Source organism: Sorex araneus, chromosome 3, assembly GCF_027595985.1.
Source record: "Sorex araneus isolate mSorAra2 chromosome 3, mSorAra2.pri, whole genome shotgun sequence".
Classification (NCBI taxonomy): domain Eukaryota; kingdom Metazoa; phylum Chordata; class Mammalia; order Eulipotyphla; family Soricidae; genus Sorex; species Sorex araneus.
The window spans coordinates 5,476,752-5,618,870 of NC_073304.1; the positions used below are offsets into that span (position 1 = coordinate 5,476,752).

Consider the following 142,119-nt stretch of genomic DNA (forward strand, 5'->3'; position numbering starts at 1 on the left):
CGAGCACCGCCAGGAGTGATTCCTGAGTGCAGAGCCAGGAGTGAGCCCTGAGCATCGCCGGGTGTGACACCCCATTACATGAGAGTTGTGCAAGTGACAGGCGAGTCCCCTAGCCCTGCACTGGCACTGATTCGAGGACCCCCAGTGGCCAGCCCGGCGTTGGCCGAGCCCTCGCACCAGGGGTCTGCAGGGGTGAGCAGCTTCCCCCTTCTCTGCTCCCCTGCAGTCTCCCTGGCCCCTGCATGATCCAAGCGCCTGGCCTCGAGTCTGGTCCAGCCCCCCTGAGCCTTCCCACCTGGGCGCCAAGCCTGGGCCAACTTCCCTGGCAAGGCGCCCTCCCCTCCCCAGCCTCTGTCCCGCTTCACCTCTCCCCAGCTTCCGTCTCCTTTACTGCTCCCTCTCCGGGACTTGCGGAGTTGAGACACTGTGAGATACACGGTTACAAAGTTGTTTCACACAAGGTTCTAACAGCTTCGCTCCACCAGTGCACACTGGCCACCGCCAATGTTCCCCAGGTTCCTCCTGCCGGCTCTCCCCGCCCCGCCCTGCAGCCGCCTCCACGGCAGACCCCTCTCTCCCTCTCTCCCTCTTTCTCTCCCTCTTTGTCCCTCTCTCCCTCCCCCTTTCCCTCTCTTCCTCTCTCCCTCTCTCCCTCCTTCCTCTTCCTCTCTTCCTCTCCCCTCTCTTCCTCTCTCCCCCTCTCCCTCTCCCCTTCCATCTCTCCCTCTCTCTTCCTCCATCTCTCCCTTTCTTCCTCCCTCCCTCTCTCTTCTTCCCTCTCTCTCTCCCTCTATTCCTCTCTCTCCCTCTATTCCTCTCTGTCTCTATCTGTCTGTCTCTGTCTCTCTCCCTCCCTTTTGGCACTATGGTCTGCAATACAGGTACTAAAAGGGCATCTCACTTTCCCGCCTTGCAGCACACAGTCCTCGGCCAGAGTGACCGTGTCCAACTGTCCCTGCCACAGCGGTCCCTTCTCTGCCCTAACTCCCTCCCCCGCCCCTTGTGGCCAGTTCCCAACCATGGACCAGTCCCGGCCCTTGTTTCTCCTGTCTTTGGGGATCATCCCCCGCCTACGTGCCTTTTAAATAGATAAATCCCGCCCGTGACTGTGGCCGCTCTGGCCCGCCCTCCTCTCTCGGACTGACGCCCCTCGCGTGGCAGTGCCCCTGTCCGTCGTCGACTCTCCCGGGCACCCCCGGCCCAGAGGCTGGGCGATGAGCCTCGCCCCGGGGTGGAGGCTGCGGAGGCCGAGGGACACGGGACTTCTCAAGTCCCCGAGCTGCCCGCCCTGGCCATGCTTCCGCCTTGGTGAGGGACCGGGCTGTCGCCACAGGACAGTCACTGGTGAGCGGCCCCTCAGCCAGGGCCAAGCCCTGGGTGAGGACCAACACCCAAAGGCTACTCCCTTGGGAGGGAGAAAACGGCCCCAGGACGCACTTCCCTCTCGGCTCTGGGCAAAGGGGAAGCAGCAGCTCCCGAGAAAATCTCAGACACGTGAATCTTCTTCCCAAGGGGGGGCCGGGGGGAGTCATCATCTCTCCAGGGGGGAAAAAATACAGTTCCTTGAAAACTCAGGCACCTCCTGCATATGGCCTGTGTAGATGCATTTTATTAAGATTTATACCACTTAATGATGGCTTAAAGAATCACTACATAAACAATACTATTTTCATGTAGGAGGGCTGGAGTATTTCTAATTCGAGCCAGTAAAACTCACTCTTCAGTGGTTTATGAAACTTGAGTATGTGGATGTGCAGTGCTCAATTAATGTCAGGCCGTATGGATTTCAATCTGGCTCGAAATATATTTAAACAAATGAAGTAGATACAAATGTTGGCTCTTTGGCCAGCCAGAGCTAAAAAAAAAAAAAGAAATCCATTTTCCATCCCATTTATAATAAGAACTAATTTGAATGTAATTTATCTAAAGCACAATGTTTCCTAATTTTTACATGCAGCCATTACTTATGGTTTAAGTAATAGTTATATCCATGGATCTTAGTGCACTTAATTGAAAATGCATGTTATTAAAACGCAAGACTTAATCCTTCAAAAATAAAAGCATGATCCTTAAGAATAATTGAATACTCAGACACCGAGCAAGAGAGAACAGGAGGGGGGAAATAGCTTTCGTTTAAAAAAAAGGGGGGAAAAAACCAACCCACTCCCCTTTTCAACAGCACTTCTCTCTTTTTACGTGGCATTAGAATCCTGTCAGACTGAAATTAGCCGTCTCGACCCGTTATTTCAATTCAGATTACTACAGCCTCTGTCCCAGTGTCAGACCTGGCATCCGAGTCAAACCCGTCTGCCGAGGAGTGACATGTCAAGGGTGACAGTGACAAATTGTCACTAAGCAGCAAATAACACATGACAAGGCGTGTGTCCGTAATGAGCACATGCATGCCAGAGCCGGGGACGCACGCGGCTGGGGGCGGGAAGCCAGGGAGACGCATCCTTCTGACAGCTCCCAGCCCCCTCCAGCGCTAAAGCACATCAGTGACGAGGTTCCAAACCTTCTTCTGTTAAAAAAATAAAATAAAATAAAATGCCAATGTCCCGTCCAATGGCCCCCTGAAATGCCAGTGGCCAGTGGGAACCCCAGCTTCAGGATGAAACCACTCTAGCCCCATGTGGCTTCACATTCTTTAATTTTTTTTAACATCCCAATTTTATTTGATCTTATTTCTTTTGGAGGGTCACACCCGGTGATGCTCTGGGGTAAGTTCTGGCTCTGCACTCAGGAATTAACTCCTTGGCCAGGCACGGGAGGACCGTATGGGATGCCGGGGATCGAAGTGGGGCCGGCTACATGCAAGGCATATCCCTATCCACTGTGCTATTGCTCCAGCTCCTGCACAAGTATTCTTTTATTATTATTATTATTATTGAATCACCGTGAGATAGTGACAAGCTTTCATGTTTGAGTATTAGCCATACAATGATCAAACACCCATCCCTCCACCAGTGCACATTCCCCACCACCAATAACCTGGGTATACCCCCCTTTCCCACCCTCCCCCTGCCTCCATGGCAGACAGTTTCCCCCATACTCCCTCTCTACTTTGGGGCACTATGGTTTGCGATACAGATACTGAGAGGCCATGATGTTTGGTCCCTTATCTGCTTTCAGCACACATCTCCCATCCCGATCAATCCCTCCAACCATCATTTCCTTCGTGATCCCTTCTCTACCCCAGCCGCCTTCTCGCCCTGCTCATGAGGCAGCCTTCCAGCTATGGAGCAATCTTCCTGGCGCTTTACACAAATATTCTTGTGAGGGTTTTCTGGCCTGGGTGGTTCAACAGAACCAAGTGGGGGGAAAAATGTCTTTGCTCACAAGCACCCAGACAGTAGATTTCACATGGATCCCAGTACAAACTGTATTTTTGAAACTTTTAAAAGTACTTATTCAATAAAAAAAAAAATAAAATAAATGTGTATCACCCGGTGATTCAGTTAAGAAAAAATTTTAAATTAATATTCGATATGCCAAAAACAGTAACAACGAGTCTCAAAATGGAGATGTTACTAGTGCCCGCTGGAGCAAATCGATGAGCAATGGGATGACAGTGACAAATTAATAAATAAAAATTTAAAAATAAAATGTGTATCTGATGGTGATTCATAAAAAAGTAATTTATAATAAATGTAAGTGACTAGTATTTTTACCCCAAGAAAAATGCAATCTGCTGGAGAGGTGGGGAGGAACCATTATGAAGAATTAACTCAGGAGGCCACAAAATAGGAAATATTATTATTTTATTTTGTTATCTTCGATTTTCCACATGGGATGTTGGGAATAGCTTTGACCCCATTGTGTGCCTACCCAAGTCACATGAAGAAATGCTGTTGGATTTTACTGGGTACATGGGTGGGTGGTGGGTAGTGGATGAGTGGGCTGGTGGGTGGATGGTGGATGGTGGTTAGTGGAGAGACAGATGGACAGATGGTGGACGGATGGTGGCAGACAGATGAATGGTGGATGGGGTAGATGGATGAATGACATATATTTGATGTGATGAATGAATGAATGAATAGTGAATGGGGTGGATGGATGAATGAATGGATAGATGGGTATGACTGGATGGACGTATAAAAAGTTAACAGAGAAGCAAGACGGGAAGTAGCGAGCCCCTAGGTAATGGAGAGGTCAGGGCGTGGAGAAATCAAGGGGCATGTAAGATCTTGGGCTGTGCGGCCGTCCAGGGTGTCAGCGGGAGTGGCACGCCTGCCCCGGTCAGTGCAATCAGCGAGGGAGGACGGCAATGGACGAGTGTGTTGGGAAGGGGACCGATGCTGTCTGAAACATGAGGGCCCGAGACACAGGACAGCGTTTGCCTTGCACGCAGCCGACTCTGGTTTACGCCCGGCATCCCATATGGTTCCCCAAGTGCCGCCAGGTGTGGCCAAAACAATCAGAGCAAGTGGGATGGTAACACTGAGAGCCGGGAGAGATCCGGCGCAGTGGGCGGGCAGAACGAAGGCTGCCGAGAGCAGGACACGGGCGGGTGGCGGCCGGGGTTGTAGAGTGGAGAGGCGTCCGGGAGGCTTTCTGGGAGGACAGAGGGAGCACCGACCAAGACGGCAGCGGTGACGAGCACGAGGAGAGACGGGAAGCTGGCCATGCGGCAAAGGCTCGGGCCTTGGTAAGGAAGCTCAGCGCACGGGGACAGAGACTGGCCAGACGGAGAGTCCAGCCAGACTCAAGGGCCACGTGACCCATTCCGGTGCTCTCGACACACCTGCACTTCGTGAGTGGCACGGCACCTCGACGTCCTTATAATTGGCTTAATTCTCCTCTGGACAGAAACGGGCACACTTCCCTCTCCCTTTGCTCTGACCTCACTACAGCGGCTCGCTTTAGTGGGAAGGTCAGAAGTGGCTTTAGTGGGAAGGTCAGAAGTGGCTTTAGTGGGAAGGTCAGAAGTGGCTGTCCCCGACTGCTGGGCGCTTGGCACAAGAGGTAGCCCTGAGCAAGACCTGATGAGGCCCCCAGCCCCCTCCCCCCAATAAAGCCTCGCTGCCAATAGCCACGCCCCCGTGAGTGGCCCTTTCTGACGGGCCCTCCCCGGGGTGCTCACAGCCGCCATCAGCTTCCCTGGCCCCGCCCACCCCCAAAGCCGCTGCCCAGTTTCCTTCCCCTCCCTGGGCCTGTCTGTCAGGTTCCCAAACACCGCGAGCCCGACCCGGCCTGTCCCCTCTGCCTGCGGCTGCTCTGCTTCTGCCCCCAGTGTGTGGCCGCTACGGGCGACGCTCCCAGCCCTGCGTTCCCCATCACTGTGCCTCCCCCTCTGTGACCCCCGTCCTCTAAGGAGAGCGCGGACAGGCCCTCCCACACCCGCTCGTGGAGAGGCGGCCGCGGGCACAGGAGAGGCACAGCACGGCGGGGGCGGGGCCGGTCCTCGGGCTGAGCCGAGCCCGTGGGGAGCCTGAGGGGACAGGCCTCTGCGGGGTGGCCAGCTCGGGGGCCCAAACCTCAGGCGCAGCTCAGAACTCAGCCACAGAGCACCCGGTAGCTCAGGCCGCCGTGCCCACGGCCACCCTCCCGGAAGAACATCCGTTCTGGCCACGTGCGTGGTGGCCAGCAGCACGGCCCTGGCGGGGCGAGAACAGATGGGCAGGCACGAGCCCCTGCCCCACCAGCTCCCCGCCGGGGGCACCTCCCCAGGCCGTGTGGCTCCCGCCCCAGTGCTCGGGCCGCCAGAAGCGGCAGACGCCCGTGGGCAGCTGCTCTCAGGTCTCGGGGCCCTGACGGGCAGGAAATGCCTCCGGGTGCCCCCCGCTGCCCCCCCCATCTCTAGGACGCCTGCAGAGACTGCGCCAGCACCCGCACTATAACCCTGCACCAGTACTCTGACTCAGCACCAGTACGCTGATCCAGAACCAGGCCCCTGATCTGGTTCTGGATTCAGTACTGACTCAGCACCAGTACTCTGACTCAGCATCAGCACCCAGGTTGTGCGGCCCTGGCCCTGCAATCCGGCTCCAGGGCCGCACGCATCACTGAGGCGGGACCGCATGGGATCAAACTGTCTGACCCCCGAGAGCGTTTTCGTCAAACCCACCTCGTGCCCCCGCCGAGGCACCTGCAGGCCCGACCTTCCTTCCAGACCCCTCCCCAGAACATTCCGGCTCAGTCTGGAAGCAGCCGGGACCCCCAGGGACAGCGTGGCGGGGGCAGGGGCGGGTGCTCTGGGGTCACAGGGCGTGGAGCCATGTGGGAAGATGGCAGGGAAGGACGCCAGCAACGCACGGACACGCACTGGCCCGGCCCGCCTGCGCGGGCGACCCAGCGTCCGAAGCAAACGGCCTTGCTCGAGGCGGCCCCACGCAGCAGCGACTCCAGGAAAGCAGCCCGGGGCTGCAGGGGGGGTGGGGACGGGTCTCCGACACCCCTGCAGACTGCAGCCCCTCTGCTGCCGGCGAGGGAGGGGCCGGGCCCTGCTCACCCCAGAAGCCCCCCAGCACACAGGCGGCTGCGCCGTGCGAGCCCCCACCCCTCTCCGCTGCTCCTCGGCGCCGCCTGCTTCTCCCCTGCTCCCCTCCGGCCTGCAGGCTGCACCGGCACCGAGCAGATGCCCGGATGGAGCGTCCCGGATGGATGAAGCCACAGTCTCGACCGCCAGGACGTGGGGCCCGGAGGCGTCTACAGCGGCTGTGACGCGCCCCGGCCACCGGCCAGGTGCAGCAGGCCCCAGGGGGTCAGTGTGAGCCGCCACGGGCCAGCCTGGCATGGGCCCCACGCGGATGGCGGCTCGTGGCCGGGCGCGGGGTGAGTGTTTAGCCGGGGTCTGGCAGGTTCCGCAGGCAACCAACGCCCTGGAGCACGACCGTCTCTGCCACCCCCCCCCCCAGGGTGCGAGCTCACCCCCCCCCCAGGGTGCGAGCACCCCGTGGCCTCATTCCCGTGGCGGGACTCGGGGCTGGGTGTCCCGAGTGCCCCTGGCGGCTCTCCTGGACTGGCTGGCGTGGGGCCAGCCCCAAAGCCTCGTCCTGTGAACCTCCTACGACGGCCCAAAATGTGCCCCGTGGCACCACGGGGTGGGGTGGAGTATAACCCCCCGTGCTGGGTGCGGAGTGAGAATCCGTGGCTGCCCTCTGTGTTCTGAGACGTCAGAGGGGCCCCGAGGCCCCCGAAGGCCCTGGCCAGTGGGCGGCCCCCACAGAGGGCTGGACACGCCCCCACTGCAAGACGGACATACAAGCTCTCTCCCCACTTCCCCTCCCGGCCAGGGGTCTCCGTGCTCCCTGCCCGGCACGGTCCCCACTCCCTGGCTGGTGGCATCCTGAGGGGCGACCCCCGGCCCCCAGCCCCCACGCCACCCGCGCTGGGAGGAGCCTGACCTGCCTCGTGCCCCCTCAATCACCGGGAATCCACGGACTGCGCGGACGTCTCCTCCCCCGCGATCACCGGGCTCCGGGCCGGGGGGAAACACGTTCCTCAGCCCCGTCCTTGATCAGTGATTAGCGTCAGGGCGTAACTGGGGACATCAGAGGCAGGAGTGCCGCCGGCTGCCCTGCCGGGCCCACGCGCCCCCTCGGCCGCACTCAGAGGGGCGCGAGGAGACGGAAACGCAGCTAATTGCGACGAGGCTGTTCCTGGTGCTCACGAGGGCCGGCCCGTCTCTCCCCTCTTCCTCCCCCGGCACGGGCTGCTCAGGACCCGCTCGCAGGGGCGCCTGGTCGCGATCGCGCTCGGGTGGAGGCTGCACTTCCGGCAGGGCCGGGACGGCGCCCGGGTCTGGGCGGTTCAGGTGGGAGCAGCTCTCCGGGGCCTGGGCGCCAACAGCCCCCGGCAGGCACCAGGACCCCAGCGACACAAGCCTCCCCCAGCCCGGGAGACAGCGGAGAGTCGCCCACAGGCGACTTTACGGCAAGCGACAAAGAGAGGGGAGTGGGGGTCGGGGGGCTGGGTGGACCCTTGGAGAACATTCTATTAACCATCTACCCCGCGTCAAGCACAGACACAGGAGACCACTCCTGCCTCCTCAAGGCTCCGTGCATGTGTGTGCATGTGTGTGAGTGTGAGTGTGAGCGTGTGATTAAAAAGCAAACATTGACACAGCAGCAGAGTCCACACGACAGACCGGGCGGGGCAGGAGGAAGGCTCCTGCACTCACCGAGGGGGCGGGGCGAGGCGGCCTAGCTCTGGGGTATCTGACACCCCTTCCCTGCCGTAGGGGACCGCCATGACATGCCCTGCGCCCCCAGCAGGGACGCTCAGGGCTTGTCGGGCCCCCAACCGCCATCGGGATCCCCTTTCCCCTCAGCCCCCGGAGTCTCCTGGGGGCCCGTTGCAGCTCCGACCCTCCCCCAGTCCCACCTGCTTGTCCCGGGCTTTGGCCCCTTGGAGGCTGATGGGGTCTTGGAGGAAACCTACGACGGACACGTGTCCCTCCTGTGCTGTGCCCGCCCCTCTGGCCACCACTAGGCCACTCCTAGTGCCCAGGGGCCAGGGAACAGCAGCGTCCATCTGAGCCTGCTCCCCGCCTCCTTCGTGGGGCCTTCACCCACCTGTCCGCTCTCGTCGGGACACGTCCATCCTCTGCTTTCCGTCTGAACGCGCGTCCACCCCTTCCTCCCTGTCTGAACACGTGTCCACTCTCCTCCTCCCCGTCTGAACACGCGTCCACTCTCCTCCTCCCCGTCTGAACACGCGTCCACTCTCCTCCTCCCCATCTGAACACGCGTCCACTCTCCTCCTCCCCATCTGAACTCGCGTCCACTCTCCTCCTTCCTCCCCGTCTGAACGCGTGTCCACTCTCCTCCCTGTCTGAACGCGCGTCCACTCTCCTCCTCCCCGTCTGAACGCACGTCCACTCTCCTCCTTCCTTCCCGTGCAAACGCGCGTCCATCCTCCCCCTCCTCGGAACCTGCGGGCAGTCTTGGATTCCCTGGCTGGGTCCTGGGAGCAGTGACTGGACAGGCCCCGCCCACTCTGACGGTCACACGGCGTGGAGAGCTGCACCCGAGGGGGGGAGGAAGGTAGTGCCTTTTGGGGGGTCCAACGCCGAACCCCCAGCGAGGATGGGCACCAGGGGGCTGTCATCCCAAGGTCCTCCTTCCCGACTTCATGTGCGGTGGGGCTGGGGGGCTCCCCGCCACCCCCCAGCCAGCACCAGCGCCCCGGCGAGGCACGGCAGCCTGGATCTGCTGACAGCCTGAGCCCGGGTCCCGGCGGCGGGGGGGAGGGGGGGCTGGCATTTCTGGGCTGGGAACCACAGATTGAGGTGCCCGAGTGGGGTCCACAGGGCCTGATCCCGAGGCCGGCTGCCCGGGAGCTGGCGGGCGGCCTGACCCCGTCACTCACGAGAAAAGTTCACTTCCCAAATGCCACGCGCAGGTGGGTGGGAGAGAGGCCGGAACGGTGTGGGCGAGCGTGTCCTGAGCCAGCTCATGCCGGAAAACTGCCTCGAGCCGCCGGGTAGATGCGTGGGGGGGGGGGACAGGGGGGCCTGGCGGGAGCCACGGAGGGTGTCCCCGCACCCGGCACCCAGGGGCCAAGGGAACACCCGGCCGTGCTTGCCGCCACCCCTGTGACACAGAAAGCCCCCTCTAAGAAGAGCATGGAAGCATCTAGAAAGGCTCTTGCACTCAGTTCAGAGGACGTGGCTAATTATTTCTGTTTTTTACACGTTAAACTCTTGTCCTTGAACCTTCGCTAGGAGGATTTTAGAGGTATTATATTTCCGCCTTTCTGTGCGACAAGACACGCCGTGTGGGGTTTGTATGAATCACACTTTGTTCACTTGCGCCTCTTGTTTGGTTTTGAAGACCCTGCCGCTGTGTGCGGCTGGGGCTTGACCTCGCGGGAACGCCCACTCTGCCGAGACGCCTCGTTATTCCAAGGGCAAGTGGCTTGGAAACGATTCTGGTTTAAAATCATAACAACTTCCCGAGGAAAACACCGTTTATTGAGCACCTAGTATATCCTTGACACTTGGGTATTGGAGACGAGGTCCACAGCTAATGTCGCGGCACTTCTGAACAATCTGAGCTGTTCGGAGAGCGAGCGAGCGAACAGGAGCTGAGCGAGCGAACAGAGCGAGGCAGGCAGGACCCCAGGAGGCTGGCGGCTCTGGGAGCAGGCCCTGGGGGCGCAAACCCAGAGGCCCGGGGCCCAAGTAAAGGACAAGCGTGGTCTCTGCAAGGGCCACGGCCTGAGTCTGTCGGACCGGAGGGGACGGTCCCGTTCCCTGGTGCTTTTCCTGAGTGACAAGCGACAACCTCAAGCTCCGTCCCCCCGTGGGGCCTGGTCACGCACCGGTGCCCGGAGTCCACGCCGCGCTCCCAGGAAGCGCAGGCACAGCAAGAACACACGGGTCAGGGGACTCCGACTGCCTGCCCGAGACATGGATGAGGGAGGGGCGGGAGGGGCGAGGCTCTGGGGAAAGGCCGGTGGGAAAGAGCGGCTGGGACACGCCCCCCGCCCCCCTGCAAACTCAGCAGCCGAGCGGTCCCGACCCGCAGTCTCAGACGCCAAGGGAGCCGGGCCTGAAGGGCGGCAGGTGTTCGGGTCTCCTGTGGAACACTCTGGGCGCCCTCGGGAGGGGAGTGGGCCTGAGCCCCGCCCCACTGTGCCCCCCGCAGCTGCCCCCACGCCCCCAGCCCAACTCCAGTGCTCCCCGACTCGTCTCTGCAGACGCTAAACCCACAAAAGTCCCAGGTACGCCAGTTTTCAGGCTGAAACTCGGGTTTTTCTGGGGGGTGGGGTGGGCTGGCACAGCGGGGAGGGCGTTTGCCTTGCACGCGGCCAACCTGGGTTCGATTCCTCCACCCCTCTCGGAGAGCCCCCCAAGTTACCGAGAGTATCCCGCCCGCACGGCAGAGCCTGGCAAGCTCCCGTGGCATATTCGATATGCCAGAAACAGTAACAACAAGTCTCACAATGGAGACGTTACTGGTGCCCGCTCGAGCAAATCGATGAGCATCGGGATGACAGTGCTCCAGTGCTCCAGTGGGGAACCCCCCCCCCATCTCCCTGGACTTCCCGAAGCCCCAGCCCCCACCCGTCGAGCCCTCAGCTCAGTTCCACAGCGCCTGGAGTCCCTAGAGTCGAACCCCACGACCCGAGCGCCCAGCGGAGGGCAGCCAACTCGCGGGGACACGCCACGGACGCCCACTAAGCCCAGCGGGCACAAACGGCAGCAGAGACGGCTCGACCAGGCGAGACGCGGCTCCGCGAGCCCCCGTGACTCTAATGGCCCCAGCGTGAGCTGTGACCATTTCCACAGATTCTCTCACTGAACTATTGCTTTGATAAAGCCATTAGCCATACTCAGTTGTAACGCGATATAAGACCAATCGTGTCGTGCCCGCCAAGGGTCAGGCGCAGGCTTGGGGGTGGGGGTGGGCGTGGGGCCGGGCGGTGGGCTGCCGTCAGAAGACGCCCCGAGCAGCCCTGTTTGCAATAAGGGGGGGAGGGAGAGCGGCTGGGGGCCACGGCCATGACTGGCCAGCACACTGCCACACACGTGCATGCGTGTACATGCGTGTACATGTGTGTACACGCCCACAGTGCCGGGGAAGCAAGGCCAGAGAGGCTGACAGAGACAGCAGCCACGCGGCCGCAGAGAGGGGGTCACCAGGACCTCAGCTGCCCAGTGCCCAGGCCTAAGGGACGAGGGGCACAGGCCCCCCGTGATGGGGCGTGGTGGGCTCCCCCAGGTGGTCCCTGCCCCTGCGCTGACCCCAGCAGGAGGCGCGAGAACGCTCTTTGCCCCCGACATCCCATTTCTTCAGCGGGGGTGAGAGGGTGGGGAGATCAGGGGCCGAGGGTCATGGCCTGCACGTGGAGGTCAGGGGTCGCGACTCATGATCTGCAGGTCCGAGGCCCTGAGTTCACTCCCCCCACCCCCAGGCACCGCCCACCAGGGGTCCCCGGTGACCCCAGCACCGCTGGGCCCAAGCTCTGAGCATCTGGCCCACTGGCCGCATCCCCCCAGGTCCGGCTTCGGGAGGCGGGGCCGGAGAGGGGCAGGGGGCAAGGTCTGGCCCTGCGCCCTGTGACCCCACGGGGCCCCCATGAGGTCAGCGGAGCCGGAGTCGGTGCTGAGCACTGAATGGGAGAGCAGCTGCCTCCGGGAAAGGGTTTGAGGAAAGGAAAAGGCAAGTGGAGGCTGTGACCAGACCCCCCCCAGGGCCGGGCCTGGCCAGACCCCAGCCCCCCAGCCGCCGGGCCAGGCAGCAGCCCCTGGTGGGGACACAGCCAGGCAGCGGCTCGCCGGTGCCCAGGAACGGCCGGCCTGGTGCGCAGGAGCAGAGCTGGGGGGCCCCGTGGGTCTGCAGCCTCGGCTCTTGCCACGGGCCCACCCGGCCGCCCGCCAACACCTGCCTGGCACCCGCGTGGGGGTGCAGGATGAGAGGGGTGCTTGGGCGCCTCCTGCCAGTGCAGAGCAGGGCAGGGCTGGGCGGGGCCAACGGGCCGAGCACTCAGACCGAGCACTCAGGCTGTGCAGGGCGGGCGTGAGGACGGGGCGCACAGCGGGTGCCCTCACCCCCCCACAGTGGCCCTCAGAGAGCCCCCCGACCCTGACCCCGGCAGCTGGGTGTGGCCGGGTGTTGGCCGGCGGGGGCGACCCTGAGCGCCTCTTCCGGCCGGCGGCTGGACGTCCGTCCTGGAGGCAGCGTCTGCGCCCCGGAAGCCGGCACAGCAGGGCACGAGGCCTGGCGCACCCACGGGGCGTCCCCAGCCCCTCCCTCCCACGTGTGTCCCTAGCGGAGCCTGGCTCTGTGGCCCGAGCCACAGGCGCAGGGGGCTGGGGGCACCCCAGGGCCTCCCGGCAACTGTCCCCTGACCCCCGTCTCCGCACCAGCTCACAGGGGCCCCCGCTGGGGTCTCCCCCCCGAGGCGAGGCAGCGACCCGGAGGGCGGGGCCCCGAGTTCACTGCCCCTCGAGGCCACCAGAGGCTGTGGGAAGGAGCCACGGTGCCACGAGACTCCGTCTCACCTGGCAACGCAGCCCAGGCAAGTGCCACCAGAGGCACCTGCGTGCGACTCGGGACGCGTCTGAGCCTGAGCCATGATTGGGTCCTGGTGGCTCCGGGCCCCGTCACCGTCGTCAGGTCCCCCGGCGGTGCACCTCGCAGAGACCGGCCCCGCCCTGCCCGTGCCCCTGACCAGGCCTGCTCCACTGCCACGTAAGACGCCACCTCTGACCATCTCCCCAGCTGCCCAGGCTAAACTCTGCTCCCAGTGCTCAGCCCCGAGCTCCGTCCAGCCGCAGGGCCTCTGTCTCCGCCACCCGCTTCCTGCATCTGTCCCTGCAGGAACGTGCCTCTGGGCACACGGACGGGGCCCCAGGGCGAGTCTGCTGGGCGCAGAGCGGGGGAGACGCCGGCCCCCACCTGGCCATCCCAGAAGGCCCCGCCCACACCTCTGCCCCCTCCTGCCTGGTCCCCTGTCCACGCCCCCTGACCCCCTGGGGGTCACACTCCCAGAACTGAGCTTCCCCTCACTGTAAGAGCTTGGCAAGGGCCAGGGCGACAGTACAGGGCGAGGTGTTTGCTTTGCACACGGCCGGCCCAGGTCCAACGCCCGGCATCCCACAGCGTCCCCAAACCTGCCAGGAGTAACTTCTAGAGCACAGAGCCAGGAGTCAGCCCCGAGCATCACCGGATGTGTCCCACCACAAACACGGAGATTGGCGGATCTCGATCTCGCCCCATGCCAAGAGCCCGCCGACCAGTGTCGGAGAGGAGGCAGGCAAACAGGTCCCTCCTTCACGCGGGAGGGAAGGGCAACGGCGCTCCGGGAAAACAGTGTGGACACTTCATTTCTCAAAAGCCGAGGAAATCGGCTTCCATGCCACCTAAAGGTTCTCCTTCCTGGCATCGACCCTGAGGGTCCAAAAAAAGACACTCACACCGGCCTTCACCGCAGCTCTGTTCACAAGGCGACACGGGAAACTGCCGCGTGTCCGGGACGGAGGGTGGATAAAGGAACCGGCACACACATGCACGGGGCTGCCCTCGGCCCTCCCCGTGGGACCGCCACCCCCGCCCCGCCTGCAACTCCCTCGGGGCTTTCTCCTGGCTCTGGGCTATCAGCTGGGTTCTCCCTGTGCCCCCCCCCCCCCGGCAGCACCCACCTGCTGGGAGGAGACATCGTCAACCTCAGTCTCCTGGGCGGGTCCCCATCTGGCATCACTCCAGGGGGTCTTCCCTGGCCCCGCCCCCCAGATAAGGGCTGCAAGAACGGAAACTTCAGAGACACACAAACAAGTCTCGGAACCGAGTGGCTCTTGGCAGAAATGCCTCCGGACCTTGCATTAGGCCATCTTGGCCGGGCCACCCCAGGCAGGAGCAGGTGCCGTCCCTCCGCCTGTGGCCACCATCTTCCAGAACTCATTGGAAAACCCAGGTACGGGCCAGCAGTGACGACACACGGGACAGGGGAGGAGCCGGTCCCTCTCCCCCTCCTTCCCCCTGAGATGACGCCCACCAACGGCCCCGGCTACTTATTAAGCTCCTTAACAGCCATGATCCTGAGACACACAAACGAATCTCAGAACCGACCGGCTCTTGGCAGAAATCTCTCCAGACCCGAATTATCAGAAGTTTAGAATTCCAAGATCCCGTGGCCGCGAGATTCCTGACCAGCGATAGGAAACACACTGTCCACTGTTGCCTCTTCGGCAGGTCTGAGTGTTGGGGGAAAATCCCAAATAATAATGGGGGGACTGGTGATGAAATACTGAATGTGACCAAAGCAGAGAGAGTAATGTGGAAATTATCTGCCACACAGGCAGGGGGAGGGTTGGGAGGGGGTATGCTGGGGTTGGTGGTGGTGGGAAATGTGCACCGGTGAAGGGACGGGCGTTTGATCATTGTATGACAGAGACTTAAACACGAAAGCCTTGTAACTATTCTTACAGTGATTCAATAAATAATTATTTTTTTTCTTTTTGGGTCACACCTGGCGATGCACAGGGGTCACTCCTGGCTCTGTACTCAGGAATTACCCCTGGCGGTGCTCAGGGGACCCTATGGGATGCTGGGAAACAAACCCGGTTCGGCCATGTGCAAGGCAAATGCCCTACCTGCTGTGCTATCACTCCAGCCCCTCAATAAATAAATTTTAAAAATAATAATTAAAGAAAAGCATGGAGCCTTCAAGTCTGCTGGTATTTAGGGGCTCCGGGGCGGAGACGGGGCTGGAGGCTCATCAGGTTTCACTAGTCGGCAGGGCAGGTCCCGGCCCCCACACGGAGCCACACCCAGACACGACACATCAGGCTCCCGAGAGCCTCGGGGAGAAAGGGAGACTGGGGTGCACCCAACTTCCTCACGGTGACAGTGGCTGGTGCTGAAGAACAGTCTGAACTCGGGGCTGGGGCAACAGGACAGCAGGGAGGGCACCTGCCAGGCACACGGCCCACCCGGGCTCAATCCCGGGCACTCCAGACGGCCACCCAGGCCCACCAAGGCGAGTCCTGAGCACAGAGCCAGGAGTAAAGTCCGAGCACTGCTGAGTGTGGCCCCCAACCCCCACCCCCAAATAAAACCCGGTTCAGCAATCTCACAAGACTCACAACCAACACACAAAACTCAACTGCGTGTCTGTAAGGCGACAAATGGGATTCTTGCGTCTCCACTAACAAAGGCAGCTCAGCACCCACACGCCGAGTGCACAGTGTGCCGGGGAGGTGCCCTGGTCACAGGCAGGAGACTCGGCACACGGGGACATGCCAGGCGCCCCCTCATCAAACTCTGCGGCTCTCATGCCACGTCTGCCTCAGCAAACGCCTGGCAGGCAGAAAGAAGCCGATCCCAAAATTAACGAAGGTAAAAGGTTCCCGCCGCCCGAACCAACTAGGGCGGGGAGTCGCCATGCCACACGAAGCCAGCCTGCATCTGTCCACGCTAGTCACACACGGGGCCACCAAAGGGCGGGCAAGCGGGCGGGCAGAACGCCGCTGGAAACCCGGAACTGGACTCACAGGCGGGTGTGACTCGCAGAGGAAGCAGCGTCCCGGGATAACGGGCCGGGTCGGTGCCAAGAAGGAGCCTCGACCCGAAAACTCTCGCTTCACAGGGGAACCAACTCCGGACGGCCCCTAGACGGCGGTGGGGGGTGGGGCGGCAGCGTCCCTGTTCGGCAGAAACGGACCCTCTGGGCTGTCCTGGCTCGACTCTTGGGACGTCCCCCCGGGGAGTGTCCTCCGCCAGGACGGGGCTTGGCGGCCGGGCCTGGGGAAGGAGCCGGGGTCCTTCCGAGGAGTCAGGCTCCGTGACGCCAAGACCCCCACGAGCCGTGGATCCCCGCGGCTTCTCAGCAGCCCCAGGCCGGGGCTGTTGTCCTGCCCCGGGCGAGCACAGGAGGAAGCGGCCTCTGAGACTCCTCCAGCATCTCTGGCAAAGAGCAACACGGCAGCCTGGCCTGGGGCCGCACGGAAGGGCCGGCTCTGGCACCGGGTACGGGAGAGGGAGGCCCGGGTCGGGTAGGGGCTTCCTGTGTGCGTGCCCAGCCAGGGGACCCTCGCGTGCCCGGAGGCCGGCACAGGCGCCACTGGGTCTGCAGGGAGAGCAGCTCTGCGGGGTGAGAGGGGCCGGGAGACAAACTCCACACTCCGGGAAACGCCAAGGGTCCGAGCCCACCAACGGCTCTCAGAGGGGCCCGGCGGCGGCTCCAACCACCAGGTGGGGGGACAGAAAGGGCCCCGTTTGCAGGGCGGTGGCGGAGGGAGGGGTCGCATTTTTGCCGTGGAGACGGCATTGCGGTCACACAGGGTGTGTGGCCATGTGGGGGTGGGGGAGCGACCACCAAGGCACCGGCCCTGCTTCCCGGGTCCGAGTCAGGTGGGACCGGCGGGCCTGACAGCCGCACACGAAGCAGGAGCATCGGTGAGATGGAGGGTCTCTGCAAACGGAGGCAGACGGACGGTGACGGCCGTGACGTGGGGGGCGGGGGGGTGTCGAGAGACGGGGAGATCGGGGAACCGCAGGCAAAGGTCGGGGTGTCAGGGTTAGCAATGGTGCTCGGAATTTTAAAATACTGTCACCCCCCAAAAAACAGCATAGGGGCTGGAGCGATAGCACAGTGGTTAGGGCGTTTGCCTTGCATGCGGCCAACCCGGGTTCGAATCCCAGCATCCCATATGGCCCCCTGAGCACCGTCAGGGTAATTCCTGAGTGCATGAGCCAGGAATGACCTCTGTGCATTGCCGGGTGTGACCCAAAAAGCAAAAAAAAAAAAAAAAAAACAGCATGAAATAAAAATACAACGGGACATCCATCAGGCGAGTGAGCCTCCGCGCTGGCTGGCCTACAAGGCTTTTTTTTTTCTTTTTTTTTTTTTGTGAAATGTCTGGCAGAATGTTTTACAAACTCAACCCAGCAAGACTACAATTCACCAGAAGGCGCCTCAGATGGTTTTGCTAATAATTCTGATCAGCTGAAATCGAGAAAGACAGCGTTTCAATTATTCAGCTTTCAAAGCCGTCAATGTTCGGTGGGAAGATTCCAGGTCCGTTTCCTCCCCCTCCCCGGGAGGGCCCCTCCCGGAGGACAAAGGGCCACGGGCAGAGCCCAGCGCGTCCGTCTGGGGGCCTCCGGACCCGTCTCCCGGCTCTCCTGGCCGCGTCTCGCCCAGCCCTCGCAAGTTCCGAGGGACTCTGCTGGCGAGGACGCCTCTTCCGAGGACGCGGGCCACGCGGGCAGGGCCGGCTGCGGCGTGCAGACGCCATCCACCCGCTACTGGCTTTCGCTGTAATAGCCTTTTAACCAACTTTGTTAATGGACTGAACGCAATTTAGATATGGAACTTGGCTAAAACGTAGCTTCAATTGGCTATTAAAATTTAAGAGCCAACTAAGATAGCTAATTACAAAAAAAAAAAAAAGAAAAAGAGGGCGAGAGAGGGGGTGGGGGAGAGAGGGAAAGCGCGCGCGGGCTCCAGCGATAATGCTAAGCGGAATTAGTAATAGCAAATGACAGTCTGTCTGGTCTTACTCCCAGGGGGAGAGAGACTCTTAACGGAGAAGTCAGCCAGACGATGTGCAGCAACCCTAATTGTATTACTGGTGTTATGGCCGACAAATCTGGCAGCTCGCTGGGACCGAACAGGGAGCTGAGTCTGTCGAACCCCGGCAGGAAGCAACTGACCCTCCTGCACCGTCTCGGGGGCTGGCGGGTGCCCGGGGAAGTTTATCTGCATTCACAGCCGACAGCTGCGAGCTGGAGCGACGGAGGGACGGAGGGACAGAGGGACGGCCCCTCCAGCCGGATGGGGGCGCAGAGACAGGCCAGCGCAGTACCCTCTGCCTCCAGGGAACGTCTCGGACGAGACGCAGAGCGAGACCAGGGTCCGGAGGGGACCCCCGGGGGCCTCGGGCGGCAGCACAGCGAGTGGCCCCTCTCTGCACCGCGGACACCCTCCTCAAGGCGGGCGCAGGCGCCCGGCTCTCCCGGCGTCCCCTCGCGCGGTGGCCACTCCGAGTCGGAGGCCCGAGTGCCCAGCATCCCCTCGCCGGCGTGTCCCCGCTGTGCCTGTAAATGTCAGTCCGGTTCCTTCACGGCTGCGCGCACAGATTAGAAACAGCGGGGGCCGGGAGCACGACGACAGTCCCAGTAAGGACACTTGTCTTCATGGCGCCGCTCAAGTGATTCTTGGAATGCGGCCCCCGCTGCTTTCTAATATTTACACACAACTGGAGCCACCGGGCGCGGCGCGCGGGCGCGGGGGCGGCCTGGCTTCTTTTGTTCGGGACTTCACACTCTGAGAGGGGTATCGGCAACCGCCCCCCAGACCCCCGTCATTTATGGGACTTACCCCGTGGGCGCCCCCACAACCCCGGTCTCCGCCCCAATCTCGTCGCTCAAAGACCAGGCAGCTTCCTCGAGACTGGGGGCTGCCCGGCCCGCCCGCCCGAACCCTCTCCGAGCCCACAGCGGGGGTCTGGGTGTCTCCAGGCCGTTTCCCCAACACGGCCGGCAATTCGCAGGACCCAGAAAGCCATCTGTCTGTCGCTTCAGCGCTCTCGACCTTCTGAGCGATTCGTGGCCATGCCAGAGACAGGCCTGGCGGCTGGGGTTCCTGGAATACAGGGACTCTGGTACCCGCAGGACGCACAGAAGAGACAGACAGAAGGCAGAACACGGCCACGGAGGTTCTCCTCATCTCTAAAAAGGCCTCGGGGAGATGGGGGCGTGGGGGAGCGTGCAAGATTGCACAGCGGGGAGGGCGTTTGCCTTGCATGCAGCCGGCCTGGGTTCAATCCCCGGCATCCCATGTGGTCCCCAGAGCACGCCAGGGTTAATTCCTGAGTGCAGAGCCAGGAGTAACCCCTGAGCATCGCCGGGTGGGACCCCAAAAGCCCTCCCCCCCCCCAAAAAAAAGTGTCTCAGGGCACGTGCAAGGGCGAATCCAGTCGCTGGAACCCCAGCACCCACCCCTGCTGGAGAACAAGGCAGCACCTGCTCGTCTGCTCACCCGACGGCCCCGGGGGCTGGCCGCAGTGCCCCCCCAAACAGGAAAGAAAGGTCTAAGTGCACCTTCTCTATATTATAGGCAGGCGGGTAAGTGACATTCCCATCACAGCTTTTACCAAAACGTGGGGACAACGGGGCGAGGTGAGAGGCGACAAGTGCTCAGAGTCTGCGTTTGGGACGGGGCGCCCCAGCCCGCTGGGAACCGGAGGGCAAACTCCGGGCAACAGCCCAGGGGCAGGGAACGCTGGGCCCCGAGGGGCGGCTGTGGGGAAAGGGGCAGGCGGGGGGCCTCAGAGTGGACTCAGGGCCCAGCCACGCCAGCAGCTGCGGCCTTTCGAGCCCTCGCCCCAGAGCCAACGTCTCCGGCCCCACCGACTCCTGGGTTGGCACCAAGTTCTTTTCTAAGACAAAACGAAACAAAGGCAAGAGAGCGGGGCTTTGCACGCGCCGGGCAGGCGGGGCCCGGGGAACTGGGGGCTGGAAGCAGGACGCACGGGTGTCCCAGCAACAGAAGCGTCCCTCTGCTCAGGGTCTGCGGGAGCGCGGGGAAGCGCACCCTCGCCTGCTCGCTCCCCGGGTCACCGGCAGGTCCTCCCCCGGAGAACCTTCCCCGGGAGTCTGCCTGGAATCCCCGCTGCCCCGCGGGAAGGGGGCACACTGGAGGTTGGGGGAGAGTCTGAGCACACGAACGGGGTTGTCTCTTGTGTCGCAGACAGACCGGGACCACCAGCCTCTTCCAAACCGAGATGTGTGCGTCAAGGAGAAACGTCGGGCCCAGAGACTGCGCCAGCTTCAAACTGCAGCCCAAGACGTTTTTCATGACCCTGGTCCCTGCCCACCCGCTTGCTTCCAACAAGCTAGCAGAAGTAGAAAGAACTAGAGAAAACAGTCCCACCTCCGTCCGCTCCGGGCTCTGGGACCCCCAGGGCGCTTCACCACTGCCAGCCTGGTCTTACACGTCCGGCTTCGTCCACTCCGACTCGGGATGAGTCAGGCTTGGAGCAAATGTGGCTGAATGAATGAAAGCAGAAAGAGCCCAGTGCTCTCGTGTGCAGGAACTCACCCATAACTGCTCAGTGTAGAACCCCGACAGTCCCACGACGACAGGACCACTTTGCAGTGATCACTGCATAAATGTCCTGCCGTTCCAAGCCCGCCCAGATCAGGACTGGGCCTCCTCCCCCCCAGCTCCCCAGCGTTCCAGTAGCTTGGCAGTCACCCCCACAAACTGCCCCGGTGCCGTGTAATCTCATCAACCGGCCAGAGACTATAAACTAAGGCTCCTGGAAGAGAGCAACGCAAAATTCCCTGGAGGGACCTCTTATACTCTAGCCCACTTACGTACCAAAAGTAGCACACGTCTGATTGGTGTTAACATACTTGCTCGTATTCTTATATACGGGCCAAAATGGCTCCTTCACACGCTTCCTTCTTAGGGGGTGGGACTGGGGTTTGAATATTATCTGTCACGAAATACTGTGAATATTTTATGAAAATAAAACATATAAAAATTGGGAAAAAAAAAGTCCTGCCATAATGAAGGTGAGCCCCCCACCCTCCGAAGCCCATCCGTCTCCCGGGCGCTGAGGCACCGAGAGCCCTTCCTCCACTGGCTCTCTGGCCAGCGGGCAGGGCACGGCGTCACAGAGCAAGGGGGCCTCCTCCCATACACATTCCTGTGCTCCCGCCAGCTGAGGGATGCCGGGGACGAGGGAGGAAGCTGCGGGGCTGGGGAGGAGACCCACCGAGCTGTCTACCCAAAACCGTCCGTGGCTGGAAAATCTGTGTGAAGACCGAAAATTAGCAGCACCAAAGTAGAGTCTAAGTGAATTTTTTCCTTTCATTTTGATTTCTGTTAATGTGGTTTAGGCAATAAATAGAAATCACTAAGTAAGCTGGCGTTAATTAAATCAGTGTGGTGCTGGCAGAGGAACAGACAGATCAATGAAATCGAACAAGCAGTCCAGAAAAAGACCGGGGGTGGGAGGGCGTAATATGTCGTGAGGAGGCATCGCAAACCGGCGGGGGGGGGGGGGGGGGAGCAGGGGACAGGAATGTCCGTCACGAAGGGCTCTAGGCAGACGGTAGCTGCTGGACCCTCACACAATGGCCCTCACCCCACAGCTAACAGGCCCCAAATTCCAGATCAGAAACTGGGAGCACTGGAACCAAGTGGAAGGAGCCATACTAAACGTTTCTGACTTTAAGTGAAAGGAAATATAAGCAGCAAGCGGCAAAGAAGGACAATGGGAAAGAACACAATGCAAAAATCCATAGAAAATGAGAAGCATCAACAAACACAAAGGCAGAAAGAATCTGCGACAAGACGGAGGGTGTGATCACTGCCACGCACGCCTCCAACAAACGCGCCAAGGAGACAGAATTGATTCCCAGACAAAAAAAAACACTGCTCACGTTCATTAGCAATGATAACATTTTCCAGCTTGTCACACTAGGAATATCAGCCACCCTCCAGGGTGAGCAGAACGCGAGCCGGGCCCTGGCGTCCCCTGCGGACTCCGCACGGGGCTTGCTGTAGGGCCATTTCACAGAACGCCTCGAGGACCTTCCGTTTTCATAGCCCGGGACCCCGTGCTTCCTTCTGGACCTCCGAGGGGGTAGTCAGACACATGAACAAAGATCTCTGCCCAGTAATCCTCGAGAACACACTTGGAGGGCCCCCAAACAGAAACACTGCCCGGTGCCCACGATTCCACTATTAGGAAAATGGTTGAGAAAGGAACAAAACTCCTTGTGGAAAAAAAAAACCACAGAAGTATTTGAGGAAATCAGGGATGCCGCAACAGCACACAAGTACTGAGTGCTGGCTTTGGAGGGCAGAAGATAGTTTTTGTTTTTGTTTTTGCTTTTTGGGTCACACCCGGTGATGCTCAGGGGTTATTCCTGGCTCTGCATTAGGAACCACTCCTGGCGGTGCTCAGGGGACCATATGGGATGCTGGGAGTCGAACTCGGGTTGGCCGAGTGCAAGGCAAACGCCCTCCCCGCTGTGCTATCGCTCCAGCTCCAGAAGATAAAGTTTTACATAAGCCCCAGTGACCATTTCGAGTCAAGTTTGCAGAGAGAGAGCAAGAGGGTGTGTTGAGGGGGGCACGGCCGTGAGGTGGTGGCCTCTGGCATTTTCCAGTGTCGGGACAGCCACCCGGCACTGCCAAACTCCTGATACTCCAACACAGAGCACCAAAGCACAGACTAAACCCAGGAGACTGTCTCGGGCAAGGGCGATCCTCTCACTTTCTCCTTCCGCCACTTATCGCTGTACAATTTAGCTCTTTCCCTTCCCCTCTGACTGAGTCATTCAAGGAAATCATCGGGGCTTCCCTGCTCTGGCCTCTCCTCTGATCTGCCCTCAAAGGTCATGACTGAGAAACTCCCAGAAGCTGTATTTACCTCAGGGTTGGATACGAAAGATCAATCGGCAGCTTTCTAGAAAATGGAGCGCACAGAGCACTGCTTCGCGGGAAGGACAAGAACCTGAGGCAGATCAGACCAGTTGCTCCCTCAGGAGACAGGAGCAGCTCAGCTCACCAAGGAAACCAGAGGATCTCTCAGACCAGAGCAGCTCTGCTCACTGAAGACTGAAGCATCTATGCTCGCTGAGGAGAACAGAGCGATTCTGCTCGCTGAGGAGACTTGAGTGTCTCTGCTCGCTGAGGAGACTGGAGCATCTGCTCACTGAGGAGAACAGAGCATCTTTGCTCACTAAAGAGACTGGAATGTCTCTGCTCACTGAGGAGACGGGAGCGTCTCTGCTCGCTGAGGAGACGGGAGCGTCTCTGCTCGCTGAGGAGACGGGAGCATCTCTGCTCACTGAGGAGACTGGAGTATCTCTGCTCACTGAGGAAAGTGGAGCGTCTCTGCTCGCTGAGGAGGCTGTACCATCTCTGCTCGCTGAGGAAAGTGGAGCGTCTCTGCTCACTGAGGAGACGAGCGTCTCTGCTCGCTGAGGAGACGAGCGTCTCTGCTCACTGAGGGGACAGAGCATCTCTGCTCCCTCAGGAGGCCCGAGCAACTCTGCTCTCAGGACTCGGCAGAGGGCAGGAGCAAGCAGCAGGGCTACAGCACTCTGGGGTGCCTGGAAACTGGGCTGTGAGGAGGGAACAAAAGGCCAAAACCCACAGAACGCAGTAAGAGGGGAGAAGATGAAAAGCATGTGAGAGAGAGGAAAAAAAAAAAAAGAAGAGAACATTACAAGTCAGGAAAATGCGCCCCTAAAAGCACAATCCCAAATGGCAAAGCGCTTATTTAGCGTCTCCGCCAACCACCCCCCCCCGCCCCACACACACATACACACCACCACCACCACCACCAAAATTAAGAGGGTAAGAAAAGCCAGTGGAGGAGAGAGGGAGGGAAAGAGGAGCGAACAGGAAGGCTGGAGCTGCAGGGTCCAACTGGCTACTCTGGCTACTTGCTTTGGATTCCTGCAGCCCTGCCAAGAGAGGAACATTCTAGAAAACGCCAGCACTTGTTCAAAACAATATGTGAGGAAATATTTGTTTTCTTAATATTTAACCAACAGGTTTTGCTATGTTTTTGTGTTTTGGTAAAAAAAAAAAAAAAGGCTAAGGCATATACACAAAACACACCCCACACATTTTATCCTATTTTAAGCACCAATGTGTCTGAAGCAGAATCTGAGACTTGATCTAGGTGTTACAAACAGACTTGGGCCACCGCGCAGCGGGGAAGCCAATCGCCACCCTCCAGGGAAACGAGTCTGGCCCGAGCCCCCGCGCTGCACTCCCTCAGACAGACACGCGCGGCGTTCGGAAGATTGACCTTCCAGAACGTCTGCGGCTCCGTTTTTGCATTTTCAGCATCTGACCGCTGTGAGGTAACCAAATACTCACACGAGAGAGCCAACCTTCCAGACGTCATGGGGCTCGGGGTTTCTGAAGCTTGGCACCACCCCGGTACCTCTGGATGCTCCAGAAAATGCAGCGCACAGAGCACTGCTTGATGGGAGTCCACCTGTGCTATTCACCTGTGCGTGACAGCCCACCTGTGCTACTGGTTTTCTTCAATTCCCTTTTTGAAGAACTGAAATACTTACGGGCAGACTTGTTCCGCTGCTTAAATATTTAAACAGAAGCATTTTGTCATGCAGCACCCAACCCGGGAGCACAGTGCCAGAGGCGCGCCACCCTCTGGAAAAGGCAGGTCACTCCCAGTTCCTTTCTAGCAAAGCGGTACCTAAAATCGTTCGTGAATGTTTAAAGGGCCATGAAATAGTACCACAGGCAGGGTGCGTGCCTTGCATGTGGCTGACCCGGTTTGACCCCTGGCACTCTCTATGGTCCCCCCAGTCGGCCAGGCGCGACCCCTGAGCACAGAGCCCTGAGTAAGCCCTGAGCACCACTGGCTGTGACCTCAAAGAAACAAAAATTTAAAAAAATTTTAAATACACGTCTTTCAGTTCAAAGCTTCTGTTCCCAAGGCAACTGGAAAAACTCACCTCTTCAGACTCACAAGCACTGCAACTCGGGAACACTTGGTTTGCCGTCCAAATACATGCTACAGAGAAGCGAAAGGGGTAAGAAAGACAATGCTACAACCGGGGAGAAGAAGCAGTTCCAGCCACACACTATTCAGGTTTCCTGCCTGGAGCCCGTCCTTAACCCGTCTTTGACCTGCCCCACCCGGTACCCCATCGCTATGTTCTCGCCGTCCGTCCTGCCCCGTACACAGAACGCGTCATCCGACTTTAGACAAGCGTGTTCGAGGCCAAGAGACGGGACAGTGGCAAGGGTGTTTGGCCTCACACACGGCCAACCTGGGTTTGATCCTGGCACCCCGCAGGGGGCCGAGTCCCACAAGGGACTCCCTGAGCACAGAGCCAACGTAAGCCCTGACTCCCACCGCAGTGCACCCCCCAAAAAAAAAAAAAACTAACACCAAGGAGACGAAGAGTAGAGGGAGTCTGCTGAGACCGCCCCCAAGGGCCCCCACCATCCTGCCCCTCCCCAAGCAAGCACCAATCCGGTGTCTCAGTCAAGAACTGCCTCCGGGGGCCTGAGTGATGGTACAGTGGGTAGGGCACCTGCCTTGCATGCAGCTGACCTGGGTTCGATCCCCAGCACCCCATACGATCCCAAGAGTCCCACCAGGGGAGAGCCCTGAACGCAGAGCCGGGGGTAAACCCTGAGCACAGTGCGGGGTGCCCTGCCCCCGGCCCCCCACCCCGGCCCAAAGCACATTTTTCTCTCTGCAGATACGCTCACCGCCACCTTCTCCCCTGCCCCTCCACACCTGGTCCCTGGGCTCCACACGGAAAGTGCTGGATAAACGCGCGTGGAACAAGAAAAAATACATACAAATGAAATCTGACAACCACAATGAACTGTGTGCTGAGATCAAGCAAAAAGACTTTTATTTTATATTCTAGATTTCCTCAGGACTATGACAAACATTCTATGAAACACACACAATTAGAAAAGTGCAAGCCACAGACAGTAGTTTTTCTCAGATACCTTCCAGAGCCACAGACGTAACACGTGGGTGGGATAACTTAAAGAGCAGAACCTCAAGATTTTGAAGTTTCATAAACTAGTCTTTAATAAATTGTACAAAGTATTTATTTCAATTAAAAAAATTTTTTTTCCAAAAACATAGGTACTTCATTGCTACCCCTACCCCACAAGACTCATATGAAAGTAAAACACTGAAAACAGAAAAATTCAGATGCAAAAACAAAAACAAAAACAAAAAAAACTGGTTCATGGCACTTGATTTATTTCCGGACTCTCTTTCTGGTTTTTGAACCTTGAAGAGAAAACAAAGAAACTTAAATCACCAATCATTAAATTATGAGCACAAAAGAAGAACAGAATATAAGAATTTTCAATAACAAATATTTAAAATTACAGAGTGAATAATTTGTGAGAATTAAATACATGCACCAAGTTTAATCTGTTAATTCCCCAGCAAGATTCCAATCTTGTGTCAATTTGCTAATATGTTAAAAGAAAAAAAACATGTTTATGTTTATAACATGTCGGCCTCAAGTTTTACCAGAACTCTTCCACTGATACAACATATACAACTAGAGAAATACCAAAATTTTTCTCCCAATTTGTACAATTTAAAATTCTAATGCCTAAATGTAAACAAAATAAGCCCTCTTTCCTCATTCCTGGAATGAGATCACAGACATCATGAAAAGCAAGGTCTTCTCTCCAGTCTGCTGCCGTTGGGACAGAGAAGGGGCCAGTCTGACAGTCAGGTAGCAATGGTCGCTCTGGACAAGAAGCGAGTGTTGAGAGCGGGCAAAGGGACAGACGTGATAACCTTTCCGTATACGCACCGCAAACCTTAATGCCCAAACTGCGGCGGGGCGAGGGGAGGGGGAAGGTGAGGGAGGGAGAGGAGAGACAGAGACAAACGGAGAGACAGAGAGAGACAGACAAAGAGAGAGGGAGACAGAGACAGAGACAGACAAACGGAGAGACAGAGAGAGACAGACAAAGAGAGAGGGAGAGAGACAGAGACAGAGACAGACAAACGGAGAGACAGAGAGAGACAGAGAGGGAGAGAGACAGAGACAGAGACAAACGGAGAGACAGAGACAAACGGAGAGACAGAGAGAGACAGACAAAGAGAGAGGGAGACAGAGACAGAGACAAACGGAGAGACAGAGAGAGACAAAGAGAGAGGGAGAGAGACAGAGACAGACAAACGGAGAGACAGAGAGAGACAGACAAAGAGAGAGGGAGAGAGACAGAGACAGAGAGAGAAAGTGCCTGCCACAGAGGCAGGGGGCGGGAGGGACACGGGGGACACGGGTGGTGGGACATGTCACTGGAGAAGGGGCGACACCCGACCATGAAGGACTCTGTAACTGTCTCACTGTGATTCAGTGAAAGAAAATGTCTAAGTGAAAAGCTGAAACTGCATTAAAGCTCCGCTGCCCCCCGGGCTCTGTCCCAGCGCCTCCCGTCCTCGCGGGCACGGCCAGAGAAGGGCGGCCCAGGCCGTGCACCTCAGGGCATTCCTCCCCCATACAGAAACCAGGGCCCTGCCTCCCGGGGCGCCCAGCGTGGCCGGGCCCAGGAGAGGGAGCGGGCAGGGCCGGAGCCCCACAGCACAGCTTCCCGCTGGGAACGTCCCGAGCACCCCACCCCCACCCCGCGTAATCGCAGCCGTCCCAAAGGCTTCCCCGTGACAGGGGGTTCGTGGCTGCCCTGAAATGAACTCTGAAACAGTGCTCTTTACTGTCCCCAGCTCTAGCTTCTGTCCAAGTGGCCGTCCATCGACCAGAGCAAACCTGAGACCTGTAGGAAATGTCCTTTCCCCGAAGTCTCCAGGTCTCGTCACCAGGGCGCCTCCTTTATCACTCACCTACGTTGGTCTGGTCTGGTCTGGGGGCCACACCGCAGAGTCAGGGCGGACTCCTAGCTCTGAGCTCAGGGAGCACTCCAGCCTTCTTTTTTAAATATTCCAGTAGTTTTGGAATTAGGGCCGGAGCGACAGTACAGCAGATGGGCACTTGCCTTGCAGGGGGCTGACCCAGGGCCCACCCCTGGTGACACACCTGGTCCCCGGGGCCCGCCGGGAGGGAGCCCTAAGGACAGAGCCGGGACTAGGCCCTGAGCACAGGCAGGTTGGCCCAGAAGCAAAACAAATGAAAAGTTTTGAAATTAATTTTTTCATGGAAAATTGACAATGTGACTGTTACCAGCACAACAAGGTATTCTAAAATCCAGGCCAATAGTAATTACAAGAAATCTCAATTAATTTGTATTCTATCATGACATTACAAAACACCCTTAAAAAATAATGATAGTTATACTCAAGTACAGTAGTGTATCTCTCATTAAGATCCTAATTTCGTATTTCATTCTTAAGTACAACTGTTCTTCATCCCTTTCAAACTAGATTTAGTTTTTCACTGGAAGGAAAATGGTATCAGCACCTGGAATTTATTATATAATCGGGATTATGTAACTCAGAGACACTCTGCCTGCTATGAATTCAAGCTTCACCCTAAAAATCAAGCATGATTATTGGAGGAAAAAAAAAATCCCATTTCTCTTCACATCTCTTTAAAAAAATACATATTTCCATAAGGCATTACCACTGGTAAAAGGTCCAATCATAAGACGAATGTGCAAAATTGATATTTGGACAATAAGACATACACATTTGGGATATTCTTGTATGGCTCCTTTTTCCTCCTTTGGCTGTATCATTCAGAAGGAAAAAAAAAAAAAAAGCAGAAAATTTCTGTGCAGGGTGCCCTAACAAAGCAGCTCCTTCCAGATCCCAGCTACTCAGAGGTAAACGAACTGGCTTTCCTCACAGAATCGCCAAGAACGGACCCAAATTCCTACAACTGCCCCAGGAGAAGGCCCTGCCGACTGTCCACTTCAGAAACAGCGGGACGAAGTATCATGACAGCTTTAGCTAATTTTAAGTAGAATTCTGAAGTCTTGGCATGGCTTTGAAATGCCAGAATACACATGGTTTTTTAAGACTTATCATTTTGTGGGGGAAAAATTACTTGCAGCAAATAACCAAATTTTCTCAATTGGTAAAAATTATGCCTTGCATAAAAATAAAAGGATTAGAGGCCTCTGTTCTTCTTGAAAACCACCCGTCACCCCCTCTCTTTCTCTGAGCAAACCTACACAATACACATTTTGAAAGCTTTCAGAATGTGTTCTTACACAATAGACCCCCAACTAGTCAAAATGAGTTTAGGTGTATCAAGAAAATTATACACGTTTTTAAAATGGTCTAAATAGATATTAACGGAAAGCTGCTCCCATTTTGCTAGGCACAGCGTTCCGAAAGATCACACAGTGAGAAAAATCTCTTACCATATTGTAAACCATAAATTGTGTTTGAAAATAAAATTGTTAATGAAGAAACTGACATTTCTAAAGCTGCTGTTAAAGGTAACCGCTCTTGAAATGCGTTTATGACACGGTCTCAAGGCACCCGCACGCGGAACTCACGACTGTATTACAGATTTCTCTTGAAAAACCTCAAATGTAATAATGAGCCTTCTTCAAGATCCTTTAAACTAATGAATACAAATATATATATTTTCGTGACCCCGTGGCCTTTTCCTTTCCCTTTCTGTTTGGCTAGAAGCAGCAGTATTCTACCAGCCTGGGTAATATTTCCCTCAATTTTTCACTATTTAGAAAGAGGGAAAAATACACCTCAACTAGATTTATACTTTGGGGGCAGAAAATAAACCCTAGTGGGGCTGGAGCGATAGCACAGCGGGTAGGGCGTTTGCCTTGCACGCGGCCGACCTGGGTTCGATCCCCGGCATCCCATATGGTCCCCCAAGCACTGCCAGGAGTAATTCCTGAGTGCAGAGCCAGGAGTAACCCCTGAGCATCGCTGGGTGTGACCCAAAAAGGAAAAAAAAAAAAAAAAGAAAAGAAAAGAAACCCTAGTGGGAAAGTAATCGTTTCTGAAGTACAGCGACTCCAGGCTGGTTTGCCGGGGAATTTGGTCCTTCTTTCTCTTTCCTTGCATCAGGACCACGGGCTACTCCAGAACTGGCCAGGGGCCGACTCTCCTCTCCCGTGAGCATGAACAGAGATGCCAGTACAGCGTCTCTCCAAGGCCCTTACCTCAGCGCACACCTGAGATGTGGGAAAACATCAGCACGGCAGCCCGGCCGGCAGGGCCCACAGGCACACGGGGACACAAGCTTTCCCCGGCACGTCCCTTCCCTAAGCCCCAGGTGGTGTTCGTCGGCGGGAGGCCGTCCCCGATCTCCCCGGCAGGTGCCGTCTCCCAAAGACGAGCTCTCAAGTGCTCCCCACTTCCTCCCTCCCTTCCGGGGATGGCGGCTTTGACAGGGTCTGCGCCCACTCTCGGCCACTCGCTCCCTCCCGCCTCCCGACCAAGGTGGGGGAGGCCGGAGACCCACGCCGGGCCAGTGCCCACGCCCGCCCCAGTGTCCGGATCAAGACGACTCTCACATAAAACAATTCCCACAAACCAGCCTTTTCCACCAGACACCAAGAGATGCTGCAGAACCAACAAGAAAATAAACAAATGAGGGTTGTTGGAGCGATAGCACAGCGGGGAGGGCGTATGCCTTGCATATGGTTTACCTGGGTTCGACCCCCGACATCCGATATGGTCCCCCGAACACCGCCAGGAGTAATTCCTGAGTGCAGAGCCAGGAGTAACCCCTGAGCACTGCTAGGTGTGACCAGAAAAGCAAGCAAGCAAGCAAACAAACAAACAAACAAAAACCCCCTTCACATCCTGGGGCTGGAGTGATAGCCCAGCGGGGAGGGCATTTGCCTTGCATGTGGCCAACCGGGTTCGATTCCCAGCATCCCATATGGTCCCCTGAGCACCGCCAGGAGTAATTCCTGAGTGCAGAGCCAGGAGTAACCCCTGTGCATCGCCGGGTGTGGGAAAGAAAAGAAAGAAAGAAAGAAAGAAAGAAAGAAAGAAAGAAAGAAAGAAAGAAAGAAAGAAAGAAAGAAAGAAAGAAAGAAAGAAAGAAAGAAAGAAAGAAAGAAAGAAAGAAAGAAAGAAAGCGAACAGAAGGCAGAGAAATGGGGGCGGGGGGGGGAGCGGGAAGACAGAGAAGCCTGCACGCCGGCAGGAAGCTCCGTACAGTACAGACTCAGGGAGCCGGAGACACTCGGGGACACTCGCCGGCCAGCCTGGCTCTGCCTGTGACGAGGTGCCCTTGACCGCAGGCCGGCCCCGCGCTCCGCAGCTCCGCTCTGAGAGAGAAGGGCCGCGGGCTGCGTGGGGCCAGTAGCGGGCAGCTGCAGGCAGCTGCGTGCCGAGTGACGGACCCCGGGCAGTGCCGTCGGGAGCACGGTGAGGGAGAGAGCGCCCGGGCAGGCACTGGGCAGGCGGCGGGACTCACGCGTCTGCACGGCGTCCTCCGTCTGCGCGCTGCAGCAGCTCATCTCCTCCGCGTCAGACTCCGCGTCCTCCGCCTGCTCCTTCTTCCTCTTCTTGGGGGCATGTGGAGAGAGGGGGGCGGCAGTTAGAGGCGCGAGAGCACCCTGTCAGCGCCAGACACCTGTGGGGAGGGGCCCGGCCCGTGGGCACCCGGAAGATCCCCCTGGGATTCTCTGCGCCTCACCCGGGCCAGCACCGAAAGCCAGGCCAGACCCTGCGGCCGTGACCCAGAGACTCTCCTTTGGTTTGGCCGCTGCACCTGCCCATGGCCACAGCTCGCTCCTGGCAGTGCTCGGGGGGCTGGTGGGGTGTCAGGACTGACCCCGGGGCTGCCCCGAAACCCTCACAGCACGGGCTCCACAGAGCGGGTGTCGGCGCCGGGCAGACGGATGGGACAGAGACGGCCCCACGCCACGGCGTGTCCCGCAGTCGCGGGCAGGACCCTGCTCCCGAGCCCGGCTGAGCTGCAGTGAGATGGCAGAGGCTGGATTCCACGAGGGGGAAGAAGGCGGGTCGGGAGGGCGCCCGCGGGGAGCCTGGGCACGGCTACGGAAACGCCTGCCTGCAGGTCAGGAGGGAGCCCTGAGCACGGGCACGAGCCCCCAAAAGGAGACACACACAAGAATCCCCGGGACTCTTACCCCTAGCTGTGAGCTCAGTGCCTAAGCACTTAAATGGCCTGTACAGTACAGAAACTCTCTGCCAGCCGGGGCAGCCAGTGCTCTCGGCGGCTTCTGCAGTGCCCAGCTCTTCTGCCAGTTGCGCAAACTCAGGGGTCACGTGTCACCAGCTGGCCCTTCCCTCTTCCCACGCCTACCCCTGCAGTCTTCCCAACTAGTCCCCGTACAGTTCTAGCTACTTCACCTCTTTTTCCGCATGTAACACGAGAGGGATTATTTCCAACGGATTTCGACTCTGTCTTTCTCATTTAGCTTCATCCCAATACTGACTCGAGGTTTCTCTGAACTACGGTCAAGCCCTCTAGGGACTCATCACGGGTTCCCGGTCTCAGCCACAGAGTCGCTGCTAGCCGTCCTGACACCTGTGGGGGTAAGCGTCCCGGAGAATCCCCTTGCTCCGGGCCGCCCTGTGTCGCCCTGTCCTGATTCTCAGGGGCGACAGGGGTTTGGTTCCAAGAAAGAACGAACCGGGAAAGCTCAGCTCGGGTCAAACCACGCGACCTTCAAACCTCCCCTGGTCAAAAGGGTCATTATCAGCTCCAAGTGTCCATCACCCCGACTCTCGCCAAGTGCCAGGTGGCTCCGTGGGGAGGACAGAGGCAGGCACCAAGCCCAGAGGAAGTGTTCCCCTGCACAGAAACAACAGCCTGCTGAGACCTGGAGGCACCTGAAAAGGTTCCGTTAGGCAGACCTGCAGAGGGAGGTGTTACTTCTCAAAACGCACTCCAAGAGCGGCCGTAACTTCACAGGACTGAGGAGGGAAGGGGGAGAGAGTCTTACATCTCTCTTTCCAAAGTGTTGCTCCGTGATTACCATCTAAGTCCTGCTGGGCTGAACAGATTGGTTCGATAATTACATACAATAACTGCAGTGGGCAGGTAACCCTCAGCTGGCACGGGGCAGCTCCCCCGTGAGAGCCTCCATATGCAAACGGCACTGACGGAGTGCGTTAGGTACCGCTCTCCTGCCGCTGCTCGGGCCTGATTAACGCCAGCCGAGACTCCAAGGTTAGCGTGTCAGCAGATCCGTGATGCATTAGGCAGGAATAAACACAGACACTGGGGTCCGTCCGGACCGGAATGGAGGAGGCGTACGTGGGGACGCCAGAGCCTTCCGCGCGGGAGAGAAGGCCTCTCCCACTTCAGGAAGGCGCGTTTTCACCGGCTCGTGATACAGGGGGCTCTCCGTGGCTCCCCACCTCCCGGCCTCGAGCATTCAGCGGGTTTCCAGGCTTATTTAATAAAAAGGAGCTTTCTTCATCTCCAGGCAGGTAAATTGCGTAGGAATGAAAATCAGACCGTATTCAGTCAACAAAGGAGACACCTGCGCTTCACGCAGCCCTGCCTCTCGCAGAGCGGGGAAAGCGCCTCCCGCGACGCCGAGTGTGCGGGGCCTGGAGAAACCGGGCGGGCGGGGGGGGGGGGGGGCTGGCCCGCCTGCAGCGCATGCGCCCAGGTACGTGATCTGCTTTGTCAGAGCGCGGTTCCTAACAACGGGCTGCCACCTTCCCCCTCCCGGCCACCTTCCCGCTGTCACCTGTCAGTCTCTGGGCAGCGGGCAGCGCCGCCTCTGGCTCCCCTGGGACAAAGCGCCTTCCCCAAGTGCCTGCTCAGCCCTGGCTCTCGTCATGCTCACGCCCAGGCTCCCGGGAGCCTTGTGTGCTCGGTAAGTGACATCAAGACACTGCACAGGGCAGCAGACTGACCTCTGAGATAAACTCAGGGCTGCGCTTTCTTGTAGCTCTAGCCTGAAAACTACAGGTTTACGTCAGAGGGCACTGACACGCATGTACTACAAGCTCGCTTCAGCCACACGTACATGTGGCTGGAAGGAAGAGAGCTCAAGAGCAGCCGCGCCCTTCTGACTCGGAGACAGAAGAGCCAGATGCACCTGCTGATAGTCCGGCTGCAGACCAGTCGCACGCCGAAGCTCTGCTCACGAAAGCAAGAATCTCCAGGCGCAAAAGCAGAAGACGAAGCCTTTGCTCCCAAGAACTTCCACAGCCCCTCTGGGGACGGCCTCAGCACGCCCAGAGAAAAGCCAGGCGTAGGCTGGATGAAAAGAGGTCACAGGCATGGGACTGTCCTGCCGCCTCCCGGGTCCCACGGAGCCACACGTGTTTGCTGCAGAAACTTGGTGAGTACAACAGCATCTGAACGCTTGACACTATGGATGCAAAGGACAGCGGGTCTCCACAAACACACTAAGGACACACACTCCAGCTTGTCCCACTGACCCAGGCCCTCCGTCACTGCTCAAATGCGGGTTACAGTTACCGTCAGATTAATTTCCAGTTAGAGACATTAAGAGGACAGAGCAATAGCACAGCGGGCCGAGGTCCTGCCTTGCACACGGCCAACCTGGGTTCGATCCCCAGCATCCCATATTGTCCCTGAGCACTGGCACGGGGGATTCCTGAGTGCAGAGCCAGGAGCCAGCCCTGAGCCCCCAGTCTCCCCCAAAGGAGAGGACACTCCTATCTGTGCTACGTGCTCACAGAGCCAGCGGGTTCAGGCACGCCTGCCGCATGGGCGGGACACTCAGTGCTGGGGAGAATCTGCTCGAGATTCTCTGATGCTGGCCCGGTCGCCAGGCCGGCCTAGCGCCCCCGCTGGCCCCAGGAGCAGCGACTTTCCCAGCAGCCGACTCCAGGAGGGCGGAGTGGGCATGCCAGCCACGCCCCCTGTCTCTCCTTCCCTCTGTGCGTGCTCCCAAGGGCGAGAGGGAAGACCTTCTTTGTCTGACCGAGGGGGCTACCAACCTTACACGTCTACCAGCCCGTTTCGGGGGGAAGGAAAACCCAGTGTCCCCCGCCCCCAAATCCACCTTCTGTAAGCCAACAGAAAGAGCCCCCCGTGCGCCTGAGGCTACTACCCCCCACCCTGGGCAGTTCCAGCGACCCCCACCCCCAGGCTGGAACCCACTCGGGACACACCGGGCCAGCCCATGGGACGTGGGCTTGGGCATTTGACGCACAAACACCTCTGGGCCCGCACGACCGAGAACCGTCCACACACGGCTGTGTCGGGGGCGGCAGCAGACTTCCAGGAGACCCAACCCCGCGAGGCCCGGGACACTGACGTGAGCACTAAGAAGCACGGGGGAGGGAGTCCTGGGGAGGCGTCTCGGGTGCTGGACACGTGAAGCCCACCACTGGCACGGTGGCGAAACTGTGAATCACGGCCACTGAAGGGAAGCAGGAGAAGTCACACGTGCTTAACACAAAACAGAAAGACGGGACCTGGGCCGGGAAACGCAGAGGGACAGAGGAGTCCAAAGCGCAATCGCCAGCCAAGACTGCCCACTGCTGGAGACCCGAGAGCCGCGGCACGAGAAGCAGAGCCTCCCGCCTACTGACTGTGATCCTGAGGTCTCCTAACCCATTTGGCACCAGAGCGGATGCTTGAGCCATGCATTTTGACTGTGAACTGAGCTACAACCTCGTGCAGCCCGGGGAGGGATTTTTCTCCCTCTCCACCCCATTTTTCTGAGCGAAAATGGCGGCAGCGGCAGCAGCCACGCGGTGAGAGCCACCCTCTAAGACCCCTCCACCAGGAGGTAGGACTTTCTTTAGTGACGTAGCCTGTAGGTGGTCCTGGGAGGGGGGTCGTTCCCGGCGCGCCTTCCGCCCAGAGATGAACCGAGAGCCGCGGCACGAGAAGCAGAGCCTCCCGCCTACTGACTGTGATCCTGAGGTCTCCTAACCCATTTTGGCACCAGAGCGGATTCTTGCAGCCATCCATTTTGACTGTGAACTGAGCTAAAATATTAGAAACCCAAAACCGCGCGGCCGCTATTGCGGCCGCGCGGAGTCAAAGTCTTCACTCTTACCAATGAAGAGAAATTATTAGATGATGCCTATTCAGCAGGCCTGATTGTTGGGGAAAATTTCCAATCAACAATAGTGAGTTCTGTATGGAAATATGAAATGTACTCAATATATATAGAGAATAATGGGAATATCATTAGCTACTTAGATGGGGGGTGGGGTGGGAGGGGGGTGTATTGGGGTTCTTGGTGGTGGAACGGGTGCACTGGTGAAGGGATGGTGGTTTAATCAGTATTTGACTGTGACTTAAACCTGAAAGCTTTGTATTTTTTTTCTTGTTTTCACGGTGGTTCAATAAAATATTTCTTAAAAAAAAAAAAAAAAGACTGCCCACTGCTGGAGACCCGGCTCGGTCCCGAGTCCGCGGGCCACTGCAGAAGGCCACTGAGCATGCACCACGCAACGTGTGCTGGGCACGCCCACCAGCTCCCACCCCCAGCTGAGAAGCAACGCCAAGAACCAGATTCAAACAAATAGTAAAATGAAATTTTTAAAAAGACGCAAGAAAAAGAACGACTTATTGCTTTTATCAAAACATCCAACAAATACATATCCAAAGTTCCTAAAAGCCCTGCTGAAAAAAAAAAAAAAGTCCCTCAAGAGTTCCATAATCGAGTCTTCTTCAAATCAGCCCAATTCAATCCTCCGCGGATGGGCTTTCATTCCAAAGGCAAATGCAATGTGGGTGATTTTACAGTAAACAATTTCATAATTTGTTGTGATCTATTCTGAAAGTGATAGCACAGCAGGTAGGGTGTTTGCCTTGCACACGACTGACCCAGGTTTGATTCCTCCGTCCCTCTCGGAGAGCCCGGCAAGCTACCAGGAGTATCCCGCCCGCATGGCAGAGCCTGGCAAGCTCCCCGTGCAATATTTGATATGCCAAAAACAGTGACAACAAGTCTCACAATGGTGACACTACTGGTGCCCGCTCGGGCAAATTGCTGAACAACGGGACGACAGTGCCCCAGTGCTATTCTGCAAGCAGGAAGGCGTGCAAGTCAAGAAGCATGCACTTCCTATCAGCGGACAGAAAGGGTCCCGGGAACACTGAAATAACGAGTACACAGTCTGGGCACGTGTGTTCTTACCTAGTTCTTTTACGACACATGCCACAAAGATACTGTGATGAATTCGGGAGTCGGCGCAAAGCTCAGGGCGTCCGTGGACAGTCAGAGCGGGTGACACAGCCGCGTGCCCGCCTGCTGCCCGAGCAGCTTTTGTTCTGGAAGAGACGCCCTGCGTTCTCCAGCAGGCACGGCGGGTCTGTGGCTTACGGGCCCCCCTGAAGCCTGGGCAGGTGGGGAGGCAGCGGGCCCTCATCCGGGAAACAGCGCTCCGGAAGGGAGCAGGTGACCACGCCGAGCCTGCCAGGATGACCTGCACGATCAGGTGACACTACATGCAACACTGGCCCCCGATTCCAGAAGCTTCCAAAGGCCCCTCTGCGAACAGTGTATCTAACTCCCACCTTGTCCGGAACAGTGGCCGCTCACGACTCTGCTGTCCTTTACAGCCTGAGGACCACGGAACTACAGCGCGAGCCAACCTGTGGTCACTGGGCAAACAACGGACTGTTCCGGGAGTCACTGTACTAAGGCCCGGAAAACCAGTGTCGCTGGGGTCTCGGCTATGCTGGATCAGCCTAACCCCTTTATTCATGAGCCTTCCTGGGAGGGGCTAAGGCCCGCACCATTAGCGCAAAAGGAAATGTTTGGCGAAGTTGTCTCGAGGATAAATGATGGGGAGACACAAACAGCTGTTTCGGGAGTCTGATCTATTTTATGCCTCAAGTCGGGCCGATGCCTTCTGGACATCAGCGCTGAAACTCCCCGTGGCAGCGAAGTCAGCTGTCCCTTCTAGGGGGACGGAAGAAGTAAAGAGGGAGGAAGTCCTAACTCCCCAAAAACAAACTCGCTGGTCCAAGGGCTCACTTAGCCTCTGAACTCATAGGAAGAAGGTATCTGTAATGAAAACTTTCAACAATTTCAAACTAGTAGGTAGGGAGCCTTTCCAATTCCAGCTGAGGAAACAGACCATTAAAATGAGCCAGTCCACAAAAAAAAAAAAACCAGAAACAGACCATGAAGATCACCCATGCTTAGCACTGTCACACTGTTGTCCCGTTGTTCCTCAATTTGCTCGAGTGGGAACCAGTAATGTCTCATTGTGAGACTTATTGTTATTGTTTTTGGCATATCAAATATGGCACGGGGAGCTTGCCAGGCTCTGCTGTGCGGGCAAGATACTCTCGGTAAGTTGCCGGGCTCTCAACAGAGGAATCGAACCTGGGTCGGCCTCGTGCAAGGCAAACACCCTAACAGCACTGTTCTATCGCTCCAGTCCCATCCGAAGGAAAATCAGAGAACCAAAAAAGAAAGACACCAAACAGAAAACTAACCTCTCTGCCAGAGTTAGTAAGAGAAAAAAATCGTAATTACTGTTCTCAAACTTAATTAGGTCTTTCATATCAATAAGTCAAAATACAAAGAAAATAACCAGATTCCCTTAAAATCCAACTGAAAACCAGAGGAAACTAGTGAGCTAGTCAGCCCACGGTTCACGAGGAGACGCCCGCAGACCCACGGGAGACGCCGTGTCTGGAAAATCCAGAGGAGGACAGTGGCAGGAAAGGAAACGGAACGAGAAGGCAAACTCTTCCAGAGCTAAAGATGGGCTTCAAGTCCTTAGGGCCCCCCCTGTGCCGAGAAAGATGCTGAGGTTGAGAAATAAAATCAAGCGCATGCATCGCCACCGATTCTAGGGACCCCCAAAGGCCAGAGCGGAGGAGAGACGCACACAGCTCTGGCAAACCTGAAATCTAACAGAACCAACCTCCCAGAGCAGGGTGCCAGAGGACAAAAGAGCCCCGTCTTCAACTCTGCACACGCCAAACGCTCTTCAACTAGAGAACAGGGACCTTTTCATTTCCCAGGGTTCGCGGTCTTTGAAAAACTGAGTCCAAGACAAAGAATGTGAAGAGTAGAAGAAAGACTAAGCCCCAAAAGCAGTTAGGCCAGGAGCGACTCCCAAGAACTAACACCAGGCAACCACAGCCCCTGGGCGACGAGCCCAGCGGCCGTGCCGGGGGAGGGCGCTGCATGAGAAGGTGTGCCCACCTCCGGGGCAGACTCTGGCCAGATGCTCACACACACAGGTCCCAGGGAGCAGACCGGGCCCAGCCACAGGACAGTGAGCCCAGAGCCCCGTCGGGGAGCATTCCAGAAGCCCAGAGCTCACACAGGGCATGGCAGCAGGCAGGCCACATATGGCTCCTCCACGTCATGAGCCACGTGGGGAAAATAACACGGGTGCACTGAATTCCACTGTGCAACCCTGCACCACAGCCGATCACGCGTCAGAAGTACTGACAAGCTCAGGGGAAACACACACACACACACACACACAAAACACTTGAGTGTCTATTCACACAGTTACTCACCAAAGCAGCATCAACAATTCGGTTTCTTCCCGGGGAAATACACACACACACACACACACACACACACACACAAAACACTTGAACGTCTATTCACACAGTTACTCACCAAAGCAGCATCAACAATTCGGTTTCTTCCTGGGCTGGGAAGAGCCTAAAAAAAAGGGAGAACAACAAAGATCACTGAGGACTGCCTACCTGAACAGTGGCGAGCCATTACCCAAAACAACAACGCAGGGAAATCAGTGAGAAGGAGGAGTGCACCGGGAGCTAAAGGCAGGCCTGAGTGGGCAGACTGTGCAGGAAGTAGCCCAAGCAGTATGGGGTGTGCACCCCCTTGCCCCTGCACAGACAGGCACATGCGCGTGCGCGCACACGCACACACACACACACACACACACACACGCCAAAAGCTATGGAGAAGAGAACCCCAAAGTACATCTCTCACTGTTGGTTAATGTTTTATCAGTCAATGGGTTTCACCAAACTCTTGCCTCTGTAGCTAGGAGAATAAAAGCAAGTTCCGGGAAAGAACAAATAACCGGCTCACAGAACCAGCCCACCCGCAGCCGTAAGCCTCCCCCTACGCGCAATCTACCTGATGGCCAAAAAAAATACCAAACTCTAACACAAACGAGGAGAAAGAAAAGACGGAAGAGTCCAGGCCCACAGCAGGGACCTGGGAGCCCGACACCCTTCCTAGCACCCAGGGAGCGAGAGGAAACCGCAGCATGTTCAGGACAAGAGAAAGGGGAGGAATAACCACAGCAAAAGATTGGTGAGGACTCTAAATGAAATAAAAATAACCAACTAGTAAGGTGCACTGGAGACTTAAAATGATTCTAAAATTTTTAAAGAAATGAGAAGCAAAACAAAAACATTATAGCAAGAACACTTCAGTTAAGAAAGCAGTAAGAACAGTCGCAGGGATCTTCTAGAAACGCCCAAAGCAAGGCAGACGCTGACAACCGAGCGAAAGGAAGAAAGCGTCTGGGATGACGGAGACTGTTGTGCGGAAGAGCAGAAGCTTGAGTTTACAGGCGGGACGCGTGTGTCCCCTTGCGGAGACCCCGCGAGCATGGCAGACCCCTGAGGGACACAGGGCACCCGTGGAGCCAAGACGAGCGGCGCAGGGACGGCCAACACGACGGCACGCAGTGCGGTGCCCACGGAGACTCCGAAGTGTGTTTGTGGGAAGCAACAGCTCATTCTAATGTCTGTTTTTTACATCCAGAAAGCCAAACCATCGCAACATAACCTGAAATTCAACCCTGGAGGTGGGGAGGCGGGAAGGAGCACTGTTCCGGGAGCAAGAACAGGGGAAGGGGCACTCCCCTCGCGCCACAGCCTGGCCCCGCCGTGACTCCCCGAGGGACGCCAGGGAGCCGGCAAACTCTGCTTCTTGCTGACCCGGGCACGCGACTTAATCAAAACCCGCCAAGAAAGCAACTAGCGCGGTGTTAATGTGCCTCTACCTGCTGGCTTCTCTCCAGTAAATTAAGCTGTTCGGAGCCCAGGTGGGACGGGAGAATTCTTTCAGGATGGGACTACGTGTTATTGATCGCCGGAGCCCCGGGGGCCTCATCGGGACCAGGTACATAAATTAGACCTTAAATATAATTGCTGGATGCTGATTTAAGAGTACACGCTGAATCCAATAACTGGTGGGCCCACACGGCGGATTCTAATGAAAGTGTTTAGTTTTAATCAACAAAGGCAATCTCGGGCCGTGTACTTTTTAAGGGCAGACTGACACAGTCTCTTTCTTCCTCGTGTTCTAACATCCCCACGTTCTGGGCTTTAAATAAAACTCAGGCTACTGATGCTGAAAATATTTCCAAGGAGATAAACTCATATTTCTCGTTTCCGTATAAAATGCGCCATGATCTAACACGGCTGTAAAAAGACACAGGGAACCTGGTTTCACTCCTGTCACCGATTCTCAAAGGTCTGATCACCAATTCTCATAGGTCTCATGGAAAAAAGATATTTCCTACGAATATAAAGATAGACACTGAATTGATAATTATCCCCTTTTAAGAGATTTGAGTCTGAAATATACAAAGTCTACATACCTTTTTAAAAGTTTTACAAAATGTAACCCAAAAAAAAAAAAAAAGTAAATGTTGGACTAGAAGGTTCGACAGCGTCTATGATTAAACATCATACAGAGCTCTGAGCCCCTGGTCACCAGGGTGGCACGCGGACGCATACAGATACAAGTCACACACAGACACACAGACACCCTCTGCTTATAAATTTCCTCCTATTAAGAGAGAGGAAGTGCTAATTTCTCCAAGCAGAGCCTGTCCCTGCACAGACTCTCCACTGCAGCACGTGGGGCTCCGCCGCTCACTTAGACGTGGTTATTAAAGTCTATTTGGAGAACAGGGAGGGGGCACAAATTCTGATTAGCTCTAACTCACCATACAAAAAGATAAAATGGCAACGTAATTTTGATTAGCTCTAACTGACCATACAAAAAGATAAAACAGCAACAAAATGATGACTCATCTACGCTACCTACCGCTACACGGCTGGCGAGCAGTTCCCAGCCCTTGGCTCCCATTCATTTCTCTAACGGGGCGGGGCAGGGGGCAACAGAGAAAGGCTCGAACACGACTTGGGGTTCATCCCCACGCCCACCCCCAGGAAGCTTTATACACGGGAGGAATAATCCCACAGGACACTTCAGCTGCCTGAACTAACCAAGGACACAAGGGAACGAATGGTCAGATGTCAGCTCTGCAGCCAAGCACACTGCTCAGCTGAGGGGAGCCCACCCGACAGCAGGCCCCGACAGACCCCGACAGCAGACCCCGGCAGACCCTCAGACAGCAGACCCCGACAGACCCTCTCAGCACCCCGACAGGCCCGCAGACACCAGAACCACTGGGCACCCGACAGGCCCGCAGACAGCAGGCCCTCTCGGCACAGCGGGGCTGGCAGGGCAGCCTGGGGCGGCCGAGCGTGCCGGAGAGACCAGAGCCCGCCGTGAACCCGACAGAGGGAAACTGCTGAGCAGGAACACGCGTGTCAACAGGAGAGCCCTGGGCTGACCCCCACCACACACCCTCACTCCCGCTGTGTGCCCTTCCATTCAGAGCCGCCTGGGAAGGTGACGCCGGTGCCCTAGGCACAGGGACAGCGACGGAGACAAGCCTGAGGGAAAGGCCCACACAGAGGCAAGTGGGCGAAGGAAGGTTCTGCGGTGAAACACGCAGCCCTCACTAAGATCATCAAATTCACGACGCAATTCCAGAATGTCTATCTTCTTCCTAAGTTAGAGCTATTGAAATCCTTTCACACACAGCTTGTTTCTAAAGAAATTTAAAAATTTTAACCCTTTTTCTTATAGCCTGGAACAGGTGACTTCCAAACGAACAAATTGGAATTGAAGGAGGTAATAGTAAAAACGGTCACTAATGTAAATTTTTTTTCTTCTACAGATAATTTTTCAATATTAAACAGACAGGACACAATTACTATCATTTGACGACCAAAAATAACCAACAATAAAATAAACATAAACTTCTAAAGTCTAAATATACCCACATATTTCAAACTATGAAGTTCATTACTTAACATTCCTTTCCAAAAATAAATCTTAATAAAAAATTAATCTTATATGCAGATACATTTCTTTAAGAGTAAACTGACGTTCAATAGGCAAACATGCCACACCCACAAGGAAGGACATTTCCAATGGCAGCCTTCAAGCAACTCTCTCAAGGGCCTAGTTCTCAACTGGGAAACACACTCTGCCCCCGCCCCCCCCCCCAAAGCTGTGACGGGGCCCCAGTGAGGGGTGACGGAGGGCGGGATCGCCCGGACCTAGCATGACCCCTCGGTCAGACTCCAGTCCCACGAGCCTCTAGAAATTCCCGAACTTGCTACCAGACACAAGAAATCTATACCCAGTTTTCTACAATGGCATCTACTAGCATCTGCCTTTACAAAACGGTGATGAAAACATTTCATTACCTGGCAATCTGCTATTATTTCTTTATCAACTACTGATTTAATTTCTAACAGTATTTACTGCAATTAAGAGCACAGGAAGCCCCAAAGAAAATTCAGTAATAAAATTCACCTTTGTTATGGTTTTGGCTTTCAAACCTCCATTCTCCACAACACTGAGGTCCAGCTTGCCGTCATCCTTACTTCCTATAGCTTTAAGTCCTTGCAAAAGAATATCTCGTAGATTTTGATAAAGAGGTTTTTCAGCATAGTCCAGGAATTTCACTGTTTCCAAGTATTTAGCAATTTCACCTAAAGGAGTAACACAATTTTGCAATCCTTTTAAATCACACTTACGATATATTTACTACTTACTTCTAGAAAAGAATTCATGGTTCTAATAAAATTAGAAAGCAAACACAATCTTGTTTGTTTTTTCAATCACTTCAATAGGAAGTGCTGAACTCAGGAGGTGTTGGGTAAGTCAAATTAAAAATGTATTTGAGATACAGTGGAAAAACACTTCTGTAATTACGAGACGCAGTAAGATAGAAGACAACCTTAAATTTTAAATATGTACAGAAATAACTGTAGTTTTAAGACTATAAAAAATACAAAAGGAACTAGAAGAAAGATCAAGAAGCAAACTGTCCTGAAGTACATGAATGCAAGGGCCAGTATTTTTTACCAAGAAAGTCATTAGTTGTACAAAAGATAGTAGCACACTCGGTGTAAATGAGCAGTAAAACATACCGAAAACAAGCAGAAGAAAGGAGAAAGGAGAGAGACTTGGTCTGCCCACAGAAGAGAAAAGTCAGTTTCTGAATGTTAAATGTTTACCGAAGCAAAGTCACGTGCGTGGAAAGAAACAAGTCAAGAACAACACCTGTCACGGGAAGGTGCGACCTCGGCCAGGAGGCGCCCTGGGGGGGCGCGGTGTCGGGACGAGGCAGGCACAGGAAGTTCAATCAATGGTATTGCAATTCCTGGTACCTCGACAAAAATGCTTTATAGACATTAAAAAAAGAAAAATACATTTTTCAAGACCCACCGAGATATACGCCCCATCTCGCCTTATCTTCGCCGTGTGCCCACCCACCCACTGGCTCACACCCGGGGCCCGTGGGGATAGGATTTGCTCAAACCCCAAGCCCCAGCCCTGCCCCTTCGCGCCCTCCAGGTGCCGGTCACTCAGAGTCCACTCCCGGAGCTCCTCGGCCACCTCACCTCCCCCACACTCAGGCCAGTGAACTCGAAGACCTGAGAGAGAGAGAGAGAGAGAGAGAGAGAGAGAGAGAGAGACAGAGACAGAGAGAGAGGAGAGAGAGACAGAGAGACAGAGAGAGAGAGAGAGAGAGAGAGAGAGAGAGAGAGAGAGAGAGGAGACAGAGAGACAGAGACAGAGAGACAGAGAGAGAGAGAGAGAGAGAGAGAGGAGAGAGAGAGAGAGAGAGACAGAGAGAGAGAGAGAGAGCTCCCGCCCTCCCCGAGAAGCAAGGAAAAAGACAAAAATCCTTACAAGTTCCTCCATAGGATAAAAGAGTCCTATAGGAAACGGAAAGCAAACATCACTAAGCACGTAAAGTACTGAAAACTTCCACCTGGTGAGAGGAAACGGCCAGGCTGCCCACTGGCGTCACTTCCCATCAGTGGCAGCCATCCCCCACCCCCACCTCGCCTACAAGTGAGGCCAAACAGGCAGAGTGGCAGCAAAGATGCAGACACTAATTCACTCGCAAGGGAGCTTCTGTGGAAAGGCGCAGGGGAGGGCCTGAGCCATGGTACAGCAGGTTGGCGTCCGCCTCGCACACAACCCACCTGGGTTCAATCCTCAGCACCCCTAGGGTGCCCACAGGCCCACCAGGTGACTCCCCGGCACCAGTGGGCGTGGTCCAAAAACGTCCAAAAAATTTAAAGGGAACCCAAGGGATGTACAAAATCCTACTGGGACTGGGACGGAAAGACTCAGTCACACAGGCTCGCCCAGATGCTGACCAGCGCTGGGCGCTGCAAACCCACTCACCCTCCCCCTGGCACACCGGGAAGATGGGTGTGTGGAACCGACAGGTAATTCTAATTTCCCACGGACATGAACAAGCTAAGAAGAGCCAAAGAGCAAAGCACGACGGCACCGAGCACGGGCAGACACAACCTTCACTGAAACTGAAAACCCAAGGCCACGACTCCACCCGGCTCTCTCAGAGTCTCCAGAGACTCGGAAATAAACCTCCAAATAGATCAAGGAATCGAGGAGATTCTTCTGGACCCACACCAGGCTGAGTCATCGGGCAGCCCAGACGGGTGGGAGAGCCCAGGCCCCGCCCAGACAGAGGCCGACAGCCCAAACTGCTCACGGATGGGCTCCAGTCTTCGGGACTAGCCTCGTTCAGAAATTAATCTGCTGAAACCTCAGGTCTGTAGGTTTTGTGACTGAAATCCCGGGCTTTCAGGCTTTCAGGATGGGCTACCGCCCCCCCATCTCCCTGTACTTCCAGTAGCCCTGGCAATCACACACACCCCCAAAATGGAACCCGGTTAAAAAATCAACTCCATTTGTATCATGTTAAAAACCCTGTACTTCCTGGAGCGACATCTCAAACCCGACAACGCTGATAAACCAGGAGGGCCACCAGGCGGGATGGGATGCAGTGTAGAAGGCATCCAGTCTCCAGTAACAAAATACCAACCCAGAGGCTTAATCTGCAACAACACTTCATTAATCTTATACAAGGGCTTAATCGCTCCATGGTGAGATACACTTTGTAAACCACAGTGTTTATATAAGGTGTAAACGGAAAATAAATTTTAAAAATACATGTATATTTTTTTTAAGGAAAAAGAGAAAAAAAAACCAAAACCCAAAGCCATTAAAATGACCTAAAACCTACCTTAAGCTGGGGTTTGGAACCTCACAAGGTCACACAACTAAATGAGGAGATGGTGACAAATGCAAAAGTGCTTTACAATAAACCTAAGCTATGTAACCGGTGAGTGTTTGATTTGTACATACCTACATACACGGGGTCACACGGAAATTTTCAGGTGAGTGAGGAAAGTTTTAAAAACCTGGGCCGGGGGGGCTGGAGTGATAGTATAGCGGATATGGTGTTTGCCTTGCACGAGGCTGACCCGGGTTCGATTCCCAACATACCATATGGTCCTCCGAGCACTGCCAGGAGTAACTACTGAGTGCAGAGCCAGGAGTATAACCCCTGAGCATCGCCGGGGTGACCCAAAAAGAGAAAAAAAAAAAAGCCTGGGCCTGAAAAACAAGCCTTCCTCCAGGCAACTGGACACTTGGTTTCTCCCAGATGGGGTCGTGGCATGTGGTTACGGACACGCCTTTGAGGTGGACACTCCTCAGCTGGCCCCGACCCCCCTGGTGCAGCCAACAGCCGGCATCCAGGCTAAGGCAGTGCCCGGGACACACAACTGACAATTCCACTTCCGCTTCAGACGCACAGACCCGCATCCCTGCTTCCTGGCCCTGGCGAGATGCCATCAGGAGGACGGGACTCTCCTCAGGGACAGTCAGAGCAGTGGCCGAGTCCTTCCTGGGGGCACCCGAGGAAGCTCCGCTCACAGACTCATCTCCAGAGAGAAGGGTCACTACAACGAGCACGCTTCAAACTCCCTGGCTGGGGCTGAGCTCGGTACGGGGGGGGGGGGGGGGGGGCGCTTGCCTCGCACACAACTGGGCTGCTCCACTTCCGGCTCCCAGAGCCTGAGCAACACCGGGCGTACCCTGGAAGCCCTTCACCGCCCCCCCCCCAAAACCCAACAGTCTCACAGGACGGGATTTGCCACAGATGTCCTATAATTCTCTCAGAAAGCAAAATCCTTACTGAGTATTTATGAACATTTAAGACGCATTTTCCTACCTGGCTTGTTTTTCTCAGGAAAACATTTGTCCATCAAACTTGCAATATTTTCTCTATATCTGTTAACAATTAAAGAACGAGTTACTGCTTGAAGCCTGATGCCACAGAAATTTGTCAATATCTGCTAAGAGTCACAGCACACTGAGCAACGCTGTCGTGCATCCTGGATACGCAGCCAGCCGGCCCGCCGGGCCCAGCGAGGGGAGGCCCGTTACTGCCTAGGGAGCACCTCGTCCCCACACCCGTGCTGGTCGACACCACGATTCCTATCACGAAATCCTGACTCAAACACCTTGGTCTTACCACAATTTGGTCCCGATAATTTAGCACAAGTTTTCCATTACCTGATTTTGGAATCTCTAACATAGTTGGGGTCTTTCAAATTATCCTCCCAAGGAAGGTGTCCACTGAGCCACTGGATCATGCAGTAGCCGAGTATCTCCAAATCGCCACGTCTTGACGGGGCTAGGAATACAAAAGAGGCAGGTTAAGCTCACTCAAACAAGAGTCGTGGTATAATTTCAAGTATATACAAAGCGACACAGTAAAAACGGTCAAATTCATAGTCTTTTATATCATAAAATTTTGACTGCATTCAAGAAAAGTACTGAATGAATATTGGGCAGCATAAGAGAAATAATTTACCCCCAACTAACAATTTGCTTTAAAACCCAAATTGGCATACTCAAGAGTTTCAAACCGAGATAATTAGCCTAAGAAATAAAATATAAAACAATGACACGTCTAATTCTGCCCTTGGAAATCCTAGAGACGTTAAAAAAGCGAGAGCTGGTATGAGGCCTTCAGAACTGGGTTTTAGCTCCTGTAAGGTGCTGGGCACGGGAGAAATGGAAGAGCAGGAAGGTGACCGGAGAGGGACGTACCCACGCCGTTGTGCGCGTCGATGCTGGTGAACTCCAGGGTGCCGTCGTGGCATCGCTTCGGGTCCTCCCTGTACTCCTTGTGAACCCCCTCCGGGCAGTAGCGGTAGGCCAGGCCGTAGTCGACCAAGTACACCTGCAAGGCAGAGTCGGGCTGGCGGCGCGGAAACTCACTCACAGCCCGAAGCAAGGCTGTCAGCCGACGCTCGGCCCTCGACAGGCCGCAGCACAGCACCCCCAGACGGCAGACCCACACGCACAAGAGCAAACACTTCATTCCCAAACACTTTTTTAAAAAAAGAAAAGACAAAACGCTCGATGAGCCCGTGGCTACAGTCTAGCTCGGCATGTGTAATGTTCTGCGGGTGGGAGACACGCCCCCGCGGTGGGCTCCCATGTGAGAGCTGCATAAGCAAGATGGGAAGGCGCGAGGATGAGGAAACAGGGAGGGACACCAGCCTCGCCCCTGCGCACGCGCCCCCGCACCCCCGTCCCCCTCCTCTGCTGCGGACACGGTCTCCTCCACGCGAGCAGGAACGACGGGCACCCTGTGAGTGTGAAGCGAAACTGAGCACGGGATGAATCTTCAGGATCGTCTGCAACACTCCTGCCGCGGGCTGGCGCAGAGAGCCAAGGGTCCCTGCTCCCGCCCCCGCCTCACCTCTAGTGACACGCCAACGCCATGGAACACTTATCAACGGTGACGGTTACCTAAAGAACGTTCGGTGACGCTCTTACGCTCGCACAGCTGCGTGCTGAACGAGCCAGAGCCAGAAGTGGGCTTGCTTCTGTCCGCGTGTGACACCTTGACTCTAGGGGACTGTCCCGCACCTCTGCGTGTGGCCACAAGAGGGAACAGAGGGGGAAACGTTTCTCACAAACAAAAGCAACTAAGAACAAAACTCGGTGGCTCTCCATTTGTCATCTCGTCAAATCTGGGCGACTTCAGTCTACGGGAACCTGACCCGGAGGGTCTGAGTGACCCGTCCGTAACCTGACCGTACTGCACACGGAAACAGCCGCGGGTTCTGTGACCGCCTTTCTGACCCCGTCAGACGGCAACAGTGGAATCTTGCGCCCGCACGGGAGGGGGGAGAGACTCACACTGAGGGGACGGGAGAGGGGAGAGACTCACACTGAGGGGACGGGAGGGGGGAGAGACTCACACTGAGGGGACGGGAGGGGGGAGAGACTCACACTGAGGGGACGGGAGGGGGGAGAGACTCACACTGAGGGGACGGGAGGGGGGAGAGACTCACACTGAGGGGAGGCCAAGCAGACGGGCCCCAGGAAAAGGAGACCCGGCATAGGAGCAGGAGGAAGTCACATCCTGAGAAATGAAGCCCAGAATTCCGACACAAACACACTTACAACACCGGGGTCCTCCTACACACACACACACACACACACACACACACACACACGACCCAGTGCCAGTGGGCACAGCTGCGGCCCCGCTGTGACCTCCCGGAGCCGCGAGCAGAGGCAGGGGACAGCGCACCCCCCCCACAGTGACCAGAGGAAGGAGGAGCACTCGGCCTTCCCCTGTGCTTAGAAAGTGAAAATTACTGGGGCTGGAGAGATAGCACAGCGGGTAGGGCGTTTGCCTTGCACGCGGCCGACCCGGGTTCAAATCCCAGCATCCCATATGGTCCCCTGAGCACGGCCAGGGGTAATTCCTGAGTGCAGAGCCAGGAGTAACCCCTGTGCATCGCCAGGTGTGACCCAAAAAGCAAAAAAAAAAAAAAAAAAAAGAAAGTGAAAATTACAAAGCAAATGTAATGCACATTTGAATTCCACACACTAAGGGCATACAAATTTAGACAGCTAAGATATTTCTGTAAACCAATTGATTTGAATAATCAACATGTTAAAGACCAAATTTTCCAAGTAATAGAACACTTATATTTGACGGATTTCTTGAACAAAGGAAATAAAAAAAATGACAAAGCAGACAGGCAAACATAATTCATTGGTGCACTATATAATTTTAAGCTTCCACCCCCAAATAAGCTATTTGAAATTCATTTTGTATCACGAGCACTTCTTCTGAATATTATTTAGGGCAAAATAGCCAGCTTGATCAAGTGCCAACGAATCGCATCAAAATGTAGAATGTTAACTAGATAAAAGTGTCAAGGAGAAATATTATTACTACCATTATCTATCTCAAAAAGTAAAACTTCTCCATGGGTTCAGGAGTTCAAAGGACCCCTATTTGTTTTCCAACAAGAGGTTTCAGACAGGAGAAAGCGGAAGCCGTGAAAAGTACCTGGTCAGGGTTCTTGACGCTCAGAAGGAGGTTCGAGGCCTTGATGTCGCCGTGCACGTACTCATGCTCGTGGATGTATTCCAGAATATCCAGCTACGAAAGCGGCACAGAGTTAGTGAGTGCAGTACCCGACACCGACCAGCAGAGGGCCCGACTGAACGCGAGCAGCCCTTCCCGGATTACAGACAGGAGTGGAGCTCACATACAATTCTTAAGCTCAGCTGCAAGACCGTTTTCCGAGAAAACCTTTTGGCATTTGCTTCATATATTTTCTGAAGGTCACTCCCAAAGCGGTCCATTATCATAAACCTGTAACTGAAGACAAACAGGAGAGTCAAGGTACAAAACAGAACTGGGGGAGACCTCCCGCGCGGAGGCGGGCGGGCAGTGCCCACACTGACGTCCAGCCCTGGACGGTCCGCCCAGACTGCCCACGCACAGACGGGACGGCGGGGGCGGGAAGGCCGAGGCCTCTCCTCACCCGGTTTCTGGGGGCGCGACCTGCCTATCTCCCTACTTCAGGGCACATTTGAGCAGAACCGGCCGTCCCATTCAAGCCACGGTAGAGCGGCTGCGCGTATGAAACCACAGGGGTTCCCACTGCTGCGGACTTTTGAAAATTTGAACAAAGACAGCCAAGAGCTCTCCTGGCAATCAATGAGTCATACAGTTGCTTAAACGACTTGTACACTAAGTGCTCACGCGCCAACATCTGGAGAACAAATAACCCGGAAAATCGTGACGATTCTGGCTTCGTCACAAAGGACTTCGTCACCTTGGCCAGGCCAGGTCACTCCCTTGGGCCCCGGTGTCCACAGGAGCCGCCCCGGGGCCCTGCCTCCCCGGCTCACTGGCGGCCCCGCAGGAAGACCCCTTTCCGTTTACTCGAGTCTCCCGTGCTTGGGCCAGAGCCCTCGATGAGCGACCAGAAACCAGCAATCACAGCGTGCAGGGACCTGCCCGCCAGCGCCACCTCGTCCCTACAGCCCCGCACGCTGCCGAGGAAGTGCAGGGTGGAGCTCTGAGGGCACCAGAGGCCAAGCAAGGCCTGGCAGGAGACACGCCCCGCTCACCTACGATGACCAGCTACGGGAAGGACAAAGCGTGGCGGGCTGGCGCTATACTCTAGCGGGGAGGGCGTTGGCCTTGCACGCAGCCGGCCCAGGGCTCAATCCCACACAGCCCACAGGGTCCCCGAGCACTGCCAGGAGCAACTCCTGAATGTGACAAGGTATTACTCGCCACAGCGTGACAAGCGTGACGAGCCACCGAGGGCAGGCGCCTCCGCAGTCTCCCCGCCGCCCGAGGCCTGTGCCAGCGGCTGGGCCAGGAGCACCTGCACCCTGGGCCGTGTCGGCTGTGTCCCGGGGCAGCACTGCGCTTAGAGAGTGACCCGGCGTCTCCCGTCTCCTCGCCCCGAGACGGGACTGGTGGCGTGTAGCTCAGTCACTGCGGAGTGAAGGGAAACACGCCAGGGCAAGGCGCCCACGCCTGCCGGGAGACCCTCTCGGACAGACACTCAGGCCTCCCTGGCACGGTGGGCGCTTCCTGCCGAGACCGTCTCCCCCGCCTCATGCTGGGCACAGCCGGCTGGCAGGGCGCGCTGTGCGGAGACAGGGGTGAGGCGGGTCACGCGGTGCACGTGTGACGGGCCCAGGAGGGACGTGGACTCACACGAGCCCCGGGGCTGCAGCCTGACGGCCCGGCCCGTGTCTGCCCTGGCGCGAGGCCTCAGAAGCGGCTCCTTCGGGCAGGCCCACCGGTGCCTCACAGCCTGAAGCTCTTTGAAACACAACCGCTGTCGTCCTTAGGGACGAGGGCCCCCATCCCCTGGCTGATCTCTGTTCGCCTTCCCGCCAGGACGCTTCGCTTGCCCCTGCTCTGAATTAACGCGTATGTGGTGTTTCCGACGGCGGACGGATCGTGCAAATGTGTGATTATTACCATCATTAAGTCGTTTATCCTGACTTCTATTTTGCCATTATTCGCATCAGTTTACCCGAGGCCCCAGGAAAGTACACATGGCGGGCTCTACTCGAGAGGGGTTACTCAGAAATAACTTTCATTTTTCTGCTCAGTGGTAGAGGGGCGCGTAATTCAGGAGCGGAGCCCATTAAGGGATTGTTCCGAGGGCGGCGAGTGATCAGTGAGTAAGAACAAAGCGCGGCCGGGGTGTATTAATAGAGCCGGGGGATTAAGCGAGCCTCCCCCGCCTGGGTGCCGGGAAGGTGGTGCTTTCTCCCCGCATATTGTTTCCTAATGATCATACGCGCCGCCCCCCGGCCGGGCCGCCCGAGCCCCTTCCCCGTCTTGCCCCGCTCCGTTTCAAGCGTGCCCCAGAGAACCGGGGAGTCCGGGTCTCTCTTCCCGCCCTCAGCTGCGTCTCGTGTGCCAGGGCCGTGAGGGGGGATCGCACTGTCCCACCGACTGACTGCGTGGCCCTGGCGACTCGCTTCATCCCCGCCCCCCCCCCCCCCGCCCCGGCCGGGTCGTGACCCCTGATTCTCTTCCAGTTAGATCGGACACAAGCCTGACTTTCAAAAATCTGTCGTGCTGCATTTTGTTTTTCCTTTTTGGGCCACACCCACTGGTGTCAGGGCTTCCTCCTGACTGCATGCAGGGGTGCCTCCTGGTGGGCGTGAGGGGCCGTACGTGGTGCAGCCGGGGACTGGCCGGGGCCCGCTGTTCGCCAGGCACGCCTGCTGCGGCAGCGCCAAGCCCGGCGTACTCCCTTGGCATGTCGGACCTTCTTTCCTGTTGAACCTGCCCGGCTTTGTTGATTGGTGGGCTTTCTGGGCACGGAGCTGCAGCCGAGAGGCACCTCGCGGAGAGACACCCCCCCCCCCCCGTCCCCCCAGCACAGCCCAGGGCGAGGTCACCACTGCAGGCCCGCGCCGGGGACGCCCTTACCTCCTGCCGTTCTTCTCGTGCAGGCCGGAGCCCCAGTACTTGGGCACGCCCAGGTACCTCAGCTTGCGGGCGCGGATCCACTTCTGAACTGCAAACCAAAGCAGAGGCGTGACTTCAGACCTGCCGCACAGAAACCAGGTCTTGTTTCGTTTTTTAAACGGAATCACCAGGAGATGCCGTTGCAAAGCTGCTTGTGGTCGGGTTCCGGCCACGCTGTATTCAACCCCGTCCCTCCACCAGTGCTCATTTCCCTACAGCAGTTTTAAATCAGCAACTGCAGGTTACACTGATGCTATTTCACTTTATACACTGGAAAGGAAGTGTACAGCACAGGAGAGCCAATAAATGAAAACTCCACACAGCAACTGACTAAGAAATTTTATTCTGCCATAAACATTGTCCTTAAAATTAAAAATGTGCAGTTTATTAAAAATCAAACTGAGTTCTACGTTGGCAATTAATATCTAATCATATAAACACATCAGGCTGGAGAGACAGCACAGCAGGTAGAGCATCTGCCTGCACGTGGCCGACCCGGGTTCGATTCTTCCGCCCCTCTCAGTGAGCCCGGCAAGCTACCGAGAATATCTCGCCCGCACGGCAGAGCCTGGCAAACTCCCCGTGGCGTATTCGATATGCCAAAAACAGTAACAAGTCTCACAATGGAGACGTTACTGGTGCCCACTCGAGCAAACTGATGAGCAACGGGACAACAGTGCGACAGTGATAAAAACATTCACTTGCTTCCAAGGGGTACTTATTTTTTTATGCAAACATAAAAGGTTTTTACCTAAATCTAAATGTCCTCAAAGGACACCAAGCTTGGGGAGAACGGGAGCTTTGAGAGAGGCCGAGCTTCAGCACCCAGGAGAGGCCCCCGAGGGAGGGGGAGCATCCAGGGCGGCAGGGCGGGGGGGGGGGGCAGGATCTCCCTCCCCCCTCAGCCCACGCCTCCGGTTACGTTCTCCAGGGTCTAGAAAAGTTTACCCCCAAAGATGCGGAAACCGCTGACACACTCAGGACTTAGAGCGGACTGTCCGGGTGGGGGCGGGGTGCCGGAGGGCCCCTCCGTGCCCAGAGGCTGTGGCACTGTGACCCCAGATCTCGGTCCCAGTGTTAACACTATTACCGGCATCTAGCGTGGGACTCGCGGACACTCCCAGCCCCCGAGGCGTGGGACAGACACATGCGTCACGAGGCAGCTCACTGGCCCGGCGCCCGGGAGCTCACCACCTCGTGGGACACCTGCTTTCGTGGAGCCCACCTGGGTTCAACTCCCAGCACGGCATGCAGCTCCCCAGCCCGAGGCGCGATCCCCGAGCAGAGCGAGGAGTAAGCCCTGAGCACTGCTGGGTGGAGCACCCACACTTCAAACACCAAGAGCTCGCGATGCAGTTCTTCCCGGCGTGTGGAAACAGAAGCTCTCGATGAAGCCAAAATTCACCAACTCAGGGGCTGGGGGCCGCTCGGGGCCCAGGAACGCACGCCTGGCACAGCCAGGACCCAAACTCAACCCCTGGCGCTGCCCAGCACAGCCCTGGGGGCGGCCCCGTGGGAGCCGCGGGGAGCCCTGCGGGTGCTCCCGAGCCCTCAGGAAAGCGGGGCGCAGGCAGGAACTGTGACACACGGCGCCGGGCGCAGCTCACACACACAGACACGCAGCTGACGGGAAGGTGTGAAACACAATCCTTACTTTGCTCCGCCTTGGCAGCTCGCTGGTAGAATTTTAACTCGGTGAAGAGAGGTCCGTTGTCACTGGGTTCCTGCAACACAGAAGGCCATCAGGACAGAGGAGGGGACAGGACTGACCTCCCAGTGCACCTTCACGAGGACAAACAAGCCAGCGCTCCTTTTCAAACAATATTCCTAGTAATTCAGTTTATACGTATGAGCAAGGGATAGCCTGGTTCCTTGGGAGGCTTTGGATAGTCTCCAAGTGGCCCACGAGTCTCGTCTCCCCCCGGGCCCACGTCTGTGGGAACTCTGTCCACTGCACAGGAGAACCACGTGAAGCTTCGAGGAAACAGCAGGGGCTCAGGGTGGGCAAAGGTGCATCTGCAGGTCTCTGAACCTCTCTGAGATGCTTGCTCCAAGCGCAGGCCAGCGACCGTGCGCCCCCCTTGCGGAGACCGAATCACACCCCACTGCCTGACTTAAACCATCAGCGGCAAAGTGACAGTCCCTCTCCACGGCTCTTTGTGGAATCCCGCCAGCCAGAAGAGGGGGAATGTTCTGGAATGCCGGAGCACAGCAGCCCCTCCACCTAAGGGCCCCTCTCTGACCCTCACTCCTGTGCTTCCCAAACCCGAGTCCTGCAGCTGCCGTTCTGCTCCGACCAGGGGGGAGGCGGTGGGGGAGCAGCCCCGCCCCCCCGAAACAGGGAGGAGAGGGGGCTGGAGAGGGACTTGGGCACAGCGGCTGCCCGAAGGGTCACTTTTCCAAGAGCTCGTTCGCGTGACTCAAGTTTGGAAAGGGTTTTCCTGAGACAAATCCTGGCTTATTACACCTTCGGAATCAAATCCTGATTTATTCCGTTTCAACCTATGTCATATCAACTTTAATTTCCAAGCCTTCCTTCAGGCAATAATTTATTAAACTTATAATAATGAGAATCAACCTATATAAATCAGGCTATTTTAATGAAAGTCCCATTGCAATGAAGGCACTTTGAGCTCATTGCATACTTTTTTCTAATCCAATAAGGTTCCATTATAACAAAATAAAGGAGCTACTTCCTTGGCACTGCACTCCCGCCAAAGCTGGCTATTTCTGTTCAAGAAAATACCTTAGCTCGTAACTAAAATTTTATTAACATATTTCAAATCTAAAATACTTTGCCAAATCTGTAATAGCCAAGATTCAAAAAAGAAATTGGGAGTGACATTTTAACTAGAATATCACTAAACGTTTCTTTAAGACTTCTAAGTGTCAAAATGAAGATGACAACAGAAAAAAAACTCCCAATGTGCGATGTTCCGATGGCGCCGTGGAAAGGCGGCTGGCTGCCATTTCCAACCGCGCCGACGGAGCCTCTCCTTCCGGCCGGCAGCGCGGGTCTGCAACGGCGAGTCCAGGTCGCCCCTGCGAGCACCAGGGACGGGAGCGCGCGGCTGCAGGCGGCTCCCAGGAGCCTCAAGAGCCGACCCCGGGGGCTTCCTCGCGGGGAGAGGCCGTCAGCTGGCGTCTCCCAGGCCCGAGGATGCAGGGAGGACAGCGGACACCTCTGCTGGCCCCCAGCCCGGACACGGCCGCTCGGTACAGATGTGCCCGAACTCAGCTCAGGGTCCCTGGTGCGAAACGCGGGCAGCTCTCTGGCATTCTTCCGGATGCAGATCTGCAAGCTCACAGCACAGAGATCTCTGAGGAGCCCGGGGTGCCGCTCGCCCCTCGGACGGCCACCCCCGCCCGCTGCAGGCCGGGCCCGGGCCCCACGCCTCCCCAGGGCGCTGCAGCGAACACAGCCCGCGGCCCACCTGACTTAGGCCACCCCACCGGGGAGCCGCAGCCCCGGCTGTTCCCCGAGCAGTACTGGCTGGGCTGCGTCCCCCAGACAGGGTCAGGCACCAGCCAATGAGGGAGGGGCCTGCAGTCTGCTTCGCACCAACGGCTCCCTGGGAAGCGGCGGGCAGGAGGAAATTCCTCCCCAGAAGAGCCTGCCTGCTCGAATAGCCCAACTTCTCAACAGCCCCCAAATGCCTAAAGCGGCTCATACGCAGTTTAGATTACAATCCCTGTAGCACTGTCGTCCCGCTGCTCATCGATGTGCTCGAGCGGGCACCAGTAACGTCTCCATGGTGAGACTTGCTGTTACTGTTCTAGCATATCAAATACGCCACGGGGAGCTTGCCAGGCTCTGCCATGTGGGCGGGATACTCTCGGTAGCTTGCCAGGCTCTCCAAGAGGGATGGAGGAATCAAACCCGGGTCGGCCACATGCAAGGCAAAAGCCCTAATCTCTGCCCAGTGCTCTGAATATCAGCGAAGATGTTCAATGAAGCACGGGTAAAGGGCGGGAGTAATCATGACTCTCTTAAGGTAGCCAAATGCCTCGTCGATGAATGGATGAATGCGAGTCCCACTGTCCCTACCGACTATCAGATTGCAATACGGGGTAAAATCAAATACTCGTACGTTTGTGCTCAGTGGACCGTTTCAGCTTTCGATATTACAAAGCTCTGGAAATCAAACAGTCTCAGGGCAGGAGGGTCGGCCCGGAGTGTGCCCAGAGGCCGGCGAGAGGCCCGGGGTCACCGTGCCTTGCGCGGCACCCAAGTGTGATTCTGGGCCCCCCTGCGTGCCGGGTGGCTCCAGAACGCTGGGCCTGAGAAGTATCCATCACTAGGCACCAGAGTCAACGGCCCAGCCCAGGGGGCCAAGGACCACCTGGAGAGGCCCCGACCCCCTGAGCAGGGCCTGGAAGGGCCAAAGTCGCAACAATCCAAAACTAAACCAAAAGCCATAATCACAAATGGAACGGACGGCTCAGAAGGCAGGGAGGAGGCGTGGGGGTCCCCGAGTCACAGGCGGGGCTCACGGGGCTGGGCCCAGCTTGGCAAGCACAGGGCCCGGGTCCAACTCCCATCACCGTAAGAACTGCCTGGAGTGATCCCCGAGCACGGAGCCTGGAGTATCCCCTGAGCACTGTCAGGTGAGGCCCCCGATATTTTTTTAATTAAAAGGAAGTTAGAGGTAGCAAGAACCATGGCAAAAGAAAAAGTCTCCAAGAGATTAAAACAGGCTTTTAGGAGCAGTATGAAGAAAACATGTTAGAAAAATACTCCCAAATAACTGAGACCAAGTTACAAAGATAAAATAGGCACATAAAAACTAGCGGCATCAGAAGGATCTGAGCAGGCGAAATTTTTAAAAAACAAAAATAAAATAAGTACTGTAGCAGTTTGAAGGGATTCAGAAAAGAAAGATGTCAGGGGAAAAACAAGCAAATAGCAGTTACCAGATTCTCTTTTTGAGAGAAGAGAAAAGTCAATAATATTGTTTTGTTTATGGCATTCTTCCAGAATCAGACAACAGGCAGTCCTGAAAATGTTACAGAAATATTAAATGCAAAAGAGAAATCAGCTGAATATTTATCACTGTCTTAATAAGCTAGAGGGGGGATGGAGGCGGAGGGCAGAAGCTCCGGCGGGGGCGAGGAGAGGCACGTGCTCAGCGCAGTCGGGAGAGAGCACTTCCGGACGAGTCTCTCCCATACCAGGCAGAAAAGGGTCAGACCAGAAGTTACACCAAATAGCCACTGAAATACTTAGTTGCTAGAAATAGGTGCTGGAGCGATAGCACAGCAGGGAGGGCGTTTGCCTTGCACACAGCCGACCCGGGTTCGATTCCCAGCATCCCATATGGTCCCCTGAGCACCACCAGGAGTAACTCCTGAGTGCAGAGCCAGGAGTAACCCCTGTGCATCACCGGGTGATCCAAAATAGGGAATTACCGTACTCCTGAAGTAAAACACACCCAGAGCAGCGCGGGCCAGGGCTGGGCGCCTGTTTTGCGAGCTGGAGCCTGGAGTGTGGAGGCCACTTTCCCGCGGGCAGGAATGGCTGGGCGGGGTCAGGGGCAACCTCATTCACTCTCCTCTCACCCGGGCACTTTGTGAGGATCCCAAATACAGCTTAATCTTCTCCACGTATTTTATTGTTTTAATTTGTCCTATCAAAGACACTAGATAATGTTCCATAATTTCATGCAAACAAACCCCCAATTTAATCACAAACATTTTTCATTCCTCTGATTTATGGCAAACTGGAGTAGTCCATCACTAAGGAGAAAACCCCCAAACGGAAGAAGAATGGAATGGCAGGGAACGGGCACCCCACCCTCACCCCTGTAAACTCACGGCAGGCTGCATGATGGGGACAACCACCCTCGGACGCCACGGGGCACGACACGCCTGTGTCTGAGAGGCAGCCAGAGTCCCACGGCCGCCCCGTGCCCCGGCAGGCGCTCAGAGAGAACGAGGAGAACGGGAGGCCCTTTGACCAGGCACTAACCACTCAACCACCCGGACCGGGCCAGGGCATCAGACGTTCCCTCGCGCGGGAACTGGAAAGCAAGTGCAAGAGCGGTTCCCTCGGAACAGAGGGGAGGCCCTCGCTGAAAGTCCCGCATGAGGCTCGGAGGGCCCAGCCTCACGCAGACCGCAAGACACACCATCACCAAAAGCGCCGTGTGTTAACACAGCTCCGCACCCCGGCACCAGCCAACAGACGTCACAGTGACAGAGAACGGAGAAGACGACGGGGGCCCATCTTGCGGATGTGAATAAACAGGCGGCGACAAACCCAGAGAACAAATTCACGACACACCTACGTGGAAAGGGGCCTGCTGTCCCGAACCGCTCTGGCCGCTCAACGGTCAAAAGCAAAATCCCCTCGTTTTTAGAGGGGGGGGCCCGGCCAGGGCTGACGAGCCCAGTGGAAAGGTGCCGGGGCCAAGAGCCACACGCCGCCCCCGCCCTGCACACAGGGGCTCCGGGTCTGCCCGCACGGCACCCACAACAGCTCACAATAAGCGCTCAAGTCCGTCACCACTTGAATGAGACACGGTGGCACTCGGGACCAGGGCTCACGGCCACTGGCCCAGACCACCGCATGGGGAGCCAGTGTGGAGCAAACGCTCACCGTTACCGGCGAACGGGAACACAGCATGCAGACTCCGGAAATCTGGTGCTTTCTTAAAATACATCTTCCCCATAACCCAGCGATTCTACTTCAAGGTATTTACCCGAGAGGGATAAAAACCTCTATAAATGGAAGCTCTCTTCAGAATCGCCCCCAAACTGGAAAAACTCCCAGTGTCTGTCAACAAGAAATGGAAAACAAGCCCTACTGCGAGGCACCGGGACGCGGTGACAGGCGTGAGCGGGCGGCAGAGACACCAACAATAGACGGGACCTTGAGAACGCGCTGCGGCTCGGGCCGGAGCGACGGGACGGCGGGGAGGGCGCCCGCCCTGCACGAGGCCGGCCCGGGTGGGACCCCTCCGTCCCCGGCACCCGTAAGGCCCGCCGGGCCCCACCAGGAGCGACTCCTGAGCGCAGAGCCAGGAAAAAGCCCTGAGCACCCCAGCGGCCCCAAGCAGGCGGGAGAGAGTCGAGTGCTGAGCCTGAGCTGTCAGAAAGCCCAGCCCCCGACGGGCACCCGGCGCCCTGGGCAGAAACGCCCGATCCTCAGGGGGGGAATCGCAGACAAGCGCTCGCCTCCCCGGGTGCAAGAAGCCGGGTTTGGGCAGAGAAGGGCCAAGGGTCCACGGGGACGACAGAAGCCGCCTCGAGTCTCTAGAGCCGGGGTTACACGTGCTCCTGACAAACCGACAAGTGATTTAGTGTCCCTGTTTCCGTGTAAAAAATTACGCTTCAATTAAAAAAGGTTTGTTTGGTTGTTTTTTTTTTTTAACCAGGAAAACATTTCAGATCCAAGAAAGTTAACTCATCTTTCCTTTTCCTTTTTTCCCCCCGCCCCCTTTTTGTTGTTTTGTGTGTGTTTGGGTCAACCCAGATGTGCTCCGGGCTCCGTGTACGATCAGGGCCCACAGCAGTGCCGCAGAGAAGCCAGGGCCGGCCAGAAGCAAGTGCCTTAATCCCTGACACTTAACCCTTAAATGACCAAATCTATTCCTTTTCGATAGGAGTCAGAACAAAACAAAAAGACCCGAGGGAAATTCTAATTCAAGAGCTCTACAGCCTTACGAGGAAAAAAGGCAAGGGAGGGAGTTATGTGGAGATCTATCCCAGTGAGACAGCCCCTGTCACACAGTCCGCAGAAACATTTCTTACATTTATCAAAGAGCACAGGCAGAAGAGCTAGAAGGACTGGTAAGCAAAAGAGGCAAAATATGACCGAAAGAATAGCTAAGATACAACTAAAATGAATCAAGCGAGCTAGTCAGAGCAGACTGGTATCAGTTCCTTACTAATTTCAACAACAGGCGTCAGAATTGTGCAGTAAGTAATGGAATGCAATGGAAGAGAAAGGGAAGAAAGCTTAAGTCACCACCTCCCCCCAAAAAAACTGACCCCTGAAGATTTTAGAAACAAATTCAAACTAAAAAAGACAACAACAAAATTACACTGAATTAGTATAGTGCTGCGGAATATGAAAAGCATCTCACTGAGTATAAATATAGCTGAAATAAAAAGAATGAGCTGAATATTTTTATTCCACATCTGCATACCACTATGCTTTCATTCATTTCCCCTAAATACCAGTGCTCTCTAATTCAAATGAGAGGAGAGGGACTTTTTGAACTCGAGTTATTTAAAACTATAAAGCTACTTTTGTATCTCATTAAATATTTATGAAACATTATTAAAAATGTAATACCTATGGTTTCATTAATTCTAGTTAACAAAAAAGATGTTCTGCAAAATAAATACTATACTAAATCAACAGAAAAGAAAAAAATCAGCAGAAATATTTCCTTACCACTTTGACAACACAGGGTGCGTCGCTGCCAACAGATTTTGAAGAATTCGTATCAGCTGTGGGGAAAAGACACGGACACTATCAGCATCACGACAGCCCGTCCAGCCCCCGCTCACCGAGACGGCGGTACGCTGTCGAACCGCGCGGCCCACGAGAGCATCACAGGAGAGAACATCTTTTTTTTTTTTTTCATTATTTTAAGATACCTGCAACCTCCTAATATCACTTAGACCACAGCCAAGCTCATGAGTCAAGAACGGTAAACTGAGGTAAGGGATTCTTAATTCAACTGTGGATGTGGACTTTGGGCAGCTCGTGATGTCATAAATTCCCAAGAAGAGGATCACTGGGCAACACTCCTGTTCACTGGGCAGCGGGGCCCCGGGCTCCCTCCCGGCTGTGCTCGGAGGCCACAGTCTGGAGAGACGAGCACTGTAACTGCGCGCTTACGAGGAGGGAGCACGGGAGGCAGAGAAGAGGGGGGCAGGTGGGGGCGGTCAGCCGCCCGGGATGCCGGCACCGGAACCGCACCTGCCTCACAGGATCCCTCTGACTCGGCTGCCATGCATCTCCCATGCACGTCCCGTCGCCGGTTAGAAACGGGAAGGTCTCTCCGTTCATCCTGCTCGAGTCGCCTGGCGAGGGCGAGCACGCAGAGGGCGGAGGCTGGGCTGGCATCCCGCAGAAGGCTCGGCCTAGCACCCGGCACCGGAGCCTGAGCGTGACCCAGGCTGGGTCCGGGACGCTGCCGGCGTGATCCCTGACAGAGAGCCAGCAGCGGGTCCTGAGCCCCGCACCGGGCAAACAGTGGCCCGAGCACTAAGGCTAAGGCCGACAAACACCAGGAGAAAGGCTGAGCGAGGCCCAGTGTTGTGCTCCTAGAAACAGACTGAAGGATGAGCAGGGAAGCTGTCCCTGACCTCGGAAAGCCAGCACCCCCGCGGCAGAGAGACAGCAAGCACGCCTGTGAGGCAGGACGGCCACAAGCTCAAGCAGCGCGGCAGGTGGCGGGAAACCCACGCCTTGTCTGAAGGCACGAGAGAATGCGAGTCTGTGACGGTCTGCGGAAGAGCACTCTGGGGAGAGCCGCACCCGGGCCCGCAGGGGTGTCTCCGCAGGCCAGGCGGGAGGGGAGGAAGGGGCGCTGAGAGGACGGGCCCCAAGGCAGAGGGACGGGGCTCTGGGTCTGGGAGACGGGCTGAGGCTACTCCGGGGAGAAGGCGCACGGGGGGCGCGGGGGACACAGGGACACGGACGGGCTTTCAGTCGAGCGAGAAGGGGGCGGACTGGGGGGGTCTCAGAACCGACAGTACCTGCTGCCGAGCGGGACACGGGGGAGAGGGAGAGCCGGGACTCGGCCTGAACATGGGGCACAGGAAGCTGCTGCTCGCCCGGGCCGAGGGACGGAGGCGCTGGCGCTCGGCGGGGGAGGCTTCCTGAGCATGAAGGCCGGCACGAGACGGGCAGCTGACGTGTGGGATCGTGGGTTCGGAAGGATGGTCCGGGCTGGAGAAATTAAGTAGCTCCTCCTCTGAAGCCATGGGTGGCAAGTCCCCGGGAAGGCGTGCAGGGCCCAGAGGCGGTCTCGTGCAGGCGGACAGACGCAGACGGGCGGAACAGGAGACCAAGGGGCCGCCGATGGGCAGGGAAGCAGCAGTATTTGCAAAGAGCTGCAGCGAAAGTATTTCAGGCCAAAGAAACCTCAAGTCGTAAGGACGGCTGGCAGGGTAAGAAGAGGGCTGAGTCCCTCACGGACAGCCCCGAGGAACGTCACTCAGGGACTGATCAGCACTGAAGCTAGGCCCGGTTGTTAAAGACTGACTGTATGAAATGTTGAAAGAAGCACAGTACCCCTGGACCAACACTGTGTGACGCACAGAGGATGTGGGCTCCGAAGGTCAGTAATTCGTTGAACAATGCACAGAGCAAAGACTGCAAAGCTTCAGAAATCAGCAGAAAGGCTCTTTGACCGAGACACACGGGCCTGTTCCAGGGGGCAGGAATTTCAGCGCCCCGTGGGACGTGTTTCCACAGTGTCAACACGAGGGGATGTGGGAGACGGGAACGCCCAAGACTCCGCGCAGGGAGAACGAAACCAGAAAGGCATCTCCCGGGGCCCTGGGAGGCAGGGGACCGCTGAGAGCAGAGATCCCGACAGAGAGGGACGAAGGCGAAAGAGACCAGACTCAGAGGGGCCTGCTGACCAGCCTCCAGAGTCCGGCACTTTATCCTGCGCGCGGGAATGCAAGCAGAAGACTCGGTGCCATAGTGAGACCCACAAAGAACACGGCGTGCACAGGGACAGAGACGTCACCAGGTCGGCACCGGCCCAGAGGCCGCGGCGCGAGCTCAGGCCTTCGGGGCCACCCAAGGCGCAGCACCCGGGCCGGCTCTTTCTCGCGCTCAGCGCCCGGGAGCAGAGGACGCTGGGAGTGCGGGATGCTGCACGGGGCTGGGGACCAGCTGACGGGGGCACCTGAGGGCCACCGCCGCGGGGCTGGACCCGGGAGATCACGCACCAGACTACGGATTAAATCGACGGAAATCGGGAGTAAGGAGGCGAGCAAGGAGACCACAAGGCTGGGAGAGAACACGCTTCGAGGAGTCGAGGAAGACAGCGGGGAGCACAGGAGTCCTCTGAGGACGGGGAGCACAGGAGTCCTCCGAGGACGGGGAGCACAGGAGTCCTCCGAGGACGACTGAAACGCCTCCCGGAGCGAGGAGAAAAGGCAAGAAGGGACGCTGTGGAAGGCAGCAGACGTGAGTCTCGTGAGAAGAAAGGCAAAGGCATTCAAACGCTCCAGGAAATCTCCAAAGGAAATACAAAGGCAGCCCCTCCAACCGCTGGCAGAAACCGCTGGTGACCTGAACCAACAGGCTGTCCTGATGATCCAGCCTGACGGGCCAGTGCACAGAAACCTGCCCAATCAGCAGGCACACAAATGTTTATATAGCTGGTACTTCTGGCGATGAACGCAAATAAATGCAAATAATCCAGCTAACACACAGGCAAGGCAAGTTCCCGACTGGCCCACGGTTGCCAAAGCAAATGGCTCCTAGTGTCTAAGTCACCGTCGAGGTCCTAAGCCACCGGCTCTGCGGTGGTCCCTACTCTCCACCCCGTGGAATCTCGAGGTCGGAACGTACACAGCTGGTGAGTACAGCAACCGCCGGGGCCACTCAGAGCCCTCCTCTCCCGTCGGGTCAGCCTGGACTGCTGATCTGGGGCCGGCTCTGACAGAACCTCAACAGAGGAGAGGAAAGCAGTGGCCCTCAGCAGCTAGCCGGCTGAAGCCCGGGGCAGTGCCCCTCAGCAGCTGACCAGCTGAAGCCCAGGGCAGTGCCCCTCAGCAGCTGACCAGCTGAAGCCCAGGGCAGTGCCCCTCAGCAGCTGGCCGGCTGAAGCCCGGGGCAGTGGCCCTCAGCAGCTGGCCAGCTGAAGCCCAGGGCAGTGCCCCTCAGCAGCTGACCAGCTGAAGCCCAGGGCAGTGCCCCTCAGCAGCTGGCCGGCTGAAGCCCGGGGCAGTGGCCCTCAGCAGCTGACCGGCTGAAGCCCAGGGCAGTGGCCCTCAGCAGCTGACCGGCTGAAGCCCCGGGCAGTGGCCCTCAGCAGCTGGCCGGCTGAAGCCCAGGGCAGTGGCCCTCAGCAGCTGGCCGGCTGAAGCCCGGGGCAGTGGCCCTCAGCAGCTGGCCGGCTGAAGCCCGGGGCAGTGGCCCTCAGCAGCTGGCCAGCTGAAGCCCAGGGCAGTGCCCCTCAGCAGCTGACCAGCTGAAGCCCAGGGCAGTGCCCCTCAGCAGCTGGCCGGCTGAAGCCCGGGGCAGTGGCCCTCAGCAGCTGACCGGCTGAAGCCCAGGGCAGTGGCCCTCAGCAGCTGACCGGCTGAAGCCCCGGGCAGTGGCCCTCAGCAGCTGGCCGGCTGAAGCCCAGGGCAGTGGCCCTCAGCAGCTGGCCGGCTGAAGCCCAGGGTCCGGGCCCAGGGCAGCCACGCTCTACCTACGCAGCAGTGCTCACGCCCACTGGGTCGGAACCATTCGGGCCCTCCATGATGCACGTTCTGAACGGGAGTCTGCCCGTGCCACGGGTGAGAATCTGATACTAACACTACCTGTGGTTTTAGCCTTCTAAAAAAGATGTTGCTACAAAGAAAAAAATGGATTCCACTTCTGAAAACAAACTTCACAAACCTCCACGGCAGAAATTAAACAATTAGATAATTATCTAATTAAAGATTAGAGGTGGTGTAAGAACGTAGGATAAAAAATTTAAGAACATCAAAGGCAAAGATAAAACATACTGCATCACCGTAATTTCAATGAAGTACACAGCTTTAGAAGCAACGAGAAAAAGTGTTTTTTAACTCAGCAATACAATTAACCCACAGAATGTCAGGGCTCTACGACGGCTCATCCGAATTTCAAGACATGAATCCCAACTGCACATTAACCACACCTAAAACGCAGTTTCCACATTAGCCTCCTAATTCCACCGCACTACTAGGGTTTTATATTTAGGACTACCCCTTCCCCCCCCAAAAAAAAATCTACATCTGTTAAAAGATCTGAAAAGGTCCAAAATAAATCAAAAAATGGAAAGAACAAATCAGAATTTGGTGACAATGAAAAAAAGAAAGATGTACGTGAATTTCTTTAGAACTCAAAAAAAAAATTAAGACAAGTTTACGTAGGATATCTTTTAAATGCAGAGCCGTGGATATTTGTTAATAACAGTATTTCACTGTTTGATTCCTTTTCTATGACAGTTGCGTGAATCTCTGCCACCCCTGGTCGTTTCCACCTAAGCCTATGACAATAAACTGACTGAGACTAGGAGCATCAGTGGGACGGAGAAGCAGCCGTGATGAAGAGCAGGGGAACCGAGGAGGAACTGTGATGACAATCGGCAGAGAAGCAAGTGCTGGGCCTCCCGGCAGTGTTGGGCCGCGGGGTGCCCGCCGCCAGCCCTTACCCAGGTAGATGCACCCGAAGCCGCCCTGGCCCACGGGCGGGCCCAGCTTCCATTCCTTCTTCGTCATGTCGGTGATGATCTCTCCGGCCGCAAAGTGCTCCGCGAGTTGTCTCTTGGCGGGGCCTTGTCTTCCGCCCTGAGCCGCTTTCACACGTGGCATTTTCACTGCAACAGCAAAGGAAGAATCACTCAGCAGGGCCCCGGCTGCGGTGCTCAGGCCCACCAGGGCCCTCTGCAGACTGACCCACGGGGGCAGGACTTACTGCACGGGGACAGCTGAGACCTGCACGGCGGCTTGTCCCAGGGCCCCAGGGACACGGCCCCAGGGCAGAGTGACCGGTGAGGAGACAGGCCTGTGAGGGGAGCGGAGAGGGGCTCAGCTTCCCCGTCCCCCCACCCACCAGCCGTCCCTCAGAGACGACCCCAACTGACAGTGAACGGCAGCTTCCCGTGGAAGTGGCGTGTCTGAGCCGGAGAGAACAGCGGCCCAAGGTCAGGAGCCCTGGGGGGCGTGCAAGCCCCGCACTGAGCTCAGGGGTGCCCGGGCAGGTCTCTGCCCGGCTTTCGGGCTCTCAGAAACGCGCTTCAGTGGGGGTGGGGGGCTCAAGACCGCGGTGGCGGCGGCAAACTCTTCAACCACGACTGAGAGACTTAAAGAAGTGCCTGCCAGGATTCTGCAGTGCTCAGAGAGTAGCAGGGTCGAGTAAAGAAAGGGGGCTCTTTCCAGCCCGGTGAACTCTCCCTCTCCCTCTTTTTCCTCCCTCCCCCTCTCCCTCTCCCTCTCTAATCATACGATATTAAATTGATATTAAATAATCATATAAGTTAAATCCCTCCCTCTCTCATTTTAATTGCAAAAAGCCATCCTTTTACTAAGATCTGTCGACGTCCACTACACTTGGTGTCGCGCGTGAGCTTTCTCGAGACACGCGTACTGCATCCGATCACACTTCCAGCAAATGACCATCTCGTACTCCATACAAACCAACTCCAAAGCTAAATTTTTCTCAGCACGTGTAGATGAATCCTGACTGTCTCAGTCCTACGTTAACAAACCTGCTCAGGATAAAATGAAGGCGCTTGTTATTTCTTCTGACTGACTCACTCTGCTGGCGCTTCTCATCCCTGTAAAATCCTGCCGAGTGAGCCTCAGTATTCACCGGCACAACCCAGACGCAAGACCGCCAAAAGGGAAACTACAGGAGCAGCACAGACCGGGACAAACACCCAAGGCGCAGGGCTCTGCAGCTCCAAAAGGGGCTCGCCTTGCATGGCCAGCGACCCCGGCACCACCTCCCAGTATCAGCTCAAGATTCCGTTTCAGAATAATATAATCTGTCTTTAACTCAAAAGAAAGACAAAGTATGTCGACCTTTTCCTAGAGTTCCTTTTCAAGTGACTTTTTTTTAGAACAGAAAAGTCGGTCCTGGTGGCCCCATACATCTCTTCTCTCTCTCTCTCTCTCTCTCTCTCTCTCTCTCTCTCTCTCTCTCTCTCTCTCTCCCCCTCCCTCCCTCCCTCTCTCTCTCTCTCTCCCTCTCTCTCTCTCTCTCTCTCACTCTTGCTCTCTCTCTCTCACTGTCCCAAGCACTTGCCAGCACCACACACACACACAAAAAAGTTTACATAAAGACCAATGAGGGAGGGGCTGGAGTGGTAGGGCGTCTGCCTTGCACACGGCCTACCCATGTTGATTCCCAGCATCCCATATGGTCCCCCAAGCACCACCAGGAGTAATTCCTGAGTGCAGAGCCAGGAGTAAGCCCTGTGCATCACTAGGTGTGACCCAAAGAGAAAAAAAAAAAAAAAAAACAATGAACAGAACTAAAAAAGAGAACATCAAGCAATAGAAGGAAATAAAAATATGACAAAATCAGCCCAGCAGTGAAGACTGAATTTGAAGGAGCCTCGAACAGAACAAACTTTTTAAATTAAGAACGTGTTTATAAAGAAAGTGAAACCAAAAAAATCTGAAAACGCAAAACAAGCTGAAAAGAGATTTAAAAAAAAAGTCTAGAGCAAACCCAAAGAAACAGAAAACTAAAAACAGCTTTAATTCAAAAGGACTTGTCTGATATGAACACTGCAGGACTCTGAGACAAAAGGTCACATATGCCTACACAAGAAAATTAACCCACATTAAGGATTCATGTGCCCAAAAGTTCTATAAAGAAATTAAAATGAGGGGCTGGAGTGATAGCACAGCGGGTAGGGCGTTTGCCTTGCACGCGGCCGACCTGGGTTCGATTCCCAGCATCCCATATGGTCCCCTGAGCACCGCCAGGGGTGATTCCTGAGTGCAGAGCCAGGAGTAACCCCTGTGCATCGCCAGGTGTGACCCAAAAAGCAAAAAAAGAAAGAAAGAAAGAAAGAAAGAAAGAAAGAAAGAAAGAAAGAAAGAAAGAAAGAAAGAAAGAAAGAAAGAAAGAAAGAAAGAAAGAAAGAAAGAAAGAAAGAAAACGAAATTAAAATGATTGTCCTCACTTTGACTGTAATGTTTTATGCCAGGGACAAGGACAAAGGCTCGACCCAATTAACTGAAGACTTGACACGCAGTGAAACTCTAAGCTTACGAAGAGCAAAGCACCGTGTCAACAGGGAAGCAGGATCCGCCAGAGCTGGACTCCACGGCAGGGAACTCGCCTTGCTGTATGAGGCCGTGGGCTTGACCTCTGGCCCCGCAAACAAACACGCTAGAAAATACTCCTTTAAAATGAAACAAAGGAGTGAGCTCCTTTACAGAGAGCAAGCCTCGGGTTACCCAAGATGAAGGTAAACAAATACCTAAATTTAAAAACTGACACTGAGCAGTAAAGAATCCCGTGCAGAACTGAGGGTCAACAAGGTCCTTAAGGGGAGGACGAGGACACAGCAAACTCTGTTCTGACAACACAGACGTGGCGCCACTATTTCAAGAAGGGAGAACCACGCCCCCCCCCCAGGATGTGACCATCCAGTGATCATGCTGGGTGACCCAGCCAGGCGGGCACACGCTGAATGTGGGATAAGGCAGGTAAGTAATGGGGGCGTGGGGGGATCATTTCTGGCTTTGGGGCCCCACCTGCTGGTGTGCAGGGGTTGCTCCGGGCAGTGTGGAAGGGCCGTGAGGGTCAGGAGGGGGTCTGGGCTTCCTGCAGGAAAGCACGCGTTCTGCTCTTAACCCACCAGCCCCACTATGGAACGTTTAACTGGCCAGCCCTCGGCCCCTCAAAGTCCAGGACACGGGAGGAGGATAGCGATTAAAGATGAAAGGCTTAGGAAGCTGTACGTGTAAATCTTTTAAATTCAGAAGGATCCGATCCTTACACACACACACACACACACACACACACACACAGGTTCTAGCCCTCCTCACACGCACTGAGCACCCATGTCTTCTCCCCGGATGTATTCCCCAAACACCACTTCCTATTAAGAGAAACCAAGTTCCAGACGGCCAGGTCTGAAGACGGAAAGGCTCCAGACAAGCCTGGAGCACCTTGTCGCTCCAGCCATCAGGGACGCCGTCGGGAGCTACTAACGCTCAGTTAGAGTCGGCTAAGGGTTAGCTTGGAAGACGATGCCGCCCCAAAGACGGGGAGATTCTGAGTCAATAAAAACAAGATTCACTACCCTGGGTTAAAATCCCAGCAAGAGTAAACCCAAGAGTTTACAGTTTTAGGAAAACATATGTGTTTGCCTCTGGAAAACAGAAAGCCAGTCAGTTTAAAAAAACAGTGAACAAACATTTGTCCTTTCTCACACGAGCTGCAGTAGTGGGTAACCGAGTAGAAGATGAAGAGAAATGTCTACTTACAGGGAAATTTCAGCTAATAAATGAGAACGGTGTAGGCCTTAAGCAAACACCATTTTCCACCTCCTAATGAATTAATGGGTGCAGACATTGTGACTGATAGCTATTAGCGTACCCAGACATTATAGCCCTCTCACAAAAGAGCGTGCCGGTACCCATGAAGGAGACCTGACAAAAAAGGAAAATACAAAATAAATACCCTGGATCTAATAAAATCCACCACTTCACAGACTAAAATGAGAACAAAACAACACGATAAACCGTAACACAAAAGCACAAACAGCAAGATTCTGACCACCGGGAAGCCTACTACGTATATTTATGTAATTGCATTTCTTAAAAAAAATACAAGGGGTTAAGAGTTAGGAGAGAAGAAAACTAAAATATATATATGGAACTCTGGAACACGGCGGCAAGATTCCACTTATAGGACGTGTAATAGTAAAAACACATCAGTGAATTTAGTAACACGAAACTCATTAATGATCTGAGACAAGCAGCAGGCGCTGTCTGGGGAGGAAACGAGGGTCCGCGAGAGAAGGACGACCTGGGGCCGGGAATGTTCCAATCAGGGTGGTGTGTAAACGTTCGTGACATAAAAAAAAAAAAAATAACCAAGGTGCACATTTATGATGGCTTCCACGGCTTTATATAAAAGCAGCACAGTAAATGACACGATTCACCAGTCAGAGACACAAGGAGCTTCAACAGGAAAAGCGTCCCGTGTCAGAGCCGGCCCCAGGACCATGGACAGGGCCGTGGGCTGGCTGGCTAAAGGGGAGGATGGAGTCCAGGCAGGAACTGCAGGAGAGAGAAGGGAGGGGGAAGGAGCAGAGCGAGGAAGTGAGTGAGAACACGCCCACCTCAAAGGCAGGGGCCTCTCCCCCTCCCGGGGGCCCCTGGCCTCCACTGGCCATCCCCCTCCCTGAGGGCCCCCCGGCCTCGACTGGCCATCCCCCTCCCTGAGGGCCCCCCGGCCTCGACTGGCCATCCCCCCTCCCCGCAGGGCCCCCTGGCCTCGACTGGCCATCCCCCTCCCTACAGGCCCCCCCCCTGCCTGTCCCGGCCACCCCCCCAGCTGCAGACGGCGAAGCTGTGCGGGGAGCAGGGTGCTGGGGGTGGCCCCGTGTCTGCGCGGACTGGCCAGTCTCTCCACGTGGGCTCACACTGGGGGCACCACTCCGGGGCAGAGCTGCCCGTTTGTGCCAACACTCCCCGTCCTCCCTGCTCACCCCGCCAGGGCCCGTGACACAGGGCCGCCAGGGGCCCTGCTGACCTTCGCTCCCTCCACAGCCGCCTCCCGCTCGGAGACACGGCAGGTCTCTGAAGGGATAGATAGAGTCTGACCAGGCGCCCGCTCAAGCCCCGCTCACACAAAGGCCCTGCGCGTGGGTGCCGGCACACCCGCCACCCTTCGGAGAGCCCCACACTCTGATCCGAACCGCGGTCCCTTCGCCCGCCCAGGGCGCCCGACAGACAGGGACACTGCGCCGAGGCTGCCAGGAGCGCTGGCAGGCACCGGCTTGCCGGGAGTCCATCCCTGCCTGCGACTCCTGGCCATCTGCAGCACAGCAGCCCACTGAGGCAGGCCGTCCAAGCGGGGCTCCGAGAAGAGAAAGACACCGTCCCCGGCTCCTTTGTCTAGTCGGCCACTTCCTCCCCGCTGGCAGGACGCGCAGGCAGGGGCGCGGAGCGAGCCAAGATGCAGGCCGAGATGCCCTTTGCGGAACGCTCTCCTGGCAGGCCCCGATTAGCATATTCACCAAAATTTTAATTGTAAACAAAGTAATTATGGCACTAAAGTTATTAAATACACAAAGCAAGCTTGGAACTATACATATTCAAATAGAATTTCAGTGGCAGATCAACTTTTTATGCCTGAAACAATACCCTAATTAATACTCAGCTCCGATCATAAAATGGTCTTCTGTTTTCCAGATAACATTCCAAAAAAAGTTCTGCTATGAATATTAACATAAAGTTTTGTGAATAGATTTTTAAAATTTCAATAGCTATATTTATCACAATCTGGTACTGTATTTAGACAACTGGCATTTCTCAAGCCCGAGATTCAACTGGGAATCGATTCTCCCAATCTGCCGAAGGCGCGATACCCCGGGAGGGTCAACGCAGGCCACGTCTCCCGGGGAGCGCGCCGGGCCGGGCGGGGCTGGACCCGGGCCGTGGTGCACGGCAGGACTGGCCACCGCGCCCCTCGCAACTGCCGTGCCCAAAGGCGGGGTGCGGGAGACGCTTCCTTTCAAGCCACGGGCCTCTCCGGCTCGTTCTCAGCCTCCCGGAGACCGGCTCTTCCCGCGGCTGCTCTGCGCCGCAGGACAAACCACAGCCCGGGGCCACCCGGGCACCTTGTCACCCGCCCCCCCAGCCTCCCGCTGCCCTTCTGCCCCCAACGCCAGGGAGACCTGCAAGGCCCAGCGCTCCCGGGGGGCAGCCTGGACACCCGGTCACCGCAGCAGTCGCCGCACCGCGCCTCAAGGGAGCCCACCTGCCCGCCGGCCCCTCACCTCTCTCCCACTTCTCGCCCCTCTTGGAGCTGACACTCCGGACTCCCCTCAGCTCCCTCGGACCCGGTCAGTGCAGCTTCCCCATCCGTGTGCTCTGGGTTGGTGGAGAGGGTGGGTTGTTTGATTTTTTTTTTTTTTTGGCAACATGCAGTGATGCTCAGGAATGACTCCTGCCAGTGCTCAGGGACCATGTGGGGTGCCGGAGACTGAGCCCAGACCCGGTTTGTCGAGTACAAGGCCAGTGTCCCAACCGCGGCACTATCCCCAGCCCTTCCACTAGCTTTGCTTTTTCATTAGTGAGTCACCGTGAGGTACAGTTACAGGCCTACTAACTTCCGTGCTTGCGTTTCTGTCATGCAATGCTCGAGTGCCCATCCCTCCGCCAGTGCCCATTCTCCACCACCGATGTTCCCAGCGTCCCTCCCACCGTCCCTGTCCCCCCAGCCCAGCCCCACCTCTGTGGCAGGGCCTTCTGCACCTCTCCTTTCGGGTGCTGTGGTCTGCAGCAGAGGCACTGAGTGCCGCCATGTTCGGCCTATGGTCCACTCTCAGCCCGCATCTCCCCCCCGAGCGGGCCCTGCTAGCCCCCTTTACCTGGTGGTCCCTGCTCTACCTGAGCTGCCTTTCCCGGCATGTGAGGCCGGCTTCCAAGCCGACTCCCATGTCTTTTCGGATTGTGGCTGGCTGGCCCGTTTGAGTGACGCCAGAGGTGTTCAGCGCTGACCCCTGATGTGGACGGGTCACTCCCGCGTGCTGGGGGACCACAGGGAGAGTCTGGGATTGAACCCGGGTCGGTTCAATCAAGGCAAGCACCTCACCCGGCTACACGGCCTCTCCAGGCCTACGCAGTCTCTCCTCTCCCCGCCGGGCGCCCGTCCTCCCCCGGGCCAGCCAAGGGCAGGAACGGACCCGCGCACCCTGCTCTGCCCCTCGCTCCCCTCTTTCACTCCCGGGCTCAGCGGCACTCAGCACCGGCGCTCCCGGTGACGGCCTCTGCAGGACACGGCCGGAGCCGGACACGGCAGCGAGGACCAATCCCTCCCGGGAGCGGGTGCAGGGCCAGGTCAGGCCAGTGGCCAGCACTTGCCCTCCATGTGTGAGGCCCTGGGTCGAATCCCAGCAACACAGCAGGAAAAAAATACATGTTTTCCACTGTTCTTGTTTTCCTTTATCTGAGAAGTGCTATGACAACACATAGCTTTTACTTATGCTTTAATGTTGTGACAAAAGGATACTCCGGACCGCTAAAGCACTAAGGCACGTTTGATGCACCATTTTCCAGGATCTCAGCAGGAAGGGAGGGAGGGAGGGAAGGAGGGTACGAGGAAAGGAGGGCGGGAGAAAAGGAAGGAGGGAGGGAGGAAAGAAGGAAAGGAGGAAGGGAGGAAGGGAGGGAGGGAGGGAGGGAGGGAGGAAGGAAGGAAGGAAGGAAGGAAGGAAGGAAGGAAGGAAGGAAGGAAGGAAGGAAGGAAGGAAGGAAGGAAGGGAGGGAGGGAGGGAGGGAGGGAGGGAGGGAGGGAAGGAAGGAAGGAAGAATGACTATCTACACTTTCACTGCTAACACCAAATTATTATATGAGAACAAATCATGTTTTAAAAAAAAGTATATGTTTAAATAAAATATTCTTGGAAATAAAGATCCTGGAAATGAGTCTTTAAAATGAGGGCCAGTGTGTCCTACACACCTGACTGCCCAGGACGAAGCGCCCGGCCCCCAGAGCTAAGCGCACCGTTCACAGCAGCAGAGGCCCAGCACCCAGGAGGTGCAGAGCAGGCCAGGGTCCGGGCAGCCCCTCAGAGGGAAGCAGCGCCTGGGGTAGGAAGCGGAACAAGCAGCAGGGGCACCACAGGCAGGAGAACCTGAGAACAGCCTGGAGTGGGCGGGCCAGCACCGTCCCTCAGGGGCTGCAGACAGCGCGGCTACAGGGGCCGCAGGGCCAGCGGGGTGGGTGGGGGGCGGCCTCAGGGGCTGCAGGGGCCACAGGGCCGGCGGGGAGGGTGGGGGGGCAGCCTCAGGGGCTGCAGGGCCGGCGGGGCAGGTGGGGGGCGGCCTCAGGGGCTGCAGGGGCCAGCGGGGCAGGTGGGGCAGGTGGGGGGGCGGCCTCAGGGGCTGCACTTTCAGGCCCCCAGGGGGGCAGGGTCTGGAGCCTCCTCCAAACGCTGACCGGCTGACCGTCCACGTCACGGCGCACAGGTCCCCCACCACACACCCACTAAAACCACGTTTCCAACCGCACTAGACTGAAAAGGAGAGTACGCAGAACCAAACTCCCAGACCATCCTTGGCAACTGGGCCGCCCCGGGCCTGCCCCGAGCCCACACACGCTGGAAAGGCATCACAGGTGGCATCGCTCAAGGCTGGTAACGAAGGTCACGGTGGACTCCAGGAGCACTGGAAGGAAAGGGTCTATCCACTCACTCAAGTACTCAACAACTGTCCCCTGGCAAGAACGGTTCAAAGGGTTTGCTGTGCCGCAAGGAACAACACAGTGCCCTCTCCCTGGCGAGGGGGATCCAGACGACACAGTACTGGGTTGACACGTGAGGGCTCCAGGGCCTGATACTTCGTAAAAACAACGTCGCCAAGCAGAGAGGCGGGCGGCCTTGCGGGGCTCGGGAGGGCGTGCGGGCCCGAGCGGCACAGAGCGACGGGAACAGCCAAGGGACGAGGACGGCAGTGGCCGGGTGGCAGGGCCGCGGGGAGGCAAGGAGGCCCCCGGCACGCTCTGGATGACTACCTCAGAGGGCCCCGCCGACCTGTCTCTCACCAAAGTTTCACACTTCCCGACTCTGCTAGTGTGTACCGTGATCCCGTTCTCAAAATCTGTCCCTTCCATCAGCAACAACGTACGCTCAAGCAGCCGAGCCCTACCGCCTCTGTGGCACACAGCCGTCCTAGGTGACCGCCAGGCAGCACCGCGCAGGGGACGGGCGGCGTTCCACCCTGGAGACGTGCAGGGCAGGCCCTGGCCCGCTTCTCCTCGTGACCAGCGTGTGAGTTACCCAGTGGTATACTGAGGGTGAATGCTTGGCAAGTTTCGTACGGGAAATATAAAAACTTTACCTTCGAATTTAGAATAAAAATAATGTCGTGTTCTATGAAACCCTTTACTGTGACAAGGTGCCGCCTGTTCTCCCAAGGCCTGGCTCGGCCAGGGCCCATGGGTACACCCGGTTCGGTGCACAGGGAAACGAGGAATGAAGCAGGCTAAATCCCTGCCCTCATCAAACTTTCTTTTCACTTTTTTTAAAAAAGAAGTCCCACATGCCCTTCCCCCAGTGGTGGCAGGCACTGAAGGACAGCAGCGCGCAGGGCCCAGCAGCGAGGGTCTGGCAAAGCCTCGCAAGGGACCCACAGGCCCGCCTGCGACTGGCCCTGTCCAGAGGGAAGGGCCCGGAGGCAGGAGCTGCCCAGGGAGGGGGGGTGGGGAGGGCGGGCACAGACCCGCCCCACCCCACCCCACCCCGCAGGAGCCTGGTGACATCGGAGGCGGGGCGCCGGCAGCCAGGAACTGCTCCCGCTATGCTCAAGGCCGTTACTGGGTTACTGGACTGACCAATCTCCGCTCATCCTTCCAACAAGAAGGCTCAGAGTTCCCTGGAAACTGGGACTTGCGAGCCGAGCCGGAGCAACAGCACAGTGGGCGGCGCTTGCCTGGCACGCGGCTGACCCGGGTCCATCCCCAGCACCCCATGTGGCCCCCGAGCCCAACAAGAGCCAGGAGAAGGCCTGAGCACTGCTGGACGCCCCTGCACCCCCTCCCAAAAAGCCCGTGATTTTTCACTATCAAAGAAAAGACGGGCGCGGGGGAGGGGGCACACACCCTTTTCACGGCAGACAAGCTACCCCCACCCCCAAAACAAGTTTCCAGTGCCAAGGAGAACAATTGATGTTGGTGACAGATGGTCTAGGAAACACACCAACCATCACTTACTCTACAAGCTCCATCTTCATGACAATTCAGTCCACCCGGAAACCGAACACCTGAACTCACTCCCCCAGAGCTGTCTATGGAACGCCCCACAGGGCCAGGGAAATACTCCAGGTGGCGAAGCACGCGCTGAGCACATGTGAGGCCCCAAGTTCAATCCCCTGCTCCTACGGCCTTCCAGTGTGGCTGTCAGTCCCCTGGGTCCAGTGAGACCCCTAAGATACACAAGGAGGGGCCAGACTGACAGCGGGTGGGGCACCTGCCCGGCACACAGCCACACCCAGCCTGACAGCGAGCGATGCACGGGGTCCCCACCAGCCCCCCCAGGACTGACGCCTGTGCAGAGAGCCGGGAGTGAACCCGTGCCACTGTGGCCAAAATACAAATAAACAAACACACACAAATAAAAGCAAAATAACTAAAATCAAATGCCTCCAAAATATGTGCCGGGCACTGGGGAGAGAGTCTCAAGATTAAGGTGAGTAGCTGGCCCCAGTCTGAGTGCCCTGGAACGCTGCTGGTGGTGGCCCAAAACTCCCCTGTCACCCCCACACACACACACGCCCGCCCCTCAAAGTGCCAGAAACCGTGTCAGTGGCGGAAACCCAAAGTGAATCAAAGCAACCCCCCCTGGCCGCCTCACACCGCGCCCGCGTGACAGCAAGGCATCATTCCGATTGAACACGACACCCTCAGCCTCAGACTGGGCCCGTAGGAAGCCTCCAGGTGGCGAGTGTTCTGGAACCCTTTGACGGAACGGCTACGGGCCCCGAGCGACAGTCCCCTGGGCGTGGGCGAGCGTGGAGTGACACGCCCTCTCAGGCACCGAGAGCGCCCGGCCCGTTCCTGCCTGTCCCAGCAGGGCCCGGAGGCTCAGGGCAACGGCACAAACTCAGTCACACAATCAGCTGGCTCCTGCCGCCCTGGCCTCTGTGCTCCCGCGCACAGCCCCGTCTCCGCACTCTCCAGGGACGCCGGGGGCTCGTGCCCAGCCACCAGGTGCCGCGGCCTCTTCGCTAAGTCGCTGCCCCGGCTCCGGAGGGCGCTGGCAGGAGCTGCCCAGCTCATTCCAGGAGTCATGGACTAGTAGGTGACTGCCCCGAGGAGCCACAAACACCACCCCAGCTTCATCCCGCCTGATCCCAGGCCAGAATCACTCGTCTGTGTCTCAAACTTACTTGGAATCCAAAAGTAATCACGTATTTTGGTGTAAGTGGCTTCCTGCCAAACCATATAGTAAAGGAATAAAATCAAACACGAGCTAATCGGTCAACAAAGAACTCCATCACCTCTTCTGCTAAATTACATCAGGAACAATTTGAACGCAATAAATACATCCAGAGACATTTCTCTTACAAACGAGCCAGCTAATCAGAAGTTGATTAATGCATTTGATTAGAGCGAAGAAACCACCTCCAAACAAAACGCAGAACCTTGAGTTCACACGGCCACTTTCCAACACAGAGACTCTTCGAATAGATACTTCCTGCTGTCCCCGGACGGCCCACGGCGGAGACAGAGCTGGAAGGCCGGAGGGGGAGTGAAAGGGCCCTCATCCCCGCCACTGAGCACGACAGCCCGCCCCGCAGGCGGGCACTGAGTGCCCGCCCCGGCCTCCCTCGGGTATCCGGGAAAAGGGCTCGCGGCTGTGGCGCCTTCGCTAACATGACAAACGGGTCAGCCGTAACAGCAAACCGTGAGCACACAGACGTGAACCTCCAGGATAACCATCCTACAAACGCATAGGTTTGTTCCTTTAAAAAATATTAAGCTGGGGCTGGAGCAATAGCACAGCGGGTAGGGCATTTGCCTTGCACGCGGCCGACCCGGGTTCGATTCCCAGCATCCCATATGGTCCCCTGAGCACGGCCAGGGGTAATTCCTGAGTGCAGAGCCAGGAGTAACCCCTGTGCATCGCCAGGTGTGACCCAAAAGGCCAAAAAAAAAAAATATTAAGCTGAACTCAAACTGTGATACACTCCTTAGAAGGAAAACAAAAAAAAGTTTTCTTTTCACGCCTAAGCTGGAAAGCACCAGGTGAAGACTCGCGCTGCGAACTCTGGAAGGGAAAGGAGAGGTTATCTTCAGAGAAGGAAACTTCCTGCTCAGAATCCTTTTCACTTGTGTTGGGAAAGTGACGTTCAGCTTGGAACTGTTTGGCAGGGAGAACACCGCGTCTCACGTGCATGCCCAGGTACGACCTTTCCTCTCCTCCACACCGTTCCTGAGACGCGTCCGGAGAGCAAGGACGGCGGGCTCCGTTTCTCGGCAGGACACAGCTTCGTCCAACTCCCACACGGGCGCAAAGCACCGCCCTGCCGGCACCCCCAAGAGCCACGGGGGCCACGTCTCCGGGCCCCTCTTCATTCCCAGCTCAGAAGCCGAGGTCAGGGAGCCCCACGGGAGGTGAGGCGGGAGGCACCTCTCCCGCGACCGGCCAGGAGGAAAGGCTGCTTGACAGAGCAGGGCTGGCGCTTCCCACAATTAGAAAGGCAAATAGATGGTAATTATATCAACATCTGAGGTAAATGCCGCACAATGACAATCTGTAAAAGACGGATTTCTTTTTCCATTATTTCTTCTATCCGGGGTGCAGAATTAAGTACTATGCCTGCGATTAATTCTACATGCTCACTGGTAAACCTCCACAAGATAGCTAACACACACCAGTTTCCGCTTTCCTTCCACACGGGGGGCTGCAAGGGGAAGCTCAAAAAATGCCTCTCGAGATGCTGCGAAGGAAAAAGAAGACTAAGCAGACAGTCAGTCCTGATTCACGCACGCCGGAATCCAGCGCTTCCTGGGAACAGACAGCGCTTGTCAGAGCCTCAGCGAGGAGAACCAGAGCGACGGCAGAGTGGGCAGGCGGCCTGTCCTGCACACGGCCGGCCCAAGCTCCTTCCCCAGCACCCCCAGGAGAGAGACTCCCGAGCACAGAGCCAGGAGTCAGCCCTCAGCACTGCCAGGTGTTGCTCCCGGACCCCAACTCCCAGAAAAAGAATCTCAGAGACACTGTTCCCCAACACAGGTGATACTCAAGCCACAAGAAAAACAGGTGAACTGACCAAAATTTAAAAGTTTTCCCTAAGTTAAAAAAAAAATACAACTCAAAAGACAAATGAAAACATGGGCAGGGCTGCGCAGCTTAGCACCTGGAGAATCCGCCTGATGCTCTGAGTTACACCACGACTGGGGGGCTCGCTCGGCAGGCTGGGGGACTCGACAGAGCCTGGGTCTGAGCCCCAGTGTCACAGGGTGCCCCGAGCACTGCTGGCGGTGACGCCCCTGTTAGCACCTGAGCACCACGTGTGACCCAAAAACAAATTTTTTAAAGGAAGAAACTTAAATCTATCACTTAAATTTCAAGATGAAAGTCTTAAAAAAGAAAAAAAAAAAAGGAAAATGACATGGGAAGGCAACACAGAAAGAGCAGCAGAAAGGGTCTGCGTTCTCTCAAGAGGGACTTTCAAATGCCTCCGAGGACGAACAGGACACCTCTGTGCCCACGCCCCGGGTCACCGCCCTCCAGCCCTGCCCAGGGTCACTTCGGAACATTCCACATGGAAATACATCCAGCAGACTTTTTAAATGTAATATAGGGACCATAGACCACGGTCACACTCAGAATTAATAATTCTTTCAAATCATCTAGTAAGTGCTCAAATGTCCCCAATTGTCTCCAAAAAAAAAATCTCAGAGTTGATTTTTTCGTCACTGCCATCTGCTTCAAGTGTCTCTGAATCCCTTTCAATGACAAGTGCCACCTCCCGAATTTTTTTTTCCTTCCCTTTGTCACTCACCCTGTAAGAGTTCCGCTTCGGGAGCGGAGGGATAATACAGCGCGGCGGCCTGGGTCACGCGGCCAGCCTGACCCCGGCACCCCACACGGTCCCAGGCACCACGAGGAAGGACTCCTGAGCACAGAGCCAGGAGTCAGCCGCAAGCACTGCATCGGGGCCCAGAGACCGAAACAAAGCCATTCTGAATACAGCCGACCCTTCCCTCGGACTGTGGCCCCCGGGGGTCTCTCGCTGCCACGACTGCGCTGCCCAAGCTGGTATCAAGCCCCGCGGCCAAAGGTCGCCGAGATCACGGCCAGAAGTACAGGGGCAGCGAGATGCCGGCCCAGGAGGGGGCAGGCAGGGGCGTGGCTCTGGGCGGCGGGAAGGGTCCCCAGGGGGCCGTGGGCACCCGCAGCTCCCCCACCCGGCAGTGCCAGTCCTTCCCGCAGGGCCGGGGCCCGCCCTGCCACTCCCGCCAGCAGCCCCGGAGAGCACCCTGCGAGACGAGCACCCCGGCACAAGACGCCCAGGGTCCTCGGGGGGACCCCCTGTCCAGACAGGCCTGCCTGAGGAACGGGAGCTGGCCCGAGAGAAGACTCCTGTTTCCGCTCCAACCCAGGAACGCGGGGTTCCCGCTGGCTCCCGACTGCAGAGCCCGACTCCTGTGTCCCTCTCCTTCACTAAAAGTCTGAATTACTAATGACTTTAACTTAAATAACTGAGATTTCGTTTCTCTTGGGATTCTTAAAAATCTGTGCCACAAGTTTCCAAAGTCAAATTCCTACACGGCAGCTGGTCAAGGCCTCGATTCCACCCCCCGTCCCGCCCTTCCCTCTGCAGAAGCTACTGTTCGCCTCAGTTCTTACTTTCTTAGCGGGACACATCTACCTGCTTTCTCTGCTTCCCGGCCAGTAGGCAGAGCTCCACACACCTTATTCTTCGCCACTTTTCTCACTAAGTGGAGAATAGGCTCCGACTCATTCATTAATAAAATGCAAATTATAATTACAATGAGACTGAATTTACAATTACAATCACACTTTTCAATGATCAGATTAGTCAGTCAAGTTCAAAATTAGAAAACGCACGGGCTCGTCAAGTGAACGCGCGTGTCTCTCCACGGCTTAAACGCGGGTCCTCTTGGCCCAGCAAGCCGGGCGCACGCGCGAGTGCAGCGCTAGAGGCAGTGACTGAGTCCCACGCACACAGGAGGGAGCTCTGCGAATGAATGACAGCGCACCCCTCCCCGCATCACTCACGCCAGCGACAAAGCAGCAGAGGGGCCGGAGGGAGAGTCGGGCGGGAGGGCTCTGACCCAATCCCCAGCACCCGTACAGTCCCCCAGCCCTGCCCGGAATGACCCCTGGGCACAGAGACAGAGGTAAGCCCGGAGCACTGCTGGGTGTGGACCAAACACCAAACAAGTTTTTTTTCAGTTGTTTTTAAGACAAACTAGGTTGAGGCCGGAGACACAGTGCAGCGGAAGGGACCTGCCCCCAACTGGGCCCCGTTCCCCGGACCACGCAGACGGTCTCCCCAGCACCGCCAGGAGGGACCCCTCAGTAGACAGGAGTAAGCCTGAGCACTGCCAGGTGTGGCCCAGAGGCAAAAGCAGCGGAGACCCAAAGTAAAAGGCCCCTGAGGTAGAGTTTGGTGGAAGGGCCACACAGGACCAGGGGACAGGGAACAGACGGGCACACCCAGGGCTGAGTCCCCGCCAGCAGGGGAGGCGGCTGCTGCCTGACCGACACGGGAGTTATGGGGGTTGCTCGCCCCACACCCCCGGGACACGAACACACGCCCAGCCGGCACCCGGCCATCTGCTGTGCTCGCCCGGCACTGCCGCCATCTCCCCGGACCCGTCCCGGGGGGGCAGACCCCCGACACTGTGGGCTGGCGCCACGTGCCAGCGAGGGGAGATGGCCCGGGTAACGCCCCTCGCAGCGCGGGGGTGGGCAGGGCTGCTGCCGCACTTGCCCTCGCTATCAGACTCGCGTGACAGATGAGTGAGACACACTAAATGTGGACCCGGCGGCAGAGTCCGTAGCCTGCAGGTCCCGGTGATGAAAGACGCATTCGGGCATACCCAACTCCCTCGACTCTCAAACTTCCCAGGCTGCGTGACCCATCGGTGCTTCCTCGGCGGTCTCTGCGCAGTGCCAGCAGGCGGGTGAAGTGTCACTGGGGGTGGCCCTGGAGTCCTGAGCACTGCTTGGGAGATGCCCCCTGCCCCCAAACAAACACCACGCAGGTACAAGCAAAGTGAGTAGACATAAAGCTCCGGCAAGGGGCGGGGGCTCAGCGGCCAGGGCTCAATCTCACACCCGACACGCAGCACCACGAGGCGCAGGTCTGCGGCTCCCGAGAACCGTCGCTGGAGGAGCAAGGCACCGGGGCGCCCACAGCCTCAGCAGCACGGCCGGCCCGTGGGGCGCCGACAGCCCAGCGGCACTAGCCGCCCGGCCTCCTGAGCACGGTCTGGGAGTGCCCCCCAACTAGACTCCGGCCGCCCAAGCCTCGGGCCCTCGACTGAGCCACCGGCCCCCCCCCCCGGCCCCACGGGCAGACAGTGTGGCCAGAGGTGGCCGGGGGCTGGAGGAGGGCCACACCCAACAGTGCAGCAACCCAACCCTTCATTCACGGCGAAAGCCGCACCCCGCCACAGGCAAGGAGTAACGCGGACTGTCCCGACTCTTACTTGAAGGTGAAACTGACAGGAAGTTCTGTATTAATAGGACCGTTTGGTTTTGCTGAGTGAACCCTAACTGCATGAGTACAAGCCATGAACCACAGCTGCCGACTCTTCCGTCGGTGCACCAGCATGCAGCAACGGCGACTGTCCTCGTTACCAAGTGCCTCCGTGGCAGGCTCCACTTCTCCAGCTCTGAAACCTGAGACAGGAAGCCTATTAGGACCTGCCTGCAGGTAACAGGCAAGGAACTCACACGTGACCCCACACCTTGGAAGTCGACAGGGTCACACCGGACTGAAAGGGCAACTTTCCCCAAACCCCCATGGAAAAGGAAGCAAGAATGCACGTGTCATGGGGGCTGGAGCAATAGCACAGCGGGGAGGGCGTTTGCCTTGCAGGCGTCCGACCCGGGTTCAATTCCCAGCATCCCATATGGCCCCCCGAGCACCGGCAGGAGCAGTTCCTGAGTGTAGAGCCAGGAGTGACCCCTGAGCATCGCCGGGTGTGACCCAAAAGAAGAAGAAGAAGAATGCGCTCGGCGGGCCCAGTGACAGCCCACGGCCCACCCACGGGAACCCCAAGGCCGAGGGGGGTAAAGAGGACGGCAAGGTCGAGGGAGTACGGGATGGTGGGTCAGAAACTTACCCTCTGGGGGCTCAAGCCCAGGGCAGGAAGCTGGCCCCGGACCCACGGCCATGGGCATAGCAGGAAAGCCACCGGCCGGCGTGCCAGGCCAAGGCGGCAGGCAGGGCTGCACTGGCCCCAGCACATCTCGGGGCGGGCTTCAGGGGGAGATGACCAAGGTAGAGGAAGCCGCTGCTGTCTGCCAGGGCCGGACGCAGAGCGGAGATTCAGCCACTCCGCGGGCACCGGCACAGGTGCCAGGAGGCACGGGCAACGTGCACCTACCGAGCCCACACCAGCCAGCACCTCCTCCCCAGCCTCAGAGCTGGCCCACGCCACCAGGAAGCCAGGGACCCGCCAAAACGTCTGGGTCAGGACAAGAGTCGGGAGCGGTTCCTCAGCACCCGCCAGCGGGAACCTCCAGATGGCAGCTTCAAGGTGCCCGTGACGCGGGACCGTTCAGCAAGCGCCAGGAAACAGCCCACAGGTGCCCAGGCAGGAAAGCCAGAGGCACGAGAGGCTGCTGTGGGAGCACTGACAGGGAAGGAGCCAGCGCCCAGGGGACCAGCCGCACGAAACCACCACCAGAGAACAAAAGACGGAAAAGAGGGCGAAAAGAAATGATTCCGGAGCAACCTTAGGAAAACAATATGCAAATCATAGCCTTCCCGAGGAGGGGGAAGCCAGGGCTGCCCAGAGAAATCACAGCCGAGAATGTCCCCAGTGAGCGTGGGACAGACGCCCAAACCCGGAGTTCCCAATAAAGCCCACCAGCAGAAGTCCAGGCCACACGGTGAGTAAGGGGGCAAAACCCGAGACGGAATTCAGGGAGCAGCAGGAGCGAAGAGGGAACCTAGACAAACAGGAGCTCCAGCACCCGCACAGCACACCCAGCAAACAAAGTCTGAAGAGAATGGTCAGACGGTAGCCAACAGCTGGATAAAATAGACACCCAAAGAACACTCAGCGCGTCTGGTTAGCGCTCACACTAACGGGAATGACACAGCTCTTGGACAAGCAGCAGGAAAGAGGGTCAGGACCATCAGATCAACTTTGCAAGAAGCACGACCTGGTCTCCTTTCACAGACCCCAACTGCCATACGGAGGCAGGCAGCAAGCCTCTCGGGTAAGAAGGCGGCCACTTTCCAGGAGCACGCAGGCAAGACAGGAAGGAGATCTGACCGCGGGTGGCCTCTGTTGATGCGTGAAGCTGCATTACATCTCCGATTTTCAGAAGTTCAAGTGGGAAACTGAGTGGACAGATATAGTGACCCGTGTATGAAGTGACTTTCAAAACCGGAATTGGAGTCTTGAATTACAGCTCACTGAAAGAGAAGGTCAAGCTTCTGGCAAGGACCGAACCTTCCAATAAACAGACAGAACACGTCTGGGCAGGAGTCGGCCAAGTCATCAAGAAACTCTTTCTCGGCAGCTTAGAAGGGTACGCTGGGCTGGGGAGACAGGCCAAGGGCACGCGCAGCACGCGCAAGGCCCCGAGTCAGACACCCTGCCCCATCTGGCCCCCAAACACAGCCAGGTCCGATCAGCACCACTGTGCCAGAGTAAGCACCTCACCCCCAGGCCCCCACCACAGCCAAGCCGAGTCTCACCAGGAGGGGCCCCTTGGCCCCCGAGTTCTGCTGGGGGAACCCAAAAATTAAGTAAATAAGTAAAACACTCTGGAGAAAATATAAAGCTAAGAGATACCGGTTATACAACAGAGAGCAGAATCCAGGTCCAAAAAAAAAAAAAAATTCCAGTGAGAATAAATCAAACTACTAGGTGCGAGGGAAGTGACTCGGTGGCAGGGAACTTACTCACCCTGAATGTGTGGCCCTGGGTTCGACTCTCAGCACAGCCAGGTGAAGGGGGTGCCATCCAAACTAAAACTCCACAGGGGTCACAGTGCTGGCATTGAGGTGGCCAACACCAGGTCAAGCCCTACCCCACATGGGTCCTAAGCACGACCAGGAGCGAATCCGAGCACAGAGCCAGGAGTAAGCCCTGAGCATGATGGGGTGTGGCCCCAAAAGTAAAACCGAGAAAGCATGAGCTAACCGAGCTGAGGCAGATGAAAGGGAGCCACGTCACCCTGGTCCTTCCTTTGTGGGTGCTGCTAGGCCAGAGGCGCCACTGACACGCCTAAGGGCAGGGGACACATCAAAGGCAGCCCAGCGGCGAACACACACCCCAACTTCCAGGCCCGGCACCCGTGTGCTCAGTGACCAAGCCGCTATGAACAAGTGGGGGACTACAGGGGCTAGAGGGAGGGTCTACCTGGACCCCAACACAGAGAAAATCAGTTCCTAGGGACTGAGACTGAAAGGTAAAATAATAAAGCTTTACAGAGATAATATTTGAGAACCTTCATACCACAGAGTAGCAAAAACTTGTTAAACAAAACACACAAAAATCATTAAGCATAAAATTGAGATACTGGTAAAATGGGATTTAAATTTAGTATTTCTCTTCAGCTAAAGATACAAAAGTGAACCAGCAAGTCAAAGGATGGAAAAAACTTTTAATTCAAATATTTAACATCCAGAATACATTAAAAAAAAAACTCCCACATTTCAGTAAAAAAAAAAAAACATAATTTGTTTAAAATTGCAAAGGTCTACTTGATGAATGCGTCACAGCGCATCCGAAGAGAAATGAGGTGACCAAAAAGGTTCTCAAATCACGGGAGAATGCGACTCAAACCTCACCGCGCTCTAACACAGCCACAGAATGGGTAGGGGGTTTTCCCTTAATTTTTAACTGCACCAAGTGGAGTCAAGTCTGCAGGGCAAACCTCGGAGACTCTCTCTGCCGGGCACAACCGCTCTGGAACCCGGGGTACATCAGCCGCCACAGCTGAAGACACAGGCACTACAACCAAGGAATCCATGCTTCACCGAAACCGGAAACAAGAGCAAGAACGATCCCAGCTCCAAGGCACGAGCTATCCCAATGTCCTTCCAAGGAGAACGGACGGCCTGTGGCACATCACTTGGTTTTCAAAACTGGTCAAAAACGCATTAATTTATCTCCCATGGAGGGACGACGCGGAGGGCCTGGAGAGGCGGGACAGCGCTCAAGGCGCCTCACGCGGACAGCCCCGCCGGTCACGCGTCAGCAGGGAGGCCACGTTCAGGGCCAGGCACGGCCCAACGCCTGCGGGTGGGGCCCTAGGACGCACTCCCCCATTTCAATTCCCGGCCTCAGGCGGCCCCCGTGCCCTGGGCACTGGGCCCACACAGCCCTGGCTGGCCATGAACGCCGCAGCCCCCGAGCACCTCCGGGAGCAACCCGGGGCCGCCAGAAAGCAAGAGGGAAGATGGTCTCCGGCCTCTGCTTGGAGCCTGCCAACAAGCGGCCTGGGGGCGCAGCACGCCCGGCCCAGGGCCACCCCCACCCCCACCCCCACCATCAGTCGGGCCAACGCCCACCCGAGCGTGAGTCCCATTTCCCTGGCCTGCGGGAGAGCCGCGAGCCCCACCGTCTCTGGGCAGCACAGAACGCTGAGCCTTCGCGCCGTTCAGCGGCACAGAACCCGTCTCACAGTAATGACCTGAGCAAGAGAGGCGGGACGAGCTGCACCAATTCCAGACCCTCCGGTGAATAAAATGCCCTCGTGCCACGGGAGAGCATCCGGTGACAGGGAAGGGAAGGACGATACAGGCCACAAGGTGCAGGGTTCGAATAAAGGAGAGTAAAAGTGGAATTCCGTTTGCACCGGACCTTTAGGCCAGGCAAAAGCAAGCTGGAGTGCAAGAGTCAAGAGCAGGTGCCTGGGCTGAGCTGGCCACGAGAGGCCACGACAGGCAGCTCGGGGGTTGGAAAGGTGAAGGTTACTGTGTTGGTTACTGCAGGGTATTCACTTCGTCAAAGGACAAACACTGAACTACGTACTAAGGATCAAGTCGCTCTGCCCAGCACGTTTCCTCCATTTCAAAGGTAACATTTTTAAGTCAAGACTTGAAATGTGAGTAGACGCAAGACCATAAAGGAGAGATACAGGGCGGTGTCAGGTCCTCAGCCTGCTGGGTGGGGAGCCCCGCTCACCGATGAGCCGGGGCGGGAGGCAGACCTGTCCACTCGCTGGCCAGCGCGCCCCCAGGAGCCGACGGCCAACTTCCCCACAACTCGGCTCATTTTCACCGCCTCTTGGTGCCCCTTCCCTGGTCCCCCCGGCCCCCCCTTCCCTGGTCCCCCCGGCCCCCCCTTCCCTGGTGCCCCCGGCCCACCCTTCCCTGGTGCCCCCGGCCCACCCTTTCTGCCGCCCCGTGCCATCAGGATTCCCAAGTTCCTCTGTCCAATCCCCTTCTCAATACCGACGCGCACTTGGCACGCGGACACGCGGACACCGTCTGTCCTGCATCTTGCTGGGCTAGTGGTCTCAGCTGCCAGTTCTCTGACGCGAGGAGCTTGTCACTGAGCATGAATTAGGACTGCAGGTAGCTAAACCCAATAAAAAGAGCCCTAACAGGAAAAGTAAAGGCTCCTCCGAGTTAGACCCCAGGAAGGATCCCAAGCCAGGATCAGCAAGATGAAGCTTACCTAGGTCTAGGGGCTTGGGTTCGACCCTCGACTCCGGAGAGCCCAGGGTCATCAGCTGGCGAGAGCTGACAGCAGGAGCCCAGTCCCACAGGAACGCGAACAGTCCCCTCGGCTAACAGAGAGGGACCGTACGGGACAAGGGACGATTCCTCACTAATCAAACCAGGCCTAGATACGACTCACTTCTACGCACCCACCATTTAAAACTGGAATTCGAAACAGAGGCCTGCTGTGGTGAACTGTCAATGACATCGGCCTCGTAGAGGCAGTCTTGACGGGACGTATATAATTGTATTTATTTGATCATATTTAATAGAAGGCCTTCATGAGCACTGGGAAATGAGTTTTGCTTAGTTTTGCTTTGGGGAGGGGCGGGGAGTTCATTTTTAAGGATGTGGGGCCAGAGCGGCTGTACCGTGAGGAGGACACCCGCCTTGCATGGGGCATCCCTTACGGTCCCTAAGCACGACTCGGAGTGACCCGTGAGCACAGAGCCAGGAGAAACCCCTGAGCACAGCCAGGTGAGCCCAAAAACAAAACCCAAACAAGTCCTGGGATTTCAGATAAGACTCCGGAGCAGGAGAGCATCGAGTGTATGACCCTGACGATACGGCAGTGGCGGTGGGGCGGTGGCGGCGAGGACTCTGGTGACGGGGAGGACACACAGTGGGGAGAACCTCGAACCCAGAGAGTCAGGGACCGAGCTCCGCTGACTTTCATAACCACCCTCTGAGGTTTGTTTTGTCTGGGCGCGAAGAGCAAAGGACACGGGCCCGGTGCCACGGTCAGTCGAGGCGGGGCCCCTGGACTCGGCCCGCCCACGCGCACACGCAGCCGCCCCCGCAGCCTTTGCACCCGTGCTCTCGACGTGCGGGTGACGCGGGCAGGCCCGCGCCCGCTGCAAGCCCTGCTGGCCGGGAAAGAGAGGCAAGGATTATCTGAAGTAGTCCTGCGACGGAGCAGAGAACAATTATCCTGATTGTCCCCAATTGCCTACTTCCGCAAGAGCCAAAACGCCCGTCCACAGCCACGGAATCTCGGGCAGGAGCTGAGATTGATGATGACATCCCTTTATCCACGGGCGTGAAAGCGCGGGATGGACAGACGTTTGAACAGCCCCGACTGGGAATCCTGCCCTTAACAAACACACTAGCTGCAGAGACATGGTTTCTTGGCTGCCGACACTCACGCCCATCTGTCAGGATGGCAGCATGCCTGCTCACATGTTGGTCAAACTGTCACTAGGGCATAGATGCCAAGCAATGATAGTTTTAAATGGGCAGCTTGCATAGCACTATAAGAGCTTGCTCTTCTGCAGAAAAAAAAAAAATTACTAATTTTCTTTTCTGTAATAATACTGAAGGGCTGCAATCGCAAGTTAAATATCCATGGTCAATCTCAACACCTCAGAGAGAAAAAAATTAAAAACCTAGACGACTTGAAGACAATCAGACCAAGGAAGTGAAACCAAATAGGAAAGGTATTTTGAAGCCATAAGGTAGCACGCGAGAGCCCTTCGCACTGCCAATCCTTCATTAAGACACATCACGGTCATCTCCCATGCAGTGAAATCCTCTGCTCAACAAGTCTTCAGTGATTTTTTTTTTAAATGGAGTGAAATACAGAAATCCACTGATATTCAGGAATTATCTCACATCAAATAAGTTCTACTTGCTTATTGTGTCATTTTGCAATGGCCATTTTGGAAATCCCAGAAGTGTAATCTATATCCGAGATCATCGTTTGAACGTACAGAGGAATGCTGAAGTCAGGTGATGAGACTAGAAATATATACACACAGCTTTTGCAGAGGAAGGAATCAAGAAAAGCAAAGCATGCTAGAGAAAAGCAACACGGAGGGCTCTGCCACCTGCATATCCCCCGGGCTACCCGGAAGATCCCGGAACTGCACTTAGGCTCCTCGCTGCTTTCACAGCCCGTGGAGCCCTGGCAGGAAGCGGCGACGCTGCCCGGACACTCTTCCCCAGACTGAGCCGCTGCTGCGCTCTGAGCCATTTGCTCCCGCTCCGTCCTCGGCGGGTCTGGAGAACAGCTGGTCCATCATCATTCTCGGGGTAGTTCTTGGTGTACAAGTATCAGCATGTACTGATTAAACAACCCCTGAGTCTCCTTCTTGCCATGATAAATAAAAGTGATTCCATTAACTTTTTCTCCTTGGGCTAATTTATCAATTCTTTGTACCATTTCGGTTCCTCCTGAAACCTTCGGGCCTGCTGAGAAATGTCAGCGCTGTCCCCGACGCGTCCCCGACGCATCCCCGACGCGTCCGCGGGCGCCGCTCTCCCCCCCCACCCCCCGATCTGCAAACTGCCACCGACATCAGCGTGGAGGAGTGCGAGGGTCCGGCAGTTCCCGGGGCACACCATGGAGACGGCCCGGCCGGGGCCGCGCCGAGAAAGGAGACTGAGCGTCCTGGAGTGGCAGCGCTCGAGCTTTCTGGGGGGAATCACGCCAGGAGGGATCCCTGAGCACTGTCGGGTGCGGGCCCCAAACCAGACTCCCCTCCCCGCACAGGAGAGTCACTGGATACATACTATCCAAGGGCGGCAAGCCAAGGGCCCCAGCTGCAGCCCCCCCACCCCCCCCAAGGCAGCTACTGCCACACTGCTCCTCCGGAACACCATCGCCACCGCCAGCTCCCTGCCAGCACCGCCCCTGCGGGAGTCACACTGACCCGTCTTCCCTTCCCCACGCTCCTCCATGTCCCCCGCCCCCCCGACAGCCAGTCCCCTTTGTCCCTCCGCTTCTCAAGAGCTGAGCCCCGTGCCTCTCCCAAGACTCAAGCTATGCCAAAACTCAATGAGTTCATAACCGCTTACACATTTTCTAAGTTTATCTTAGTGGAGTCTATAGTCAACGGATTATTTAAAACAAAAAAATAAAAGTAAAGGTAAAAATGATTCAACGGCAAAAACAACCTTCAGAGCAAACGGTTTTAGGGAAACTGGACGGCTGTAAACAAAATGGAACAGGACATAGATAGGCCTCAAATCCTGTGCAAAAATTTATCCAAAACAGGTCATGAACATAAATGTAAGACAAGCAACTATAACCACTGGGCAGAAAACACAGGGAACATCTTCCTGACGTTGTGTTAGCAGCCAAGGTTTCGGGGTCACGCGCAATACCACAAACATGAGCCACACGGTCACGACTTCCTCGACACTCGAAACACAGTGCTGGGCTGGAGTCACAGCACAGCAGTAAGGGGCCTGCCTTGCACACAGCTGCCTGGGGTCCATCCCCAGCAACCCAAGGGTCCCAGGCCTGCCAGGACTGATCCCTGAGCACTGTCAGGAACAGTTCAAACACCAACCTCCTCCCAAAGAAAAATCCCTCCCTAACCGCCACAGACACCGTCAAATAAGAAGCCCCAGACCAGGAAACCCAGTTTACAAATCACCTGCCTACGTGGCGAAGGACTCACATCCAGAATAAAGACTATTCCTGTACGAGCTCCTACCCAGGACTTTAAAAACAAACTCAACAGTAAGAAAACAACCCGAATGAGAAAGGGACGGTGCGGCCGGAAGCCCCAGGGCAGATGTGACAGCAGTAAGCGGATGACAGACGACTTCCGCCATCGGGCCACTAAGAGCCAAGCAGAGAGCCGCACGCCTGTTAGAACTAGACTCCTACAGGGCCGGCGCCGCCAGACGCAGGTGCGGGCGTGGGAAACGGGGGCATCTCCCACAGCAGCTGGTACGGCTGCGGGGCAGAGCGGCTCTGAGCAAGGGACACAGCACTGCAGGTACGTCCCCGCCCCTCGGAGAATGGAACCAGGCACCGCTACCTGTGTTCAAAAAAGGCAAAAAGGCCGAAAGCAAAACGTGACAAAGATAAGCAGAACACGCCTGCCCGAGGAAACTGCCACTGACGGCACCGCGGCTCCACTCCCGACTCAGTCGCCGGCTCTCCTGCTCGATGCACGTTCTCATGGGCAAGAGGCCTGCGCTGTCACGATAACCAGGGCGGAAACCCACGCCCCAGCCCAAGAAACCCCTCCTGCTGCCGCCCCTCAGGGTCAGCCCCCTCCCGCTCTCGCCCGGGTACACCACCTCGTCTCTCTCCCAGGACTCCGCCAGGACCGTCCTGACTGCAAGCCCTGTTCTCCCCAGCACAGGCGACTCGCCCAAATCGCTGCACGTCACAGTCTGGTCCTTGTTGGGGACGGTTTCTCCCTGGGGGCTCGTCACGGTTCACCCCGGCACTGGCCTGGTTTTCTTGGTTTTGGCTGCTAGAAGCAAAAGCGAAACCCAACCCCTGCCTTCGTGGGACGGAGCGCTTACTCTCGGGGGCGGCGGGGGACAGCTGGGACATACGTTAAACATTTAACTTTTTAAGAAACGTATGTTTGGGGCTGGCGTGATAGCACAGCGGGGAGGGCGTTTGCCTTGCATGCGGCCAACCTGGGTTCGATTCCCAGCATCCCATAGGGTCCCCCAGCACCGCCAGGGGTAATTCCTGAGTGCAGAGCCAGGAGTGACCCCTGAGCATCGCCAGGTGTGACCCAGAAAGAAAAAAAAAAATAAGAAACATATGTTTAACTTTTTTTTAACGTAAGTTTATACGTGTCACAGATGCCACGCTCCTGTGCCACTGGGGGTCTCACCCGGCCGAGCGGCTGCGGTGACAACAGGGATCAACCTCAAGGCCTCCAGCCTGGAGACACTGAGCCGTGCTCTGAGCCCCTCGAGCAGTTTTAAGTATGAGAAAGTCAGACTAAGCCACATAAGTGCTGTAGAACTGACCGGCTATAAACCATGGCCGAGAGGAGCGGAGGAGGTTTGGGCCCCTCGGGCAGTGCTCAGGGGTCACTCCCGTCAGGACACCACAGGGCAGCCAAACGCTAGGCCAGCAGCTCTGGCTGGATGATTGCTCCGGCTCTAAAATAGGAATTACAGGCAACTTTTCTCCTGATTCCCAAATAATGCTTTCCTCCCCACAGCCCTGTTTTGGGGTCACACCCAGGGATGTTCAGGGGTTATTTATTCCTGACTCAGGAGTCACTCCTGACAGTGCTCCAGGGACCATATGAGATGCCAGGGATCGGACCCATGGCCAGCAAGGCAAACGCCCTCCCCAGGGAACTCACTAGCCCCAGCCCTTTCTGTCTCCTTCTCCAGCAGAGTCTGTAATTAGGTCTCCCCTGACGGAAGGGGGTACTGTCTGGGGCCCGAGAGAGCGCACAGAGGACTTGCCTTGCGTGTGGCCAACCCTCGTTCAATCCCAGGCACAGCACAAGGACCCCCTGAGCAAGGCAGGAGTGGCCCATGGCACAGAGCCAGGAGTATGCCCCGAGTGACACCAGGGCGGCCCCAAAGCCACCATCTCCGCCCACCCACCTCCTCCCACCTCCCCGAGAGCCAGAGAAAACAGTCAGGTTCCCACTTCTACACCTTCCGGGCAGAATCCACAGAGACTTGAGGTCTGACAGCCCTAACACCCAGGACTGTGAAATGTGATCACAATGCATTTATACATAAAGTCATCAAACCATGACATTTGTTCAACTGTTTGTTCCTTAGTAAAACAGAGAAAATAAACCTGGAATAAAGCTGGAGTAAGCAGTAAGATTTCTGACTTCCTGCTTTTTCCTTTCTATTTTCAACATAGCTGACAATGAGATAGATAAGGGAGTCTCTCTCGGGTGCCTGCCGAGGAACAAGTTCAGAGCGGACAAATCTACCCCCAGCTGCAGACGGCGGCAGGTCAGCCAGTCTGCAGAGAAAATGAAACTGTCCACGAAAAGAAAACTGGCTGCCCGCGTCCAGGTCACCTTCCAGTTCTCCTGCGGGTCCCTGCGGGATCGACAGGCGCCTCTGCTGTGGATACAGAAATGTTGCACAAGTCACAGGTGTCCTCCTTCCACCCGCTTTAAGAGCCTGTGACAGAAGAGTGACGGACCCCAAACTGATGACGTGCAACTCAGTGACGTGATTCCTACCCGGTGCATCTTCCCATGTAATTGACTATAAACAATGTAGATAGTGTGTGTGTGTGTGTGTGTGTGTGTGAGAGAGAGAGAGAGAGAGAGAGAGAGAGAGAGAGAGAGAGAGAGAGAGAGAGAAATGTATCTGCCCGAATTATCTGCCGTCTGAGCAGCACCCACTCAGCTTCCAAGCGCTTTAGAGGGCGGCCACGCTGCAGGGGGGAGTCAGCTGAGAGCTGTGGCAAAGACCCTCAGACCTACGGGGCTAAACTGGAGCATGATTCACAAAGCGGCTTTTGCTTCTTGACAAAGAGCATGCAGGAAAAAAAACCTTATTTTCCTGAAAAATGTTACTAACTGTAGAGTGGTTTCCTGTCGCTACTATTTATTAATGAACATTAAAGCCTAACTAACCCCTCGGGACAGCACAGAGGGAGGGCGTTTGCCTTGCAGGCAGCGACACCCAACTTGGTCCCTGAGCACCACCAGGGCTGGTCCCTGCTGCAGAGATAGGCAAGACCAAACCCCTACGTGGGAAGGATGGGCTCCCCCACTGCGGCTCCTCCTTAAACGGCAGCGCCACGGCGAGGGGGCCCCTGCGGCAGCGGCCACCCGCCCCCTCCATGCAAGCCACACGCCGGCGAGGCTGCCGGGAGCATCCCAGAGCCCTTATGCAGTGGATTGTGAACCGATTCTTTGGCCACTGCAGATTCAGAAATCTTTACCTGTTGCCGGGTTTTCTCTGAGCGCCACCCTCGGGTCTGGGCGGTGAGGGCCCAGAACAAGGCGCGCAGCAGGGGCCGAGCAGCGGGCACAGGCCCGTGACCATGGGAGAGGCGGGACCACTGGGACCACCCGAACACCTCCGTGCAGCCCCCTGGCCTGAAGAGCTCTTCAAGGGGGGTAGAGAGCCCAGTTTGAAGCCGCCCCCCCCCCGCTGTGTCTGTGCTCATGGCACGTGGGAACATTATGGTGGGATTCTGGGTCAAAGGGTCATTCATACCTTAAAGGAGCACAGACATATCCTGCTCACAGCTCCCACACCGACGATCTGCGAGGCCTCGGGGACCTTGCTAAACGAAGCTCACATCGACTTAAAACACCGTTTCCAGGGCTGGAGCGATAGCTCAGCAGGGAGGGCGCTTGCCTTGCATGCGGCCGACCGGGTTCAATCCCCGAATCCCATAGGGTCCCCCGAGCACCGCCAGGAGTGATTCCTGAGTGCAGAGCCAGCAGGATCCCTGAGCATCGGCGGGCGTGGCCCAAAAATAAATTTTTTAAACATTTTAAATAAAATGCCGTTTCTGGAGCCTGAGGGCGCAGAGCCGCACCTGGGCGCCGCACGCTGGAGGCCCGCCCTGGTGCCACATCGTCCTCGAGCTCCCCTGGGAACTGACCCCAAGCACCAGGCCAGGATTAACCCCTGAGCGCCGCTGGTGTAGTCCCCCCAGAAAGTTTTTTTTGCCCCCAGTTTTCTATATTTTATCACTACGATGTCCTTTTCAAATACACCCATGCTCTCTCTAACTTCTGGGGTGAATGTCTGTTAGGCGGCCCAAAGCGCGTCACCATCGTCACCATTGTCACCTCGTCACCATCTCTACGGGGCTAAAGAAAGGACTCCTGCTTTGCTCAGGCAAGAACACCCCGGGCAGCCGGCACGCGACACAGGGCGCGGAGTGCCAGGCAGAGAGCAGGCACGCGCCAGAGGCCACAGAGGAGCGAGTCCACGTGAAAAGCCACGACGGCGTATCCTGGTGGCATGAAGCACCGTCCCCGGTGGAGGAAGGGTCCAGGCCTACCAGTTCATCCCCAAGCTGCCTCAGTTTCCCCCACGGCCTGTCGCTGCCCAGAGTCGAGCAGGCCCGCTCGCTGCTTGACACAGGCCGGCGGCAGCGTTCCCCGCCTGTCTGAGCTCCGCGCTGGCCGTGTCCACTCAGCATCGCCTCCTAGGCGTCACTGCACCTTCATCAAACTCCATTCTGAAAGGAAAACTAGTTTTCGTGTTAGAGGCCAGGGTGTGGCTCCGGGGTGAAGTGTAGAGGGTCTCTGGGCCATGCCAAGACCGGGGTCCAGTTCCTGCACCTCCAAATAAATGCTTGACTTCAAAAATAAGATGAAGGTGCTTTTAGTTTTATTTTTCTAATCGAAATCCTATAGGACACTACAGCTTACCAGAGAGGATTCTAGGGAAAGAGTCAACATGAAACGTCTTTCTTTCCCAGGCATCTGAGACAGCTGGGTTCTCAAACACAAAAAGAAGTGGAGGTTCCTCTTTTTTTAAAAAAAAAAAAAATGTATTTTTGTGGGGCTGGAAAAATAATATAAAGGGTAGGGCGCTTGCCATGCACTCAGCGGACCTGTTTGATCCTGTCACCCCAAAAGGCCCCCAGAGGACAAGCCAGGCATGATCCCTGAGCACAGAGCCAGGAGTAAGCCCCAGCACAATCGAATGTAGCCCAAAGCAGGGTGGGGGCGACTGTTTCTTTTTTTAAGAACCTGTTGATACTTGCAACGCCGTTTTTTTAAAAAATTACAGAAAGGAGCACAGGGCTTCACTTAAGTTTTTCACATCACCGTCGCTAGACTGCTTACCCGCGCCCGGCCACCTGCCCGCAGGACCCCCACGGCCTGAAGCGCCCCCAGTTCGATCCCGACTACCACGCGCCCCCCGGGAACAGCGCGACCCTAATCGGAACGAGGACCCCACGCGGGAACCTCGGCCTCCCGCGCAGATCTGAATGTCCGATGCCCAGACGCAGTGCTCAGGCGCGGCCGGCCAGGGCAAGCAAAGGGCCTGTGCTCGGAGTCCCCCGACACAAACGGGGGCGAGACTGTCCCTGCCTCGGCGCTTGTCTGTCCCTGTCCTGGCCCCGCTCTCGGGCCACGCCCCGAGATGCTCGGGTCCCCCGGGCTCCGCCCTCGGGCATCACTCCTGGGGCGCTGGGGGGGGTGTCGGCGCCCGCCGGGCCGCGCACGGCTCTGCGCCCCCCCCACCCACCCGCCCCCGTCCCCTGCAACCTGTCAATCTCAGACCCGGGCGCCGGGGCGGCGGGTTCGAGCCCCGGCATCGCTCGGGGACCGCGGAGCACCGCCGGGAGTGAAGCGGTCCCGAGTGCAGAGCCAGGAGCAACCTGTGAGCATCGCCGGGCGGGACCCAAAGGGGAAAAATAAAATAAAGTAAAATAAAATAAAATAAGATAAAATAAAATAAAATGTTTTCAGGCCAAGCCAACCGGCATGAGATAACAAGCAAGATCAACAACAACAACGACGACGACGACAACGTTTCCGGGGCGCCCCAGCAGTCCCCTAAAGCCACCCGGCTGCCAGCAGCGAGCTGGAACTTGCTGGAACTTGCAAGCTTGGGCGTGCGGGGGGAGAGGGAGACGCGACCCCCGGAGACAGCCCGGGCGCCGGGCGCGGGCGCCGCGCCCCCCGAGCTCCCCGGGACCCCGGCCTGGCGCTGCCGCGGCGGCCCCCCGGCCCCCCGCCGCCCGCCGCCCGGCCCGGCCCCGCGCGGACCCCGCCGTCGCCTACCCCGAGCCGCCCGGCCGCCGCTTCCCGCCCAGTACGAACTTCCCGCCGCTTTCGCCGACTCGCAACTCGGCGGCGGCGCCGGCCCCGTGACACCCCGCAGCACGGAGCCCTCTCATTGGCTCTCGGCGGCGGCTCACCCCGCAGTAGGGAGCCTTCCCATTGGCTCGCGGCGAGCGGGCGGGGCGGGGCGAGCGGGCAGGCCGCCGGGGCAGGGGAGAGGGGCGGGGCCTGCGCGCCGGCTCCCTGGGCCTGCCGGGAGCTGCGCGCGCAGGCTCGTCCCGGTGCATGCTGGGAAATGTAGTCTTTCGAGAGGGCAGACGGAGAGCCCGCACCCTTTGCCCAAGTGGGCCTTGGGAGATGTGGTTCGCGGCGCTGGAGTCCCGAGGGCACCGCCTTCTCCATCGGGAACCGAGATAAACCTTGCCAAAGTTGGCAGTAGCTTGATCCAGTAAACATTTTCTTATTATTGTGCTTGATGCAGCCTAGGAAAGAATACCTATGTACCCATTGGTTGAGGGTCTCGCATCCCCTTTGAACTCGCTCGTCTCTCTCTCTCTGCTTGGGCTCCACTCCCAGAAACGTGGAGCAAACAGCCCGCACCGCCGGCTAAGTCGCTTCACTCTGAGTCTCTCTCGGGAGTCATGAGTCTGCGGGGTAAGTGAGGTCATCTCCAGACAGCGCGTAGCAGCTGCTCAGTAAACGCAGAGTAGAAGCATTAGTCTGCCCGTCCAGGTCTAAACCCTGCTTGTCTTTCAAGGGTTCTTTCCGTGTCTGTCTCCCCAGTATCTTATCCCTGCCAGAGGTGGCATTTCTAATCAATTTTTCAAGCACCCATCACCTCTGAGGATGTTTGAATTTACCGTGGACTGGGACCTTGGTTAATGTCAAATCACCCAGAAAGATTTCCAACAAAACCAATGAAGCGGGAAGTTCAGGTCCTCCTGGGGTCCTTTCAGAGCCCTGAAAAGGGCTTGGATAAAGTGTGTACATAGTGGGTTTTTTTTTTGGGGGGGGGGTGCCCAAGTGTTTTGGTCCAATGGTCTTAAAATAGACTCCTAAGTTGGGAGCCTCCATTCCCACAAACCCTGAGACACTGCTCATAAGACGGGGTGGCTTCGTGGCTGGTTAGTAATTAACCTTCGACCTTCCGGATACCCTTGCCAGCTCGGGGACATTCCAGCCAAACCCCTTGAGGTTTCCCCGGGGAGCCCCCGGCTTCTGTTGGCCTGCGCATGTGGGGCGGCCCTCAGAGGAACAGAGGAAAAGAGAAGAGTTTGGTCAGGATGAGTGTTTCCGTGGCTCCCCGTCGGCTGGAGCCCTCTGCGCCTGCCCCTCTCTGGCTCGCAGTGACAGCGTTGGTGCCTCAGATCTGCGGGTGATCACGGGCAGGACGGCTGTGCCCCGAGTTAGTGCTCCATCCCTGGGGTCCGCAACCCTCACCTTCTCTAATCGTCTCATGGCAAATAAACCTCCAGGCCGCCTCCTAGCTCCAGTGTGTCTCGGGCTTCCCATTGAGCGCCTGACAGAAACACCTCACAAGGTGAGCCCTCGGTGAATATTTGTCTGCGGAGACAGCTCCAGATTCACACATCTTCAGGGTGTGGATTTCCCCCCAGCAGGGCGCTATGGCCAGAATCCATGGAGAAAAAGACATTACACAACACACACACACACACACACACACACACAAGACTTGGAACGAGTCTTATCTGTCACCCTGGGACCACATTCCCCTAACCTACACACACACACACACACACACACACACACACACAGATGAAATGTCCCTGCCTCCACACTGGGCTGACAATTGGCTGGCCCTAAAGCACGATTAAACCAGCCAGAGCACTTGGAGGATTCCAAGGTGAGAAGGGAACGTATTTCCGCTGGAGCGCCTCACTCTCGCACCCTCCGCCGCACGGCTGACTGTTAGAACGCGCCTTGCATGCAGCGCTGTTCCCAGGCCGTTGCCAGCCCCCTCCGACACCACCCACCCGTGCCGAGATGTCCCAGCACTGTGGAGCGTGGCAGGACAGCGGCCCCGGCTGCCGTCAGAGACAGCACGTCTGAGACGCGGGAGGTGGGGAGACGACGCGGGGCCATCGGAGACCAGGGGGGAGTCTGGATGAGCTGCTCGGTCGCTGTGAAGCTCAGGGCTGTGCAGTGGGGGGGACCTGGTGTGGCTGGGACGAAAGAATGAACTCGGGAAGGGAGCTTAAGTACAGTCGAGCTCGAGTCAGAGTCAAAGACATTCCTGCAATCCGAGCTGATGTTCTTGGAGCACCCTGGGGAGCCATGGTTTGCCACCCCCACCCCGCCCCAGGTACACAGGCCTCATTGATGCTTTAGGAAGCCACATGTGTGGCAGACCGGTGCTTTTTCTCGGTTCTTCAAGGGCAAAAGTACAATCTCAGGGTTAAATGAGTCCAGGTCCCCTGATTCTACCTCTAAATGTTCTACTGTCTGTCTGCCTCTGGACATAGCCTTAGGATTTTTGCAAACTACCCCTGAGGAAGTTGTTTCGGTGCAAGGATAAAGATTTGTGTATCCTGCTGACCTCGTCATGTGGTGGAATTCTTGACTGACGGGTTATCATGGGTCAAATAGGGTCACCCAGAAATAGGTCCATTCAGTAAAGAAGAGTCTTCCAGCCACCTGGCAAGGGCAGAGCCGCAAACAGCCTTAACGTGGCTGGCGCTGTATTAATTTACTCAAGAGCTGATTCCTGAGCATCCTTCTCTATTTCCAGGAAACCCTCCAACCTGGCAAGCTGGGGACCAAGTCACCAAAAAGAGGTTTCAATAAATTCACATTGGTGAAGTTCTGGCAGAGAGCTGGTCTGAGAAAATCAAACATGGTCAGTAGGACCCTACAGTGCCCTGGCAGGCTGCCCAGCAGTTACTAGCTTGACCCCTGAGTCAGTTCACCAATGCTGTGTTCCCACCTGTGGTCTGGGAACAAGCTAGTCTGGGTCAACCAGTTCTCCATGGCCCCCAGGCTGCTGGCAGGGGGATGAGGTCACGTCTGAAAAGGACTTTGATCCACCTGGAACAAAGCTTCTCCAGTGCCATTACCCAGTGTCTGAAACCTCCCAGCAGCACAAGGGAATATTATCTCCTGCGAACAGAGAAGAGTGAGGAGCAGAGTGCTTTGGGGTCTCTCCATGGCTTCCTACTCCCCCGGACACACGTTTGCTATTTCATCTCCTCCCCAGTGCCCAGAGTTCTTATTTCCATTCTAGCAAGAACCTTGGAACATCTACTATGTGGCAGGCACAGTGTCCTGAACAGATTTGTAACCCAGTAGGAGAGCCAGGTGTATTCACGAATTCCGCCGTGGTGAGCTTTTATTACATGTTGGAAAATCCCCTCATGCCACCCTACAGTGTGATGTGTATTCGGGGCCCCAAGTCCCAGAGACATGAAATTATTATTCAAGACCTCAGCACTGGTGAGTGACAGTGTATCCTGACTCCAGCCGCAACTGCTGGAAAATGGAATGAGACAAGAGGCAACTGGAGGCTGCTGGATTCTGTGCTGTGAGAAGGCAGGTGGAAGGCCACACCGTCCCGCTTCAATGGCAAGGTGGCACAGACGTGGCTGGAGTGAATCTCGTGACTCTCACCGTCGTGGAGATCAAATGTGACAATGGTTGAGGGTTATCGACTGTTCTGAGGCCTAGAGTAGATAGGTAAATGTTCCCTCTGTCTCCCCGCTTCATCCTGACAAAGATAATACAGTGATGATGGTGATGGTGATGGTGATGGTGATGGTGATGGTGATGGTGATGGTGGTGGTGATGATAGTGGTGGCGATGGTGGTGATGGTGGAGGCGGTGGTGATAGTGAGAGTGATGGTGGTGATGATGGTAGAGGTGATGGTGATGGTGGTGATCATGGTGGTGATGGTGGTGTATGATAGAGATGACGGTGGTGGTGAAGTGGTGATAGCGATGGTGGTGATGATGGTACAGGTGATGGTGATGGAGGTGATGGTGGTGGTGGTGGTGGTGATAGAGGTGATGTTGATAGTGGTGGTGGTGGTGGTGATGGTAGAGGTGATGATGGTGGTAATGGTAGAGGCAATGGTGGTGGTGGTGGTGGTGATGGTAGAGGTTATGGTGTGGTAATGGTAGAGATGATGGTGGTGGTGGTGATGGTATGGTGATGGTATGGTGATGGTATGGTGATGGTGGTGATGGTAATGGTGATGACAGGTAATGGTTATGGTGGTGATAGTTGTGGTGGTGATGGTGATGGTGAGATGATGGTGATGGTGGTGGTGATGGTGATGGTGGTGATGGTGAGGCGATGATGATGGTAGAGGAGATGGTGATGGTGGTGGTGATGGTGATGGTGCTGGTGATGGTGCTGGTGGTAGTGATGGTGGTGATGGTGATAGTGATATGATGGTGGTGATGGTAGAGGTGCTGGTGCTGGTGCTGCTGGTGGTATAAGAGTTATGTGATGATGATTTGGTGATGACAGTGGTGATGAAGATGATGGTAGTTATGGTGCTGGTGTTGATGACAGCAATGTTAGTGATGCTGATGATAGTTTTGGTGACAATGGTAATGGTGGTGATGGTTGTGATGTGGGTGGTGATAATGGAGAAGTTTGGCAGTGATGATGGTGGTGCCGTCAGTGGCAGCTTCCATTTGCCAAGTTTTAAGCATTTTTCAAGAATTTTCCTCATACTAAAGGGCAACTCAGAGAAGCGATCACCAACTACATTGTAGTCGAAGGCCATGTGGGGGAAGGGAGTTGCGGGCTGAATGAGGGCTAGAGACTGAGCACAGCGGCCACTCAACACCTTTATTGCAAACCACAACAGCTAATTAGAGAGAGAGAACAGAAGGGAATGCCCTGCCACAGTGGCAGGGTGGGGTGGGGGGAGATGGGATTGGGGAGGATGGGAGGGAGGCTGGGTTTACTGGTGGTGGAGAATGGGCACTGGTGAAGGCACGGGTTCCCGAACTTTGTATGAGGGAAGTATAAGCACAAAAGTGTATAAATCTGTAACTGTACCCTCACGGTGATTCTCTAATTAAATATAAATAAATTTTAAAAAAAAAAAGAATTTTCCTCATACTTTACAAATTTCAAGAAATCTTCACATGGAACTTAGTATCTCTATACCTCACCCAATGCCAGAGATCAGGAAAGTGAGGCACAAAGGAGGTAAGTAACTGGCTCCAGATGACATAGCCAGTAAGTAACGTCACTGGGTTTTACGTCAAAGTTTTGGCTGACCTGAAGGCCAAACACCTACCTGTTCTCTGGGCAGTGCTCCAACCTCTCGGCATCGCATGTGAATTTATCTCCTTGGCTGCCTTTTAAGATGCCGTAGTTATTTGTCCTTCGCAGCTCTGAGAGGGTAAGAGGAAAATGTAATGTGTGCACATCCAAGAATGACAAAGTGGCCGCATGGTGTGCTGCTGGATCTCTCTGAGCTGGGGCCAACAGGAGCTGCCAGACAGGGGGCTGCATCTTTCCACCTGTCAGGAGGGGGAGTGATGAACAGGGGCTAATAACCCCCCCAGGCACATTTCTGCTGCCTTCCCTTGCCCCCTTCCTCCCGCAGAAGTGCTAACACTCAAATTTACATTTCCCAAACACTCAACACTTAAGACTCTGCATGGAAAATAGGAGCCATCAGTGAGATTCCGCGTGGAAGGCTCAAGTCCAATCAACACCATCAAGGAATCTTGGTTGGTTGGTTTTCTTTTTAAAGAAGTGTTTTGGGGGCCGGAGCGATAGCACAGCGGGGAGGGCATTTGCCTTGCATGCGGCTGACCCGGGTTCCATCCCCGGCATCCCATATGGTCCCCCAAGCACTGCCAGGAGTAATTCCTGAGTGCAAAGCCAGGAGTAACTCCTGAGCATCACTGGGTGTGACCCAAAAAGCAAAAAAAAAAAAAAAAAGAAGTGTTTTGTTCTAGTGACCTGCATCTAGTTTCATGAGTCCCAGAAGGCAATTTTGTTGGTGGTAATAACAGCTTCTTCCTACTTGGCCCTTCCCTACTATGTCTCCCAAAGAGATTTCTGGCCTTTGTCCTCAGCCGCTGGGAAGTGACCACTACCATAGTACAACTACTAGTTGTGTCTTCCTTTTCCTGGGTGCCTTAGGTCAAAAGATCATCTACCAACATGACAGAGAGGGAGAGGGAGAAAGATGTAGAGAGATAGAGAGAGAGAGTGTGTGTAGAGGCATAATGGGGACTCTGTGAATGGGACATGCCTGAGTCTGAAGTCACCCTCTGCCACATAATTGCGGTGCAGTTTTGTATTAATTACTACCTCCTTACTCCTCTCTGAGTGACAGTATTTATGGGGGTGAGGGTTAGGATGGGGCCTGGCCACACCAGGTAGTCTTAACATGTCTAGCAGAAAGACCAGCAATGCAACTTATGATTGATGTTTTCAAGCATGTAGTCTGGGTCAACCGTCATGCGTTTGAAATCAGCCACATGGATCTTCCAGGAGATCTTTGTGCTGGAATCCCAGTGAAAATGCAGGACCCCGAGGCTGCGGTGACTGGTTGTTACTATGCCAGCCTGTTGTCACACCCGGGCACTGGGGAAGTGACACTGTCCTATCTCTGCGGGGGAGAAAGTTCGGCATCTAGAAACCTTCTGGTCCCTGAGCCTGCCGTGGGCCAGTTCAGCTCTGCAGCCTTCTTGGAAGTAGATCACACTCATGATGTTTTCCAGTTTTCAGGGAGTTCTGCTAGTCCTGCTAGAGAACTATCAAAACTGAGAGTGGTTAGGGGACCAAACCTTACCCCAGCCCCTCGCCAACCTCGAAATTGGTATCCGAATTAAAGGCGGTGGACTGGGTTCCCTCTAACCACACAGTTGGCTGGAATTCTCCAAGGGTTCCCGAGCCCAGAGCCCCAAGGTCATTCTCCTTATCCCTCCCCTTTCCCGTTGCGTGCTCCAGTGCGCTCTCATGTTCCCACGCTAGCCTCCAGTCTCCGCAGGGGACCTTAGAAGTTCTTAACTCTCTGTCTTAAATCTCTCTTGGCTCCAGATACCTAGAACGGTTGCTGTCCTCCATCAAACTTTAATTCAGTAGTGAAGCTGGCCCGCCAAAATGACGTCTCTCATCAACTTCAATAGGCAAGCGGCCACATTTTAATGACACCAAGCTATGCTTTGCAATCACTACCAATTATCTTATTTTTTTGTTGTTAGTAGCAGCATGCAAAATAATGGGGATATCAGTTACTGGGAACTTGGATCTGATGGCACCGCAGGACACGGGTCCTCGCTTACTCACAGCTCCTCTGCAGAGCGTCTTCCCACCTTGACACACACTAGGTCACTCTGTTGTCCACTCCCAAGGGTCTGGACCTTTTCTCCTCCTTTTCTCCTCCCCCAACCCCACACTTGATGCTGGGAAGACAAATGTCCTTAGAACAAGAAAGAGGCAGGAAGGAAATATAATAGGATATTATATGTGATATATATAAGGTAATCTATATCATATAATAATATGTAAAGCTATAATATCACTGTCATCCTGTTGTTCATCGATTTTGTTGAGCAGGCGCCAGTAATGTCTCTATTCGTCCCTGTTGTGTTCAGGGTTAGAGGAATGAGGCCCATTATTGTTACTGGGTTTTTTTTTTTTGCTTTTTGGGCCACACCCGGCGATGCACAGGGGTTACTCCTGGTTCTACACTCAGGAATTACTCCTGGCGGTGCTCAGGGGGACCATATGGGATGCTGGGATTCGAACCTGGGTCGGCCGCGTGCAAGGCAAATGCCCTAACCGCTATGCTATCGCTCCAGCCCCTTGTTACTGTTTTTGGCACATTGAATATGCCTTGGATAGCTTACCAGGCTCTGCTGTACGAGATTTTGCATCACTCTCTTCTGGGAGCTTTGTTTTATAGTCTCTGGATCTTGGCCATTGATGAGATTACATGGTGCCGAGGCAGTTTGTGGGTGTGACTGCCAAGCTACTGGAAAACAGGGGATCTGGGTGGAGAAGGCCCAGTCCTGATCCGGGCAGGCTTGGAGATCTCAGCCATGGGTCCCGAATACCTGGGTTCCTCGGCTGGTTCCCTTCATGCATGAGGTTCATCCGAGCAATATTATAATATATAATATAATAATATCACTAATAGGAACATGGACTCTGTGAATGAGAAACGCCTGAGTCTGGAACCACCCTCTGCCACTTAATTGCTGTGCTTCTTTCTCTCGCTGGTTGCCCTTGCTGAATCTCCCTCCTCCCCTATACATGGTGGCAGTTGCTGGGATGAAATGAGGCGATGTGTGTTGAGTTCCTGACTCCTAGTGGGCGCTCTGTAAAGGTTGCAGCCTCCTTCTGCCCGTTCCAGCCTTATTTTCCTCCTTCAGAACATCGTGAGGCCCATCCCTTCGTCTCCACAGTCACACGGTAAGCATCGCTTGTTGTCAGTGACCTGCCTCCAGCTCAGGTCAAATATAAACACACGTGGGCATCCAGCTGCCGAGCTGCAGGCCAGGAAAGGAAGGAGAGCTTTTCAAAAACAAAAGTAAATTGTTGCTTTTATTTTCGCAACCATCCAACTCTTGTTATATTTTGATTGCAGGGCTGCTCCAAGATTCAGGGACAAAAGACACTATATATAAGCATTATTATGAGACTCAAAGGGGCTCCGAGAAAAACAAAATCCTTTTTATCACAAGAGAATTGCAGGGACGTGCTGCCAAATATAGTCACCGCATGAAAGACCCATTTTCCTCTTTCCACGCGTCATCACCAGCTCGACTACCTTGCTTAGTGAGCATCCGAGGGGATCAATTCATCCAACAGCAGGTATTTTTAAATAATCATCAGGAACGTACTTCAGCCATTACCCTGGGCGGGGCACGGTACTAGGTTCTTTGTGGTTATGATCTCACTTGATCTTCCCAGGTACTCTTTGGGGGCAAGAACCATTATTAGCCCATTTCCCTGGAGTCCTGGTGAACTGAAGCGGCCTGCTCAAACTCAGGAGGCTTAGGGTAGTGGAGCTGGGCTTGGTGTTGCGAGGTGAGAGACTGTACTCTTTCTTTCTCCCCAAGGGTGCAGGGGATTGAATGTGGAAGAATCAGCCCTGGCCCTGCAACTACAGGAATCTGGAGTCTGAGCGTGTGGATGAGAGTCAAGATCAGACAGGAATTCTAGAGAGTCAGCATTCTTTGAGAAGACGGGGCACTGGGTGAAATGAATGACTTTATCCTCTTCTCCCCTCACCAATTTCTCTGGAGTCTGTGACTTGATGCCTTTGGAGGACGAAGGTTCAGAGGAAGCAAATCAGAGAGCTAAGATGAACCTTTCAGCCTGTCTTTTTTTTTTTTAATTGACTCACCCTGAGAACAGTTACAGGGCTTTCAGGATCAAGTCTCAGTCATATAATGATCAAACACCCATCCTTTCACCAGTGCACATGTTCCACCACCAAGAACCCCAGCATACCTCCCCTTCCCACTCCCCCCCTGCCTATGTGGCAGATGATTTTCACTTTACTCTCTCCTTACTTTGATTACATTCAATTTTTGACAGAAAACCCACTATTATTATTTGGAGTTTTCCCCCCGACAGTGACCTGTCGAAATGGCATCATTAGATCATATGTTTTCTATTGCTGATAACAAAGAGCATATGATGTTGCATGGTCTCAAAAGCAGCCGCCCAGTTTTGGGATTCTGGTATTTTAGTAATTAAGTCCAGAGGTATTTCTGCCAGCAGCGTCTTATTTTTTTTTTAATGTGTCTGAAACTTTGGGACAGAATCAATATAATTCAGAGCTTTGTGAGTTTCAAAAGTCTGGGCTTTGGATGGCCAAAGCCAAGTCGGGGGAAAGGCCAGAGCAGAGCAGGAGTTTCAGGAAGTCAGGTCCAGCCCTCCCCCTCCCAGCCCCCACAGGGAGGGAAGAAGAAGAGGGAACTAGGATAAGGACTCTGTGTATTCTGAAGAAGGGCCAGGGTGCAGCCTACCTGTACCCCAAGCCCAAGCCCAGAGGGAAACAGTAAGAGAAACCTGCGGAAGTTACAGCTGATGGATCTCAGACGGTGGGACTTTACCGTATCTCCCAGACTCTGGGCTGCTGGCTCTCTTCCTGGCCCAGACACTGGCCTCGGCCACGTCCCCGTTAAGTTCATGTGCCAAGTGCTAGCCCCCAGGACCTCAGAAGGCCACGGTCTTAGAGGAGCTTCAAAGAGGTGATTAAGTTCAGGGTGGGGGAGATAATACAGCAGTTAAGGTTCATGCTTTGCATGTGGCCAACCCCAGCTCAGTCCCTGGCACCAAAGGGTCTCTCTAAGCATTTCTGAGTGTGACAATGAAGGTCCCCTGGGGACCTCCAGACTGGCTGGGAAGATGAGGATACAGTCTCACATAGAGGGACAACCACGTAATGACAGGGAAAGGAGATGGAGTCAGAGAGGCAAGGAGAGGGGGCTGCAGCGATTGCACAGAGGGTAGGGCGTTTGCCTTGCACGCAACCAACCCAGGTTTGATTCCCAACATCCCATATGGTCCCCTGAGCCAGGAGTAATTCCCAAGTTCATGAGCCAGGAGTAACCCCTGAGCATCACTGGATGTGACCCAAAAAGCAAAAAAAAAAAAAAAAAAAAAGAGGCAAGGAAAGACTCCTCCCAAGGAACCAATCCAGTGGCTCCTTGACCTTGGTCTTAAGGAAAAATCAACTTCTGCTCTGCCAGATGCCCCTTCTGTGATATTTTGTTAGAACAAAGCCAGCAAGTGACTATACATGGAGACCCCAAATTAGAGCTTCATGTCACCTGTGAGTCAACCCTTCCCTCCTGCCCCTCCGGGACCCTAGGTTCCTTCCCCAACTCTGGGGTCCCCAGGATGCCTTCCCCACACTGGCTTCTGCAGCTCCCTAGCTCTGCACCTGGCCAGGCAGCCTTTCTCCCATCACTCAGTTGAGAGGGGAAATTTTAGGAGGCCAAAGAGATGCCAGTCCAACCCCCTGATGTGAACCAGGGCCACAGAATTCCGGGAGAACTGCAGACAGAGACGGGAAGGAAGTAGGTGAGTGTCTCTGGGACTGAGGAGGAGTTCAGTAGCACATCCCAAAACATTTAATGCAGAAAAGACACCTGCACTCCTACATGCATTGCAGCGCTATCCACAACTGTCAAAATCTGGAAACAACCCAGGTGTCGCAGGACAGATGACTGCATAGGGAAGCTGTGGTACATCTGCACACTGGAATACCTACCACAAGGGAAAAGGAAGCCAAGCAATGCGCTGCTACGTGGATGGATCCGGAGAGGATTGTGCTGAGAGAGGTGAGTCAGAGTGAGAGGGACAGACACAGAATCGTTAGGGAACCAGGTCTGGGCAGACGCAGGGCGCAGGATGACGGGGGTGCGGAGAAGCCACTCCGGGAGACAGCTGGTGGCTGCTCGCTTCATTGCCATATACACACATATTTCATAAGGGTTCTCGGCTTAAGAGGATGAGCCAATCACATAAAGTTGAGCATTACTGACCTGTCACCTTTCTGATTCTGCTTTCCCCCCCTCCCCCCCACCCAATCCTGAATAGGGCTAGATGTTGCAGTTAGGAATGACTTGCTAAGTGAAGGTGACAATTCTTGGAGGGATTGAGCGAGACTCAAGGCTGGATACATGGTGCTTGTCAAATGCACCCAGACACTCCCTGCTGTGTCACTATGCAGGGACGGGTCTTATCTGCTATGCAGGGACAGATCTTATCTGCTCTGGTGCCTGTTGCCAGCTCCACACAGAATGATCTCTGGGTATGCAGGGCATAAAGAAACACAGTCGGGAATAAGCAATGCCCAAAGGCAATAGAAGCAAAGAACATTGAGAACGGGTCTTTAGCAGTGACAGTGTGACAAGGGTACAGGGAAGTGGTCACTGGGGTGATGAAGGGAGGTAAAATGATACACATCATTCCCTATCCACAATAATATTGTAAACCACAGTGATTTAAAGGAAAAAACGGGGAAAAAAGCAAGGGGAGGGGAATGTGTCTGCCATAAGAGGCAGCCTGGTGAGGGCAGGAGGGAAATTGAGGACAGTGGTGGAGGGAAGGGGACACTGGTGAAGGGATTGGAGCTGGAACTCGTATGCCGGGAACTCGATCATGAGTAACCTTGTAACTTTGAGATCCACAGTGACTCCATTTTCAAAAAGGACCGGAAATGGGGTCTCCAGTGGTGCTGTGGCCAGAGAGAGACAGACTGGGAAGGTGACATGCAGGCCAGGGCGACTGCCCCCACCAACAAGAGCCAGGTAACGTGTTTCTCTGTGTCTGCTCCCGAGTCCTCACTCCTGCCTTGGGAGGGAATGAATCATCAGCAAGTTCGGGAATTAAGCTCCTTCCATGCAAACAGTCTGGGCCGTCACCTCTAGCAGGTGTGGCTTGATTGCCGACCATTAGCGACCATTAAGAGAAGAAACCCGGGTTGCGATTTGTTTGAATTTCTCTGGCTTGCATCTCACACCAGGGAGCTGAGCTCAGCCAATATTTTCATAAGCAAAACACCTGCCATGGAGGTATTACGCATGATTTAACAGAGGTAACATTTATCTTTGGGAGTTAAAACACAAACTGAAGGATCATTTGTGAACTTGATCATCCTCTCCCCCGACTGTCATTGGTCTCAGCTCAGAGTAGAGATGAGGTCTGGGGAGTTTTAAACGTCTGCCGAGGAGCGTTGTGGGGATTTGGGACATATTGCTGAGGTTTTGACGCATCCTCAGCTTCACGTCCCCTTTGCTCAGTTACCCGGGGATGCTCTGGAGAATCCAGATGCAGCCGTAGGCGCTGTGGAGTGGGAAGGACCCGGCAGTGGCTGTCCCTGCGAGGTCACAGCCTGTCAGATGGACCCAGAGGACGGCGCCAACCACCATGAGAGGATATTGCCGACTCCCTCAAGATTCCACAAAGAGGTTCCAATTCCCGTCCACCCTTCAGAAAAAGTGCAATTGAAATGGAGCGTCAGCGTTTCTCTCTCCTGTTGGCTCTTATAGCAGAGGGTTGACTGGTGGGTGGATGAGATTCAGGGTGAGAACACGGGGATGCAGAGAGGGCTGAATTCCTGCCCCCCCATCCCTCCCCACCCCCTCTCTGATCTGCCCACCTGCTCCTACCTCTCGGGGTAAGAAATCTGTGGTGGAGGCCGGCTCTGGTCTCCTGGCCCAGGCCTGGGAGTAGGAATCCCTTTGCTGAGACGCAAAGGTGAGGCCACAGTCCCCTGCCCACGGCATCTTACTGCTACTGACCGTCGTCTGGCTCCTGGCGGTGCCCCTAAGGTGGACATCTGGGGTGAAAGCCCAAGGAAGCCCTTTCAGTCACAGGTAAATCCCGTCCTCCAAATGCGCATTTCCGGAGTGATACTACAGCAGGGAGAGCGTTTTCCTTGCACACAGCCGACCTGGGTTCAATCCCGGGCATCCCATATGGTCCCCCAAGCACCGCCAGGAGTGATTCCTGAGTAACCAGGAGTAACCCCTGAGCATTGCTGGGTGTGACCCCAAAAAAAGCAAAAAAACAAAACAAAACCTCGCATTTCACCATAAAAGGGCCCTCCGGAGGTCACAGCCCTGTCTCTATTTCCATTTCTTTCCAATTGCAGAGGAAAGAAGATGAGAGAGCTCGCCGGAGGGGTGCCTAAACTGCCGGCCCGGGACAGAGCTAAGGCGGGGACAAAGAACCGAGGAGAGGAGCCCCCTACACAGGGGCCGGGGCTGGACGGGCCACTGGGCAGAGGCCGGGGCCCAGCACGGTGGTCCTGGGTGGTGCAGGCTTGGGCCAGTCTACAGCTGGAATGCCCTGGGGCCGGGCAGTGCTGGAATCCAGCTCAAGGTCTCGGAGTGAACCCTCTGGCACTGGGTGCCCAGGACCCGAGGAGCACCCCCTTATCCCTGGTCCTCTGTGAATGCAGCCGCAGAACCCCGTCCTGCAGCCCCCCGCCCCCCTCTCCATGCCTCCCTGTTCTTTGCTTCTCTGTCACCTACTGGCACTGACTGGCATCTGCTCCTGCAGGACGCCAAAAGCATCCTCGCCGTGGTCCCCAAGACCCGCATTCAGCCTTTATCCCGGCGGCTTCCTCCCAGCATTCAGTGGGGCCGCACCTCCACGTGCTCTTCCAGCCCTCCTCAAACGCTCATCTCTCTTGGCTTTTCTGGAAGCTTCTTCAATAACTCTTCAAGCCAGAAATGTGAGTGCACGTCAGTAACACTTCCTATGTGGGCTCCACATCTGCATCTTCCAGACCTCTTTCCCCACCTTCTTGTTCCAAGCTCAGAGGTCTCAGCTCTCTGCGGGTGGGGAGAAAGGTTGGGGGCTCCTCGCAGGTCGTGAGAAAGGAGATGGTTCGTCCATGAAAACAGGAAACCAGCTGAAGATCGTGGGCAGGTCTCTGCCGGGCAGCCTCCCTCTGGACAGTAACCCCAAGTGGCAGAAGCCACAGGGAGTTGGGGGGCTGGAAATCGGGGAGCCCAAGCGCCCCCCGCACACACACTCATTTTGCCTGTCCCAGGCAAAATAGCGCAAAAAGAAAACCACATATTTTGGTTTTGCAGCCTGCAAGCCCAGATGGGTGATGGGAAGCACAGCTTTTGGTAACTCTTAACCTTTTGGGGTTAAGTGCTACCAGGTTAGAAGAGCCGGTTGAGTGTCTCAGGCTGCATGTGGGACCCCACCCCCCAGTACAGGCTCTCAGAGGGACGGCTGTGTGTGAGGACCAGGGGGTTTAAAGCAGAGACCCGGCCGGAATGATAGCACAGTGGGTAGGGCGTTTGCCTTGCAAGCTGCCGACCCGGGTTCGATCCCCGGCATCCCATATGGTCCCCCAAGCACTGCCAGGAGCAATTCCTGAGTGCAAAGCCAGGAGTAACCCCTGAGCATCGCTGGGTGTGACCCCAAAAAAAAAAAAGCAGAGACCCGGAAGGCACAACATCCTGAGAAAGCCAATAGGGGAGTTCTGAAGTCCTGCTCCGTCCTTGATTGATACTCAGTCACCCCTCTCTGTCACCTTTAAAGGGTTTGCCACCAAACTCAATGTCTATGTCACTTTGTGATCACGAAGCTGCTTCTCTTCTATACTGGAGTGGGAATCTATAAGAGGAATAGCTAAAATATGGAATGAAAATAGGTGTCCAACGACTGATGAGGGGATTATGAAGATATGGTAGATACACAGTGGAATACTATGCAGCTGTAAGGAATGATGTAATCATGCCACTGGCTTCAATCTGGTTGGAATAGGAAGATCTCGTGTGGACCACTGAAACTTTTTACCATGCCTGTCAAGTTGACAGGCAGGCTTGGGGTAGGGGGTGGGGTGGGGAGGGAATACAGGGACAGTGGTGGAGGAAGGTTGGCACTGGTGGTGTTGAGGGAAGTAAGGCAGGAGAACAGAGACAAACACAGGACGATCTCACTAATCTATAGTACATAGAATACCGGATGAGGAAATGTATTGAAGTAAAAGGGGGTGCCTAGATCACCCTTACTTCGGTCTTTAGAGAGAAGGGCAGAGAAGGAAAGAAATCAAGGGGGAGAGGGGAGAAGAGAATGGGAAGTAATGAGTTAACAGGCATCAGAGCTTCGATTATTCTGGTGATATGGGTCAGTGGTAGAGCCACAAACCCAAAACACAGACTCAACAGAACTGAAAGCATGAGATCTAAGCGGCAACCACTGGAACTTTGTAATGTGCCTGTGAGGGTGACAGGCAGGGGTGGGGCGGGGGGGGGGGGGAGTATAGGAGCACTGGTGGAGGGAGGTTGGCACTGGTGGTGGGGTTGGTGTTGAAATACTGCATGCCTAAAACTCAATGATCAAAACTTTCTAAATCACAGTTCTTTAATAAAAAATATATTATTAATAATCCAAAAAAAGAACAGAGCTAAGCAGAGCGCTAGCATTGGCCCATAAAGCCTGCTGGGTGAGCATGTTGGAGATGTCTGGGAACTTGGGCGGCTGCCTCAACACGCAGGGGCACGTGTAATTCATTAACACGGACTTTGATTAGGAAAGACATATCATTAACATGCATTTCTGCTGCTGGAGTGCGCACGCGCGTGTATACACACACACACACACACACACACACACACACACGCACACACCGTATGATCCTACGGTGAATCACTCCGGCTTGTAGCTCGGATTATTTGTAGGTGTCTATTACTGTTTTTAAGCACTGTGGGGAATAGCTGAGTGAAATAGGAATGAGTCAGTACTTGGGTTAATCAACTCAGTAAGGGAATTGCCCCGGGTAATCAGACTGAGCAGAAAGACAGAGCAGGTACTGGTGATGGCTGGAGGGGAGGGGACAGAGGCAACGGTGGGAAGGAAAACTTTCCTGTAGTCACAGAGGCCCTTTGAGTTCACCTGATAAAACGAACCATTTCTCTTTTCTGATACACTGAGGTTGGTGGCCCTGTTGCTTTCTTCACGGGGGTTGCCTCAATGACCCTGGTGGCTTCAAAGAACAGAAATCAGTTCTCGCCCCTCCGAAGACCAGAAGTCCGAGCTCAAGGGGGCACCCCTGCAAAGGCAGTGGGCGAGCTTGTCTGCATCTCTCTGGGATTCTGACAGCTGCGGCGTTTATCGGCTGGTAGAGGCATGAGGTCACCCTCTGCCCCCCACCCCATCACCTCCTCTGCACACACCCATCACTCCAATCCACCCCCCTCCTTCCACCTCTGAGGGTGTGGTCATTGGAGTCAGGCCCACCAACATCCAGGATGATGTCATCTCAGCATCTTCCACTAGGTACATCTGCAGAATCTACCTAAATAATTAGGTCAGATCCAAGGGTGTGGGGGTTACAGGGTAGGTGCGTGTCTGGGGGGACACAGTTCAGCACTGCACTGCAGTCACTACGAACGCTGCTGCTAGCTTTCCATGCAAGAGGATTTGGAAAGGAAGAAGGGCCCCTTTGGCACCGACCCTAAGGGGTCTCTGCGCCTGCATCATTCTCTGCCCCTCCTTCCCTGGGCTAGCGCCTCCTCCACAGACCTTCCTCCCCCTCCCCAGAGCTGGCCCCTCCTCCCCTGAGCTGGCCCCTCCTCCCCTGAGCTGGCGCTTCCTCTCCAGACCAATGGTGTCCAGGCTCTAGCTGAGTCCCCATAGCCACTCTCCAAGGTCCTTGCTCTGCAGAAAGAAACCAGAAGCCCATAAAGGTAAAAATCAACTGCTCAATGTCATAGACAGGGAAGAATCAAGGCATGAACCTAGGCGGGTCTTCTCCAAAGTCTCTTCCTGCTCCGGTCCGGCCACATGCTAGGTGGAGGTCGCAGGCTCTTCAAACACATCTGTTAACGCACACAGCCTCCTGAGAGACAGGCTACCCACTCCTCGCAGGAGCCAGACGTAAGATGTTCTTCCATCTAGGACATGCCAAGGGTATTTCGGGATGCAGTGGGTGAGGCACAAAGAGGAGTTTTGATGGAGGTTAAACTTACAAACAGAGCAACTGATGTCCAGAGAGGTTAAGTGGCTCCACCCAGAGCACGCCTAGCAGCTACATAATCAGAAGTCACGGTCTCAGTCCTAACTCTGCAGAAGGAAACTTGCAATGTTCTGCACTGGCTGTGCCAAGGATTGCTGTTGGCAGCAGTTTTAAACAGCAATGTCCTTGCGAGACTGCCAGGAGGCTCCCACGGGGGCCGGGGAGACCCCCCCAGCAGCACAGTTACAAGAGGAAAGCATGGGGCTGGGTGTCCGCCGTAGGCTAAAGTCTCAAGTGACCTTGAGCAAGTCACTCTCTCCCCTGACCGTCAGTCCCTACAATATAAAGCAAAGAAGTTGGACTTTAATATCTCAAAAGTGCCTCTGGCACTGGGCGTTTATTATTCCTGAGCCTCTAGAAGTTGAGCGAGCCTGGGGCCAAACAGCGCTGGCTCAAACCCCAAACGGATACTGTTGTTCCCGTGCCTGACACCCCTTCCGTTCTCTCTAAGCAGCATCCCTCCATCCCTAGAGACTGTCTGTAACTTCACGTGCAGTAGACAGGGATGGAGCTCCGCCTCTTCCGCTCTAGAGCGAGCACGTGACCCAGACCTAGCCAATCAGTGTCATTTCCACCAATATAGGCATTTGCTCCAGGATCAACACGTGATCCAAACTGAATCAATGAGATTCCGTCCAGGGACTTTCTCGGCAGTACTCGGAGGTCTCATTGGCAGAGTCTGGGGCGAGGGCAGGCGGCTGACCTGTGATCAAGAGATAGAAGACAGCCCCATCCTGGGAACATTGTTGGAACACCTGCAGAAGCCCTTGCCTGAAGCCAGAACAGTCAGATTTTTAGTCATAGGGCCACTGCAATTCCTCCCCCAGCCTCCCTAGCTCCCCCCACGCCCTCAGCTTTAAGTCGCTTTGAGTTATCACTTGCAACTAAAAGTTTCCCCATTTATATAAAAGCCCTCATTTTAAGGACAAGAAAATGGAAACCCAAAGTGGAAAAATAGCTTTTTAGTATAATTTAACAGCGGAAAGCACCTCAGAACCCATCAAATTCAATTCCTTCTATTTACAGAAAAAGAAACTGGTGTCCAGGAGACAGGACTTGTTATGTGTACACACACACACACACACACACACACACACACACACACATGCACTGCAGTGAGTTGTCTTATTACAATGCTGAGAAGCTCTGTTTATCATCAAACATTTCATACATCCTATTACACGTGATAGAATTATTATCTAGCCTGGTGCCGTGAAAGGTTCTTTCCCATAATGGAATTTTATCCTGGAAGTGTATTTTGGTATTAAAAGGTTCCACTTTATAATGTCGATGGTTCAATCTGTGATCTAAAAGGCACTTAAACACTTTGAACAAGAGGCATAAAAAGCTTTTATTACAGACGCCTTGCTGGATTTACCATGCTGGAGCTACACTTTCCTCCTAAGGCCATTCTGCAAGCGGGCCCTGCCTGCAGCGGCAAATCCCAGAGCCAGGCTGGACCTCCAGCGAGTGAGTCAGCCCCACACCAGAGCTCTGGGTTGCCCGTGTGCCCGCGTGCCCGCATGCCCGTGTGCTGATCCAGAAAGCTCTCTGCTGGGACCGCATCACGCTGCTTCATGTATACCCTTTCAGCAAAGTGATGTAATAACCGTCAGAGGGCCCAGGAGCACCAGCCAGTCTCTGTCTTCCCAACTAGCCCCCTACCTCTAGAAAGCAACTTCAACAATTGTAGCCCCCACCGTTCTTGGGAGGACGGAGTCCATCTCCAGCCCAGTACTGATAGGTGCTAGGCAGAGTCAGGTTTCCTGTCGCTGGTCAGTGGGATTCCTCAGTAACAGAGGGATTTGGGTCCCACTGAAAGCAACAGGGCAGCAAACAGGATCCCACCGTTGGATTCCCCATCAGTCGGGTTTACTCTGGTCTGTGGATCCACTTTAGAAGCCTGGACTTCCTGTGGTAAAGGAGCACTGGAATATGCCACACGACTCTCGGTTTCACTTGCTGTACATGTCCCAAGGCATCTGCCTCTGACCCCAATTCGATATGGTCTTTCCGTTTAGTGAACTGTCACGAGGGAGAGGAAAGGACAAGATCACCGCCTCTTGGTCATCAGGCCTCCCACTGCGAGAAGGCCGGGACAAGGGATAGTTGTCTGCTTCATGCCCAACTCTCGGGGGTTGAAGGCAAGAGTAGTCCCTGAAGAGGCTGTCGAAGAGCCTCAGTGAGACGTGGGATATCGGAGCACGGCTTTCCAGAATGCGGGTGATGGGCCAGTGGCCCCACCAGAGTTCAGGAGTAAAATGCAGCCGGCAAACAGGGCGCCCTGCAATTTCCAATGTCCATCAGCAGATTCAACTCTCACAGTCAAAGGGAAATTATACGCCTTGGTTTCATTTGGGGACTTCTCAAACACATTCCAACACATTGGAATTGCTAATCACCACCCTGGAAGGCAAAGCATGTGGAGGCGGGGGAGCAAGGCTTCCAGATGTGGGAATGAAGATGTGTTCAATGACTTCCTTGCCCTGGGCATCCTCCTCTTTCCATCTAGGAGCTCCGGTAGGACATCACGTCTCAGGCCTCAACGTCCTCGCGTTCTCAGTCTCTGCCTTCACCCAGCACCCTGCATTCACAAAGCGCTCTCGGCTTCTGTTGTGCTCTCATGACAACACCCTCAGAAATATGGTGTCAGGAGAGAGATTGGGTTGATTCTTGGCACTGCGTGATCCCCCAGGCACTGAGCTGTAGCAGCTGCCAAGCCACTGCCAGCTCTACCACCCACTGCCCTCCAACATACAGGGTTTCAAGGAGCTCAGAGTGAGTCTGCAAAGGAAGACGGATCCAGGACGAGTTGTCACACAGAAGGACAAGCATCGTGCTGCTGACACACGCCTCTTAGAACGGGATGGGGAAACCTTGTCTGAAAGGCCAGTCCTTGCGTGAAGAAATTATCAGAGGGGCCAGAGCCATAGGGCAGCGGGGAGGGTTCTTCCCTTGTACACAGCAGACCCAGGCTCGATCCCTGGCACTCCAGATGGTCTCCCCGTATCCCATCAAGAGTGATGCCTGAGCGGCTGTTTAACTTGGGGCGCCCCAGAGGGGGGCCAGGTGAGACCCCTCCCTGCCCCAAGGGACCCAGCCCCACAGCCGAAAACCTCCAGAACCCAAACACTGCCAAGCCCACGGCCACTCCCCACACGCTGGGCCGAGCCTCACATATGAGTGAACGTATTCCTGGACTGCACGGCCAAGACACATGTAAGACACTCCCTACCCATCATTCTCCGTAAGTGCCACACCACATTTGATGGGGCTCAGATAGTAGGCAACAAATCATAGAGGGAAACATATATATGTGCATATGTACATATTTTCAGATATATAAATGAAAGCTCACATCACTCAACCTTTGACAACATGTTAGTGATATCCTAAAGAATGTCTTAATGGCCCCTGCCAAAATAGAACAATCTGCACACTGTTTCCTCTATGGATACTTTTTTTGTAGCAATTTCAGTGGTTCTTCATAATAGACAATACAAAATATATTATTTCGGTTGTACTTTGGGACAGGGCTTGGGGCTTGGGATGGAAACATCCCAAATTTAGTGGTGGGAAGGTGTCATGGTGGTAGGATTGGTGTTTGAATATTAAATGTAATCAAATATTGTGAACTACCTTATAAAACAAAAAGAATTTAAAAAAAAAAAGAGAGAGATGCCTGAGCACAGAACCAGGAGTAAGACTCACCAGTGAGGGGGGAGTAGGTAGGAAGAGGGACAGAGCCATGAAGAACCGACCAAGCAGCGCGTGCCTGGCCTTCAGCCCCCTTCAGAGGTGGGGAGAGCTACACGCTAGTGAGCGCGTGCACAGGAGCCCACGTGTGAGCGTGCCGTAATTAGCTGTGTGCTTCCCAGTGATAGTTCTGAGACCCCGTGGGGCGGCCACCTGGCGCACTGGATAATGAATGAGAAGCGGGAAGTGCTTTAAAGGTTAATGATGGCTGCAGATTTGCTGTCAATCATCTGATGGAGAGGTGGCTTTTACCTCCCCTCCTCTCCAATCAGGACTGGCCTCAGGGATTTGCTTGGCCAATAAAAAGTGGGGAGAGGGATGCTTGATGGAATCTCCATCTCGCTTATCCCCACGGTGGGTGATTCCATCCAGGTCCCCGCGACGGCCATGCTGTAAGGAAGCCTAAGCTAGCCACACGAAGGGAGAGATTGCCCGGCCCGACCCACCTCTCTTCTGGTCCTCCAAGCCCAGAGCTGGGAGTGCAAATGCCATCCTGGGTAACCCAGCCCTGGCCAGCACAGTGCGGAGATGAATCAAGGACCACAGCCAGCCACCAGGCCCACGGTCCCCCCACCCGGCCTCCTGCACTGGAGCTGTCCAGGCAGCTCCAGTTCTCTAAGTCACCCGAGTTGGAGGAAGCCGTGGGAGAGTGCAGGCCAGTGGCTAACCCGCCGAATCCCATCATTACACGGTTGCTGCTTCAGGCCACACGTTTGGGGGGAGGGGGGGCGGTGTACCATAAAGAAAAGATCAGAACAAGAGATAAACAGAACATGGGACAAGCTCTCAGCATCAAATCTGGCACACACACAAAAGAAAATCCTATCGTGGAATGATAGGGAGTAATACAAACATGGGTGCAAAACATGTGCACGCACACACACGCGCGCGCGCGCGCACACACACACACACACACACATATGCACGCTTCTTGAGTGTAGCTCCAGTGCCTCGCTTCTTCCTGCCTTCTGCCAGCGTGTGTCACTTTATGGTCCTAGTCCTGAAGGCCTGGGGACAGCGGCCGGCCTGGGCAGGCACGCGTGTGGCGCCCGTGTGGACGGCATCATTAGTGGGTGAGCTTGCTAATGAGTGCGAATGCCGTGCCAGGAAGCAAGCGGGGACCCCACGTCCGCCGCCGTCTCCTTCCCTCGCAGCGATCTGTTGTCTGCCTGGGTCACGTCCAAGGTCTCGCTGCAAAGCCAGCAGAAGCCTCCCTTCGAGGAAGTCATTTGGGGGTATTTCAAGCTGTTCATCTTCCTCCCGGGGCGCCAAGGCTACTCCGCGTAGCCCTGGGCCAACCAGCCTCCCCGCTGCCTTCGGGACGGGAGGGAGGGGACGCCACTGGGGCCGACGGGGAGGAGCCCCGGGAGGGGAGGCCTCCTGCAGGAAGGAGAAAGTGGACCTGCTCCCCCAGACCCGGCCCTCGGACCCAGGTGCTGATCTGAGTCTCTAACACCAGAGCAGTGGCAGGGGGCCACGGGACGATGCTAACTTGTGAATTAGCCCATCTCAGAGAAGGGACCTTGAGGCCAGCTGACTAAGCGCCTGTTTGGGTTCGAATCGTGTCTCCCAAAGCTCTGGAGGGGAACTGGAGAGATAGTTCAGGGGGCAAGACCTTGCTTTGCACACCGCCCAAGCACCGCATATGGCCCCCTGAACCCCGCCAGGAGGGACCCCCGAGCACAGAGGAAGCCCTGAGCCCCACTAGGAGGGACCCCGAGCACAGAGGAAGCTCTGAGCCCTGCTAGGTCTGCCCTGTCTCCTCCAACTAAAAAGTTTCTAGGTTGGGAACCTACTCTTGGCTGCCTATTTTCACAAGAGGGCGCATTTGGAACACACACACACACACACACACACACACACACACACACACACACACATACACACGGGCTGGGGACACACTGAGAGAACCCACCGGAAGCCGGCGCCCGGAGCAGATCCCACCTAGAACCCTTGGGGTAGCAGCTCGGCGAAAGCCTGGGCTGGGGCCTCTGGGCGCGAGGTGCCGGAGGAAGGAGGTTCAGGCTGGGTCTGTCCCCTCGTGTGACCGTGCGGTGGCGGCTCCGGGAACCGAACAGGAAGTTTGTCACCTGCACTGTGGTGCAGACAGAGCCACGCACCCAGTGCCGAGTGAGGCCAAGTCCTCGTAAAGGGCAACGGCGCAGGAAAACGCTCCCACCCGGGGGGCCAGGCCAGCAGGGGCCTGTGAGACGGGGGAACCCCGGGGGCTGAGGACAGCACCCCATGTGCCAGGTGCTCGTGCTGCCGTCCCCAAAGTGGACAATACCACCCCCTAAAGGCCACTGGGGGCAGCGTCATCCTTGGTAGCCATCGGCACTGGGTACTTCCGTTGGCTTGGAAGAGAAGGTGGGTTTTCAGGGTGTGTGTGGGGGAGAGCCAGGCTAGGTGCCCGGCCCCTCCCTGAACAGAACCCCCCCGTGACACGAGTGGCCAAGGCAAGACTCCCCTTCCCGCAAAGGGGTTCATGTGACCCCAAGAGGCCAAGGGGTGCTGGCCAGCGCCCGCCAGGCTTTAGTCTGACCCCCTGTCCCTTGGTGGGCCGGAAGGCTGCGTGGGTGGGCTTCAAACCACAGAGCCTGCCAACTAGCGGGTTCTCAAACGGGTCCGCTGGGGAGCCTAGGGGACAGCCTGCCCGACTCCCAGAGATTCCGCGTCTCGGGGTCTGACTCTGAGAGCAGGGCACCTGCCCGCCCCAGTGTCCACCTCTGGGGCCAGCACCGTGGTCGGGCAGGGAGAGGACAGAAGTAGGGTCCGAGTTTCCAAACCAGCAGCCAGGAGGCCCTCCGAGCCGACGAGACGGGGCAAGGAGGTGAGGAGGAAGGAGAACTGGAGGCTTGGCTGGTTCTAGACCCTTTCCAGGGCTTTCTCTCGCCTCCACCCCACCGGCTGTTCCCAGGAAGGGGCCGGGGAGCCTCCCCCCCGGCACCCCGGCAGGATGTTTCTCAACAGCACAATGAACAACAAGAGCACTCTTGGCAAACTTTAAAGAAAATACAGCTAATTGCCGCTGACACTCTGCCTTTCGGGAGGCCCAAGCAAGCCCTGGGCGTAATCACATGCATTATTGTAATCAGCCTGCCAATCCCGTTCTGAAATATTTCATTTCTGACATAATTACAGTCGCATACCCACAGCCCATCAATAATATGGATCAGGCAAGATTGATATTGTGTTTCCAAAGGGGACCTGACAAAGCCATCAAGCCTGTTTGTTCGGCGGAGAAAAGGCGGCAGGCCTGCACTCCCCGCGCGCGCCCGGGCTGTCGTTCGCAGACTGTCTGGCCCGTCACTCAGGACAGGCAGGAAACCCGCTCGCACGGGAGACGGTAATTGGGGATTTTCAATGATCCCAGCCCCCTAGGTGCTGCGCCGTGGAGAGAAATAAACTCCCGGTGAATGCTCCGACGGCACTGTGCGGGGCGGCCCGTCGCCGTCGCTCTCCGGTGGTAATTTGCCTCGTTTGCCTCATTAGTTCCTTACTGCCTATCTGCCTCTTCCTGTCCACGCGCGGTGAGGGTGCTTGGGCCACCCCCACCCTGACCCCCGCCCCACCTCCCTCCCGTTTTTTTTTTCTTTTCCCTGTGGGATGCTGCCTTACTCCTGGCCGGGAGCACAGAGACGCAGGCCTGACCCTCAAACACGCACGGTCAGCGGCTCCGTCTGGGACAGGCCTGCAAGCTCAGGGGACCCAGGGCCCACGGGGGCCAGCACTGAGGTCAGTGGGAAGAGGACGGAGCTCAGAGCTGAGGCAAAGCTGCCCTCACACTGGCCTTTGTTCTGGAAGCATCTCTGGGGGAAGGCATCGCGCTGGGTGGGGTTGATTTGCAGGAGCTGCAGAATCACTGGACGGTGAGCCTTTGTTTGTTTTTGTTTTGTTTTGTCTTATTTTTTGCCTTTTGGGTCACACCCAGAGATGCTCAAGGGTTACTCCTGGCTCATGCACTCAGGAATCACTCCTGGCGGTGCTCGGGGGACCATATGGGATACTGGGGAATTGGGGACCATCTGGGATGCTCCAGGGGCGGGAGCTCTGACCTGGGCACATGACTTCCAGAACCTAGAGCCTATGGGTGCCCCATGATTCTGCTTTGTCCTGAGCCGACCGCACACGGGCCCGGTGAGGGCACAGAACGGGCCAGGACCTTCCTTCCCTCCATTCCTTCATCCACCCCCGCTTCCGGGCTGGAGGATGTGGCCTTGAACCATTTCATGTGGGTGCCTGGGGGCACCTTCCCTGGCCTCCTTCTCCCTCGGGACCCCTTTAAATAGGGGTCACTGAGTGGGTGTCACTTGCGGTGCGAGTGTGGCAGGACCCAGGGAGAGGGGCGCGTGTGCAGAGGCCTCGGAGAAAGGCCTGGGTCTTAGACTTCAGATCGCAGACCGAGCTGTTGTTCCAACCTCCCCGCCCCATATGCTCATAATAAAAGCGTCCCAGACAATGGTAAGGAGTGAGAAATCTAACTCCTAAGAATCCAAAAAAAGCAGGAGAGCAAAGAAAACAGAATCTTTCTAATCAAAAGCCGGAAGGGAGGGGTAGCCTGAAAGGAGAGTAATAGGAAAACATAAAATGCTATCAGTGGAGAAAGAAATGTGATTGCATTAAATTCTTGTATCTCAGAGTTTTATTTTCCATTTATTTAAATTTTTTTCTATTTTATAAAGTAACACTGTAGTGCTGTCATCCCATTGTCCATCGATTTGCTTGAGCGGGCATCAGCAACGTCTCCATTGTGAGACTTGTTGTTACTGTTTGTGGCATATTGAATACACTACGGGTAGCTTGCCATGTGGGTGGGATATTCTCGGTAGCTTGCCGGGTTCTTCGAGAGGGATGGAAGAATCGAACCCGGGTTGGCGGCGTGCAAGGTATACGCCCTACCCGATGTGCTGTCACTCCAGTCCAAAAAAAAAAAAGCATTTTATAAAGTAGTTCACAATATTTGATTACGTTTAATATTCAAACACCCATCCCACCACCATATTTCGGGTGTTTCCATCCCAAACCCCAACCCCTGCCCAAAGCAGAACCAAAATAATATAGTATTTCCCTCTAAGGTTGGCTGCCTCCTACTTTGAATCCCATCAAATGGGATGCGGTGCTCTCGGAGGATGGGTAGGGCGTGTCCTAGGAAGTGTCTCAGGCTGCAGGAATAGCTTCACTCCTGGCTGAGACCCTGCCCGAGCGTGCAGAGACTGTGGCTGTGAGCGTGGCGGTATTTGGGTTGTGGAGGTTTTCGGCTGCCGCAGTGGGGTCCCTTGGGGCGAGAGGGGTCTTACCCACCCTCCTCTGGGGCTCCCCGAGTGTAACAGCCTGGCACGAGGTCCAGCAGCATGGTTATGGCGAGTGTCATGGTATGCCCCCTTCCGGGAGAGAAGGACGTGTGAGCGAGTTTGGAAAGATCCGGAAGTCTATTGCCTGTATTTTCTACCTCTGGTTATGGGCTTTGTGTGCTAGATTTTAATATCCTTGAGCCCGGGCAAATGCACAAGTCTTTTTTAAAAAGAAACATGGTTTACTGGTCCAAAACTGATCAGTTTTGAGAGATCGTTAATGCCCTTGAAGTGGTTTTTGTGGGTGTGAAACAAATGGTGAGAATTTGAATTGGTCCCTCTTATGATAGTATTGAAATTAAGTCTACTTCATTTATCAAGTCATGTTCATGCCCTGATTTAATATAGTTGTATCTATCAATAAACATTGTGATACTTGATGTTAAAAAAAAAGAAGTACATTGTTCATAGAAGAAAAACTTAAAAAATAACCCCCGGGGCCAGAATGACAGTACAGTGGGTAGGGCATTTGCCTTGCACCTGGCAACCTGGGTTTAATCCCCAGTATCCCATAGGTCCCACCAAACCTGCCAGTAGTGATTCCTGGGCACAGAGCCAGCGTGACCACCGCTGAGTGTGTCCAAAAAGTAAAAAACTAAAAGTAGCCCCAAAGCACTGAAAATAAAGGCATCAGAAAGGGAGGCAGGTGCTAGAAGAGAAGGCAGTTTTAGTAATGTCACTCAAACGTGGAATAGAATGCAAGGCAAAGTGATCTTTCCTCTTGATAAAAAATATAATTTACAAGAAGGTGTAATAGTGAATTACTTTTGCACCTGATGGGGTACTTTCAAATTTTAGTAAAAACTCGAAAATGAAGCTGGAAACTTACACATACAAAATCATGCTTTTCACCAAAATAAGTGGACCTAATAGAGAATGAAATAAAAATATAAAAGAATTACATAGCTCAGTTCACAAGCTTGATATAATAGAAACGTGGTCTTTTGAGTTTCAACAATCAAGAAATATAGGTTCTTCTCAAGAAATATTCATAAAATACAATCCTGTAGTCCTTAATGTAGGAAGTCTCTTAATAAGCAAAGACAAAAATTCAAACCAGATTTCTGATCACAGTCCAATAAAACTGGAGTTATCCTCGACAACAATCGCAAAATCAAGCTCATCTGCTTTAAAATGTTAAAATGCCATCCTAAATAACTTTGAGGTTAGAGAGAAAAGCAAACTAAAAAACCATTCAGAAGTTCTCGATGGGGCTGGAGTAACAGTACAGCAGTCAGGTGCTTGCCTTGCACACGGCCGGCCAGGGTTTGATCCCCAGCATCCCATGTGGGCCTCCAAGTACCACCAGGAGTGATTCAAGTGCAGAGCCAGGAGTAACCCCTGAGCATCACTGAGTGTAGCTCCACCCCCGCCCCCACATGTACACAGCCCCCCCCCCCCCAAAGAGAAGTTCTCAAATGACAGCACTCTGCGTACAAGAACCTATGGACTGCAGAGAAGTTAACCCTCAGAGGAAAGCCTACAGCCTAAAATCTTCTACATGAGAATTAGAGAGAGAGGGGCCGGGGAGATAGTACCCTGCGTCAGGCTCTGGCCTTGCTTGTGGCTGAGCCGGTTTCAATCCCCGGTGTTCCATATGGTCCCCTGAGCAGCACCAGGTGATTCCTGAGTGCAGAGCCAGGAGTAAGCCCTGAGCATCACAAGACATGGCCCAAAGATGAGAGAGAAAGAGTGAGAGAGAGGGGGGAGAGGGAAGGAGGGAGAGGGAGAAAGAGAGAGGGGGAGAGAGAGGAGAGAGAGAGATACAGAGAGAGAATAAATTATCTAAATACTTAACTCAGGAAACTGAAGGGATAGGGGAAAAAATAAAATAAAACTAAAGACACTAGAGTGTGTGTAGGGACGGGAGAGGACCAGATCCACCCGCCGGAATCCAGTGGGGAGGACTTTTGTCCCGCACACCGCCCACCTGGGGGCAAATCTGACGCCACATATGGTCCCTTGAGCCCACTACAGGTGATCCCTGAGGGCAGAGCCCTGGGCACCGCCGGGTGTGACCCCCCAAAAGAAAAGCAAGCAACGACAGAAGACTAAAGACAGTAGGAGGAAGAAATCAGTGAACGTGAAAGGAAAAAAATTAAAAGGAAAATCAGAAGACACTTGGTAAAAAGCCAAAAACACAGCCTTTGTGTCCACTAGTGGACACAGACCTGTTGGCTCAAAGGTGTTATGGGGCTGGGGGTGGCCAGGAGGGCTGGGAGTGGGCTGTGCGGGCAGGGGGGTGGCTGAGAGCTGGGAGTGGGCTGTGCGGGCAGGGGGTGGCCGGGAGGGCTGGGAGTGGGCTGTGCGGGCAGGGGGGTGGCTGGGAGAGCTGGGAGTGGGCTGTGCGGGCAGGGGGTGGCCGGCAGGGCTGGGAGTGGGCTGTGCGGGCAGGGGGTGGCCGGGAGGGCTGGGAGTGGGCTGTGCGGGCAGGGGTGGCCGGCAGGGCTGGGAGTGGGCTGTGCGGGCAGGGGGTGGCCGGCAGGGCTGGGAGTGGGCTGTGCGGGCAGGGGGTGGCCGGCAGGGCTGGGAGTGGGCTGTGCGGGCAGGGGGTGGCCGGCAGGGCTGGGAGTGGGCTGTGCGGGCAGGGGGTGGCCGGCAGGGCTGGGAGTGGGCTGTGCGGGCAGGGGGTGGCCGGCAGGGCTGGGAGTGGGCTTTGCGGGCAGGGGGTGGCCGGCAGGGCTGGGAGTGGGCTTCCGGGCAGTGGGCCGGGAGGGCTGGGAGTGGGCTGTGCGGGCAGGGGGTGGCCGGGAGGGCTGGGAGTGGGCTTGCGGGCAGCGGGCCGGGTTCCCGCCATAGCATCACATGGTCCCGCTCAGCCCCGAGAGCAGCCGTAAGCCAATAATCAATCAGGTGCTAGCGATGAGGTGAGCGTCCAGACGGAGAGAGACACGGGCCAGGCTAGGAGCACCCCCAGCGCAGGCGTGTCTTGACCCCCGTTGCTGAGGCAACGCACTTTCCTGGGGTGAGTCTGGCCTCGAAGAAGCCCCAAGACCCCCTCCACTGGGATTCCCTGGAGACACCTTGGCCAGGACCAAGGAGGAGCCGTTTCTGAGCCTTTCCCCGTTCCGGCGGGGAGTATGGGGGAGGTGCTGCGAGCCCCAAGCTTCTTGGTCTTCTCTGCGATCAGCCACCATCCCATCACTCAGCCCGGGAGCTCCGCGGAACAGCGGCTGCTGCTCCCGGGAAACGCACTGGCTTCAGCAGCCGGGGCGGGAGGGGCAGAAACCAGCAAACGCTTCTACTGACTCATTCCCTGGAGTCGGCAGGACCGACCCAGCTGCCAACCCCGGACTCGCACTGGGAACCCTTGGTGAGGAAGAATTAGCATCTGTCTTTTTCTTTTCCCCTTTAGCGTTTCGGACTCTCTCTCTCTCCCTCTCTCTCTCTCTCTCTCTCTCTCTCTCTCTCTCTCTCTCTCTTCCTCTCTCTCTCCCTCTCTCTCTCTGTCTCTCTCTCTCTCTCTCTCTCTCTCTCTCTCTCTCTCTCTCTCTCTCTCTCTCTCTCTCTCTCTCTCTGTCTCTCTCTCTCGGCTTTTTTGGGTCATACCTGGCAATGCTCAGGGCTGACTCCTGGTTCTGCACTCAGGAATCACTCCTGGCAGTGCTCAAGGACCATATGGGATGCTGGGAATCAAACCCAGGTCGGCCTCGCGTCCTGCCCACTGTGCTATCCACTGTGCTCCCCACTGTGCTATCGCTCCAGCCCCCACAGACTCTCTTTGTTGTACCATTTGGTCTAAACCCACATAGGTCAGAGTTCCCGAAACAAACACAAACATAATTCCCCAGCATGACTCAGAGGGGCGTTCCCGTGGCCGGCCAGCGGGGACCAGGAAGGCTCTCTGCTCTCTTCTGTGTCCTACCGAAACAACTAGGTGAGAAGAGAAATAAAATATAAGTATTAGGAAGGCAGAAAGCAAACTCTTTGTTCTGTGAAGGTAATTCTATCATCTGCTTATGGAGAGGACCAGAACGAAGGAGTTTAGCACTTGGATGAATATCTTGGGAGGTACATACAGTAAGAACAGGTCAGAATACTGACCTAGGACAGAACATGATAGGGGAGCAGAGAGGTAGCTCAGGGTTAAGGTTCTTGCCTTGCATGTGGTCCACCAGGGTTTGATCCTTAGCACCACATATGGTCCCCTGAGCACTGCCAGGAGTGATCCCTGAGTACAGAGGCAGGAGTAAGCCCTGAGAACTCCAGAGTGTGAGGAAGGAAGGAAGGAAGGAAGGAAGGAAGGAAGGAAGGAAGGAAGGAAGGAAGGAAGGAAGGGAGGGAGGGAGGGAGGGAGGGAGGGAGGGAGGGAGGGAGGGAGGGAGGGAAGAAGGAAGGAAGGAAGGAAGGAAGGAAGGAAGGAAGGAAGGAAGGAAGGAAGGAAGGAAGAAGGAAGGAAGGGAGGGAGGGAGGGAGGGAAGGAAGGGAGGGAGGAGGGAGGGAGGGAGGGAGGGAGGGAGGAAGGGAGGGAGGGAAGGAGGAGGGAGGGAGGAAGGAGGGAGGAAGGAGGAGAAAAAATTAGCACAAAGGGCCTATTCACCAAAAGTGAAAAACAAATGAATAAATGTATAGAAATAAACTTTATGTGAATGTTCACGGACTGGAGCAATAGCGCAGTGGGTAGGGCGTTTACCTTGCATGCGGCCAACCCGGGTTCGATTCTTCTGCCCCTCTCGGAGACCCTGGCAAGCTACCAAGAGTATCTCGCCCGCACGACAGAGCCTGGCAAGCTACCTGTGGGGTATTTGATATGCCAAATACAGCAACAATGAGTCTCACAATGGAGACCTTACTGGTGCCCGCTTGAGCAAATTGATGAGCAATGGGATGACAGTGACGGTGACAGTGAATGTTCACATTCCATTAAAAAATAAAACACTTTCAAAACCAGCACATTAGTTTTAGAAGATGATCTGTGTGCAATTATTCACCAGTAAGATGTCAGTATTCCCCAGGATAAATCTTTAAATATTATATATCCCTATATCCCTAATCATTGGGAGGGCCAAGTCGAGATGGACTTCTAAGATCTCAGGGAAAGGACGAAATGAGAGGTTACTGAGCCTGCCTGAGAAATCAGTGATTGATGGGATTTCATGATCGTGAAATCCCTAATAATTTTTTCACAAACTTTAGTAAGCTGATTTCTAAGTTCATCTGTGAAAGAAAATACAAAAGAATCCAAGAAAACAAGAATATCAAACACCCTAAGATGCCACAGTAACTAAAGCAATCCCCCGTCAGTACAGAAAGGAAAAGTAGACTAATGAAATAAGATAGAGAATACTTCTGTGAGAAACAGAGCCTTTGTCCCCAGAACAGCTTCAGGGGTAGTGCAGACGGCGTAGGATACAGCTTTACAAGGCTGAATCAGGGTCTGCCCTGGCTCAGTGCTCAGGGCTCGCTCTTGAGTGCTCGGGAGACCACGGAAGTACTTTCAGGGATTGAGGCTGAGACTTCTGCATGCAGAGCACATACTCCCGCCTTGTGAGCCATCTCCCCGCCCCAGAGACGGACATGTTCCCAGGAACCACACCTGGCGGTGCCCGCCACTGAGCTGAGGCTCACACCTTAGCTCTCCTGGCACAAAGATGGCGCTTTAGATCAGTGGACAGTGCCACCTAGCCAACCAATTACTTTGTTTTTGTTTGATTGGGGGGTATGGGGGTCACACCCGGAAGTGCTCAGAGTTACACCCAGCAGTGACCCCTGGGCTCGTGGGTCACTCCTGCTGGGCTCGGGGAACTCTATGTGGTGCTGGGGATTAAACCCAGGTCAGCCGAGTACAAGGAGGCAAATTGAACCATCCCTCTGGCCCCCCGATCAATTACTTTGAGATAATCAACTCTCCATCTGGAAGCCCTACCCCACACCATACGTCAGCCCAGATTCGAGCTAAGAACGAAGACTCGAATTCTAATCTAGGGAAGCTTAGAAATGAGACATTGGAGAACAGGGTTTAGCATGCTGAGAGGCAAGACGTCCCTAGGGAAATAAAAGCCCTGGAGACATCGAGTTGATCTCCAGTTCAGGTATTTGAGGATCTGGAAGACTCAATTAATTAAGAATCCCATCTGGGGTGAAGTTGAACCCCAGTGGTGAAGAGTAGGCAAGTTAACGGAGTCCATGGTGTGCCAAAGACTCCCAAGGTGTGACCATTAATGCACTGTACAGACTAATAGACAACCCGGGCCAGAGCGAGAGTTGGGGGTAGGGTGTTTGTGTGTCACGTGACCAACTTGAGTTGGGTTCCTAGCACTCCTTCTAGTCCCCCGAGCTCACCAGGAATGATCCTTGAGCACAGATCAGGAGTAAGCCCTGAACATCACTGGGTGTGGTCCCAAAACAAATGGGAGGAGGTTTTTAAAATCTATGCAGAAACAAGGAATTTGTAATCTATACATCATTGCATGGAATAGAAGATGAATAAATTAGCAAAAAAAATCTTTTTTTTGTGTCAGGTGAAAGGCTCTACACTTAATTTAGACTATAAATAATATAATATTTATTATATCATCAGATGAAAGCCTGTCAGATGAAAGGCTCTATACTTAATTTAGACTATAAATAATATAATATTTATTATATTGTAACAGTAAATGAATACATGACCTATAGTGCCTGGTAGGTGTTGGATTCTGGTCCTTTAAAATAAAGTACGTAGCTTATGAGGACGAAAGGAACAGCTGACAGCCTTTGGCTACCTGACTTGCAAGCACGTGATCATGACAAAATTGAGGAGCTACCTGGCAGAAAATAGACTGTGTGTACACAAAACCACACACACACACACACACACACACACACACACACACACACGGGAAGTTATTAGCAACTAAGTGCAAGATGCATAGCCCCACAGTAAAAATGAAAACAGAGGCTGGAGAGATAGTACAGTGGGGAAGGCACTTGCTTTGCACACCGCTGACCCAGATTCAATCCCCGGCACCCCATATGGTCCCCTGAGCAATGCCAGGAGTCACTCCCGAGCATAGAACCAAGAGTGATCTCAGAGCATCGCCAGGTGTGGCCTGAAAACAAACAAACAAACAAACATAAAAAGGAAAATTAATAAAATTAATGCTATTTTTCACCTCAAAAACTTAAAAAATACCCCAAGCCTTAAAAGAATAATAGTGTCCCTGAGTGCAGAGCCAGAAATCAACTCTGAGCACTCCCAGGTGTGACCACCCCTCCCCACAAAAGAACACTGCAGCATGTTGGTAACGGAAAAGGCACTTTGTCCCCCGTGGGTGCAAGTGTCAGGTGGACAGATCGCTATAGATGCATTTCCCACAATTCTTGTGACATCCCTTACAAAGCTCCCCTTTCTAGGTTTCTATCCTAGAGAAGAGCAAGTATCCAATGCCACAGAAAGTATTATCATCTGGAAAAATCTGTTTCTTCGATCCATCCATCCATCTACCTACCCATAATCTTTACATCTTTCTGCCTAACTGTTCATCCATCTATCTGTCCCTCTACCCAATTCATTCATCTTTCCTTCCACCATCACTTCTCTACCATTCCTTCTACCCATTTATCCGCTTACCCTCCCTCCCTCCCTCCCTTCCTTCCTTCCTTCCTTCCTTCCTTCCTTCCTTCCTTCCTTCCTTCCTTCCTTCCTTCCTTCCTTCCTTCCTTCCTTCCTTCCTCCCTTCCCCCCTTCCTGTTATCTTTCCTTATTTCCTTCCATCCTTCTTTTATTCTTTCCTTTCTTCCTCCCTCCCTCCCTCCCTCCTTCCCTTCCTCCCTCCCTCTCTTCCTTCCTTCCTTTTCTTCCTTCCTTCCTCCCTTCCCCTCCTTCCTGTGATATTTCCTTATTTCCTTCCATCCTTCCTTCCATCCTTCCTTCCTCCCTCCCTCCTTCCTTCCTTCCTTCCTTCCTTCCTTCCATCCTTCCTTCCTCCCTCCCTTCCTTCCTCCCTCCCTTCCTTTCATCTTTTCTTCTTTCCTTCCATTCATCACCCATCTACTTGTCATCCGGTCATCATTTATCCCTTCTTTCACCCATCCTCCCACCCATGCTTCCATCTACTTTTGACCCATCCACACATCCATCCAACAGCATCATTTCACATTTATTGAAGACATGTGGACCAGGTAGACATCTTTGGCTAGAACATGTCATAGTTGTGCCATTGAGAAACTCAGAGATAGTCCCATGAACCAATAGATGTAACACAGTATGAACGGTGCTAAAATAGAGTCTCCCCCCCTTTCATTGCTGTACTTCTTCATGCTTCTGTGTGCTTCTCTCCATGCAGAGGCCCGTGTCTCTCTTCTGAGGGTCGGGGGGTGGGGGGAAGAGTGTCGGTGTTTGGAGTTCCATGCAGGGAAGGCCTTTTAGCAAGGAGCCGAAGAGTCTTAGAGATGGTCTCTAAGCAGAGACAAGAGGAAGAGCCTTTACAGAGGGGCTAGAAGACTTAAATACAGAAACACGCATGTCTGAACACACGCTACATTCAGAAACCACCGGAGCAGGGAGGGGATGGACTCGTGCGGGAGGCAGGATGGGGGTGAGGTGAGGTGGGGTTCAGACCACGGGTCCAGGAGGGGACAAGAGGCATCGGTCTCTCTGCAAGACTTCATAATCCCTCCTTAAATTCAGGTTGTGGGGAGCGGAACAATCGTTCCTGAGAAATCTCCCTAAGAAAACATGCAAAGAATCCCCAGGTTGCTCCTGTGTTAATCTGTGCTGAGGGCTTGGGTTTAGAAGTAGCTTCGCAGAGTATATTTTTAAAGTTTCATTATGCCACTGTACATCAAAATAGGTCAATATGAATTATAACACGGTCATGCCAATAGCAGTTGCAAACACAATATTTTAAGTTTATATTGCATTCCAAGACCCATAAAAATTATTCCGAGTGGCTGTTTGCTTTTTGAAGCCAAATGAAAAGGTATTTGCAATTTTATTATTAACAAATCAAATCACTGATACGATATTGGATTTGGGACATCTCAAACTGACTGCGAGAGAAAGCTCCTCAGTGGTCAATTAAGTAGCCTGCCTGGTTTATGGCCTCCTATGTGTCATTAAGAATAAGCACAACACCAACTCTGATTTTATTTTGATTTATTCCAAGCGTTTCCCTGCTCAGAGAGTTTCTGAGCAGCGAGATTTCCCGCTGCTGAGGCTCACTGGGGTCTGACCAGGATGACGGTTACCTGTGTGGACCGGACGAAGGAGGGGTGACTGGAGAGTGAAGGGATGGGTGACCCACAAATGGGGGGCGTGCCCAACTACTGAATGCCATTTGCATGCAATTTTGCGAAGTTTTCGAACTAGAAGCTCAGACATTGAGTTGCTTTCATAGGAAGGAGTGCTGGGGTTCAGTCTTGTCCATTTTTCAATTTAAGACATTTCTTTTTAGTTTTTGGATCCCACCTGGTGATGCTCAGGGGTTACTCCTGGCTCTGCACTCAGGAATTACTTCTGGCAGTGCTCAGGGGACTTTCTGGGGTGCCAGGAATCGAACCGAGGTCTGATGCATGCAAGGCAAGTACTCGATCCACGGTCCTATCTCCCTAGCCCATATATATATCGTGTCATTAAAAATGCAAAAGTCCTTTTCTTTAGATCTCTCGGGAGCCTCCTGGAGCACTGGCTAGAGAGAGCCGCAGGTCTGGCCTCCAGGAAAAAGCATCTTCCGAATTCAGGCTGTGTCGCGTCTCTGACCCTCTGCAGGTCTGCGGCCATCGAACTTCCAGCAGCGGCCACTCTGCCTCAGGCCGGCGGGGTGCTTAGAGAAGTCCTCCCACATATTTGGAGCCGACCTTGATTTTTTTCGGGTGACGTCCACTGCCACACACACGCCAGACCCAGGCACGGGGGGAGAAAGGTGGCAGCTGGGCAGCACTCAGGAGAGTTCTGGGAGCACGCCTTGGGAGCACGCCTGCCCTTTCCCGGGGGGCCTTTCCTCCCGGGGGCAGCACGTGAGGGGCCGTGCCTGCTCTGGCTCCACTCGGCTCGGCACAAGGCAGACGGGTGCTGCCCGCTGCAGAAGGCTGCCAGACGCTCCCTGCCCCCCTCGCCAAGCCGGAGCCCCCGTGAAGCTGGCAGGACCAGAGTCACCTCCGGACTTGTTCGGAAATCAGCGGGAAGAGCGGTGCGTGTGTCAGTGAGGCACGGGACGTCAGGCTTCAGCGTGGGGTGTCTCATACGGGGCCTCCGCGGTCTGGGGCTCTCAGGCCGGGCCCACAGAGGACGCTCTCCCTTCTTTGGTGCTCACCCCTTGCGTGTCTGTGAGGAAGGGTCATGCGCAATCTTGGGCCGGGTATGAGCTGGGCTGATGCCCAGTCCTGTTTCTAGAGGTGGGTACTGCTTTTGCCCCTCTTCCCTCTGCCCCATCAGGAACGTTCAGAGAGAGAGAGGGAGAGAGAGAGAGAGAGAGAGAGAGAGAGAGAGAGAGAGGGAGGGAGAGAGAGAGAGGGAGGGAGAGGGAGAGAGAGGGAGAGAGGGAGAGAGAGAGAGGGGGAGAGAGAGAGGGAGAGGGAGAGAGGGAGAGGGAGAGCGAGAGGGAGAGAGAGAGGGAGAGGGAGAGGGAGAGAGAGAGGGGGAGAGAGAGGAATGAGAGAGGAGGAAGAGAGAGGAGAGAGAAAGGGAGAGAGGAGAGAGGGAGAGAGAGAGGGAGACAGAGAGAGACAGAGAGGGAGAGGAGAGAGAGAGGAGAGAGGAGAGAGGAAGGGAGAGAGGGAGGGAGAGAGGAGAGAGAGGAGAGAGGAGAGAGAGGAGAGAGGAGAGAGGAGGAAAGGAGAGAGGGAGAAAGAGAGGGAGAGAGGAGAGAGGGAGGGAGAGAGGTGAGAGGTGTATGTGAAACATACACATACACACATGCAGACACACAAACACACACACAAACACATATATACACATACAGAAACACACACACATACACAAACACATATACACACATAGCACTCATATGCACATACACACACACACACACACACACACACACACACACACACATGCCGACAAGAAAGGGAAGAAGTGTGCATGGTGACCTGAAAGAGGAACATATGCACCCAGGGCCCCGGCGTCCAAGCAGGCTCTGCCGCCCACCCAGTGACCTGCGTTTGCTCATCTGTGCAATGGGTCTGGCGGGCCCCTTCCCACTGCTGCACGCGTGTCGCTGCGGAGACTCCCGGAGCCGGGGGCGGGTCAGCACTGCTCTCAGCGGGGGTGTGGGCTGTCTCCAGGTCTGGGGGGCGGGGAACTGGGGCGGCAGAACCACACGGGCCTGGGCCTGGGAGGAACCGCCCCCGCCGTCTCCTCCCTGCCCGCCCCAGCCCTCCCAGGCCCGAGGGAGGACCTCTCCCAGAAGCCCGGCAGGCCCGGCTCCCCTCCCCCCCGCCCCCACCCATTAGGACCCCCGAGTGGGGGAGAGACATGACTAATTGCACCCACAGTTGCCTCCTGGCATGGGCGATTAGCCACCTGCATCTAATTTGGAGGGACCCAGAGGCTAATTGCAGCTGTCAGACCCCATGGACTGGGAGTGTGTGTGTGTGTGTGTGTGTGTGTGTGTGTGTGTGTGCGCGTGTGTGTGCCTGTGCGCGCATGTAATGTGTAAATGTGTGTATGTTCGCGTGTGTGAATGTGTGTATGTGTGTGTGCACGCGTGTGAGTGTATGCATGTGAGTGTGCGTGTGCATGGGGGTGTGTGTGTGCCTTCGAGCATACATAAGCCGGCTCGTGCGTCTCCCCCAGCTGCCAGGGGCCCGAGAGCAGAGTCTGCTAAAGCAAGGGGGTGTCCCTGCATGGAACTTGCCCCTGGACAGTGCAGGCTCAGTTTACCTGCCAAGCCCACTGCGGGTGGGGTCGGTCGGTCCTGGGGCTGCTGGCACTCTGGGGCGGGGAGTTTCCTTCGGGGCACGCTGAGGTCCCACCGGCCCACGGTGGGGCCTAGAAAGACCCCCCGGGCCTCCGCGCAGCCCCTCTGGAGAGAGCCCCCTGGGACGGACAGGGAGCGCCTGGACGTCCGGGCGGGGCCGGACAGCGCTGATGACGGACGGCTGCTGCCATGGACCGTCCGGGGCAGCTGTCCTGTGGCGACCGTGTCCGAGGACACCCCCCCGCCCCCCAGCAGCCGGCGGGGGTCCAGGGGAAACGCCCCCTCCCCAGCGCCCTCAGCTTCTCTCACCGGGACGCTCACGCCTGACCCACTGCAGCTGGCCCTGGAACCTTCTAGAATGACTCCCACGGGGTCCTGCTCCGACCGCCCCGTGCCTCTGCCCCTCGGTAGCTGCCATGGCGAGTGTGTCTGCTCGGGCGGGTCCCCAGGACTCACCAGCCAGCCCCCTGCCCCCGCAGATGGAGCTCCCCCTCCCCCGAGGCCCCCCTTCCCCACCCCCCCACCGCGCCTGTGGCTGAGAAGGGAGGGAGCCCAGGACAGGGAGAGCCGCAGGGTCAGCTCTGGGGGGGCCTCCCGTATACCCCCCAAGCCCCACCAGGAGTGATCCCGGAGTCAGCCCTGAGCCCGGCTGCTTGTGGTCCCCAAGTAAAAAGAACGAGTGAGCACTGTGGAACGGCCCCTTCCCAGCATCCACCCTGGGGGTGGGCGCGGGGCCGAGCCGCTCCCCAGGCCCCTGTAGGAACAGTCGCTTAGACCCCAGAGCCCACGGCCAGCCGCCTGCTCGGCTCCCTTCCCGGGCTCTGTGCCCGACATCCCTGCCACCCCACCACTGTGGGGACGAGCCACTCGGACCCTGGCCAGGCAGGCCACGGGGGAGGCTCTGGGTCCAGGCCCGTCCTTCCTGCAGCCTCTCGCCGGCTCCGGCCAGAAGCCAAGGGTTTCTCTCCCTGCTTCCAAGTGAACCCCACCAGGCGGGCCCCGGCCGGGGAGTCCCTCTCTCCCCTCCCCCACGGGCCCCGCACGGAGCCTGGAACGGGGTCTCCCAGGCCCCGACAGCCGCACGATCCTGCTGACGGCTGCTCCGAGGCCTGGAAGGGCGGTGGACTCGCGGCCTTCCCGCCCACCCCAAAGGATGGTCAGCGCTGAAGCAGAGCCAGGCCAGCTAGGGCTGCCGCTTCTTCCAGGAAGGCCGCAAACGCCCAGGCCGAAACTTGAACTTCCACGCGAGCACCCCCATCCCCAGAGGCGGGTGGGTGGTGGTGGGGGGCTGGGTGGGGCTGGCGGGAGGCAGGCCAGGGGGGGTCCCATTGTCTGGGGGCAGGATCCAGCCTGCATGTCAGCAGAACCCATTTTTCTTGGCCCAGGGCCCTAGGATGCATTTGTCACCGGGGTATTTGCATAAGTGGCATTGAGCGGGGTAATGAATGATGTCCCCAGCAGTCACCTGATAAAGAATGCTGGGCTGTCCCGTAGGAGACAATCCTTAGATCACTGGGCATCCTTGGCTGAGGGCAGGTACAAGCGTGACCTGCCAAGGACGTTACAAAGGGGAAATGGAGGGACCAACCTGCCCGTGGCCGAAGCAAAGGGGCATGTGGAATTCACTCTAGGTTTTTATTTTTCTTCCTTCTTTTTTTTCCTTTTTGCTTTTTGGGTCACACCTGGCGATGCACAGGGGTGACTCCTGGCTCTGCACTCAGGAATTACTCCTGGCGCTGCTCAGGGGACCCTATGGGATGCTGGGAATCGAACCCCGGTCGGCCACGTGCAAGGCAAACGCCCTCCCTGCTGTGCTATTGCTCCAGCCCCCCCTTTTTTTTTTTATGAAGGAGCCATGATTTACAAAGTCGTTCCGAATACCGTTGTTTTAGAAATACAATGTTCCAAGCCCAACCCCGCCACCAGTGTGACCTTCCTTCCTTCACTGTCCGCCCCCTTGGCTGCCACATACGAAATTTATTTCATATTTATTGCTCAAATAAAGCTAAAAGGAATAGAAATTTCCACTGAAACTGCTTTCAAATCTGTCCCTTCAGCTTTTTTTTTTCTTTTTGGGTCACACCCGGCGATGCACAGGGGTTACTCCTGGCTCTGCACTCAGGAATTACTCCTGGCAGTGCTCGGGGGACCATATGGGACGCTGGGAATCGAACCCGGTTGGCAGCGTGCAAGGCAAACGCCCTACCCGCTGTGCTATTGCTCCAGCCCCTGTCCCCTCATCTTTATCTGCCTCCTCCACACACACCCCCAAGCACCAGGGCCCCTGCCGGCTCCTCCCCCTCACCCCTGCCGGCTTCTCCCCCTCACCCCTGCCTGGCACTGAGCAGGGAATGAGTCATGTCCCCAACAGCCATCTGATAAAGAACGCCTTCACCTGCCCTCGGCCCGCTCAGCCCCAGCCAGGCCCCCCGCCCTCGGCACCACCCCCGGAACTGTCCCCGAGGTGTTTCCCGAAGCATCCGAGCACTTCACGGCAGAGACGTGTGCTTCACTGGCTCTCTCAGAGGGTCCGCAGGACGGAGGGGCTCCCTGGCCCCCCAGGAATGGTGCTTCATGAGGGATCGAGGACCGGGAAGCCTCACAGTGTTGCCACCTGCGGGGACCCCCAGAGCCCCGACGGCCCCTCTCTTTCCTCCGACCTGTCTTACGGGGCAGCCCCACCCATGGAAAGTCACCCCCAAGTCGGGCCCTCCTGCTGCTTCCGGTGGGCAGCAGGAAGAGGCGTGGTCTCCAGGGCCCCGAGGCTAGCTTGTGAGGGCTCAGGGGGTGTGGGGCCTCAGTTTCCCCAATGGCTGGTCGGCTGCGGGATTCACCCGTTGCCAGGAGGAACGGCCAGCTCATGGCATCATTTTCTAAGTTTCAAAAAGTGATTTTCTTTTTTCTTTTTTTCTAGCCTTTTGGATCCCCCCACTTGGACTGGAGCGATAGCACAGCAGGTAGGGCGTTTGCCTTGCATGCGGCAGACCCGGGTTCGATTCCTCTGTCCCTCTCGGAGAGCTTGGCAAGCTACCGAGAGTATTGCGCCCGCACGGCAGAGCCTGGCAAGCTCCTCGTGGCGTATTCGATATGCCAAACACAGTAACAACAAGTCTCACAATGGAGACGTTACTGGTGCCCGCTTGAGCAAATCGATGAACAACGGGACGACAGTGCTACAGTGCTTGGATCCCACCTGACTATGCTCAGGGCTGACTCCTGGCTCTGTGCTCGGGCACTGCTCTTGGCAGTGCTCGTAGGACCATGTGCAAGGCCGGGCATCAGAGCCAGGTCGGCTGCGTGCAGCCCAGCACCATGGTCTCTGTACTCGCTCCCCAGAGAGCGACCTTCATGCCCGCACACCCAGTCTGTGCTCAGCCCAGACTCCGCTGGCCCCAGGCCCCTGAGCACAGCCCTGCAGCTCCACGTGCCCCACATGTGCCACTTGGGTTGTGAGCTCGGCCTGGAACCCACTTTCCAGCCCAAATCCCGTCCAGTCTGAGCCCCAGCCCGCCAGCTGTCTCTGCCGCCTCGGAGCCGAGCACAGAAACAACCATCTGAGGGGCTGCAGCGATGGCACAGCGGGGAGGGCGTTGGCTTTGCACGCGGCCGACCCGGGTTCGATTCCCAGCATCCCATAGGGTCCCCCAAGCACCGCCAGGAGTAATTCCTGAGTGCAGAGCCAGGAGTAACCCCTGAGCATCGCTGGGTGTGACCCAAAAAGCAAAAAATAAAAGAAAGAAAGAACAATCTGATTGCTGACCACAGTGCCCAAAAGGGAGTGGGGAGAGGGAAGAAAAGAGAGAGAAAGAGGAGGGGGAAGAGAGAGAGAGAGAGAGAGAGAGAGAGAGAGAGAGAGAGGAAAAGCTCCTGCCATAGAGGCAGGCTGGGGTGGGGGTGATGGGAGGGAAACTGAGGACACTGGGGGAGGGAGGAGTGTTGGAACACTGTATGACTGAAACCTGATCATGAGCAGCTTTGTAAGGGTCTGTCTCACAGTGATTCAAAAATAAATAAATAAACAAACAAACAAACAAAATTGAAAAAATTAAATAAGCATCTGATTTTCCTTAGAAATGGGGGACAAAGACAAGAAAGGAAAAAAATCCCTCAAGACCCCAGGCACGAGAGCAGAGTTCAGAGGGTGCCGAGCCCGAGGTCCGAGGGCTCTGAGGGTGGTGAGTGAGGTGGACACAGTGGGAAGCTTCCTGACGAGACAGACAGCAATAGCCGGGGTATCCCGGGGACCCTCCCAGACAGCCTGTCCCGAGACGTCTTGACCGTCCCCTTCAAAATTGGATCATCACTTTCCCAGGCTGCACAACCCAGGGAGGCAGGTACCGTCCAGGTCATGGACGCCAGGATGCCCGGCTGGTCTAGCACCGCGGCTGGGAGAACAACGTGTCTCCACCATCATCATCATCATCATCATCATCATCATCATCATCATCATCATCATCATGCCGTTGATCGTCGAATTTCTCGAGCGGTCTCAGTAACATCTCCATTTGTCCTAGCCCTGAGATTTCAGCAGCCTCTCTCTACTCGTCCTTCCCAACGATGCCGCATTGGAGGCTCTTTCAGGGTCAGGGGAATGAGACCCAGCATTGTTACGTGTCTCCATAAGGAAAATAACCCGCACGTGTTTGTGAGTTCTCCAGAGAGCTTCTTCCGAAACACCACCCTGAGACGACTCCTCGCCCCCAGGCTCACCTCCGTGCTGGTCCTGCCTTCCAGGTGGACGAGCACTGTTCAGCGGGGCCAGACTTACCCTCCCCTTGGGGAAATTGGAAGGATCACCCCTGGGGAGTGCAGTAAGGAGAGAGGACAGGATGACAGTGATAGTTGGAGATGGTCCCTCTGGACAAGAACTGAGTGCTGAAAGGGGGTAAAGGGTTAGACACGACGGCCTTTCAGTACCTGTATTGCAAACCATAGTGCCCAAAAGGGGGGAGGGAGAGAGAGACAGACAGACAGAGACAGAGAGAGACAGAGACAGACAGAGAGACAGAGACAGACAGAGAGAGAGGGAGGGAGAGAGAGAGAGAGAGAAAGAGAAGGAAGGTCCCTGCCACAGATCACCGAGGCAGGGGGGCGGTGGGGAGAATGGCGGGAGGGAAACTGAGGCACCGGTGGTGGGGAATGTGCACTGGTGAAGGCACAGGTGTTGGAACACCATATGGCCGAAATTCAGTCATGAACAACTTGTGACTGTGTATCTCATGGTGGTTCAAAATAACATGTTTAGAAAACAAAGCAAAGGAACCCCCCCTTCCTGCAGAGCCGGGGGCTGGTGGGTGCTGGTACCCTGCCCCCCCCTCTGCGGGGCAGAGGAGTAGCTCCTAAGCGTGTCCGGGGACGTTCCTACGGATAACTGGCCACCCGGGCTGGAATTTGGGGCCAGGAGTGTTTGGGCCACGCCTGGCTAGTCCTGGCTCTGAGCGTGGGTCACACCTGGCAGAGCTCAGGGCTCCACGCTTGGGGCCAGATAGGGACCCGTGTTGGCCCCTGAGAGGTCAGTGCCTTAGCCGGGTACTAAGCTCTCCTGGTGGAATACCTGGGCCTATGGATAGAGCGTTGCTGGGGCTTAGGGATGCTGGGGACACCAGGGGCCCCAGCTGTGCTAGGGGGACTGCGTGGTCCTTGGGATCAAACTCAGGTATTGAGGCATGAAAGGCCAGCCGC

The 142,119-nt window shown here is 55.6% G+C and overlaps 1 protein-coding gene across 2 annotated transcripts; it reads right to left on the reverse strand.

Annotated features, from left to right (window-relative positions):
* Positions 1-25,809: 25,809 nt before the first annotated feature.
* VRK1 (VRK serine/threonine kinase 1) lies at positions 25,810-98,090 on the reverse strand. Of its 2 annotated transcripts, none has more exons than XM_055131693.1 (14): positions 97,993-98,090; positions 66,610-66,774; positions 61,644-61,699; positions 54,897-54,966; positions 53,204-53,291; positions 50,500-50,608; positions 50,294-50,386; positions 48,025-48,157; positions 47,485-47,605; positions 47,141-47,199; positions 43,393-43,571; positions 39,409-39,453; positions 31,314-31,401; positions 25,810-26,218 (listed from the first exon to the last, which is right to left on the reverse strand). In XM_055131693.1, the coding sequence occupies exons 2-14, from the start codon at positions 66,767-66,769 to the stop codon at positions 26,187-26,189; spliced, it is 1,233 nt and encodes a 410-aa protein (XP_054987668.1). In that variant the 5' UTR covers positions 66,770-66,774; positions 97,993-98,090; the 3' UTR covers positions 25,810-26,186. The 2 variants fall into 2 exon arrangements, with proteins under 2 accessions (XP_054987668.1, XP_054987667.1); XM_055131692.1 differs by having other exon boundaries at positions 31,314-31,404.
* Between the last annotated feature and the right edge of the window lie 44,029 nt (positions 98,091-142,119).

Coding starts and splice junctions, on each gene's coding strand:
- VRK1 (XM_055131692.1), bottom strand. CDS start 66,769: ATGCCACGTGTGAAAGCGGCTCAGGGCGGAAGACAAGGCCCCGCCAAG. Junction 50,609..53,203: donor CACGAGAAGAACGGCAGGAG/GTAAGGGCGTCC, acceptor GTTTGTCTTCAG/TTACAGGTTTATGATAATGG. Junction 50,387..50,499: donor TGCAGCTGAGCTTAAGAATT/GTATGTGAGCTC, acceptor CCGCTTTCGTAG/CTGGATATTCTGGAATACAT.